Here is a 141,000-nt window from a genome sequence, read left to right on the forward strand (position 1 = left end):
CAGCCCCTGACGGAATCCTAGCCCAACGCCTATTCCAAGAGCTCTCATTGCGTCCCTGATATCCACGGTTGCTTTGGCAAACACTGCTACCTCTTCCCTCAGACTCGCTCAGATCACTTCAGCATCCTCACAGAAAGTCTGCTCCATCACAGAATAAAAAAAAAAAATAAAAGGATGCCAGCCCTGGCTGGCATAGCTCAGTGTATTGAGTGCGGGCTGTGAACCAAAGTATCGCAGGTTCGATTCCCAGTCAGGGCACATGCCTGGGTTGCAGGCCACAGCCCCCAGCAACTGCACATTGATGTTTCTCTCTCTCTCTTTCTCCCTCCCTTCCCTCTCTAAAAAAAATAAATAAATAAAATCTTAAAAAAAAAAATCAAAGGATGCCCAAAGTGTTAACTAGATAAACCAAAGTCATCAGAAAGTTAATGGCTACAGTAATAACCTCCCCAAAGGGTAGTGCCAGACTGTGCTGGACCTAGGGAAGGACCCAGTGAGTTTGTAAAAGCACATTTTCTTTTATTAGAGTTTTGGATACCAGAGAGGAGAAACTAGAAGGGACAGAGTGGTAAAGGGTCCAGGATAAGGAAAGATATAGGGAACAGGGTCTGCAGTTCTCCATTAGTGACAAACCGTTGCAAAATGAGAAAAGAGAAGTTTACTGAATTCAGGGATTTCACAATAGGGAAGAGTTTTGATGAAGTTCAGTTTTTCCCTACCCCTCTGTTCCTTGGTCTCTGACCTGCCCCCCTTAGGTTAAGAACACCTTCTATTGCCTTATATTATCCCCAAAGCTATCCCACCCCCCACCCCTCAACTCCCACACACTGCTGTCTTTAGGAACTCTCCAAGAAGAGCATCCAAACCTACCCAGGAGTCTTTCTAATAATATCAGAGTAGACTCAGAGAGCCTAAGAGAAAATTACAGAACAATACAAAACAAACCACAGCGCTAACATTAGCTATGAAGGAGGGTATTTGATTTTCTGGTAAAATCCCAGCGACAAGCTTAATATCTGGAAGAAGCAAGGGCTTAGCCTTTATCTATTCCAATTAGGGAGTTACTCAACCATTTAGCATTGTCCTAGCACTTAGCATTGTGCCTGGCATCATAAGCTTGTCCTTGGCTTGGCAGCTTAATGATAATACTAACATTGATCATTTACTATGGGCCAGGCACATACTACATCTTTGAATAAATTATTTTAATACTTGTATTTTTTATTTATTTTTAGAGAGGAAGGGAGAAAGAAGGGAGAGAAATATCAATATGTGGTTGCCTCTCACCTGCCCTCTACTGGGGACCTGGCCCACAACCCAGGCATGTGCCCTGACTGGGAATTGAACCAGCAACCCCTTGCTTTGCAGGCCAGCACTCAATCCACTTAGCCACACCAGCCAGGGTGATTATTTAATACTTTTAAAAACCCTTCTGAAGTAGATGAGAATGGTGGAGCTGGGAGTAGTCAAATAATTTAATTAAGGCCATACAAGTATTAATTGGCAACCATACATACATTTGAGCACAGAAAGTCTGGTTCTAAAACCAGGGTCTTACCCACAATTCACTCCTTTGACTTAGTGATACAGCCTGTTTAGTATCCTGGTCCTACCTGAAGTACCCTACAACAGTGCCAGATGATCTATAGGAACCACGAAGAGGCAAAAAGTATGATGTGATTGGTTTGGAGGAGGAAATTGGCTCCTCTTTCTTTCTTTTTTTGCTTTTCTTTTTTTTTTTAGAATTTCAATTTTTTATTGATTTTAGAGAGAAAGGAAGGGAGAAACATCAATTTGCTGTTCTACCTATCTACGTATTCATTGGTAAGTTCTTTTTTAAAAATTTTAAATTGATTTTAGAGATGAAGGGAGAGAGAGAAACATTGACTTATTGTCCCTCTTATTTTTATGCATTCATTTGTTGATTCTCGTATGTGCCCTGACTGGGGATGGAACCACAACCCTGGCATGTGAGGATGGCACCCCAACCAACTGAACTGCCAAGCCAAGGAATCTCCTCATTCTTTGATTGTGGAGTAACTGACAAATTTTAATAGTCAGACCAAATTGCTTCAGAAGATGGCAGGGTGGGTGGGGTGAAGAAAAAAAAAAAAAAAAAAAAAAAAAAGATGGCTGATTCTCAGCTCTCCAGCCTATTGGGCAACTGTGGTGTAGGGAGATATTAGTTCTTCTTGTGACTTTGCCTTAATAAGTGGGAGAATTCTGGCAAGCCCTGGTACCCTCTCTGAACTACAGCTGCCACTTTTAGAAAATGGGAACCTAGCATCAAAGTTTGGTGATCATTTTTGTTCATTTTGCTTCCATCTCCCTTTTAGCTGGAAGATCTTTAGGAACCAATCAGGTGGAAAATGCCTATGTTCCCCCTACCACATATACATAATATACATATATACACACAGTTGACCCTTGAATAACATGGGTTTGAATTGTGCAGGTCCATTTATATGTGTTTTTTTCTAAATAAATACTATAAATGTATTTTCTCTTCCTTATAATTTTCTTAATAACATTTTCATTTCTCTAGCTTATTTATTATGAAATGACAGTATATAATATATGTATACATACAAAATATGTGCTAATCAACTGTTTATGTTATCAGTAAGGCTTCCTGTCAACATTAAGTTTGGAGGGGAGAGTCAAAAATTATATGTTGCCCTGGCCTGTGTGGTTCAGTGGATTGAGTGCTGATCTGTGAACCAAAGGGTAACTGATTCAATTCCCAGACAGGGCACATGTCTGGGTTGTGGCCAGGTCCTCAGTAGGGGGCGCTCCAGAGGCAACCACACATTGATGTTTCTCTTCCTGTCTTTCTCTCTGCCTTCTCCTCTCTAAAAATAAATGAAATCTTTTAAAAAATTATATGTGAATTTTTTACTATTACGGGTATCAGCCCACCTAACTCCAGCATTGTTCAATGGTCATATACACACACATAATTCAAAATATATATACTTACAAACTATTTAAAATGTATAGAGGAGCCCTGATCCATGTGGCTCAGTTGGTTGGGCATTGTCCTGCAAAACAAAAAGTCACTGGTTCAATTCCTGGTCAGGACACATGCCTAGGTTGTGGGTCCGGTCCCCAGGGCACAAATGAGATGCAACCAATTGATGTTTCTCACTCACATCAATGTTTCTCTCCATCTCTTTCTCCCTCGCTTCCCCTCTTTCTATAATAAGTAAAATCTTTTTTTTAATTTATTTTTAGAGAGGGGAGGGAGATAGAGATAGAGATAGAGAGAGAGAGAGAGAGAGAGAGAGACATCAATGTGCGGTTGCTGGGGGTTATAGCCTGCAACCCAGACATGTACCCTGGCTGGGAATTGAACCTGGGACACTTTGGTTCCCAGCCCGCGCTCAATCCACTGAGCTACGCCAGCCAGGGCTAGTAAAATCTTTTTTTAAAAATGTGTAGCCCTGGCTGCTGTGGTTCAGTGGAATGAGTGCCCATCCAATTCCCAGTTAGGGCACATGCCTGGGTTACAGGCCAGGTCCCTAGTTGGGAGAGTGCAAGAGGCAACTGATGGATGTTTCTCTCACACATCAATATTTCTCTCCCTCTCTTTCTTCTTTCCTTCTCTAAAAATAAATAAGTAAATAAAATTTTTAAATGTGTAGAGTAAAAGATAGACTGGAAAAAAATACACCAAAATGTTACCTACTGTATTAAACTGCCAGGACTCTTTTTAATGTTTCCATATTTTCTAGGTGTTCTAAAATGTGTGGGTGATTTTTAAAAGAACAAAAATCATGTTCACAATGATATGATTAAAAGCATATTCAGGCACTGGCTAGCGAGGCTCAGTGGATTGAGCACCAATCTTCGAACTGAAAGGTCACTGGTTCAATTCCCAGTCAGGGCACATGCCTGGGTTGAGGGCCAGGTCACTAGTTGGGGGTGTGCAAAAGGCAACCGATCGATGTGTCTCTCATATACTGATGTTTCTCTCCCTCTCTTTCTCCCTCCCTTCCCTTCTATCTAAAAGTAAATAAATAAAATCTTTTTTTAAAAAAAACCTATTCACATTTGTTATGTAACCATCACCACTATCAATCTCCAACTTTTACAATATCCCAAGCTGAAACTTTATACCCATTAAACAATAACTATCCATTTTCCCCTCACCCCTCCCATTTGGATGACCACTATTTTACATTCTGTCTCTATGAATTTGGATATTCTAATAACTTATATAAGTGGAATCATATATTTGTTGTTTTATGTTTGTCTTATTTCACTTACTATGTCTTCAAGGTTATGTAAGAATCTTTAAGAGTTGATTTCATGGGACAGAGGATTCAAATAGGGAAGGGAATGGAGATAAAACTGGAAAGATACTTTGTAGCCAGATAGCAAAATGCCTTGAATACAACTACTATAATGAGACCAGATGATTGTGGGAGTTGGAACTGTTACAGTTTTTTGGAAAGTATTATAGCAATATTCTACAAAATTATGGGTGACTGGTGTGGTTCAGTGACTTGAGCACCGTCCTACGAACAAAAGGGGTCACAGGTTTGATTCCTAGTCGGGTCACATGCCTGCATTGTGAGCCAGTTCTCTCTCTCTCTTTCTCCTTCCTATCTCTCTAAAAATAAATAAATACAATCTTAAAATTGAACATAATTTCAACTACATTACAAATACAACCACTATATACTGGTTGTATCATTATATACTGGTTGTATAAAATGATACATATGTAAAAGTGCTTATTATCCTGTGTTCATTATAGCATTGTTTACAATCACCAAGATTTGGAAGCAGCCCAAGTGTCCCTCATTTACACAATGGAATACTACTCATAAAAAAGAAAACCTTACCCTTTTGACAGTATGAATGGACCTGGAGAACATTATGCTAAGTGAAATAAGCCAGTCAGAGAAAGACAAATACTGTATGATTTCACTCATATGTGGAAGCAAATAAACAAACTGAACTAACAAACAAAAATAGAGACAGACTCATAGAGAGCAGAATGACGGCTAAATGGCGTGGGGTGTGGGGGTGGTAGTGGTTGGAGGGACAGAGGGATTGAGCAAAAAAGAAAAAGGACTCATGGCATGGATAACAGTGTGGTGATTGTGGGGGCAGGGGTATAAGGAGACTAAATGGTGATGGGAAAAAAACTTTCAGAAAGAAAAAAAATGTCCTAAAAAAAAAGAATGATTATGCAACATTGCTTATAAAGGCAAAAATCACTTTCTTGTCTATCAACAGGAAAATAATTGGATAAATTATTATACATCCAGACAGTTGATTAATATGCAATTAATAAAAACTAATATAGAGTTATATGCATTAACTTGGAGAAATGGTCATGAAATGTTAGATGACAAAAGAAAGTTGAAGAATTTATGTGGCATAATTCCATTTTTTCATTTAAAAATAAAGACTAATTATGAATATGTTTGAAATGTTTCTATTCTATTTATTTGTTCATTCAAAATATATTTATTGCATGACAGCCATGGGCCAGCCACTCACTCTAGGCACTCTCTATATAAAAATAGTGAACAATAACACAGACAAGTATTGTTGCCCTTAGGAAACCCCTGCATTATGATTGGAGAGCAGGAGCAGACAATCACCGAAGAAATAACTAAATGCTATAGGAGATTAGGTGGTGATAAGCATTATGGAGAAAATTAAAACTGAAAAGGAGCAATACCACTATGTTCCACAATTTGAGGTGGTACTGTTCACTTTGTGGAGAACTGAGGGACAGGGAGGATGTTCAATAGGGTGGTCAAGACCTTACTAAGAAGGGGCCATTCGACTTAAAACCTGAAAGGAATCAGGGAATGAACCCCGAAGATATCTGGGGAAAGAGCATTCTAAGCAAAGGGAACATAGAGGAAAGAGTGGAAGAAAAATATTAACATATGTTGTTCTAGAGGGTGAGAAGGAAAGAGTGGATCTCTAAATAGTTTTTCTTTATATATGTTGGTATTGTTTGATTTTGTTACAACAAGCATATATTTATAATTTTAAACTAATAAAAGTAAATATCAAAGTGGGGATAAAGTTGTGAGGATTAAATTAGATAATATGTGTAAAAATACATGTAAACTTTTAAAAGCTCTATTATTGTTACTTATTATGAGATTATGGAAACATTTTTTAATTAAAGCAAAATTAATGTAACAAAAATTAACCACTTTAAAGTGTACAACTCAGTGGTAGTAAGAACATTCACAATGTTGGGCAACCAACATCTCTACCCAGTTCCAAAACTTTTTCATCACCCCCAAATAACACCTGGTACCCATAAAGCAGTTGCTACCAATTTTCCCCTCCTCCCAGCCCCTGGCAACCAACAATTTGCTATCTGTATCTGTGGGTAGTTCAAATAAGTGGAAATATAATATGTGATCTTTTACATCTGGATTTTTTCACTTAGCATAATGTTTTTAAGGTGCATTCATTTTTTAGCATGTATCATTATTTCATTTCTTTTCATGCCATATAATGTTCTACTGCTCAATAAACCATCTTTTGTTTATACATTCAATTGATGGACATGTGGGTTGTTTCCCTCTTCTGGCTATTGTTAATAGTGCTACTATGAATATTGGTGTAACTAATATTTGAGTACCAATTTTCAATTCTTTTGGTTCTATAACTTGCTAGGTTGTATGGTAAATCAGTGTTTAACTTTTGAGGCATCACCCAACTATTTCCTACAGCAGTTGTACCATTTTACAACCCAAGGTATGAGGGTTCTAATTGCTCCACATCCTCACTAACATTTATTTTCCTTTTCTAAAAAAAAAATGGTTATCCAGCCCTGGCTGGTGTAGCTCAGTGGATTGAGTGCGGGCTGTGAACCAAAGCATCGCAGGTTCAATTCCCAGTCAGGGCACATGCCTGGGTTGCAGGCCACGGCCCCCAGCAACCTCACATTGACGTTTCTCTCTCTCTCTCTCCCTCCCTTCCCTCTCTAAAAATAAATAAATAAAATCTTTTAAAGATTAAAAAAAAATGGTTATCCTAGCTCTGGTCAGATAGCTCAGTTGGTTGGAGCATCATCCCAATGTGCCAAGGTTGCATGTATAGGTTTGATCCCCAGTCAGGGCACATACAAGAATCAGCCAATGAATGTATAAATGGGTAGAACAACAAATCAATGTTTCTTTTTTCTTTTTTTTTAATTTTATTTTAATCATTGTTCAAGTACAGTTTTCTCCCACCTACTCTCATTCCAGCCCACCCACCCAACCCTCCCCTCTTCCCCCCCATCACCCCCCACCCCTAGTTTTTGTCCATGTGTCTTCCAAATTTGTTCCTGTAAACTCTACCCATTCCCCCCTGAAATTCCCTCTTCTCTCCCCTCTGGTCACTGTCAGTCTGTCCCCTGTTTCAGTGTCTTTGGTTATATTTTGCTTGTTTCTTTGTCTTGTTGTTTAGGTTCCTGTTAAAGGTGAGATCATGTGGTATTTGTCTTTCACTGTCTGGGTTGTTTCACTTAGCATAATGTTTTCCAGCTCCATCCATGCTGTTGCAAAGGGTAGGAGCTCCTTCTTTCTTTCTGCTGCATAGAATTCCATTGTGTAAATGTACCATAGTTTTTTGATCCATTCATTTACTGATGGGCATCTAGGTTGCTTCCAGCACCTAGCTATTGTAAATTGTGCTGCTATGAACATCGGAGTGCAAAGGTTCTTATGTATTGGTGTTTCAGTGTTCTTAGGATATAGTCCCAGCAGTGGAATTGCTGGGTCAAAAGGCAGATCCATTTTTAGTTTTCTGAGGAAGTTCCATACTGCTTTCCATAGTGGTTGTACCAGTCTGCAGCCCCACCAACAGTGCACTAGGGTCCCCTTTTCTCCACAACCTCTCCAACACTTGTTGTTTGTTGCTTTGTTCATGATGGCCATTCTGACTGGTGTGAAGTGGTATCTCATTGTGGTTTTAATCTGCATCTCTCTGATAGCTAGTGAGATAGTGATATTGAGCATCGTTTCATGTGTCAATGTTTCTTTTTCTCTCTCTTTCTTCCTCTCTCTCTCTAAAATCAGTAAATAAATGTTTTTTTAAAAATGGTTATCCTAGTTGGTGTGAAGTGGTGTTTCAGTGTGGGTTTTGCTTTTTTTGTTTGTTTGTTTTTGCATTTCCTTAGTAGCTAATGATTTGAGCATTTTTTCATGTGCTTGTTGGCCATTTGTATATGTTCTTTGGAGAAATGTCTACTCAAGTCATTTATCTACTTTTTTTAGTTGGGTTGTTTGTATTTTTGAGAGTTCTTTATATATTTGATACTGGACCCTTATCAAATATCTGAGTTGCAAGTATTTTCTCCTATTTTGTAATTCATATGGAAAAAAAAATTAAGATGATTAATTTGACAACTGTGTGTGCAGGAAGGATTAGAGGGGAGATGAAAGCAAGAAGACCAACTAGGAAGCAATTGCAATTCTTCAGGTTGCAGTGAACACAAAATAGTAACAGTAGGGCAATGCCCCCAAAAGATTGTGTACAAGAGAAATTAGGAAAAGTCAAAGTATAATGGATGAGATTAGTCACATGTAAAAATAGTAACTGACCTGGTATAGTTCAGGAAAGCATAATTCTATCAATATATCTAAAGCTGTAGTAGTATAATCACTGAAAGTAAAATGACTGGAGCTCTAACACAATCAAACTCTAACCCAATCAATTATAACAAAATGGCTGGAGTGAACATAAGCAGCATTAATTATATTATCTTGGAGCTGAAGCTGGAGCTGAAACCTAATCAATAGAATTATACCTTGTCTTCATAGAACGGGGACATTATCTGCATAGAATTCCCCCTCCAACCAAAAAAAAGAAAATGTTTATCAACATTTCTCCAGTGACATTTAAGAAAAAAGATTCCCTGTTTGTTCAACATAAATAAGTATTATCTTATATATTTATAAAGGATGTGGATACAGTTCCATTTGGCATTATTATTATCCCACTGATTTTTATTGTTCACTAAGCAACCTTCTAATTATATTTGGCTTCCAAAATCATAAAATAGTTTTTAAATATTTTATTTATTTTTGGAGAGAGGGGAAGGGAGGGAGAAAGAAAGGGACAGAAACATCAGTGTGTGGTTGCCTCTTGCATGGCCCCCACAAGAGACCTGGCCTGCAGCCCAGGCATAAGCCCTGACTGGGACTTGAACTGGCGACCCTCTGGTTCATAGCCCACACTCAATCCACTGAGCTACACCAACCAGGCTCATCAAATATTTTAATCAGCCAATAGGATTGTCTAGGCCACTGTATGTTTTATGTAGAACTATGTAAATCAACCATATGGCTTATATATTGTGCTCTTTTAAGTTTGATCAGCATAAATGAGTTCTCCCAAGATGAATTAATTGACCAAATCAACTTCTGAGCATTCAAGCTGAGGTTTGGAACCTCTTAAAGAAGAAAAATCAATGTTTCTATCTCCAGTCACTCTAACATCAACCCCAGTGTGGAAGGAGCCTTATTTCATGTATACTCAGAGAGATAGTGAGAGGAGGTTTTTGTTGATTTGTTTTTCCATTTTGGGTGGAAACAGAGACTCAGAAAAGTGATTCAAGCTGCCTAGGGCTACATAGGGTTCACCTAGATTAGGTGCAAAACACTGTACTTTCCAGCCCCCACCTTGCTCTGCCTCTTGCTAAAGCAATGTTAGATTGCTGCTACTCCAGCCACCGCTGAATGGGAAACAGCACCATCAGTGCTAACCACAGACTGCAGAATGGCAGCAGCTACAGCTGTTGGCCTGGACATGTGGGCACATGTCTTCCACAAGACAGTTGGTGAGGACTTCTCAAGTCTTGGGTATTCAGTGGGGCAGTCGCTAATAGTGAGGCAGACCTCTGGGAGAAAATAGAAGAAAGTAGCATCTTTTTTACCTAGCAGCAGTTTGTCTTTGTCTCTAAGGTGTAGGAAATGTCTCCCTAACGTATGGCTATGATTAAACTTAAGACCACAAAAAGGAAGCTTCCTAGGGTTATATAGCTGCTGCTTCTATCCAAGGGAATGGGTTGGGAGCTCTGCCTGGATGAACTCTTAAGACTGTCTCCTTGTGATTCAGCCCTACCTCTGCATTATTTTCTCACTTTCCTCAGGACTGAATCCATATAGTCAGCTGTATAGAGAGCAACCTTGCTGTGGTGTGGAACTGAATGTTATCTATGCACTCAGAAGAATCTAATTTTCTCATCTCTTCACAGAACTGAGAGGGGATGTCCTTATTTAGGAACAGGGATGCTTCTTTCATCTTGATAAGTTAGAAGGCCAAGCATGTGGAAATAGATTCAAGTAAGTCGATAGATTTAATATTAGAAAAATAAGGCAGTCTCATCTAATTGCATCTATTTTATCAATGAAATATGAGGCAAGGTCACCTGCTGTGAGAGAAGTAGAAGGGGTGTTGGAAATTTCAGAAGAGAAAAGATGTGAAATATTTATTGAGCAGAACAGAAAGGAGAATTTGCCAGGAAAATGTAGAATTATTTGACAGTGTTGAGTTTTAGGGGCATAAATTAAAAGGTGGTACTAGTCAACAAAATTCTGAGATTTTTCTCCACCAATATTTAGCTATCCTGGTATAGGTGTGGAGAAGCTGAATTGTTGGATTTAATCAAAATAGTTTTTTTTTCCTAAGAAAATGCAATGGAGGGGTGGGAGGGCAAGGAAATCGACAGTGTCTACAAGTTTATAGTTCTGGATATGAAGGAGAGTGAATGGATTATTTAAAAAATAAAATTAGTCTCTGGCCAGGTAGCTCAGTTGGTTAGAGCATCTTCCAAGGCTGTGCCTCGCTCAGGGCACATATAAGAATCAACCAATAAATGCATAAATAAATGGAACAACAAATGCCTCTCTCTCTCCCTCTCCTCCCTCCACCTTTTCTCTCTCTCTCAAATAAAAAAAATACATTTTTAAAAATAATAATAAAATTAAAATATAGTACCCAAGGCCCTGGCGGGTGTGGCTTAGTGGATTGAGTGCCGGCCTTGCGAGCAGAAAGGTCGCTGGTTCGATTCTTGGTCAGGGCACATGTCTGGGTTGCAGGCTGGGTCCCCAGGTGGAGGTGTACAAGGGGTGGCCAATCAATGTATCTTTCACACAGGGATGTTTCCCTCCTTCTCTTTCTCCCTCCCTTCCTGTCTCTTTAAAAATAAATAAATAAAATATTTAAAAAATATTTTAGCACTAATATATATTAAAAAATATTTTAGCACTAATATATATATTAAAAATATATAGCACTAATGATTTAGATGCCCTTGAAGAAGAAGGGTATTCTGATAGGAGTAGAGGTGTTAGGGTATGGGAAGGAAAGGCAGAAGATGGTAAACAAGGTGAGATATTGGACATTTCAGAGGGTTTTATCTGGGCTGAATCATTTCAGCTTTCTTTTCTTTTCCAACCCTTGCTTTTCCTTTATTTCTTCTAATTCTTCTCCCACTGGAGAGATAGAAGCAATGAAGTCACTTTTCATCTCTATCTGGGTGACCGAGCTCTACTAATCTTCAATGTGAATTTCTGTCTGTCTTTTTTCTGTCTCTTTATTTTGGATAAAGAAAGCTGAGAGTTAGGGGAAAATGAAGCCAGGAGCCCAAAACCTTTTTCCTCGTGGGTGGGTGTCTCATGCTCTGGCAAGTGACTTCTCGGGAAAAACATGGCCAGAGGCAGCAGCAACCAGGTTATGAATGAGCATGGTTTCAGCTGCAACCTAAGAGAACACAGACAAGAACTGCCAATAGGGAGACTGTGAGGCTCTGGGTGGAGCAAAGAGTTTTCTCGGGGAGAGGTTTAACCACAAGAGAAAACTGGGGAAGGGGACCAGAGGCACTGAGAAAAGTAGACGACCTTCATCCTGTGTCTCCATGTGCCATACGTACATGAAACTTGAGGAATCAAAAAGACCCAAGCTCACCACAGTGAAGAGAACCCCAGGATGCTCCCTCTTTGTCAGTTTTGGCCAAGATGTTCACTCTTGGAAACTGGAAGCACCTCAGTGAAGCCCAGGGTTTTCCTAACCTGCCTAAGGATCCTGGGAGGTAGGGGGCTGAGAACTTTGATGGGCCCTGTGCCTGATCATCATGGTCTTCCCTGCTGTCAGGAAACTTCCTCTGTACCCAAACCTCCTCTTACAACTCTGGGGCTTCCACACACCTGAAACCTTTATAGATTCCCCTCTACAGTTGTGCATTTACATATACTGTTTCTTTTGCCCAGAATTCTATCTCCCATTTTTTCCCTAGAAAATTCATATTTCTTTCAGCTTTCAAGACTAGTTCAAAGTTTACATCCCTTCTGAGGCCCTCCCTGAGACAACTATTTGCTCCTTTTTCTTTGTTCCCCCAAACTTAACTTATCCATTTTCACCTCATTGGCCACATCCCTTTGTCTGTTTATACATGTGTCTGTACCATGCGAGTGCCCAAAGGGCAAAGGCAAGGATCATTCCTTAATTATCTTGGTGTCCTCCAAATTTAGCAATTTGCTGAATGTTCTATAGGTATTTATTGAGTGATGGTATAATGTACTCAAACTAGATACCTTAAGGTATATATAAAAAGATAAAACATAAAATTCAGTTTCTCCCAATAAAAAGCTTAAATCAAAATTAACAATTTGATTTAATATATTAAACATTTATTTAATTATTTAATAGCAAATGTACCATATATAGGGTGGGGGAGAAGTAAATTTACATTTGTGAGTACACAAAACACATTTCATTTTTCTATTATTTATTAAGTATTGTATTATTTTTCACACAAACAACTATAAATCCACTTTTGCCCCACCCTGTATGTGCTACTTAATAGTGCTTACTATATCTCAGGCCCTGAATCATTGAGTTAAACATACAGCCCAGCTTTTAACTTATTTACTTCTTATGATAACATGTAAGATAAATATTATTATTACTCCCAAATTACAGATGGCTAAAAATAAGCTCTTGGATATTAACGAACTTGCTTGAGATCTCAAAGTGACTGTCAGAGCCAAGGTATGAGTTTAAGCCTTCCTGACTCTAAAACTCATGCTCTTAACCATTATACTGTATTTGAGACAAATTTTGTACAGTGCAGTTTGTACCACTACTATTACAGAGTGATATAATAAGATACAGTATGATTCAATTAGAATATAAAATATTTAAGTGAGGTTATTAATTCTCTGGTACATATAATAATTTCAAAAGGAGTTAGACAAGAGAAATATGTATGTGGCCAGAGGCAGCCAGTAAAGGTATTGCAAAGATTGAACTTGAACTGAACTGGGCTTTGGAGAGTGGATCAGAGAAAAAGAACCAACATGAATATGCTTCCTGAATAAACACTGTATGTACATTGTCTCATCTGATTCCTCACAGAATCCTATAATGGAAGTTCTGTTCTCCCTGTTTACCAAGGGGAAACTGAAGCTCAAAGAGGTTAATTTTCCAAATCCTCACTGTTAAGTGTTGAGCTGAGACTCAGACCTGGATGTCTCTTCCATTCCATATAGCCTCAGGTTGGTAGATAGGGCCAAAGAGAGCATTCTGGTGGAGAGGAGCAGTGGGAGCAAAGATGGGCCGGAATAAACAGGATGCCTATGAAAAGGAGGAAATAAATAGGCATCAAGCCTTCTATCTTCAAAGGAGCAGAGGGCGGGACTTCCTAGCAGCTCTGCCCATTGCAGAGGATTGCAACAGGATAGGGTGAGGGTAGGGGTTCTGGGGTTCCTGGAAGATGACTGAAGCCCGTAAAACCGGCACTGTGCCAACTGTGTGGCTAAAACTGGCCCCATCCAATATTGCTGGGCAGAGAGAGCCATGGCCTGAGGGCTGGTTCCTGGAAGTCTGGCCACTGTCCCAATCCAGTGGCCACCCAAACATTGCTGCATCCTGGTGCTGGTTGTCTCCCAGAGTCAAGCTGCTCACTGGCTTTAGTTCTGTCCCAAGCATCTCTCTACCAGAACGTGGCTCCCAGTTAGACTGTTCTCAGTTCCTCAAGCCCCTGAGGCCCTCTGGCCTTCAGATTTCTAAGCTGCCATCTTCTAATCATAACAGAGTCACTTTCTTACTAATCACAGTTTATCTTCCCAACAACTCCACCAAATAGATATTATCATCATTATCTCCATTTTTCATGTGAGGAAACAAAACTCAGAAAGGTTGGGTTGCTCAAAGCCACATAGCCAGTAAATGCAGGGATTCAAATTCAGGCCTTAAGATTTGATATCTGGTCCTCCCTCATTCAACTATATACCATACAACCTACTTCTCTCTCTAGATTTAGAATTGAGCCCCCAGGGGTTATTTCTTCTGGGTTATTGTGGACCCATTTATCAGCTTTCATCTATTTTTGGTTCAGTGCTGGGCTCTGCTAGCTAGGCATAACTTTTAAATGCCAGGTCTGGGAACCTCAGTCCTATCAACTCCCTGGACCCTTGAAAGCAGCAAGCTGTTTTGGCCTGAGAGTGAGGTTCTGTCCTCTCAACTCCCAAGTCAATCTTCAAAGAATTCTTATCTGTGGAAAGGAACCTTCTCAAAGACTTTTCTATCTTACCCTCATCCAAACTACAACACAAAGGGAAAACAATGGATGGCTTAGGAGGTCTGGTTCCACCATCTGGGCCTCAGTTTATATCCCCCATTTTCTTGCTGCTTACTTCATTAGGAGGCACCTCACTACTATTCCCTGGTCCCGGACCCCCTCCGCCACCTCCTCCAACCATCCGGGGTAACCGCCAGGCCCTGCTGCCTAGGATAACGCCCACCCCTCCCCTTGCCCCTGTGGCTGCCTCCCCTTTCCGTCTGTTGAGAGAGGAAGCCAGGGGGTGTTGGGTGCAACCCTGCAGGGCACTGATAAAGGGACAGCCCTGCACCCGCCCCCTGGGGCCATTGCGGTCAGACCAGCAGGCAAGGCAGCCAGCTCCTTCTGGGACCCAAGGCCCTCCCCTGGTTCCACCTCTACCCGCCCTGCCCTACTCGGGAAGCTGGTTGCATAACTAGTGGGGTGTTTGGCAACATTGCTTGTGGCTTGACCTGATGCTGCTGGTGGTGTGCACATGCTTTGGGGTGAGGGTGGAGGTAGATTGAGCAGGAGTGACAAGAAGTCAGTCTTTTGGGGGTGGGTGAGCAGCATGGATAGGGAATAGTATAGCAGTAAAGATGTGACCACATTTTTCTTCATGTTCTGTCTGCTAACTTTGCTGCCATGGGAGAATCTTGGGGGATAATAAAAATCTTAGGTATCCTACCTCGCCATGCCACAGACACTGTCCAACCCATTCAGACTCCTAATCCTCTGGTACTTGTACATTAAGCAAAGGAGACTTAAGGTAGAAGGGGGTTGACCCTGGACATAAGGAATCGGAGAGGAGGGGGTCTAACAGAACCATTCTTACCTGAAGGTCTGTAAAGGTTGTCTGGAGGCAGTACACATCCTGGGAACCACAGTAAAGGCCTCTTTTTACAGAAGGGGTGTAAGGGTGGGGTGGGAGAGATACCTCCACCTGTCCCATTGTCTGAGCTATGGCTGCCTGTTCACTTAGGTCAGCCTACGTGACCATGCCTCTCTTCCTCATAAGTAGTAAACTACTTCAACACTTCTACAAATGCCTGTTGCCTACAGGATGAAATACATCTTCCCTAGCCTGGCTTTCAAGACACTTTACAATCTAGTTGTTAAATCCCAGGCTTATCTTCTAGTGTTTCCTACTCCTACACCCTACCCTAGTTAGCACAAAGTACTACACTGTGTTTTATGTCTCTTGTGTCTTCACACCTTTGCTTGGAATACCCTTCCCACCTCTGTGCCTAGTTATTTTCTACAGCTCAGCTTAATTGTCACTCCCTCTGTGAAGTCTTCTCTAAATTTGACCAGGCAGAAATTCAGGTCCATAGAACTTTATATAGACCTTTATTAGTATAATTCCTCTACTAGATTATGAATGAGGATATAGACTATACCTTATTCATCTTTGTGTTCTTGGAGTGTAAACCATAGTAGATGGTCAATAAATATTTGTTGAATGAATGAATGAATGAATGATGAGGCTTGTGTTATCCATAGTTGTATCTGCCATGCCACAGTGTCCTGAACAGGTAGTTTTAATTGAATAAATGTTTGTTGACTAGCTGTAACTTGATATCATTATTTAATCAGCCATAAGTGTGACTATTATCACTCCTAATCAACCCTGAGGTGCCCAAATAAGTATGCAAGTGAGAGAGCTATATCTGAACACACATGTTTGTGACCCAGATTCATGCCCAAGTCATCAAAAGATTCTGAACCCACATGTAACATGCAATGAAGCCATGGGTCACCTCCTGTATTACATAGATCAAACATGTAATATCATGATCTTAAGGGATAAGGATGGAATTCAAAACATTTAACCATGGGTTTGGCCTGGGCATTGATCGGTCCCGCACACACAGTCTGCAGGGAGGCTGTAAAGAGGCAGTACTGCATTGCCTCTTGAGATGCTTAGTCGTGTTACTTGGTTGTCAGGGGTACTAAAAGAGAACTGGGGTGGCTGATGTAGTGGTGGGGAACATTTGGAGGAATCCCAGCAGCTATTTTTATCAACTGAAGCAGAACTTTTGTGTGTGTGTGTGTGTGTGTGTGTGTGTGTAGGGGCAGCAGAACATTTTAATTATTTTCACAGTCAACACAATTCTATCAGAGAATACTGGCCGAATGCCAGACCTGCCTTGGGGTGGCATCTGTCTACCTCTCCAGTCTTTAACTGTTTCCAATTTAACTTGAACACTATCATAAAAAAAAAAGAGATAGAAAGTGTAAGCTACAGCTGTAAGTACTGAAGCTAGACATAGGAAGGATTTCTACTAAAAGCTAGGAGAAAGCAAGATTGTTTTCTCCTAGTCTCTGGAAAGAGATCTGTTTGATTTGGGACTTGGGTCGTGTGTTGAAGGCAAAGGGAAGAATGAGTGACTTCTGGGGGTATTTATTGATCCGACAGAGTTGCTGTGGGTGCTGGGGGATAGACCTGATATCCTACACACATGTCCTGGCCTGTCCATAGATCTGGGGTGCCTTGCCTGGAAGAAAGAAGGACAGAGGGCAACTGGGGTCCCCTTTAAGGGAGGTGAATAATGTCCCTGCTGGGCTCCACCCCGCCCCCCAACTCCCCTCACACTGACAACAAACCTAGCCAAGAAAGAGGCCTTTGTCCTGGGACATCTGAGGCTGTAGGGGGAGGGGAAAAGGCTACAGGTGAAAGGATACATCAAAGCAGCCGACTGTCCCTCCTTCCCAAAATAGCTCCCCTACTCCTTTACCAGCCCCCAGGCTTTCCTTAAATAAAAGCAGCACCCTAAATGCCCACTTGCCTAAACAGCTGGAACACTAGAAACCTGGTCCTTTTCTTCAGCTGCCTTCTACCTTGCTATGACTCAGTTTCCCTGTTCCTAAGAGAGCAGAGGGCAGGAGGTTACAACTTGTATAAAGTTTAGAGGTTGCTTTGGAGTGGACCATCAGCTTGGAATTCATCATCTGCATGGGAGAAACACAGACCTGACTGGACTCCTGGGCTCAAAAGGAGGGCTGAGAGAGGCTTGGAGCCATGTGTGCCCCTGCTGGCCGGGATCAGGGTGGGGGTGGGGTATGGGCAGAAACCACACGGGGCTCAAGTTTCCTCTCTTGGCCAGAAGGGGCAGAAGGAGAGGAGGGCCATGGGGAAAGGGGAGGGTTGGAGGAAGGACGAAGAAGTCAGGCCCCAGGGCTTCAGAGGAGACTGGTGTGCCGCCCTGGAGCTCCCTGTGATCAGTCTGAGCCTCCACACTCAGAACTCAGCAATGGTCAGGAGGCGGGGCACAGACCTCCCAGGTTCTCGGAGGTAGCAGGGATCCTCACCCAGGAGCTGTCAGCCCAGGCCCTGACTCCCCAGAGACAGCACTCGGAGCCTCATCTTTCTCTGCACTCTGCTTGGACCCTGCCACAGGTGCCTGAGGGGCGGGGTGGGAGGGAGATTCCAATGGGATCCAGGGACAGGCTGGGAGGTGGAGGAGGCAGAGGGAGAAAATACCCAACTTTCGTATGTTCTTAAGAGATCTCGGACCTTCCAGGCTAACCCTGGTTTAGGAATTTGACATCTCCGGGAGCTCCTCTGGAAGAAGGAGGAGTCCTAGAACACTCCTAGGTTTCTGGAGTGTTCTGGGATTCTTGGGGTGAAACACTGTGTGTGGGGACCAGACAGTGGTCTCTTGAGGTACCTCTGAGGGGTTGGAGAATGACCCTGAGTAACCCTTCAGCAGGCTGGTTGCCCTGGGGAAAATAGTACCACCCTTTCTCCTCTCCTTTCCATCATGCTGCTCTGGCCAGCTGGCTGGGAAGGTTTGGTAGAGGCTGAGGAACTAGATGGATATCTGGATCACCGAGAAGTGTTGTTGCAGCAAGATGGGGTGGTAGAAGTAGGGAATGCTAGTTCTTGCCTCCCTTTGTCCCTTCTCTTCTCTGGGCAATAGGGATCAGATGGAACTGGAAGGAAAAGGAAGGTATTCCACTCCCAGGATAGCTCCTTCCAACTGGAAGTATAAGCAGCAGGAACGGAGTGGGCTGGGAAGCAGTGGAAGAGAAGAGGGACTGGGACTGGAACTCTCTAGTCATTGGTCCCCCAAAGACTGCAGTTTTGGGTCTAAGGACCAAGTGACAGAATGGCAGAAACTTGTCCCTCTCTCCCTTGTTCCCATACACCTGTTTGAGCTATGTATGCCCTCAGGAGATTGGACCTCACTCTGATCAACTCAATCTCTCTATCTTTTTCCTTCATTCTCTTTGTTTCTCTCTCATCTCTGTGTCCCTCTTCCTCTTTGGGGATTCTTCCTGATCTTTCTGAGTAGGTTGCTCACCTGCCACTCCACACCCCAAGTTTCACTGACCTCTCTTCATTCTTTCACTGCTTTTATTGACACCTGGAAAGGTGGAGTGGTCTAATAAACCTCAGAAAAAGGTCCTAGGGCCCTACCAGGGTCGCTCAGTTGGCTATATGCCAAGGTTGTGTATTCAATCCCTAGTCAGGGCACAGACAAGAATCAACCAGTGAATACACAAATAAATGGAACAACAAATCGATGTTTTTCTCTCTCTCCCTCTCTCCCTTCCTTTCTCTAAATTCAATTAAAAAAAAAAAAAAGAACAGGGTCCCAGAGTCAAAGGGTCCCTTTCCCCTTGTCAAGACAGTTAGAGCCTTGGGGCAGCAGTTGAGGCCAAATGTCTTCCTCTTCCCAGCATCCCTCTAAATAGTTCTCATCCTGCATCCTTAAGCATAAAGCCCCTTGTCATTCTGCAAGTACTCAGGGATTGTGATAAGATTCTGGGTAGGACCATCAGTATGGGAATAAAGGGTGGATTTATAGTTCCTGGAGATGGCTCCAGTCCTACCTGATACACGATGTTGGGGAGTAAGATGGCTGGGTGACCACAAAGTTTGGGCTAAACCGGGAAGTGGGAACTGATTATTGTAAAAGAAAAGGGACGTAGGAAGTCCTGCTCCATTTTCCCAGTATCCCTCTAGTTTCTGTACCCTCTGTGGCATTCTTTTTGATTCAATTCTGACTATACCCTCTTCCCTGATTTATACCACTGGCTGACAAGCCTCTGGCTGGTCCTCAGAAGGGTAGGCTCCTAAGACTCAGCGGAGCCTATGCCTGGTATACAGAAGGACATTGCTGAGTGTTTAGGGGAAAACATACTTCTCTCCTTTGACCTAGTGCAAACTGTATCAGAAAGCTGGTTAGAGCTGATCCAGAGGTTCTCTTCAACTCCCCCTTCTCCAACCTCTTGCCTCTCTCTGAGCCCCTTCTGGATTCTCATTTCCTTGTCCTAGGGTGAGGGGGAGATTGAGCTCATGGTCTTCATGAGGAGGGGTTGATAGGAGGGGTCTCAGATACTGGGGCAGTCAGAACCTAGTGTTGCCTAGGTCAAGGATCTGAAGCTCAGAGAAGCCTAGAGATCACTTGCTGGACTCCTTTCTGGCTTTGTGTTTTTTCCTGTGAACTCATATTGTTGGACTACTGTAGTATTTTCAAAGTGCAATGGGCCTCTGGCATCAGAAACACAAGGGCACTTGTTAAAATGCCGATTGCTAGGTACCTGCACCTATGAATTCAATTCAGTAGGTCTGGGGTGGCATTCAGGATTCTGTTTTTACAAATACCCTGGGTGAATGTGGTAACAATAAAGTTTGTGACTGCCTGAGCTAGACACAACAGACTGCTTCTCACAGCAAAAAGATTCCTCAGTCCTGTGTCCATTAAATGGAAGAGACTGAATGTGAAGCAGTTTGCCTAAGGCCATGCATGCATCTGGAAGGCCAGAGAACCTGTATCCTGCCTTCTAGGGCAGGGTCTTTGTACTGCACCTAAGAGTCATATTCGGGAAGATATAAGGAGGGACAAAGGGTGGGGGTAGGTGTGTGTGTGTGAAGGACTATGAGGCAAGAGCCATTGTCCCTGCCCCATAAACCCCTTCTCCATTCACTTTGCCTTTGGGCAATTTCCTCCAGAACCTGGGTGGGGGAGTGTGGGGTTCCGGTGTTGAAATGGCATCCTGGACAGACATAAACACCCCACCCATTCTGCTCACTGGCCAAGGGCCTGTGCCTACACCACCTCTCAGCTCTGAGGATGGCGATAGTACAAGGGGTTGGGAGCAGGAGGTAGGAGAGATCCTCTTTCAAAAGGATAATTTGCAGTTCTCACTAATTATGTTGTAAATCAGAGTAGACTTCATATCAAGCTGTGATAGGCCATCCTTGTGGTAATCTAAGGTCATGCAGTTTGAGGTCATCCTGTCTTATTTGTTCTATGATTCTTCTCCAACCTCAGCTCTTACTTATATGGCAGGAGTGGGGTGTAGTGTCTAGCCCTAAGAGATCAGGAGGTTTCTATGAAATCTACTTGGAATTTTTTGCTGAAGGCAGGGAGAACAGATGCAAGGGAAGAGGGCTGTCAGAGAACAGGGAGTAGGGTGAGGAGAAGGCTGACAGAGAGAAGATGAAGGCAGAGGTGAGGGTTTGCTGAGAAAGTTAAGCTGTCTGAGCAGAAAGGGGCCTCCAAGTTCCATTTGTCCAACACCCCGGTTTTACAAATGAGGAAACAGAGGCTCAGAGAAGTGTGATGACTTGCCCAACATCACACTGCTACTTTGTGGCAGACCTGCAGCTAGAGCCCAGATCAAAAGAGAAAGAGACTGGAGGGGAATGTGTATTCAAGGCTTGAAAAAGAAATTCCCCAGAAGAGGAGGAAAGAGACTGAGATCCCACAGAAAGAACTGGTGATGTAGACCACCATGAAAGGTCTGGGGTATGAAGATAGAGGAGCAGGATGAGAAGGTGCCTGGAAAGTGATATAGGCTGGTAGACTCAGTCAATAGAGGTTCCAGACCTGACTCTGCTATTTACCAGCTTGAGTCTCAATTTCTGAATGGACCTTATAGGATCTTTGTGAAAGTCAGTCTCATAAATGAATACTTGTAACACAGTTCTTGACCAATACTCAATAAGTCTTTGTTACAGTTGTTGTATTACCTTAGGAGAGGAAAGATCCCTGGCTGTGGAATGGGGTATGGCCAAGATGACCCTTTGGGGATATAGGACAGAGGTCCAGTGACTCCAGAGACCATTTCTCCCTCTGCTGCTTGCAGCTGATAAACTTCTTATCTGGCCAAGGCAGGGGAGTCCAGGGCCAGGATAGGAGGAGAGGGCAGGGCTGCTATCAGCCAGCAGGCCTGGGCCATATCTCAGAGAAGGGGAGGGACTGTCTGCTTGGCTCTTCCCACAACACACTCCTGGGGGATCCTCAAGCACTCACTCTCATCTTGGGAAGAAAAGACAGAGATCCTAAAACTGAGAACAGGGGAGGAAAGCAGGCATGATCTCTGATGTTGCCCCAGAAAATGGGGGGAAAACCCCCAGAAGATGTGGTTTCTGCCCCAGCCAGTGATACAATTTTGGGGAGAAAGAAGTAGGGAAAAGAGAAGGCATCTTGTCTGAAAAAAAGGTAAAGGCCTAATGTGCTCCCAAAGGAACTGAGTACAGCCATAGCAGGTGAGGTAGAGATCACACCACAGAAAAAGACTTTCTACAATAGCTTAAGGAGCTGGTTGATGAGTCCAGCATGAGTGGGAGGGGATGAGGTCTCTCCTTCTATCAGGTGACACTAGATGGAGCCTCTCTGTGGAGGCAGGCAGGACAAAATTGCTGACCCCTAGCAGCAGAGCCCTAACTCCCATTTATCCTTTGACACAGGTTGCTGGGGCCATTTGGGCTTTGGGGGACCCTGGACCAGGCCCTGGCCCTGGCCCAGTAGGATGCCCCCGTGTCCTCCTCAGCAGAGCAGGAATAGGGTGACACAGCTGCCCACCCCGGAGCTGGGCGAGATGGAACTGACTTGGCAAGAGATCATGTCCATCACTGAGCTGCAGGTGAGTAGGACGGAGGGAGCAGGGGAAGGGAAGGGTAGAGGAGCAGGACGTTTAGCTGGGACTGAGGTAGGCAGCAGGAACAAGGAGGGATCAGGGTCTCAAGCTGGAAATGTTCCAAGGACTGAAAAAGAAAGGGCTGGAGTAGCAGGGAGATCTAGTTGTTACACCAGAAAAATAAGGAGAAGGGGTGTGGAAGAGCAGGAGACAGGAGTGTTGGGGAAAGAAGGATCTGATTAGGGGTATAATCTCTCTCAGCAGCCACTCTGTTCACATCTCTCTACCCCACCTTCTGCTCCGCCTTCCCTTTCTCACCTTCTTCCCTTCTGACTTCCTTCCCCAATCCTGCTCATCTTCTTCCTTCATTTTCTCCCCCTGCCTTCAGCAGCTGGGCCCCTTTCCCTCAGCAGCTGGGCCCCTTTCCCCCAGGTAGCTGAGCAGTACTTCAGGGGCCTCAGGAAGGGGGGTCAGTCAATGCCGGGGTCCTCTCCTCCTACCAGTTGGACAAAGGGGTATCTGTTGGCCTAACAATGATGCCTTTGTCCCCAGCTGGGCTAGAGCAGGGTGGCTCCCCTATGTGGGTTGGGGGCCCTGTTTCTAGCATGTTCTTTTCTCCTCTCTGCACCTGGGAAGGGACAGGGGGACTGAAGAGTAGAGAGTAGAGCTAGTGCCAACTCCCCAAGGTGACTCTTAACCCCCAGACCTGGCTCTGTGCCTGCCCCCTTCTCTCCCCTGCCACCATGCATGGGCCCTCAGGATCTGTCCTAAACCCTGCTTCCACACAGCAGCTCCCTCTGCTGGGCACCCAGGGCATGGACAAGATCTGAACTTGACCTTTTGACCCTAGATAACCACAGCAGGAAAGGGTTCTGAGGGGTCATCTTGGATAACAACTCCTTCTTTTTCTGAAAGAAATAAAAGAACATGAGGCATTTCCAGCCAGTCAGATCTACTGAGGAGGAGTTTTTATGATTGTTGTAATGCTAGTTCTTTCTGAAGTCTGACCTCAGTGACTTCCATTCCTGTTTAAGCAGCTTTCTTCTTGAAGTAGCTTCATTGCAACTCTAGAAGCTTTCAATGATTTTTTAGCACCTTTCTGTTCCCTTGTTATCATCTCACTGGGTCTTTCAGAAGGACCCAGCATGATCCTGAGAGAGCTGGCCCTCTTCCTCAGTCTGTCTCCAAACTTTTTTGTCTTTTTCTTGCAGGGCCTAAATGCTCCAAGTGAACCATCGTTTGAGCCCTCAGCCCCAGCCCCGTACCCTGGACCCCTGCCACCTCCAACTTATTGTCCCTGCTCAATCCATCCAGATGCTGGTTTCTCCCTTCCTCCACCACCTTATGAGCTACCAGTAACCTCAGCTCATGTCCCAGACTCTCCATACTCTTATGGTAACATTGCCATACCAGTCTCCAAGCCACTGACCCTCTCAGGTCTCCTCAGTGAGCCCCTCCCAGACCCCTTAGCTCTCCTGGATATTGGGCTACCAGCCGGGCCACCCAAGCCCCAAGAAGACCCAGAATCCGACTCAGGATTATCCCTCAACTATAGTGATGCTGAATCTCTTGAGCTGGAGGGGACAGAGGCTGGTCGGCGGCGCAGCGAGTATATAGAGATGTACCCGGTGGAGTACCCCTACTCGCTAATGCCTAACTCCTTGGCCCACCCCAACTATGCCTTGCCACCTGCTGAGACCCCCTTAGCCTTACAGCCCTCCTCAGGCCCTGTGCGGTCCAAGCCCACTGTACGGGGAGAGGCAGGGAGTCGGGATGAGCGTCGGGCCCTGGCCATGAAGATCCCCTTCCCCACGGACAAGATTGTCAACTTGCCAGTAGATGACTTTAACGAGCTGTTGGCACGGTACCCGCTAACAGAAAGTCAGCTGGCACTAGTCCGGGACATTCGACGTAGGGGCAAGAACAAGGTGGCTGCCCAGAACTGTCGCAAGAGGAAGCTGGAGACAATCGTGCAGCTGGAGCGGGAACTGGAGAGACTCAGCAGCGAGCGGGAGCGGCTACTCAGGGCCCGAGGGGAGGCCGACCGGACCCTAGAGGTGATGCGCCAACAGCTGACTGAGCTGTACTGTGACATTTTCCAGCACCTGCGCGATGAAGCTGGCAACAGCTACTCTCCTGAAGAGTATGTGTTGCAACAGGCTGCTGATGGGGCCATATTCCTGGTGCCCAGGGGGACCAAGATTGAGACCACAGACTGAGCGGACCCAGCAGGGTGGTCCTGGTGACGATTTTCTTCATTCCCTTTTGATAAAGATGCTCCTGGACCCTGAGGCCCCTAAGGGGACTACAATGAAAAACCTGACATTTGTTGGGTCAAGGTGTGTTTAACGAGGCTTGCCTTGAGGCAAATAAATGAGGGAAGGCTGGAATCTGATTCAGCTTCCCAGGTCTCCAATCTCCACATTTTGTTTGAGCTTTAGTATATAAAGCCCTCCACATAAAAAGCCTTCCGTTGTGTCTTCCTTCTATTAGTGTGTATACAAACATACACTTTTCTTGACATAATTTTCTTGAAACAGTAATTTTCAGATGCCACATCAAAGTTCAAACTTCCTTGATACCACATTTCCATTATTTTTGAAGTTGTGTGGTTCCCAATCTTCTCTGGAACTACATTACACAAACTATTTGGGGTATTTTGCTTCTATGTGTATGTATACTTCTATTCGACTTTACCAGCGCCATTCCAATAGGGAAACTTTACTTCCAGGTTCAGTTAACACACTACAGTTGACAAAAACAATGTAGAGATGTGGAATCTGCATACCTATACATTTTTGAAAAACATGGTTTCTTGCTCAGGCTTAGGGAATTTTAAATAACTTAAGGCGCTCACAAAAGTAACTCAGAAGCAAAATTAGACCTTTAGAAGCACCTAAGCTCTGCAGGGGAGACTACGTGCCTAAAGCAAAAGGTTGAACATGGTTTTGGAGTGTAAACTAGGATGAGTCAGTTTTCATGAACTTGAACAGGGAATCTCTTCCTTGAATCTACTTCTTGTAAATTGTATCTGTAAAGCACCCCTCAATGTACAGAATGTAATAGATGTGTTAAGTTTTTCAGTAAGAGTGTTTTTGTTAACTGTCACCTCAATAAATTGCTAATTTAGCAAATCTCTGGTAGTCCTGGTTTTCCTAAACCTTTTGAGTTTATGGATTCACATACCTCACCAACTCCCTCAGCCCTACCCTGCTGTTGTGAGGCTGTATGACTTCCCTCCTGAAAGCAGTAGGAGAAACTTAGGAGCCTACTTAAATTGCTTCTAAAAATATTTCAGATTCATCATCTTTGAGAAGCCAAGATTTAACCTACCTCCTATATTCTTACCCGACTTGATTTTTTTTGAAGCCTAAGATAGCTAGCCCATATATGCTTGTCCACCAAAGATGACATCCACTATGCCCCTCCAGAACTTAGTAGGTTTGGCTCTCAAAGACAGGGGTGGCAGGTAGCTCTGGCTCCGCCCCCTTTCTCTTGTCAGGGGAGCAGGAAAAAGGTTATGTACAAATGGGAAAAAAATAGGTAACAGTTTACTTCTAACAGGGTCAGGGCTGAGTCTTGCAGCGAGAACCCAGTTTCTCAGATCCCACTAAATGATGATGCCAGCCAATGAGATAAACTTTTCTAAGGCCCTGTTCCTTTAGATTGACCCTGCTAAAAAACTGTTTAGCTGACACCTGGTATGTAATTATCTCCTGTATGTCTCATCCCCAAACTTGAAATGCTCAGTATCAAGTTTACTGTGTTGTGAAAGCAGAAAAAGAAAATAAGCAAAAACAAATTAAAAGCATTTTATTTAAAAAGTCCACTCATAAAACTGAATGATTAACTCAAGCTGCAGCACAGCTAAATGAAAACTGCATGGCAGTGAAAATGAAGTACACAGTGGCTCAGATAAAGGGTGTCCTCAAAAGGATGTTCCTGGCAAAAAGTAAAAAAAAGAAAAAGTTATGAAATATTTATACAAGCAGGTGAAAGATTCCCATTCTTTTTAATTGAGCCCAGTTGTTTTAACAGATTTCTGAGAGCAGATTATGACATCCTCTTTGGTTCTGAGGCAAGCTCATTCTCTACTCTGGTAATACCAAAATACTTTATAAAAACTTACCTTTTAACTATTAATCTTGAACAGGTTTTTTTTTTAAAGGACGGCTGATAACCTGTAGTAGCAGACTCCTCCCTAGAAAAGCAAACAACCTTTAGAACTAGCTTTTCTGAGACCAAGACCCATCTCAGGCTAAATCCCCCACCCCCCACTAGAGGCCCACCCACCCTCCCACCATCATTTGGGGGAAGATTTGTAATACATTACTTTGAGCCATTGTTTTAAGGAAATGGGTCAAAGGAAGGAAGTCAAAATTAAAGGGCAAAAATTTATCACAGTAGAGATCAAGTGCTCATTTCCTTCCATTGGGATCCACTAAGACTATGGTGTCAATTTATAAAATAATCCATCTCCAGAAAACCAAGTTCAGCTTAACTGGACTAGTTTTGGCTCAATATATTAAGGAAAATATAACAGAAAACTGGATTTTAGATAACTATATGGATGTAAGTAAAATCTGTTCTTACCTACCAGCATAGCAATAAAACCTTTCCTCCTGGATCTGACTGCTAGTCCTAAGAGTCAGGTGTGCCTTACTCTTGTCTGCCTCCTTCCTTGCGATGGTCACTGAAACTTCACTCCCTCCTAGCTTTCATGGAGCGTGTCGTGGACTGCCCCTGGCTTATCTGTACTCCACATACCACAAGTGTCTACTCTCAGCTGTAGAGTGTCTGAGCTCGCAGTCATTCGCGCTATGCTTGCTAGCAGTTCCTAGTAGCTGAACATCTCTCCTGGATCTTTAAAGGCATTGTCAGGAATCCTGAGGTATCTGCAAACTCCCTCAATAGTTAAGGTTTCACCTGCCATTGCAAACTCAGCCAGTGTCAAACCCATGGAACTGTATCATCCATCCATGCTTTCCCACCCACATCCACCTCCCATCCACCTCCACCCACCCTCCCCTCCCCAAACTTCCAAGTAACACACCCATAGGTGAAATACAATCCTAGTGATCAACAAATCTCTATGCTACTAAGTAGGTACAATGGCACTGAAATTGAGGATATCAAAGGGAAGGCTCAAAAGAACCTATGTACAAAAAACAATCACTGGATATTAAGTTAACTTTAGAAATCATTTTCTATACAATTAACATTTTAGGATGGTTACGTGGTCTTGTGCTATATTTAAAGGAAAACTGCAGTTAGCACGTTTATAAGCAGTATGGTTCTTCGACATCTCCATAATGTTAATCTCCAAATAGGCAACCTAGTGTGATTAAAATCTATTAAGTCTCTATAAAGACCCACCCAACCGGAACAAAGTAAACTGCAGTTTTCCTTTAATGTAGTGTAGGATTAAGAAACTCTTACTGGTTCTGGTAAGTTTAAAAACATCTCCCAAAACACTTCTAATCTGTGGATTTTTGGAGCTGCATTAGCCAACAGCTGGTTTCTAATCTCTGGCAAAGTTTTGAATTTGAATTGGTGACAGAAGCATTCAACATTCATGGGTAGTGGGTAGGGAAAGTCCAAAGCTCTGCCAGTCCCAAATCCATACAGTTGTCATTCCATTCAAGAGGATATTAAATCGTTTATTGATTACACATGATAATGGATGATACACAAACTTCATTCCCATCTATAATTTTATCTGGTACCATAATTCAATTTAGTATATTGCATAGGATGTGCCAACAACCATTAGTAACCAAATAAACTCCGTGACTCTGCTTGGGTGACCCTTTTAATGGTGAACTCCAGGTCACAACACAGTAACTTATCAATTCAACTACACCAAGGTTTCTGAAGACAATGGCATGTGTGCCCAAGCAGGTTGTAAATAAATTTCAAATGGAATCTGGCATCACCCTGAAGGAATTCTAACTTCACACTGTTGGGGTAATTTACCAAGATGGCTTCAGAGTAGACTAACTTTACACAGCACATTTAAAAAAAAAGACACATTTATTCAGCGTCATGATCAGACTATTACATTTAGCAATCAACAGCATGGGTGCAAAAAGGAAAAAAAAAAACTACATTAAAAACCCTTTGTTGGAATGCTTTACACTTTCCACAGAACAGAAACTAAAATAACCTGTTATACAATTAGTCACAAATACAGTCCTCGAGTTTTTTTGCCCATTCACATGAGTATTGTCTAAAACATGTCTTCTTTGTAGCAGCTAGGCCCTGCCACCACTGTGCTTGGCTGAGTTCACAAATCTGTTGTAACCTGTAGCTTCCCTGTCACTTCTCTGGCTCTCCTCTCCTGCTAAGCTTTGTTTCCTGTTGAACAATATGGAATAAAGTTGTTAATCTAAACATATTAAGACTTAAGGCTACAATCCAATAGCAAGTTGTTTCCCACAAATTTTGCTGATCTGAATATTAACTTAATATCCACAATTTTACTGCAGTTACATTGTTAACTATGTTGCACTGCTTAGCTACATTAGGGTTACTGGGTTCATTTTCAATCATAAAAATTAAGTTGAAACACAAAAAGGTGTTTACTTACCTGGCATAATTAAAACCTTCTGCCACTGCCATAGCTACTGCTGCTGCTGGAACCACCATAGCCACCTAAGAACAACGTTTATTCCTTTAAACTTTCAAAGTGCCAAGCAGTAACACTTTTATATTTGAAACAATAAAATTCAAAGTGGAGTTTCAGCTCAGATGACATTTTCAATTTGACTGAGTTACCAGTCACTTAAGTGTTCTTAAAACTTTGTCAGGCTATTTATTATAGCTCACACAATGTCATCTAAGACCCAAACTATTCTTTAGCAGTACAAATTAAAGACACCTAGCCCTCTACTACTACTACAACTACCACCACCACCACCACCACCACCACCACTCACACACTCACTATACCTTGGTTTCGTGGTTTGGCAAAGTATTGGCCTCCACCACCATAGGGGCCAGAGCTTCTGCCTCCAAAGTTTCCTCCTTTCATGGGCCCAAAATTTGAAGATTGATTGTTGTAATTGCCAAAATCATTGTAGCTTCCACCACCTCCAAAGTTGCTTCCTAGGAATGGAAAGAGGACCGTTATCTGTTACTGAGGCAAGATGACAGCTCTGAAATCTATTGTGTTCAAAAATGGAAAAAGAAAAAAAAATTAAGTTGCTTGACCTGCCTTCCTCCCAAACTCTGATGGCTCCAATGTTTATCTTTGTATTTCATCTTTTCCAGGTAAGCATTCAGTTGAATAATCCAGTGTTTTACTCAACTCACCATGACAACACAGACCATATCCTATAGCCTTGAAGTCCTTGACCCATCCAGGGGCACTACAAACACATGCTGGATTCATCAACTAAGTGCCTATGGTCCCAAAGAAGTTAAGACACTAAATCCTACTAGAGCTAATCTAGTTCCAGTTGAACAGCCGAAGATGCCACTATCCACTCATTCATCTATTTGGGAGTGAGGCGGCCCCAGCTTAAAGCTAGGAGGTAGCACAGCAAGCCCATTAAAAAAAATACCATGCAATGTACCACATAATGCATCTAATCCCCACACGGGCATAAATTCTACAAGGCTAATCTAGCTACTGCACCAAGTACCTGGATCACTGGATACCTACCACTACCACCGCCAAAGCCGCCTCCGCCTCCTCCGTTGTTATAGCTGTCATAGCTGCCACTCCCGCCATAGCCACTGCCCTGGTTTCCATAACCCTGTCCACCACTTCCATAGCCTCTGCTTCCTCCAGAGTAACCAGGGCCGCCTCCTCCATAACCACCTACAAGAATACAATTCTTCTCAATAAGACAAAAGTATTCAACAATCAAAACCTGTTTAAGCGTAATGGGTAACAGCCTGCTCACATGCTGTTATGGTCAGAATTTAGCTTGTCATGCACTAGAGTTTTAGTCTCTACCAACCTATTCTATAAGTCACCAAAAACAAATACCCCCCCCAACCTTTTGCCTGTTTATTCCTAAATAAACCAACCCACAAAACTTACCATCATTACCAAATCCATTATAGCCATCCCCACTGCCACCATATCCACCACCACCACGGCTACCACCAAAGCCACCTGGAAGAAAGCAGATTTTTAAGTATATGAATTCCATACAAATTACAGCCTCGTAAGTATAAACTTGAGAAAACAGTTCCTGTGCTAAAAAAATTATTTTCATACACAGGACTTTGAGTTGGTGAGAAGCCAGAAATACATTTAGATAGAATATAACTTTGGAAACAGTGGCCATACTGTCAGATTGCATAAAGGACAAGTTATTTGAAGTCATTAAATTATGATCAAATATACCTCGACCACTGAAGTTTCCTCCACGACCAAAGTTGTCATTCCCACCAAATCCACCTCCACGACCACCTCCAAAGTTTCCAGAACCACTTCGACCTTAAGAAAAGATGAATTGCATTAAACCATAAAAATTGGAATTGGTCCTTAAGGTTTAACAAAAGCAACAAACCCACCTCTTTGGCTGGATGACGCACTCGCCATCTCTTGCTTAGATAGAGCTTTCCTTACTTCACAGTTGTGGCCATTTACAGTATGGTATTTCTGAACTAAAAAATTTGAAGATAAAAAGAACACAACCTCAGGGTTTGGAATATAACCAGAATTTCAGAACCCTTAGCTAACAAACGTGTTATGATACTCACTGACAATTTTGTCGACAGAGTCATGGTCATCAAAGGTTACAAAAGCGAAGCCTCTCTTTTTGCCACTGCCTCGGTCAGTCATGATTTCAATCACTTCAATTTTTCCATACTGTTCAAAATAATCTCTTAGGTGATGTTCTTCAGTGTCTTCTTTAATACCACCAACGAAAATCTTTTTCACAGTTAAGTGGGCACCCGGTCTTTGAGAATCCTAACGGGGAAAAAAACCCCAATTAAGCTAGACATTAGCAAAATCTCCTGAAATTAAGGTTCAAGTTTGTTACTATTCCCAAACATTGTATCTACCTGGTGGCACACTTGTAAATGACTAGGGAAGGGAAAAATAAATCACTCACTTCTCTTGAGACAGCCCTCTTTGGTTCCACAACTCTTCCATCCACCTTGTGTGGCCTTGCATTCATGGCTGCATCCACCTCCTCCACAGTGGCATATGTGACAAACCCAAAGCCTCTGGAGCGCTTGGTGTTTGGATCTCTCATCACCTAAGATGTAATTCATTTAAAATCATAGTAAGACGCCCAAACTACTGTCATTTCTACCTTGAACAAGATAAGAAATTATATTAGTCTTCAAACAAAGTCCTTCCGTTTCCCATTATCCCTGTACAAACTTATTGCGAGCTTTTTAGCTCTCTAACGCCACACCTTCTTGTCATTTCCAACTATAATCCTGTTATCAATAGCCATTAAGTATTCAGACAAGACCTATGGCACGAGAAGCCTAGTAAATCAACTAGTTCTAGGACCCCTTTTCTCTTCCAAGTCTTACCACACAGTCTGTGAGCGTTCCCCATTGCTCAAAATGGCTCCTCAGACTCTCATCTGTTGTTTCAAAGCTCAAACCTCCGATAAAGAGCTTCCGTAGCTGTTCCGGCTCTTTGGGAGACTAGGAATGGGGAAGGGAGGGAAGCGTTAAATTAGCCGGTTAACGCAAAGCACCATTCACTTAAGCAAAACTAGACAGTATGCACGTAGTGCTTATTGTTCCTTCTGGTCGCAGCAAGCCACGTGTTTCTCCCCACTGGGTACAGAGTACTGGAAGGTACAAAACAGCGAGCGCATGCGTCCCTACTCTGCCTTTGACGCACGCGCAACAAAAGGAGTGAACGGGAGGGGCCCGTTGCCAAAAAGAGACGAAAGCGGCTTTTTAAGAAACTCGCCTACTGAGACAAGGTAAAAAAAAAAAAAAAAAAGACTTACTATGCCTAAGAGATTTACTGGGAGGTACAAGCCTGGCATAATAACTAAATGTTACGGGACAGCGGCCTCATGGCCACGACGAGGACAAAATGGCGACCTGAACTTTGGGAGGGGTAGGCCCGGGCCGCGACTGAAGAACTGCCGAATGGGCTGGCGCAAGCAGCCAATCTAAACTGCATCCCACGAAACTCAGGCAGAGGTGAGCAAGAAAATTAAGTTGGAGAGACCGTCTTACCCACCTCTGACTTAGACATGACGACTGCAGCAGAGAGAACTTCAACGATGCTTACTCAGCGGCGTCCACCGGCAGAAAGGAGTAATGTAACGAACGTATCTGCCAGCCTACCTTCGGCCTCGCTTTTTATCCCGCCTCCTCCCTTACGGCATTGGTAGACTCCGCCCCTTAATAGCTGTGATTGGATATTTGAAATAGCTTCCTGCTACTATTGGTCTGTGATGCCGCATTGCTGTTAACGTCATCCCTTTGGAGGTCTGCGTAGTCTCCACCCCTCGGAGTTCATTGGTTCCCGAGTAATATTATTCTTAACTAATCTGATTGGCTAGACAACAAATCATTTCTATTTGAATGCACCTAGGATATTTAAATAACTTTTTAATCCCCCACTCTTCGAATACTACATTCTACTCAGTTGTCAGGGCATGATTAATACTATATTTCAAAAAGTAGGATGTGATAATTTTATTTTTGCAACAACTGCTGAGCGCATGTGTAGTAAAATGGCGAGTTTACGCAGGCGCATTAGGAAGTTCCGCTTGGCTCAAAGAACACGTGAAATGGCGGGTGGGAGACGGCAGTGAATTTATAGCGCCTGCGTAGTGGCGGGAGCTGTGCCGCGTTTTGCGCAGGCTTAGTGGGCGGAGAAAAGGTCTGGTTCCAGGATTGGTCGCGCAGGCGCAGGAAACGATCCGTTTTGGCGGGCGGTTGGCGTTGCGCAGAAGACGGTGGCAGTGGTGGCTTGTGGTCTGGCCTCATCATAGAGGAACAGGGAAGACATTAGCGTGAGTGATCGGTGTCGATTCCGGGTAAGTGGCGGACAGTCTTGCCTACCCATATGAGGTCTTGAACCGACTCCAATTGGGCCAGTTATTGTGTGAAATGAATGGACGGTGGGGTGGGGGCTAGTGAAGGGGGAGCGGTTGGTCGGGCCAACCAATAGAAGAACAGGGGCGGATGTTTTGTCCGTGTAGGTTCTGTGGAGCTTTGCAGCCGAAGAGTTTGACTGGCAAGTGTGCAGGCCAATTGGGTTTACCTTTAGCTGTCGACTTTTCGGTCCTTGGACCTTCGTAATATGGGAGGCGGGTTTTCGCCTCCTGAGCAGCGTCTCACTGAGCCAATGAGCACGAAGCGCGCGGTAGGTTGGGCTCTTCCGAGAGGCAGCGGTTTGACTCCAATGGGGAATGAGGGGGTCGCGCGGTTAAATGGATGGACCAAATCTGGAGCCAATACAGTAAGAGGACAACCTAAGGAGAGCGCTCGGCTGAGCCGTCCAATTAATGTTCCAAAGGGCAGGAGTGTTAGGTTTGTGGTTGTGAGGAAGGAGATTTAATGCCTGTGATGGCGCGTCGGGTGGATGTTTTATCCACGATAACTTCTCTAACGAAGCCTTTAGGCCTCCATCCCATAAACCTCCCTGGTAGGGAAACGGTACGTTTGCTCCTGTATACATCGAGTTTGCCATTTTTTTCTCCTCATCTCTACATCCCACCATCCACTGTCGATTTTGAGGGGAGTAAGGGAAGTCTTTTGACTTTGAGAATTAGCTTGTTTAGGAAGACTGACTTGATATGTTAGAACGAATGGGATAAACCTCTACTACTGTCATTGAAAGGCGCCCGAGTAAAACCCGCATAATGCATATTTCCACGGAGAACTCAGTATTTGTAAATCCATAAAGTTTTGGAAAGCTACATGACCAGAATGTGTAACTCTAGGGATACTGGGAGATGGAGGCAGATTGGATCTCTAATACTTAAATCTCTCCAGGGATAATAATAATCTGTGATTAAAATTAAATTCAAAAGTCAGCTGTTTTTTGTGTTTCCATTCATAATCATGTACTTCTCACCGCCATTCTCCTTACACCTCGAAAGAGGAAAGCGCAGTTTTCCCCTTAGAAACTAAGGTGATTCTCTGTCTGGAAGTATAAATAAAAAAGTAACTTTTGGGTACTTAGTACCTGCTAGGCATCATGTTAAGAGCTTTGCAAGAATTATCCATGTCCCCAATGCCTTAGTTTCTCCTTCGAGGAACTTTCCCCACTGCATATCTTTCTATGCACCATAAAGAGTTCTAAGCCCCTTTGCTGTTTCTCGGAGGATTTCTGAATTTGGATAACAAGGAAGCTGCTTAAGGAGGGTGATCCATCACCTGGATTACTTTGTTACCATTTGATTATATTTCCTTCAAAGTGTTTATTTAACATGCAGTCCATCTCTTGGTAATGCCCATTCTACTTATTCCAAGACTTTTACTAAGATACAGAAATTTTCATTGTCCTTTTGCTGTGTCAATGTATACTACTATATTCACTGATTTATTTAGGGTCAAGGGAAATAGTGTATAACTACTGTAATAAGTTCAGCTACATATCAAGTACCCTTATGATTAGAGACCTTTCTGACAAAAGACAGATGATTTTAGTTTAGCATACGGTGGAGAGAGGAGGGATTTCCATGTTCTCTGGCACTTGAAAAGGGACAAATCTATTTCATATTTGGTTATAAACTGTAGGGATACTGATAATACAGCTCTTTAGTTTATAAATATTAGTTTATGTTTTTTGCTTTTATTGACGTTTTATTTAAACACATAGCATGATTTACTTATAGGAATAGCCCATTCAACAAGGAAACTAAAGGAATATATGTAGGTTAAGGTATCCGTTCCTAATTTATTTAGGTTTGAAAAGAATACACTCTTGGTCTACAGAGTTTGCCACCCTCAGGACTCTTGACATTTCTGGCAGGGTGAATGTACCTCCCCTGCCCCCACCCCCATTTGTGACATTCAGAATGTCTCCATACATTGCCAGATGTCCTCAGGGGTTATATGGGAGCAAAATCTCCACCAGTTGAAAATTATTGATCTTATAAAATGACTGGTGCTAAAGTTGATTATCTTGTCAAAATCTTTAACCAATTGGAAATTTGAGGGAGAAGATGGGTGAAGGGTTTAGGAAGTGTCTTTTGGTAAATGAATTACTAAATCCTAATGATTATCTCTTCAGGTGTAGAGTGATCATTGTTTCATTGGATAAAAGGAAATTTTCATTAGTAATTGGTCAGTGGCATGTTAGGAATCAGGTCGCACAACCAGGTTACACAGCCGGAGGTGAGGGGGGCAGGCCAGTGAGCAAAGCTGCCTGAGCTACGCCCCCCTCCCAATTCTCCCGGTGGAAAAATTGTCATCTACGGAAAAATTGTCTTTTACGAAGTCAGTCCCTGGTGCCAGAAAGGTTGAGGATTGCTGTTCTAAAATAATGGCAAATACGATTTCTAAAGCAAGTCTATTTCCAAGGTAGACTTGCTTTAGACGCTTGCATTTCATCTGAGTTAAGCCTCCTTCCTTTACTGGGATTCTTTTGGATCAGTGTCTCAAACTTTTTTTGACCTTGATGCTCAGAAAGAAACACATTTTATACTGACCCTGCACACAATATTAAAACAAGTTTCTCTATAAATAAATGTGCAAAGAGTATACTATTTTTTTGCATCTACAGTACATTACTTCATTTTCTTAAAAACGTACATCATTTTTTGCTGAACTGATTTCATAGCTATGCACAGACCCACAGTTTAGAGAAAAAAGAAAAACAACTGATCTATAGATTAGGTAACCAAATTATGCCACTTTAGATTATATTTTAATTTGAAAGATTTCAGGATTTGAACATAGTTTTTGGGTACTTTGGTGTGGAAGTAAAAATTACTTGTTTTATTATGAATTCTCTTACAGTATTATAGTTGATATATCTGATAAATATTTCTCTGGTAGGAAAATTTTAGTGGGTAATTTTTCATTGAAGTTCTAAGAATATCACATTGAAAATTCTAACTTTAGACTTTTTTTCTTGCCTTTGGAGAACCTGGCTTGGTTGTTAACAAGACAAAATGTTGAGACTATGTTATAAAAATTAAATTTCAATCACTTGTGTTTATTCCTCAGAGGCATATTATTGCAGCTAAAGCTAAAAGGGAAAATAACACATCTTCACTGAAAACTAATCAGTAGGTGAGTAGAATGATGTCTGAGAAAAAAGAAAGAACGTACCTCTGGAGTGACTGGATTTTTATATGTCCAGGAAACTTCTGGTGATTCTCAGAGCCCTCACAATAGCTCTAGAAAAAGAGAAGAGTATCCAGAGTATAAAGATTTCTGAGGAAGACAAGTATTTTTTGCTTTTATTGACATATTTTATGTAAATACATAGCATGATTTATTTATCTTATTGGAATAGCCCAATTCAGTAACTCTTGGGAAAACATTTTTTTCCTTTTCTGTTCTTTTTACTTCCTCTATTTTTATTTCCATTCATCTTGCATGATATTGGGCCTAAAGCTGTGTGCTATGGATATTGACTTTAAAAAGTAATAAATTATAGTGTGAAATATCACTTATAACTGACTCAATGTGGCTGCTATTTATATGATGTTATTTGTGAATTTGGACTCTGGGCTCTCATCTTTTTTCCCTGATGTAAACTTTGATTTTCCTTTGTTCCTTGTAGAGGATGGCTTTAGCTGATCATTGAATTAATGGGAAGGAGTCCAGGTCATCCTGAGAAGAGTTGGCTTGTGCAGAGTCCAAGATGCAGATTTGTTGGACTTTTGTGAGCCACTTGAAGCCACATATTTATTTCTGATGACAACTTTACACTTGTGTTGGCAGAACACCCACAGTGACAACTGTTGCCTATGTTTAGTCTCTCCAGGAGCTCTACCAGCTAGCATGTTGGGGAAAACATAAACTGGTTTTCTCAGTAGCTGTGTAATATTATGTAATATTAAAGCTTTCTGAATTTGTCTTCTTAGATCTCCCAATGTTTCAGGTAAATTATGTACTGTGATTGCTTCAATTTACCCTTTGAAATGAGGGACTAAAGGTTTTAGGCAATCTTTGGGTCACTTGAAGCACACTTCTTTTTGGATCAGTAATTAGTTTTATATATGTCCAGTTTATGATTTTTGTAAGTTATATTTCCCCTTTGTGTTAGTTTCTTTTCCTTTTTTTTTTTTTTCTCCCTGGGTGTTAGTTTCTTGTGGCAGCTATAACAAATTACCAAAAACTTGGTGGCTTCAAACAGTTCTGGAGGCCAGAATTCTGTAATCAAGGTGTTGGGCTCTTTCTGGGGGCTCTTGGGGAGAGGCCCTTCCTTTCCTTTTCCAGCTTCTGGTGGTTGTCAGCCTCATTTTGTGGCCTCATCTCTCTCTGTCTTCACATTCTCTTTATTTTTCTCAGAATTTTCTTCTACCTCTCATAAGGATACATGTGATTGCATTTAAGGCCCATGGATAATCCGGGATAAATTCTCCTTTTCACATCTTTGAATCACATCGTTTGCCATATTAGGTAATATTCACAGGTTCTAGGGATTTGGACATGAATTTTTTTTTGGGAGCCAGCATTCAGATTAGTACACACTCCCTGCTTCTCTAACGCCTATCCAAATAAATTTTACCAAATTCAAAAAAGGAAAGGTTACTTAAGAGAGGGAAAATGAGGCAGGCAAGTTGGGGGGGGAAGGCTCAGGAGACACGGGTTCTTATTTCTGCCATTAAGTAGTGATATAGTAACCTTGGGTGAGCCATTTGTCCTCTTTGGTCCTTAGTTTCTTCATCTTATAGTATACAGAAGGATTTGTGTAGATGATAGCTAATAGCCTTCTAGACCAAACACTTTCATGAAGGTGACTCCTAAAATGTCTTAGAGTTTCTTTTTAAGATTTTGTTTATTTATTTTTAGAAAGTGGGGAAGAGAGGAAGAGAAACATCAGTGTGTGGTTGCCTCTCACGTGCCCTCAACTGGGGACCTGGCCGATAACCGAGGCATATGCCTTGACTGGGAATTGAACTGGTGACCCTTTGGTTCGCAGGCTGGTACTCAGTCCACTGAGCCACACCAACTAGGGCCTTAGAATTTGTTTTTGAAATCAGTAATTTTAAATGCAAATCAAGAACTCATCCAATATTTTGGATCAATGTAGTTTTGTGGTGTGGTCTTGCCTAGGACTCGAGAGACAGAAGACTGAATTGTTGGCTGGTTGTCAACTCCTTGGAGTATTATTAACACAGGATAACAAATCTGTACTTGTTAATTGTGTGTGATTTTCTAAGAAGAGTGTAATGGACTAGCTGGGCCATTTTCTATTTTCATCCTAATGAGGCTGTGGACTTTGTAGTCTGGATTTCCTTTCTAGTAAGAGTAATTTGTCAAAATTAAACGCTGACAGATTTTTTCCTACTTGAAACTAGGTCATGGGCCTAGTTTTAGAATTTTTCACATGCAGTCTTATTTTTCAAACTTACTGAGTCCTTGTTCCATTGTGTTCCATTGCTAGGGAGAACACTAGAAAGCATGGGACTAAGATGGTGTTGTTGAAAGGACTATTTCAAGATCAAGTTTTATAACACACATTATCTGTTTCTTCCATGGAGAGGAGAAACCAAATTGAATTCAAGTATTTTTCTGATTGTAATCTACATTTCTTAGAATAAAGCAAATTTGTATCTGAGCCAGAAGGCATAATTATGTTGGAATAAAATGCCCTGTGCTAAAGAGGTCAATTAACAGGTTGGGAAATCTTAAGTTTGGTTTCTGAGGCAAATACTTGGACTTCATGTGCCTTGTTTTTCATCAAGGCACATGGAATAAATCAGTGAGACTCATTTACTTCAGATGGAATTGTGGAATGTAATATACTGCTAATTTGTTCAGTACTTTACAACAGTAAATTATATCAAAGGATCTGATAAAACATAGGCAAACCTTATTTATATGAGTAGCTGGAAACAAGCATAGATAAAATTTACAGATAGTTCAGAAAACTCATTAAAGTTATTTTTAACTTCCTGTATCATCAAACCTTTTACTTTTGATTTCCTGTATATTTCCAGAATTTTCTTGTTCTTTTTCCATAATAGACATGAGGAAGGTAAGAGATAGAGTTAACACTTGATTAGATGATAAGGGGATCAATTCATCAATAGGACACAACTGTCCTAAATTTTGCACAATGAATAATAAAGATTTTAATTACATGGAAGAAAAAACATACATCTGCAACAACACATTTCTATGTAACCCACAGATCAAACGAGATCACAAAGAAAATTAGAAAATGTTTTGAACTGGGTCCTGGCTGGGTAGCTCAGTTGGTTGGAGCATCATCCCATACACTTCATATCCCATACAGTGTACCTAACAGTGTACATACAGTTTCAGGTTTGATCCCCAGTCGGGGCACATACAAAAATCAACCAATGAGTGCATAAATGAGTGGAACAACAAATCGATAATTCTTCTCTGTCTGTCTGTCTCCCCCTTCCTCTCTCTAAAAATCAATTTAAAGAAAAAAAGTAACAAGGTCTAAAGTTAGTGACTTATTTTTCTCTCACAAAAATCTAGAAAAAGAAGAGCAAATTAAACCCAAAGGAAGCAGTAAGTAGTTGATGAAGTATAAAACAAAACCAGAAAAATTAATAAAACTGAAAGAGGGTGTTTTAATAAAATTAAAAAAACCAAGCAAGTCTGATCAGGAGTAAAAAAAAGATGCAAATTACTAGCATCAGGAATAAGAGGAGGTTTATCATTACTCATCCTTACAGATATTAAACCAGTAATAAGGGAATATTATTAACAACTATACCAATATATTCAATGTCTTAGATGATATGAATCACCTCTTTGAAAGACAAACTACCAAAGCTCACTTAAGAATACAGAACTTCACTAGCTCTATACTATCTGTTAAGGGAATAGAATTTATAGTTAAAAACCTTCCCACAAAGAAAAGTCCAGGTCCAGATGACTACCGGCGAATTTTAAGAGACAGTTAAGAAATAATACCAATTCTATACAAAGTCTTCAGGAAAATAGACGAGGGGGGAACACTTACCAAAACATTTGTTATTTTAACTTCATCTGCTAATAGACATTTAACTTCCATTGCTTTACATTTTTAAGTGTTTTCTAGTTTTATTTTTCTCACACAACAGACCTATGAGATAAGTAGGGCAAATAACTAATACCCTTAAGGTTAAGTGAACTGTCCAGTCCGACCTTTCAATGATTTACTTAGTTGGGAGGGGATTCACATCTGATTCCTAGTCCTGATCTTGCTATTGTTAACAAGTTGCCCCTTTAGTAGCTTTTACCTTTGGAGACAGGTCTAACCACTCATTTAACCAAGCACAAACTATTAGAATCCTCAGTTGTTGAGTTGAAGATTGGGCTAGACTCAGTGCACTGCAAGCTTGACATATATTTTAAGCCCTCAAGTTATATCCCATAATGAACCAATCAATTTTATTTATTTTTTAAAGATATTATTTATTTAACTTTTGGAAAGGGGAAGAGGGAGAGAAACATTGATGTGAGAGAGAAACATCAATCGGTTGCCTCTAGTACAAATCTAGACCCAGGACCAAACTTGAAACCCAGATGTGGGCCCTGACGGAATCGAACTGGTGACCTTTTGCTTTTTAGGATGACACCCAGCCAACTGAGCCACAGTGGTCAGGGCCCAACCAAACAATTTTAGAGCAAGGATCAGAATTATTACTATATTAATCATCCTTTTGGTGTAGGATTTGAATCAGGATTGTAGCTGGAAACTGGACAAAAAGAGTTAGGAACATCTTTTTTGTCTTAAGTAACACGTTAGAATGCTCAGTGGAAGAGCTGGGTGGTCTGAGATTGGCCATCCCTATAGCCGTTTATCTGATGGTGGCCTTTCTTTGCATTTAACTATCAATATATCTGAAGTGTAGAGCACACTTTTATGATATTGTGGCATAGTAACTCACACTTAAATGTCAGTAGAGACACTTGCAAGGACCTACAAGGTTCAATAATTTCTGGTGTGGGTTTGTTTCTCCTGTCATCACCCATTATGTATTTTTTTACAGCTTTTAAATTGCCTTAGAGAGAAATTGGTCAGGATCATAATAGATTGCCAAGGAGCTGCCAAGGATACTGGTGTATGGGAAGGGAAAAGGTTCGATACTGGCTTGATTTTATTTATCTAAATTGTAGGCTATGACTTCAGTATAATTCACGTTGCAAATATACCAAGGGAATAGCAAAGCACAAAATTATGCCATATGTTGAAGGAATGCTTTCTTTTACTCCCTGAAGTTTTATAGTTTGAGGTATCTTTCTTATTCCAATTACATAAAAATTCCTTTTTTGTTAGCATGTATTAATCAGATTTTAGCCTATAGATTTAAATTCTAATACCATCTCAACAGTTAAATTAGAGGTGTTATGGTTATGCAAATTAATTTTTATGTTTCTTGAACATCTTCACTAAACTTAGATTATGAGGGAGCATAAATTGACATAGTACAAACTCTTCCTTAAAATAGAGTATTTGTTGAATTGACCTGAGGGGGCCTTTGTAACCCTTAAGCTGCTAATGTCCAAAACCTATACAAACTAGATAATCACAGGATAAGCACCAAGTCTTAATTGTATGGCTGTTTGGAAAATGCTTTATAACCATAATTTTATTTGGGAATGGACATTTTTGTTTGTTTGTTTGTTTGTTTAAGATTTATTTTTATTTCCTGGCTGGTGTGGCTCGGTTGGGTGCAAACTGGAAGGTCTCTGGTTTGGTTGCCAGTCAGGGCACATGCCTAGGTGGAGGTGTAGTCCCCAGTAGGGGTACCTACAAAAGGCGACCAACTGATGTTTCTCTCCTTCTCTTTCTCTCTCCCTTCTCTCCCTAAAATCAATAAGCATTCCTCAGGTGAGGATTAAAAAAACATATATATTTTTATTAAATTTACTGATTTTAGAGAGAGGGGGGGAAAGGGAGAAAGACATCAATTTGTTGTTCCACTAATTTATGCGTTCATTGGTTGATTCTTTTATGTGCCTTGACCTTGGATCCAACTTGCCACCGTGGTGTATCAGGCGATGCTCTAACCAATAGAGCTACCTGGCCAGGGCTAGTTTTCTTATAAGCCATCCACATTTTGTGAACATGCTCTGCTAAAGTGGTATGTCAAAATTTAAGAATCATGTCAATATACTCCAACATGGATGGTACTCATTTTTCTTAAGATTGTTTATAATGAGCTCTGGTTGGTGTGGCTCAGTTGGTTGGATGTCTTGTATGTCAAAAGTTTGGGGATTCGATTCCTCAATAGGGCACATACTTAGGTTTCAAGTTCAGTCTTAGTTGGGGTGTGTGTGGGAGGCAACCAGTCGATGTTTCTCTCTCACATCCATGTTTCTCTCTCTCTCTCATCTATCTATCTTCCTCTCTTTCTAAAATCAATTAACATATTTTTAAATTAAAAAGATTTGTTTATGATGAAATCTCCAATTTCTTAATGAAAGATGACAAGGATCTACCAGTTCATGTGTCATCACATTTAATTAAGAGAGGGCGAGTGTGAGATTAACACCATCCTGGCCAGTGCCTTGAGATGAGGTCAGTACATTTCAAGGATAGAGTTTTTGGAAAGTACTATCTGGAAGACATTTGCCCATAGTGATACCAAATTCTATTTCCTTATAAATCTTGGTATGTAACCTCTTACCCAGTGATAGTTTAAGTGTGCCCTAACTAAATTTAAAGACTGACACTTGAGAGAAGAAATTCAGTAGATTTTAATAAAGGAAAAAAATCCCATATAAAATTATTATTTTGTGGGAATAATATCTGGTAATGAGATATCAACAATTTGTGTTCCTGCTAAATATACCAGTAAAACAGACTTACACTTCAAGCAGTTCTAAACATTGCTGTAGTACACATTCACTTATATATTTTCATGGTGGTCAGACCTTGGAAGGCATTGAAGCCAAATAAAATTTATAAGGCAGCCTTTATCTCTATTTATAATGTATATGTTTTAATCTAAAAGAAAAAAAGGGCTCTTTACTCCCTTGTTCATTGGAGTAGGAGGCTTGGATAGTCGACAGACAAGATACTTGACCCCAGAATCATTCTGTGCCTGGATGAAGTAGTAGTGCCTTGGCCTGATATTTTAAGGATCACAAACTGGACCTGTGCTAGCCAAAGGAAGAGCATTTCCTCTCTCCACACTCTGTTACAAAGTTTGTGTTGTCTGTATGTGGCCTGTTAATGATAGGGGTGTTAACGACAACAGTTAATCTTTCTTCTCAACTCTTCCCTAATCCAGTCTCTTAAATGGACATTTAAAAAGCTTTTAACTCCTCTTGAATTGGGTGCTCAGGGGTTTTGGTGGAGGTGGAATGATAGTTACCAGCCCGTTTAACAAAATCTGAGATTGCCACAACAGCAGTAACATGCATCTCTATGCTGTGTTTTTGTTAAAACACCACATGGCTAACACTTTGGAAATCATAAATCTATCTAGGGGAAGAAAAAATCTTTATAGAGGGTATTTTGGTTTTTATGCAGTATGCGTTACAAACCTAAAACCACTGGTACTTCTAGAGCCTAAAGAGCAAATAACAGACCAGAATAAAATGGTTTTATAAATTTGGTTTCTTTTCATCTGTTTTATTACAATAAGGCTAGATAGAGAACACTTTGAAGACAAGGCTGTAGCTGACAATTTAATCTTTATTTGAGCTATTAGCCTTTCCCAAGGGCCTTAGGGGAGAAATAGGAATTTCTCAAGCCCGAGCCTACTGAAGCCACTCATCAGTGGCATATTTCAGTGATTTTCAACCTTTTTAATCTTGTGGCACACATAAAATAATTACTAAGATTATGCAACACACCAAAAAATACATTTTTTTGCTGATCTGACAAAAAAATGGGTGTAATTTTGCTTCCTTTACATCAGACAGCTATTGTGTTGGTAGTTACCATTTTTTTATTTGACGATCTAAGGGAAAAGAGGTCAGTGCCCCTGACTAGTCAGGTATTGCATGTTTTAAAAGTTCTTGCTGCACAACTGGTTAAAAATTGCTGGTGCATGTGATAGGGAGCTTTGCATATGCCTTCAACCTCTGCTACTTTTAGGATGGCTTTTTTTTTCTGGAGGATTTTGCCTTCTTAGTAGACTTATAGAATTTATATTGAAACTCTGAAATGAAGAGGGAGCTCACTGATAATGCGTTTTGACATTTGGTCTGAGTACCACCTCCAGATAGTTGCGTGGGTAGTTCAATGAGGCAACTTACCAGTTATTTTCTATTACTTTTTAAATAATACAAAGGAAGCCTAGAGAAAGATTTAGAATTGTGAGATTATATATGTGTATATACTTATACACACATATATATGTTTTTGCTTGTAAGTAGTGATGAAAATATAATTTGCTACATCAAGATCAAAGAAAAGCCACCAAGACAGCTGGCGTTAGAAAGGGACTGGAGGGACCTAAGCAAAGCCTGAATTGTACAGAGGAGACAGATATCCTGAGACCCAATTTGGTTGGTTCTGTGGTTCCAGGATTGATTGGTTAATGCAAATGTTAACTATCATCTGCTGTTCTTCTGGATTTCCCCAGTATTCCTCTCTAATTTCTGGGGATTGGCCATTTTAACATGTTTTTTTCTTTTATCCTTATAATGTGTGGGTTTTTTTCCTTTCTCTTTCTGCTTCATCTCCTCACCTCTTCCCCTTTTTATTTTTCTGGAAGATTCATCTGTTAAAGACGTCTCCTGTCATCAATTTGGAATGTGGGTTCTGACTGTGCCTGACTACAATGATCTTTGATGTTTTTCCAAGGCTGACTCTCCCTAGATCTCTGGTTTAGGTGTTTTTCCCCTGGCACTCAGAGGCCTGTAAGGTGAATTTGCCTTGTATCATTGATATGAAGGGTTGGTGGGGCCTGCTGTCTTCTTGTATCCTTATGGGCAATTAAATTGCCAGAATCTATCTGTAGATATTGCTGTCTTTAACAGAGAGTTACTGCGTACAATCAAGAGAGAGCTGAGAGCTGTTATGCCTGAAAGACACGAGAAATTTGAGGAGCTACTCACCCCTTCCCATGGAGATTTCCACAAGGATACGGTTGCTCTTAGAGGCTCATCCTATCTTCCTCCTTCATGGTGTCGGGATTCTACCTTAATCACTCCATCATCCTGCCAGCCATGTCTCATTTCTCATACTGGAACGCTCCCTCCTCCCAAGCTCAGCGTGAACCACCAGTCTTGATGCTTTATCTGGTCCAGGCTCTAGCTCTTAAATTGTCCGTCTGGCTTTGTGTTTCATTTGACCCTAATACACTGGGTCGCACTGTCTAAAAGAGAATTATATCCCCTCTGATGTCTGAGTGCATTTCTCATTTCTTACTGCTGCTCCTGAGCAGATCTGTAACTTCAAGGTTAAGATAAGACACATTCCATCAGAACTATGTCGTCATCCTTGCCAGCTTCTGATCTGTGACTGTCCAGGAGATTTACAAGACAATTGCATGCCATTCTTTACAGAATATTATGGTTGGACTCTATGACTCTTGGCATCAGGCCCAATTTGATTTGTCAGCTGTTACAAAAACCATTTCCCAAAGAATAAGGGGCCTCAGCCATGTGCCCTTTAGGCAGGTTTTAAGAGTGGGAAGGAGGGAATTGATCTGACTCTTTATTCCCTGGTGGTTTAGGGAGAAGGGTGGACTCCAGAATATTTTCGTCCCTTTCCTCCTTGAACTCACTTTTTTTCCCTGAAGGTTAGTGTTTCTCTCATCCTTTCCTGTCCTTTATTCCTTCACAGGATTTACTATTAGTCATTGTTTTCATTCTGCCATCTCCTATGCTTTTCTGAGTTTTAAGGCGTAAGAGTAAGTATTTTACCCTTGAGAGAGAATGCATCTGCCTGTTCTCTCAAGGTTTATTAGTTTGCTGTTGTCTAATTAACAAAGACACTGTTCCTCCTTTTTTGCTGTCTACCTAACATGTTAAGCAGCAGGAGTTACTGCATGTGATATGGTTTAATGGTTTAGGAATTTGAAAGGTCATATTTCCTGCTGCTGTTGTATTCTGCCCTATAATATTTTTATAAAAGCTTCTCTTTAAGGGACTGAACAGCTCTTTGGTTTCAACATAAACACACCCTTTCCTTAGGAGGTAGGCAGTGGGGATTTATTTGGCCCAGTTTAGTGATTCTAGAGTGAGATCAAAATTTATTTACTGCGATCACATATGGTAAGTTCATCACAGAATCAGAACCTTGATCTAATTTCTTTGGCATTGTTTTCACATAACAGTTAAACTAAAAAATTTTAACTTCCATGGCTGAAAGTCTTCAAATTTTTTTTAAATTTATGATTTGAGAGAGAGAGAAAGAGAGAGAGAAGCATGATTTGTTGTTCCACTTACTTACATATTCATTGGTTGATCCTTGTATGTTCCTTGATCAGTGATCAAACCCAAAACCTTGGTGTATTGGGATGAACCTCTAACCAGCTGAGCTACTCAGCCAGGGCTGAAAATCTTTTTAAAAGAAAGGGTTTATCAGGCCTTAGGGCAAGGAGTCTGTCTAAACCGCCAGCAGCATGGCTAGGTAGGGTAGACAGCATGTCTGTTGCCTAGTTTTTATACATCAGGTAAGGAGGAGAAAGATGTGACTATTCTGAAAGTATTTACGTCAGCTACAAAGAGGGTGGGAGTAGGTGAAACAGGGCTAGTTCTGGGATGGATGTAGTAGGGTCCTTGAAGTGCCTGCTCCTGTGGATTAGCTGTGGGCAGCAGATTGGAAAATTGATGTGTAAATACAATGCGTAGACTTCTGGGATTCTGTGGCATCTGGCTGTTCTCTCTTGGATAATCCCAGAAATAGCCACCTGGAAATTAATCCTAAATTCCAACAGATACACAGGAAATTTGAGCAGTCTTTTGGCAGAGCTGATCCACAGCTATTAACAGACTAATGTTGTTTCTTTTGCTTTCTGGCTGCTGTAATTTTAATTTAGAACACTTCAGAATATTTTTCTTGTCATCCTTTAACTATAGGAAGTAAAAAACCAGAAAACCAAAAAAAAAAAACCCAAACAACAACAACAACAAAAAACCCTTAGGAAGCCCTGGCTGGTGAAGCTCAGTTGGTTTGGAGCATTGTCCTGTAAACCAAAAAAAAGGTCAGAGGTTTGATTCTGGTCAGGGCAGTCTGGGTTAGGGGTTTGGTCTCAGGTCTGGGTGCCAATAAGAGGCCACCTATTGATGTTTCTCTTTCTTCACTTGGACATTTCTTTCCCTCTCTCTCTAAAATCAATGAGCATGTCCTGGGGTGAGGATTTAAAAAAAAAAAAAGTTAGGAAGCCCTGGCAGGCTAGCTCAGTTGGTTAGAGCACCGTCCTGATACTCCAAGGCTGTGAGTTTGATCCCAGGTCAGTGCACAAATAAGAAACAATCAATGAATGTATAAATAACGGCAAAGAGATGTCTGTCTCTCAAATAAAAAAAAAATTAAGTTAGGAGAAGTCGAAAAAGGAAACTTGGAGATTTCGTGATGGGTCCATTCAAAGTTGAGGAAATCTTTCGTAGTTGAAAACTGTCTATGTTGCTCTCTTACCCTATAATTGCTTCTGTTTGATAACCAAATAATCACCATTCTGTGCTTTTTCCTCAATCAGGTTGTTTTTGATGTCCCTTTTTATTAATCTTATGGCAGCTACCTCTGGCTCTAAAGACAAGTATCCATAAAGCAGAGCAGGGGTTTGGAGCTAACATGTTCTTTAGGATCAGGAAAAATACAAATTTATGGGACTGCAAGCTCTAAGTATCTTTTTTTATCTCAGTTCTCTTTTTCTCAAGTATTAGGGATTGTTGATATAAGTAATTTTGAATGATACATATTTTGGATGAGTAACTATTTTAAAATTTGTTGTATAATATTACAAGAACAACTAATGAGAAGTGGTTTTAACTGTGATGGTTGTGGCTGAACTGCTCTCCCTTCCCCCTTTTAAAACTACTTAAGGATTAAATTTTTTTCTGTCTATAATTTTAGTTGAAAGGTTCTTTGGTAGTGTTTCAAGGCTCTGGGTTGTTTCTGTATCTAGTAATCTCCCAAAAGACAGTTATGTAGTATCCCAAATAGTCTCTTTCCACTTTTTGTTATCTCTCCCCGCCCCCAAGCAATTTTAATTAACTGTTCCGTGACAGATGGTAGAAGAGGCCTTGTGTAAAGTGCTTCTGGTGGGCTGGATTAGGGGGTGGGTGGTTTGATCCGATACTGTTGTAGGATCTAGCCTTTCCCTTTCCCCTCCCCCGTCCAGTCGAGCTATAATCCTGTTAGATGATTGTAAAATGCTATTGATTAATTCACAGTGCCCTTAGAGGAATAAGCACAGATTTTGTATTTAAAACCCAAGAACCAATTCCCTTGAGCTCTGAGTGTTTTAGCCTTGAGGCCAAAGTAGGTACCTTCCAACTTCCTCACTCGGTCTTCACTGAAAAGGAAAGTTAAGGCTTTTAACTTTTCAGTTTGCCTCTCCCCCTCTTAGTCTAGTACTGCTGCCAGTTGCCATGGTAACGGACTGGGACAGCTGCGCAGTGGCGCCCAGGCAGCTGGGTGGGGGCGGGGGAGCTGCCAGCCCGCCAAGTCCCAGACCTGGGAGGGGAGGCCCCTCCTCTTAGCCCAGAGGGAAAGAAAGAATCGGGGCGATCCGGTAGGTAAATAAGGGAACCCCCATTCATCTTCTCCCTTTGGGGTGCCTCTTCTGCATGAAGGTATAAAGGGAGATTTTCCTCTTTTCTCCCTCAAACTGAAGAACACATATGTAAATCCTTGTTTTTCCTCGTGAGGCAGGGGAGGCCATGGCCACAATGCTTAACTGCATGCATCTAACCCAGGGCTGGTTTTAACCCCAGCGCTCTGACCTAAACTGCTCAGCTCCCGGAAATTCCAAGGTGAGTGGGGTGGGGTGGGGTACTCTCCCTGGAATAGGACATTTCCTGTCTCTGGTAAGGTCGCAGGCTGTGTGTGTGTGTGTGTGTGTGTGTGTGTTGTTTTTTTTAAATAAATCAAATCAGAGATTTTTTTTTTCTTGAAGCTTTGGACTCTGTTCTACATTCATGGCAAAATTATTTTGAAACCCCTTACATCCTCCAGCCCACCCCACTCCTCTGAATAAAGAATTTTTTAACGAAAACTTAGTTTTATTACAGGGCAGTAATGGGTACAGGCCGTATTTTGGGTGGGCAGAGCTATTGCTAGCAAGGTCTACAGATACAGTTTCCAACTATATATTCTTGGAATAATTCCTTAAAATTTGCAATTTGAAGTAAATTAGTAAATGCAACTTTTTATGCTAGTTGACCTGAACAAAATCTTGAGATTAGTAGTGACTTTCCCTAATCCTGGGAATGGTCTTCTGTTGGAGATGGAAATATTTTTAGAAAGTTCGGAAAAGAATCTAAAGATTACAGCAAAATAAATATGTAGTTCAGCTAAGAAAACAATTCCTGCTACTCTGTAATCCAGACTGTAGGCACCATTTAACATGGTTAAAGAAGAATTCTTAAAAGTGATTATGATAACAACGTGGGAATTTTAAAAAACCTAGATTCTCTGTTGAGTACCCCCTGGTTGTGCATATTTCTGAGCTTAACTCAATTTCCATTTGTGTTGCATTCAGCTTTCCTTGGGCCAATGAATGGCTCCTCTGTGTTTTGAGGCTTCATGTTGATGTGAGTCTGGGGCCAGACTTCTTTTTCCTCCTCATTCTTTGGCCTGAAGTCAACTCCAGTTAAGAGGAGAGGTACCTTCTTAACTATTTGGATTAGTTGAGCCTTGGGAATTACTGAACAATCCAATGACTAATTTTGATTTTTAGGACTAAAAATTTTTTTCTCCTCTCTGCATCCCTCCCATTCCCAAATGAGAAAGGAGGCTTAGTGTGTTTGAGATGTCAGTCTTGTTTTTGTGGACTGATGGATGCTCTGAAGAGACAAGCTCAATTTGTTTAAGGGAAATGTACCGAGTCACTGAAAATGTGAGAGATGCCTGAGCAGGCCTTTTTTTGTGCTGCTAAGAGACCAACCAGTCAAGATGCTCAGAGGAGGAGAAAGTTACATTTTGGTGGCTTTTCTTTTTTCATTTTTATAAAGAACCTTATTTAATTTGGAGGGAAAGGTTTTACTTCTATTACGGTTCTTTTAACTGCAGGTTTTCCACATTTCTGAGTCCCTGGCTTATAAATAGTTATAGAAGTTGCCAGAAGCAACATGTCACACTACTTGTCTTTTGGAATCTGAAGTTGGAGGAGTTAGACAATTATTGCTATCTAATTTTGGTCCTGTTAGTTGAAGAGAAAGTTGTGCTTGGGGAAGTTGGGATAGACCCATTTTTTGGTTAAGTTGTTAGGAATTTAGGAATTGTATGTAGAGTACTTCAAGACCCAAGAGAATGGTATATGGCAGTTGTATTATACCCTTTGCATCTCATCAAAAAGAGAAACTTGTGCTGGCCTATGCTTTCTCTGCTCTCCCTGTACTCTGTTGTAACAGGGAAGTTTGCAGGATACACAGCAGTCTCCCTCTCGGTTTAGGAGGGCTGTCTGAGTATAGGGCTGCCTCTTAAAGGCACGAGAGGACAATTTAAAAAAAGAAGAGGACAGAAAGTTAACTCCTCACATTTTGTCTTTCCCATTTGCAGGAACCCAGTAGCCTTAGTCCTTCAGGTGGAACAGCGTGCGACATGGGAAAGAAAACCAAGCGAACAGCTGACAGTTCTTCTTCAGAGGATGAGGAGGAGTACGTCGTGGAGAAGGTGCTAGATAGGCGTGTGGTTAAGGGGCAAGTGGAATATCTACTGAAGTGGAAAGGCTTTTCTGAGTAAGTGCCTTCTCTTAGGCCTTAGGACTCTACAGAAGTGGACACCTGTGGTTTATTTCCCTACGAACCACGGCCATTTTGTCTTTCTTCTTCCACTTGCACTCCTTTCCTAAGAGTCAGAAGACACAGCAATAAACTGAACAAAGTCTTCCTCCTTTTTGGAGCTAGTATTCTAATGATAATGCTTTCAAGAGCAATATCTTGAATTGGCTAGGAACATAGACTTTGGACCCAGATTGCCTGGGTCCAGCTTCTTGCCGCCACCACCACTTTGATACGAGCTGGGACCTTGGTTAAGTTCCTTAATCTTTTTTTTTTCTTTCTTCCTGATATAATAGGGATAAGACATGATACTTGTCTTACAGATGTTGGGTAGACACAGAGCCTGACACATAAGCTCAGTGTAAGTAGAAATTTACTGTTAACTACTCTTTATACATGCATTGAATAAGATGAAGATGATGATGATGTCATCATCACCATAGACTCCAAAGCCCATACCTATTCAAAGCCCTAGATCTTAGAATTGCCCTAGGATGAAGTACTTTTATTTGTTTATATTTAGAGCAAGGGGAAGGGAAGGGAGAAAGAGAGGGAGAGGGAGAGAAACATCAGTGTATGGGTTGCCTCTTGTGCGGCCCCTACTGGGGACCTGGCCTGCATCCCAGGCATGTGCCCTGACTGGGAATCAATCTGGTGACCCTGTGGTTCTCAGGCTGGCGCTCAGTCCACCGAGCCACACCAGCCAGGACCTAGGCTAAAGTGCTTAATGAGGCTTAAATCTGAGGCCACAGTCCCGTCCCATTATACTCCCCACCTGTGTGTGTGTATTTTTTAAAATCCTCACCCAAGATTATGTTTATTGATTTTAGAGAAAGGAACGGCAAGGGGTAGGGGGGGAGAGAAACATTGATGTGAGAGAGAAATATCTCTCAGTTGCCTCTGGTACCTACCCTGGCCGGAATCAAACCGAAACCTTTTTGGATGACACTGCACCTACTAAACCACTGGGCTAGGGCCATGTTTATTTTTGAAAAACTTTAAATATACAGCTGAGGCAAAAGAAGTTGAGTGAACACTCAGAAACATACCACCTAGTTTTTACAATTAACATCTTACTATAACCTATCCATCTTACTCCTTTATCCATCAATCTATTAAAAAAAAACAACCCTTGAAAAACCCTCTTTTTAAGTCAGTGAGCTGTAAGAATGATACTGAAGTGATGACTAGAATGTCTGTTAGTAACTGGCTTTATGCTGAAGTGCTAAAGTAGATTATTCTTTTCTTTGGAATAAATAGAACTAGACACATTGAAGCATAGAAGACATAATTTGAAAGGTAAAATATGTGAAGCTGTGTGATCGTTTGGTATTTTGCCTCAATTGCTGGTTAATTTTTTTATTTTACTAATTTATTTAAATATTGTTTTAAAGATTTTGTTTTTTAGAGAGAGGGAAAGGGAAGGAGAAAGGGAGACAAACATTGATGTATGAGAGATACATTAAGATACATCAGTCGGTTGACTCTCGCACACCCTCTACTGGGGATCTGGCCCACAACCCAGGCATGTGCCTTGACTGGGAATCAAACCGGCGACCCTTTGCATTGCAGAGGGTCAATCCATGCATGTAGCATGTAGCATTGCAGGGCTCAATCCACTGAGCCACACCTGCCAGGGCTAATTGATTTATTTTTAGACAGAGGGGAAGGTAGGGAGAAAGAGAGGGAGAGAAACATCAATGTGTGGTTGCCTCTCATGTTCCCCCTACTGGGGACCTGGCCCCCAACCCAGGCATGTGCCCTGACTGGGAATTGAGCCAGCAACCCTTTGGTTCACAGGCCAGTGCTCAATCCACTGAGCCACTCCAGCTAGGGCTATAGGTATACTTTAATATAAGCTAGTCCTTATATAGAACCAAAAGGACATTTGTCACTGGCTAGGGATAAAGAAGATGTCTGGTTTAGTTTTTCTTATATAGGTACATTTCTTATTTGATTTCGTAAGCTTATGATGGAGTTGGGGGTTTGGTTTTTCTAAAATCCATGCCAGGAATACAGAGAACAACTGTGAATACCAACTATTTGTTAACCTCATAATAGGACTCCTTTGATCTAAGTTAAATTAGACCCAACTGTTTAGTGTGGGGGTTATTTTTTATTAATATAACAATGTGTTTTTGACTACCTAGTGATAGTAGGCTTGAATCCAGACCATTGAGTGAATGTACTACATTTCCCACTTCTGAGTCTTCTCTGTATGGTTTGTCTATATTCTAATGATTTGAGCCCTTATTGCTTTTTTTCTAAAGAACTATTTCTCATCCTCCAAAAATTTGTTGGTATTTCTTTAAAATATAAGTAACATTTAATGGAGGAGGGCTGTATGATTTATTAGAGTGTCTTCTCATGATTTGCACAGATAATTATATGTATGAAATTACATTAGTTTGCCATTTTTGAAGAAGAATTCATATTTGAGGTTTTAACAGTTTTATCGAGGAATCGTTTACAATCCATAAATATCATTCATTGAAAGTGTAAAATTCAATGATTTTTTTTTATCCTTGTCTGAGGCTATGTTTATTGATTTGAGAGAGAGAAACATTGATTGGTTTCTTCCCCCATGAACCTGATTGGGGCTCGAACCCATGATCATTTGTTGCAAGGGATGATGCTCCAGCCAACTGAGCTGCTCGGCCAGGGCTTCTTGTGTTTTGTTTTTGTTTTGTTTTGTTTTTTCCTTTTTAAGTAAATTTATAGAGTTGTGCAACCATTTCCACACGAACATTTCCATAACCCTCCCAAATTTCCATGAGCCCATATGAGGTTAATCTCAACACCCAGCCCCCTTATCAGGGAGCCATTGATCTGTTTCTAAAGTTGTCTTGCCTAGACATTTCATGTAAATGGAATCAGACAATATATAGTCTTTTGCATCTGGTTTCTTTTGTTTTGAATAAATAATGTTTTTGGGGTTTTTCCATGTTGTAGCATGTATTAATTAGTATTGTGGGGTTTTTTGTTGCTGAATAGTATAGTTCATTGTAAGGATATACCACATTTTGTTTATCTAGTCATCAGTTCATGGATATTTAATTGTTTGTCTTTTGGCTATTAAAATGCTAATTTTTTTACAGATATATTTAAAAAATTTTGGGGATAAATTCCTAGGATCAAATTTTTTATCTCCTTAAGTGTAAGGTTTCTTTCCTAATTTTGCGTACTTGTTCTCTTTGAACTAAGGCATTGGGTTTTCCCCCACCTTATTGTTTTCCTTTTTTCTCTGTTCTTCTTGCCCAGGGAGCACAATACTTGGGAACCTGAGAAAAATTTGGATTGCCCTGAGCTAATTTCTGAGTTTATGAAAAAGTATAAGAAGATGAAGGAGGGTGAAAATAACAAACCCAGGGAAAAATCAGAAAGTAACAAGAGGAAATCCAGTTTCTCGAACAGTGCTGATGATATCAAATCTAAAAAAAAGAGAGAGGTAAGTTCTCCCCTTTTTTCCACATACTATGCTTTTGCCACCACAACTCCCACATCTCTCCCCAAAATGCCTGATCTTGTTTATTTCTCTTCTAAGGATGGCCCACAAGGTAAAATTATTGAACAAAAGAACTTCCAGGGAGGTACAGTATGTTAATTAACTACAGCGCCCCCTCCTGGCTGAATGAGAAATGTAATGCATATAAACTGAGTTATAATAAGGTACCAAAATTAAATTCCTGTAAAACATCCAGCCATTCTCTGTCTTCTCCAAAGTAGAAGGCTAAGCGATCTTAAAGAAGAAGGGTCTTTGGTAAATTTTTCAAGAATACAAAAGGGCTTAAAATATTTACCACTTCTTTTTTCTTCTTGTTCCAAAGATAGCACTTATTTTCTTTTTCCTTTTTCTTTTTTTTTTTAACATGAAGCAATGAGTTTGTCATCCAGTTTTAGTATATGTGCTGCTGAAGTGAGCACAGCCCTTATTTTCAATCCTTTATGTTCTTTTTTTATTGAGATGAAATTCACATAACATATAATTAACCATTTTAAAGTATACAGTTAAGTGGACATCTATATTCTCTTTTGATCTTTTTTAAATGTACTTTACATAAGAAATTAATTTTCATCTTTTTAAATCTTACTGATCAATTTGGAAAGTCTGAAATTTTGGTTTGATTCAGTTGCTTTAGTCCTTCTGATCTTTAGGTCTCAAGTAACCAGCATAAGCACTTATTTCTTCTTTTAAAAAAATTTGTTTTACTGATTTTATTTTTTAATTTATTTTTTAAAAGATTTTACATATATAGTTTCAGAGAGAGGTTAAGGTAGGGAGAGAGGGAAAGAAACATCAATGTGTGGTTGCCTCTCACATACACCCTACTGGGGATCTGGCCCAAAACCCAGGCATGTGCCCTGACCAAGAATTGAATTGAACTTTAGGTTTACAGGACAATGCCCAACCCACTGAACCACACCAGTCGGGGCTATTTAATAATTTGACAGAGACGGGGAATATTGATTTGAGGTCCACTTATTTATACATTCATTGGTTAATTCTTGTATGTGCCCTGACTGGGGATTGAACCCTCGATCCTTGGCATATCAGAATGGTACTCTATATAACTGAGCTACTCGACCAGGGCATTATTGCCTCTCTTTTCATCTATAATCTTTTCCATCTGTGTACATACATACATACTCCCCCTTCCAGCTTCCACTCCTTTCCTTTATTTCAAGGTTGTGAAGCCTTTTGTGGTGAAGGATGTATTGCACCCTTAAAGTTTAATAAAATAAAAGCATAATTCTGCATCTGAATCTTCTAGCATAACTGTCGTAAGCATTCCTATTTATCTTCATTCTGCTTGGATACCCATCTTTCTAGACATTAGTTCTCAGCTTTGGCTGCACATTAGAACCACAGGGGTGGGGTGGGAGGCAGTTTAAAAAACCTTTAGCGCTCGAGACCAGACCAGTTATATTCAAATTTCTGTGGGTTGGACCTATGCATCAGTATTTTATAAGGACATACATAAATGATTCCTGGTCTCCATAGGAGAGAAAATGGAAGACCAGTTTTCCCAAAAGTATTGCTATAAGAGTGAAAGATTGTAGACTGCAAGTGAAAAAGGACTCTGGGTTTGTGTCTGTCTCCTTGTTTCCTTATTTTATTTCATCTTATTTTTATTATTGTTTTATTTTATTTTTAAAGATTTTATTTATTTTTAGAGAGGGAAGGGAGGGAGAAAAAGAGAGAGAGAGAGAGAGAAACATCAATGTGCGGTTGCTGGGGACCGTGGCCTGCAACCCAGGCATGTGCCCTGACTGGGAATCGAACCTGCAACACTTTAATTTTATTTTTTTAATTAAAAAAATTATTTTTTGAATTTTAGACAGAGGGGCAGGGAGGGAGAAAGAAAGGGGGAGAGACATCAGTGTGTGGTTGTCTCCTGTGTGCCCCCTACCAGGGACATAGCCTGCAACCCAGGCATGTGCCCTGACTGGGAATCAAACTGGCGACCCTTTGGTTCTCAGGCCAGCACTCAATCCACTGAGCCATACCAGCCAGGGCTAATTTTATTTTTAACCTCATTTTTAAAACTGCCTTATTTGGTGAGTGTGTGTATCATTATGATAAACTACTGATAAAGAATTTGAGAATGCCTTCCCTTCTTGAAGGACCTAAGGTTAAGTTTGTTTTTTTTCTTTTTTAAAGTTATTGGGGTAACATTGGTTAATAGCATTATGTATGTTTCAGCTGTACAGTTTATTTTTTTATTAGTCCTTTGGAGTCTGGCTTTTTCCATTTGATTACCTTTCCAGCTAAGTAAAGAGACCAAAAAATAACATTGTGAGATTTCTAACTAGCCATTTATGACATAGTGTGTCCTTCCTCAACCTAAGGTTTTTGTGCTATTAAAAAGGAGCAGTCTGGCTTAGAGCCACTGGCCAATGCAGAGAGTTTTGTTCCAAGGCCAGGTTCTATGCTGCTGACCTTGAAAAACAGCCCCCACATGTCCCTTACATTGTAATGTTCATCCAGGGCCTCTGACAGCATTCTTAACAGTGCTGGTGGCTGTCAGCTAGGCAGCTAGAAGATAGGTGATTGTATGTTTTAAAGATACAGGAGGAGGTTGCATTTTTTTTAAGACCACCAAAGAAGAAACTTGTTAGTCGGCATTATGCCTGATTTAAGATTACTGCTTGTGTGATGATTTTAGCATTTTCCTCACCTCGTCTCCTTTTCAGCAACTTGAACATTTTTCTTCCCTTCCCTCCCTATGTGGCAAACCTGTTTTCAGCTGCCAGCTATGATTTACAGCTCAGTTCATGTGCCAGCATTCCAGCTGTGAGCAGCTGTGTGCACATCTGGGAACCTCCTCTGCTTAAGGGCCCCCAAAAGACTCTATGTTTTTGAGTCAGTATCTCTCCTGGTCCATGCATGAAATTTCCTTCCTAGTGTGGGTTCTGGTATCTTTGGGGACCACCTGGACCCTTAATATTTTTCTCAGAAGAAAGCAAGGTGAAAGTCAGATCAGAGATTTCATTATGAAAATAAAACATCAGATATTAGTTCATTTGCACAGTTTTTATCTTCCGTAATAAGGTTTTTAAAATTACATGCTTTTCCATGGCTGGTGTGGCTCAGTGGATTGAGTGCCAGCCTATGAATCAAAGGGTCGCTGGTTCGATTCCCAGTCTAGGGCACATGCCTGGGTTGCTGGCCAGGTCCCCTGTGTACGTTGTGCAAGAGGCAACTGTATATTGATGTTTCTTTCCCTCTCTCCCTTCCTTTCTCTAAAAATAAACGAAATCTTTTAAAAAATAAAATATATCAGTTAAAAAAATTACCTTCTTTTGCCTTGGCTGTTGTGGCTCAGTGGATTTGAGTGCTGGCCTGCAAACCAAAAGGTCACCAGTTTGTTTCCCAGCCAGGGCACATTACTGGGTTGCTGATCAGGTCCCTGGGAGGGCATGTGAGAGGCAGTTGATTAAGATGTTTCTCTCCCTGTCTTTCTCCTTCCCTTTCCTTCTCTGTAAAAATAAATAAGTGAAGTCTTTAAAATTACCTGCTTTGTATAACATTTTGCCATTTTGTTCTCACCAGTGCCATCACACTTGAGTCAGACCCTGTACTCCTTACCTAGACTACATGATTGCATTCTGACCAAATTTGAATACTTCCCTAGAGAATAATCAGTTTGTTTGTTTTAAATCACTGTCCAATTCTGTTCTCAAATGTCAATGACTCATCCACTTCCGGAGCAGATAGACACAGACCAGGGTCTCATCTCCAAATGCATGGGTAATTGCAGTATGTGAACTCTGAAAGAAATTTGTTTTTTTTTTATGGTACTTCCTTAAATCATTGTTACCTCTGTTCTTTCATATATATATAGAGAGAGAGAGAGAGAGGGAGAGATGACTATGTGAAAAGTATTAAAAATATTAGTCAGTGTTAAGGTAAACTAAAAGTCTGAAAAAATAAAGATTGAGAAGTGTGGAGAAATTTATACTATGAAAAGGGTTTAGTTTGGGTAAACATGGACTTGTTTCATGGATTCCTTTATCATTTCAGAAGCCATTTAAGGCTTATCAATTTATATCATTAAGGAGATTGGATTAGAGGAGTTCCCAGATGATGACTCCAGAATATTTTAATGGATATTGAAGAGTTTTAGGAGCCACTCTTAATCTTGAAGGAAAGATAACTGCATCTTCTTACAAACATATTTTTTGGCATCACTGTCACTGGGTGACCTAGTATTGTAATTTTTAAGTTTTAAGAATTTTATGAATTGTGACAAAAATGGTTGTCAGGTGAGCCCTGACCAGTGCAGGTCAATTGGTTGGGCATCCTCCTGCAAAGTGGCAGGTTACTGGTTCAATTCGCGGTCAGAGCACATGCCCAGGTTGTGGGCCTGCTACCTGATTGGGGCATGTGCTAAGTGGCAACTGATTGATGTTTCTTTCCCTCCTTTTTCCTATCTAAAAATAAATAAATAAAGTCTTTTTAAAAAATGATATCAGGTGATATTAAATTAGATTGTGCTTTTTCAAGCTGAGAGGGATGTTTTTAACATTTCTTCATCTTCTGTTTGTAGCAAAGCAATGATATTGCTCGGGGCTTTGAGAGAGGACTGGAACCAGAAAAGATCATTGGGGCAACAGATTCCTGTGGTGATTTAATGTTCCTAATGAAATGGTGAGAGAGATGGGTTTTTAGTTTATAATTGTGGGGTTTTTTGGCCAGTGACTTGAGTTTGTATGAAAAATAGGGAGGGAAGACTATTCCCTAACCAAGAATTTTGATTGTTAAGGATCTTTAACTGAAACCAGCTGTCGGTATTAAATAGGAATTATGGTGTGGAATGAATTCAAGACACTCTCAAGCTTTGGTATTAAGCCAAATTATATGATATTAGTCCAAATACCAGAAAAAGGTAGATTTGAGGTAGGAAACATATAAACACGACCTAACCACTTTTTTACACAGTTCTGAATCATTTACCGTCAGACCATGAGCATATAGCCATGGGATAGGAGTTGCCTAGGGTTTTTTGCCATCAATTGAGGACCAAGACCACTGAATAATGTCTGAAAGAGAAAAATAATCTGAACGAAAAGCATCAAGAATAATACTGGCCAAAGCACAAGTTATTTCATCTGGTAGAGGGAATGGCTCTTAGAGGAGAGTATAGTTACTTCCCCTCAATTGGGTTTCTAAAAGACAGGGTGATTTATGGTCTGGCCCCTACTGCCTCCGGTATTCATGTGTTCTGAGCTTAATGATTTATGTTTGGTGTCTAAATAGAGGGTTCATGCTATGGTGCCACTAAGGAAGCTAATTACCTTAAATGTTGTATAATCAAAAGGTTTAACATTTTATTTGATCAAAATTTTGCTGGTAAATTACCCAAAAGCCTATTTTTGAAGAATCACTATACACTTGCAGAAATGAGGAGCTGTATTGACTGCTTTTCCCACTCAGTTGTGTGTTACTTATGATTTATAGTTTCAGGATTATATGTGTGTTACTTAATGATTTATAGTTACTTATGATTAACTAGCTTTTTCCATTACTTTCCAGATTTGAGTATCTTCTCTAAACTGTGGGTTTTCCCCCTTCTATTCTCGCCCATAACACTTATCTCTATGAATTAAACATCTCAGTTCTCTAAACAAGGAGGTAGTTGTCTTTGCTCACATCTCAGTGGAATATTTTTTTCAAACTATAAGAGAAAGTTTATTTAGGAAGTCACAGAGGTAGAAGTTACCGATAGAAGAAATGTGCTCAGGAGACAAGTTATAGAGGCAAAAGAAGTGCCCTTGAGCTTAGGAGAGAGAAAGGTTAAGGTAACACACTTTGGGGACTTGGGGGGAAAGGTGCAAGGGAGAGCTGGAGGAGTTCTCCATCCTAAAGGGTTTTAAGGGGGATTTTAGGGGCAGTCCCAGGGGAGGATCTCAATAGAATATTTATCAGATTTCCAGGCATGTCCTTTTAGGGCTGGGGTCTTGACTGATAGGTTGGTACCAGCGCGGGGTTCATTAGTCACTGTAGCTGGTCCTGATGTCAGTGATGGCATCCCTTGTCTGGTTTTGCTACTTTTCTGGGCTTGGAGCTGAAATACAACTGAGGCCTAGATGTTATCCCTAGGAATTAATGTTTACGGGAGTGGTTGTACAAGGGCATGTAGGGGGAGTCTTATGAGGCCATTATTATTCTCCTTTTCAGTGGCGTTCTGATTAGTTTTTTTCTTGATTTGGAATCCTGGTTAAGGAACTTGCCAGATTTTTTTTGTTATATGTTGTAGTAGAGCCTCTGTAACTCGGGTAATTAAAATTCACAGCTAATTCCCACATTACATTTTAGTACTAGATTATACATACTCTCCTTTTTATAAATAGTTGCTGACTTAAGTTTCTGTTTTCTTACTGTTCCAATCCACATTTCTGACCAAAAAGATAAAGAATTTTTAAAAGGCCACAAGGTGAGGAAGAGTGGGACACTTCCACTTAGATTATCCAGAAATTGGATTGATCAATTTGTGCATAAGCAATAGGGGCGAATGTAGGTTTGATTGTGTGTTCACTGATATGCTCATACATCAAATAAAAATTATGGGAGCAAAGTTTATATAATTTAATTTTCAGCCTTTTGATTAAGCCTGCTATGTTTTCCACCTAAGTTCTAGCTGTGAGGATTTCCGTTTGTGTCTGATGTAGTAGTTAAATGACATTCATTGACACAGTTGTCCCCCCTGACCCGTGGTGGATATATTCCAATCCCATCACCCCCAGCTCCCACCCGCCCAGTAGATGCCTGAAAACTGCTGGTAGTATGGAACTCTATATGTATTATGTTTTTTCTTATACATACATACCTGTGATAAATTTTAATTTGTAAATTAGGCACAAAGTAAGAGATTAACAACAATAACTAATGATAAAAATAGAACAGTATACTTTAATCAGAGTTACGTGAGCTCTCTCTTCTCTTTCATGATATCTTTATGTATAGCATGGATGCATTGGACAAAGGGATGATTTACATCCTAGGCAGGACAGTGTGAAATTTTATCATGCTCCTCAGAACAGAATACAATTTAAAACTTAGGAATTGTTTATTTCTGGAATTTTCCATTTACTATTTGTAGACCACAGTTGGCTTTGGGTAACAAGCTGCTAAAAGCAAAACTACAAGTGAGGGGGGGGGGGAACTACCATAATTTAATTCATTTACTTAAATTTCTCCTTGAAAATATTGAACTGAACCCCAATAATTTAATAAAATTTTTTCAAAAAGGAAAATAACTGGTAGAGTTCTTCTCACTTGAAATCAGGATGAAGAGGAAATCAAGTTAGCTAAATCCAAATAACGACAGAAACCTGTATTTGGACAAACTTTCACTCTTACTTAAGTCTCCTTTTAAGTCTCCTTCCTATTCTTTCTCTCCAGGAAAGACACAGATGAAGCAGACCTGGTCCTTGCAAAAGAAGCTAATGTAAAATGTCCACAGATTGTGATAGCATTTTATGAAGAAAGACTGACATGGCATGCATATCCCGAGGATGCGGAAAACAAAGAAAAAGAAACAGCAAAGAGCTAAAAGAGGGGCTAGTCTCTGTCATTTCTCTTTGTACATAGTACATTCACTTCCTTGCCTCCTCTCCCTTATACCTGCCCCTTCTATCCTAAACATATTCATAAAAAATGTGCTTATCACTGTGCTCCACAGGAGAAATGTTGGTATTGGTTCTCTTGTAACATAACTGATGGTCTGATTCATGATCAGTGTCTCTCTGTGAAGACCAGGCATTTACATACTGTGTCTAATTCCCACATTTTTTCCTTCGCCCTCATCTCTTCTACTCCCCTGTGACCTCAAGATGAGTTTTAACTTTGTAATCACCTTAGAGTCTTGATCTTTTCAGGGTTGGTCACTTTTTAGATTGGGGGATTGGGGGATTTTGTTACAATGATGATACATTTTGGTTCTTAAAACATGTTGATGACTAGCTAGCCTTTGTTTGTGATGTTGGGATGGAAAAGATGTTACCCACCTTTTTAAAAAGCCAATCGCAACTTCCTACCTGTTGGGGCTTTCCCAACCTCATTCAGCTCTGCCCAGGAATGCAGGGTTCCTGGTATGGTCTTCTGGGCCACCGTCTGTAGTTCATCCTTACCCAGCCTCCCAGAATAGCTCCATCCTTTGGAGCAGTTGAAATTTTACATTCAGATTTGTCAAGGCACTCTTTTTTAGCCCCAGGACTTTTGGCTTTGTTTCTTAGCAATACCTGCTTCTGCTTCTGCAAGGTGGTGTAGTCTGTCATAAAATGGCAAGATTATTAACTGTGGAGTTTTTTAGCTGTTAGTACATGAGGATGATGGGGTAGGATACAATTGTCTTTTTTATCACATATGATATATATGTATTATTTACTTCCACCCCTCACTTTTGGACTATATTTATGTAGGTGTGAGTGACTGCCTGGTGCTTGCTTGTGCCAAGGTGCTAGGCACCCTCCAACCCAGCCAACTTCTGTGGCCTCCCAAAGCATTCCTGTTAACCAAAGAGGCTTCAAACCTGACTTTCACTTCTCAGTGGACCCAAGTTTCCCCTCCATGCCATTATTTTAATGGGGAATTCTTGGAGGGGAGCCATTGGCCACACTGTCAATTTTAAATATTCATAGCATTTATAGTCATAAATGTTGTCTTTGTTGACTCCTGGGTTTGCCAAGAGTCCCCAAAGTATTAGTGTTCTTCCTTTTTCCACCCTAAAACTCTTACCTGTATCTTTTTAAAAATGCATTTCCATGGAAGACTATTCACCTCAGAGAGTAACAGCCCCTGGCATTAGCGTGTTGCTACAACCTTCTCTCCCTACTCAGCAAAATATTTCTCTTTTAGCTTCCTCCTGATTTGCCATTCTATTGAGAATTTATTTTTCTGATCATATCCTGTCTTTGTCTCCAAAGAAATGCCCTACTTCTATTTACTTTTCTTTCCTGTGGGGGATGGGGTCTAGAGAATCAAGACTAAAGTAAGGAAATAGCAGGGTTTTGAGCATCCTTGTTCTAGCCCAAAGCTGAGGAAATGATAATAAATGCTTAAAATAGCCTTAACTCTAGAGTTCACCAGCCATTGAGGTTATTTTGTTGTTGCTTTGATTTTTAAAATAGAGCTGACCAGGAACAGTCGATCATTTCTAGATTATTCAGAGTAATGAGGGAAATGAATAGATTGCTCTAGTCCACAGATGAGCTGAATAATATGCAAATCATATACCCATTCATAGCATTTGTTAACATTGCTTCCCAGCTCAGCTGCTGATTGAATTCTGTATGGTTGTATAAATTATGTCAACAATTATACTGCCCTGTTGAAAAGACAGCTGCTGCTGCAATGATGTGACAGACTGGAACAGAGAAGATTTTGGTTTAAGTTATCCAGTTAAATCCTCCCAAATGATAATGTGATTTGGTAGGAACTCATAACCCATACCTCCATTTTCTTTTGCTCTCTGAAGAAATTAAAGACCTAGATCAAGTGCTAGATAATTGACACAGTTGTTACTACTAATCTGATGGGCATCTAAAAGAAAGGGTTGTCAGGAAATAGATCTGTCATACAAGTATTCAAGGATATCGATTAACATAAACAAGGATTGGACAAAAGTTAGGCCAGAGCCTCTGAGGAGGTAATCTGGGTCTTGATTTGCAGGTGGAGAAAAGGACAGTTTATCCATGTAGCTGATGTGTGTCTCCTAGGAGCAGCGGGCGTGTAAATTACAGTGACCATATATTTAAAACCAAATTCTAGCATGTGGACAAAACAATTCTTTTGTATTGACTGTGATTCTGAGAAACCTGGGACACATGGTTACCAGGGTTACAGGTAATATTTAAGTTATTCGTCAAAATCTGATTTTCTTCTCACAAAATAACCCCAGTATTATCTATTCATCACCTTTTTAATACCTTACTCTTTATTCATCTTTTCCTGTCCACAGTTTATTGAATCAAGGTCTTGTACTGAGTGCCACCTAAACAACATTTGTTTTCTCCCTCTCCCTGCCTGTCCACAGGTGCTTCTATAGGAATGTAGAGAGCCAGAGGCCAATATTGATTTTAGCCCTCAGCAGAAAGGAAACCAGATGTCACCCTATGCCTCCATCTTTTGTTTTTTCAGAGAAGCTGTCCTGGCCCTTGGAGAATTGCATCCTCAAACAGAAAGTTGTTTTCTCCTCTCAGAAGAGTTAGTAGCCATGGGCTAAGCACTTTTAACATCTAGGTCTTAGGTGCTCAGTATGTTTTTCCTGTGTTGAGTCCTTTCAGAACATCTTTGTAATAACGTTTCTTTAGTAACCAGCATTCCAGGGTCTCCCTTTTCACAGAATGTAATAAGAGTTTTGCCCAGCAGAGTATGCTAAGGTCAGTGTAGCTACTTTTTCTGAGTCCTGGGCTGGACTGATACTCTCACATTAATATTAGCTATTAGGAACATCAGGCCTAATGGAAATACCCATTTTTAACCTGGAGAGATCCATATCATTTTTCCTCCTGTAGTCAGTATTTGTCTGCTCAAGGAAGCATTTGGACCTGTGGTGTTCCCTAACACTCAAGTTTTCATGGTCCTTGGCTATCCCCCATAGTTGTATCTGTGTGTTATTTTTTGTTGTTCATGAAAGGTTGGTCCTGTTCTCATAGCCTGGGCAGTTACTAACTTTTTATTCCTGTTCTGTAGCCATCCTGCTGTGCATTTACTTTATATTCAGGCCAAATTATAGGGCCATGGGGAGCGTGCTTGGGATTTTCACCTTGTGATTTTGTTGGGTCTGTGTGTAGGCCAGCTCACATAAAATTCAGAGGAATCTGTATTTGGGTTGGAGAGTGATTGTCCTTGCCCTTAGGGTTTGAGTTCAGGGATCTAAAATACTACTTTGCAATGACATGAAAACCCCAGAAAGGGTTATGCCATTAGATTCAAAATGTAGAAATTGTTTCTTACAAATTAGGTTAAAGGAAAAGCATATTTTTTTCTCTCATGACTCCATGCTTTTGGTTTAGATTTATAGAGTAAAAATTACAGTGTTGAGGTCCGCACCTTTGTAATTGGACCACCAAGCAAGCATCCCTGTAGCAAGAAAGGCCTGGACCCAGTGTATTCCAGTTTTATATTGGCTTTATCACTAATTGTAAAAATTTTGTATTCAAAAATAGAGACTTTACCAGCCTTGCATCCAAGAACATATGTTAAGAATTGAGTACCCCTCACCTAATTAATAATGGCAGATTTGTATTGAGCCATCCATATCTAGCCACATTAGTCTATGTCAACATTCATTCAACATTTTCTGGCCTAGAGGATACAGAGTTCAAAAAGATGCAGTCCCTGACTTGAAAGAACTTTCATATTGGTGTGGGGTAAACTGACTTAATAATAAATTGGATACACATTTCTGATTTTGGGGCAGAGATAGCTGTTGATACAGTGTGTGGCTCTAAAGTAGAAGGGTAACAGTTGGTTCATATGTGGACAAGACCTGTGACCTTGAATGAACTAAATTAACTGGCCATAGATGGACCACAACAAGGGCTTTATTGCAGAAAATAAAACTGATAGTTAGAAATGCTGCCAATTACTGAGTGAGAACAACAGGTGAGTGGGAATTGAGAACCCAAGATTTTGGTCCCTAATTTAGGCTCTTTGCCAAAGTATTTAATGGCATAGTTAATCCCTGCTTGTGAATAGTACTACCTGTGTTGCAGTTCCAGTTACGTGTTACATTATTGTGGGTTTTGTAACATTTATTCCTCATGGACATTTAACCAGAGTTGCTCAACCTTTTTCATTTTCTCATCCCTTTTGGAGGAAGTAACATTAAGCTGGCTTTAAGCCTAAAAACAGGGGCATATTTTGAAATGACAAGAGATTTGCTAAAAAGAAGCCTTGAGGCACATCTGTTAACACCTGGCATCTATTCTGGGCAGTGTAGTTTTTTTATTCAACACTGCAAGATGGTGATTTCTAAGCAGAGATTTGACTCAATTATGTGGAAACCATCACAGGAATATACATTCCCCGGAATTTTAGATTTGACCAATTTAGGGGTTGGTCTAGCCTTACCGAGAAACATTCTGACCTTAAGAAATTTTTTAGTTCTGACCACAAGAAAAAGATACTTTTGTCTGCCTGGATAATTGAGAGTTGACTACTGCTGGAAGTCAGAATTCCCATGAATTAGAATAACTGGAAAATTAAAGTGTGAAGGTTCTTTAGATTGCTTCATAAAAACAATACTAGTTTCTTTTTGCTTGCGCTGGATTTCTTGAATTTTAAACTACCTCATCTTGACTTTCTAGTTACTTCAACTTGCCATTGCCTCTTTAACATGCTTGACTTTGGCTGTTTTTTAAGATGGATTTTTTTTCCTATTCGTTGATAGCCTGTTCTCTTGCCTTTTCATCCTGATCCTCATTTCACCTGATGTCATATTGTTCCTCTGTCAGAGAAATGTTTTTAGTTTAAAATACTGTTTTATGAGAAGAAAGTGATTCTCCAAATGCCATTTGTCTTCTAAGATCAGTAAAAGAAGGAGTTAAAACAAGGTGGTGGGGGAGGGGACAGAACTACACTGGAGGAGGCAGACCCTACAAGGGAAGAGCCATTAATTAAGACAATTTCAAAGTCAACTGATTGTGATCATTAATGTCACAATAGATCAAAACCTAATTATCACAGCCTAGGTAAGAGCCATCAGTATTAATCAGAAAATCTAATAGGAAACTATTATCAAGAAATTAGGTCAAATTGAATGCAGTGAACTTTTTATCTTACCATTCTGTGGTTTTTGTGTGTGTGTGATGTCCCCTGGCATTGGCAGGTGTGACCCTTACAGTTGATCCAGGCCCCAGTGGCTAGTTTGTCACACTTTGAGGAGTTCCTAACAGACTGAACCTGACTGTCACTGCCATTTTAATCAGTCTTGAATTTTATCATCATCTGGACTTGTTCAGTGTGATCAGCAATCAATGAAAAAAGGTTTATATGTAGGTCTTGGAATGGTTGGTCCTTCCAGGAAATAGAGTATCTGTGGTGAACATATACTGTGTGTGTTGATAAATCATTCTTTGAGCTTCTGATATGTGTAGAATCCTGCCACTCTGGCTGCTGTAAGGGGGTATGGCTTTAGTATTTGATTCTAAACCAGAGCAGGCTGTGGATTTAGTCTCCACTCTCCCCTGCCCCCATGCTAGCTTTAGGATTAGGGTCGTGATTTCTACCAGAATCCACTGTAAATCAAAAGGAGGAAGAAAAAGTGTTTTTCATTTTGCCTCTTTTGTTAAAGTGTTACGCCTCTGGTAGGAGGAAAGAATATTACAAGAGTCTTATGACTAGTTATAGAGAATATTTTATCCCCTTTCTCTGAAATGAAAAGTAGGGGAGTCACCATTTCTGTCCTTAATCTTGAACTGCTTATGAAAATGACACAACTCCCGAAGTTAAGCTGAGTCCAGAAGGGTTAGTGAGATACTGTCTTCTAGGAATTTGGGGGATGGACCAGAAGCTGCAGAGAGTGGTTGGTGTTGGGATTCCTATACTCCTAGTTTAGTCTGTAGAGAATGTTGCTTCTGTCACTGCTATTGCCAGGCTTTCCCCACCAATCTGCAGCTCCGAGCACTACCAAGACCACTACTGGGAAAATGGTTCTGTTCTTCCTGCTTGAGCATGGTCTTGCTTCATTCTGGATTTAGGAATTTGGGTTACTCAGTACAGAACTTTGGGAAATCAGTGTGACTTAGTTCTTCACCTTAATGTTTAAAATGTAATTTTATTTTCAAAACATCCATTTTTTCAGAAGCAGTTTGTTTCTCCAAGGTTTCTTGCATTATGCTAGATGAATAATAACCCTCAGTTAATATTTGTGGGTTGATTGAGTTTATCTAGTTTGTATAGTGAGGTGTTCTTACTGGCTTCCTTTTGCTCCCAAGTGTGCTCTAAAAAGTTGTGGAATAGAATTGAGTGGATGCTGACTATGTATGTGCCAACCTTCTCAACAGATTCATGATGGCTGACCTTGGGCAAGTCACTCCTTTCAATGCCTCAGTTCCCCATCTGTCAAATGGGGGTAATAATACTGACCTACCTCACAGGGGTGTTGTGAGGCATTGTAAATCAAAGTTGATAAAATAGTTTAGGGTCCTCGGTGGAGGATACTTGGAGCTGAAAACTAGACTTGATACAGGATTTAGTTCTCACTGAGTTGTCCCAAGTTTGGAACTACTTAGTGACCTAAGAAAGTTTTCTGCCCCCTGCCCCTCATCAAAGCTGCTAGTTCAGATGTTGACAGTGTTTTTGTGAATGTTGGGGTCTTCATAGTCCAGAGTTAAGATGTTTTGGGGGAGGCACTTACTATTTTCTACATCTCACATCCACAAAGAGTGGCTGTTTCAGACCCAAGAGCATTAGATTAGGGAATCGTGAATCAGGGATGCTACTGATTGTTTCTCTCTGCAAGTTGGGAATTAAGGTCCTGTGCTTCGTGAGCTTGGAACACTTGGGCTGTCTCAAGCAAAGCATAGACAGTGGGTTTGATTTATATTGTTGCTTATCAGTTCCCAAACCAACCCCCAGACAGCTGGGACACTGCTGCCCTTTGTGGTATCTGTACCCAAGCTTCTGTCTCCCCACAGGAACCAGCTGGTTCAAGTAAAAAACAAAACAAAGCAAAACAAACAACAACAACAAAAAAACACTTCCTCTAGCCCCCATCAAAAGAAGCCACATTGGGAAAAAAATTTTTTCTAGAGTTATGTTTAATACTCAGAACTGGGCATTGATACTCTAAAGCTTCATCCAATTCACTGCATTCAGCCTCTGTCAGTTCTCACAGTGTGAACCTGACCTTTTTTTTTCCGCCAGTTTGGGAAAACTATGGACACCATTTCTGTTTGCCCAGGTGCAGGCTCAAGAGCCTTACTCTCCGTCTCAGTTTAGGGACCCACCCAGCTCCTTTTCCCCATAGGGCTCTTTCTCCTTTCCCTCTCCTTGACCCCAGATGTGTAACCTATGAAAAAGCACAAGGTCCTGGCCCCCTGCTGCAGTCACATTCTGGTTCTCTGTGTTTTGTGTACTCAGCACTGGTGGCCCCAGGTGGTTCTGCAGAATTCTGGAGGATGGAGAGCGCACAGTCTGACATCCTGCCAAGTAGCCAGGAGTTGACTTGCCAGTGGCCCACAGCCTTCCCACAAGATGGGATCTGAGAGACTCAAGAGGCTGGGTGTCTCAGCACTCTACCATGCTGAGTAGCAAAACAAATCACACTTCGTAGCCAGATTTCTGAGTGGAAAAATGGGAAATTGAATTCTTTATGGACTTTTTGGTTTGTGGGGGAGTATTTGTTATGTCTTGGTTCTATTTCAGCCAAACGTGTCTGATTTGGATTTTTTAAATTTTTTAGGATGTGATTTTATATATATATATTATGTATATAATATATATATATCATGCACACACACACACATATATACACACACATTCACCTTTTAAATATAAATGTTCCAAAGTAAGCAATTTATGTGTTTCCACAACTGACATCCAATGCACACCTCATTCTCCCCCTCTTCCACCCTCCTCTTTTCCCTCTTTTCATACTCTTGTATTGGTTCTAATAAATGTTTGCTTTTCAAATATGGATCCTGAGTGGTGGTTTGAAGATCTGGGTTTTACACTCGCTCCTTCCTTAAATTGGGTCCTGGAATGTTAGCCAATCACATATTTCTCAAAGAGCAGTGAGTCTTGGAGAACAACAGCTTTTTTTCTAAGAGTTGTTAGTGTCTGACTTTCTGCAAACAGCCACAGGGTGGCGCAAGCTTGAGGGAAAGTGAATGTATATCCTGTTTCTTACTCTCCCCTGAGAGTTCAGGCATATGCCTTTCTAGTGTCCTTGCTTATCTGTCCCCAGTGGCTCAGGGAATAAACATTACCTTTCAGGGACCTCTAAAAGAGGCAGCTCCTGGTTATTAGGATTTGTGGAAAACCACATTGAGAGTCTAAATCAGGTTGAAAGTCTCAGTATGTGTGAGTTTGTGATACAACTATCTTTCCGATTTCTTTCTTCATAAATACCAAGGAAACTCCTGAGTACCACATGGGGGTAGGGGACAGAGGGCAGGTTGGATTAGGTGGGGGAAAGAGTATGTAGATAATTGAGAATTTACTGGGTAGTGTAGGCCTGATGTATTGTTCTAATGGGGGTGGTCAGAAACATAACAAGAGTGAGAAGTGAGGAAGATAGGCATCCCAGAACCCAGACATCCGCCCGCTGAGATGTGACTCCTCCGAAGGCTGAGCCCTCTTGTTTTCACAATCTCATCTAATTCTCCCTTCTCATGTTCTCTTATTGCTGAGTTATAGGGTCTCTTCAGTCTAATCTCGTAAAGTCTTATGAAGACATCTGTAGATTGGCTGGTTTAATGGTCCATGACCCCATAAACATAGGGTAGGAGAGCAGTTTGGTACACTTCAGAGCCAGACCCTTCTGGACATTATTTATTTCCTAACGCAAGCCTGGGACTGCTTGCCCCTTCCCTTTCGATCTCTCTCAGTGCCACTTTATCTCTGCCTAGGGCACATACGATGACTCCAGAGTTTTGACACCCGTACTCCCACTCCTAAACAACTGTGTCTTGGTTTTTGTTTCCCTCCATTATGTCAGGGGGTCTGCCTGCATGACATTCAAATGAGCTCATCGCTCATAACTCTTCTTCCAGGAATCTTGCCACCCGGTGCTTTGGAGAAGCCTAGAGTCAAGCAGTTCTGCCTCCCTTTGTCTCCACTAACAGGCTGTAAAGCCAGTGAAATCGATGCAGCACAGGCAGCTGGGGGAAAATGGAGGATCACTGTGTGGGAGCCTGTGCTAAACTGGATCACTGAGCACACAGCTTGGAATCACCCTGTTAGAGCAAAGAGACCCCAGGCAACCTCTGCCTTTGGGAGGAAGTGTGAGCTGAGGGGTGAGAGCTTAGTGTTGGCTGCTGCACATAAGCATGTGCAGAGAGGAACCCGTTAGCCTGTGGACGTGCTAAGCTGCTACTGAAACCTTGAATGTGATGCGGGGGTGGGGGGTAGACAAGGCAAAAGCTGGAGTCAACCCGTGTGTGAGCAAACCACACACACACACTGAGGCTGTTATTCCAGTAGAGGTGAAGGAAAGAAATCAGCAACGATGAAAGTGAGGAACCTTGTGAACTCACCTACTCAAAGTCATGGGCAAACTGCAGGCACAGGAGAGGAAGTGTCTCGTCCTCAGTTCCTGGCTCCTGTCCCTTTGTTTCCTCCTCTCAGTCTGCTTTCCTGCTTCCTCCACCCCTCTGCAGCTGTAACATCTTGCTTTCCAGGTGCTGGCTCCCTCCTCTCAGCTTCTGTCTTGATTTGTGTATCTGTATTCTTTAAAAATGATTTCTCCTTTGTCAAGTATATGGTGTATGTTTTTCATTTTTCTTCTCATTTCTGGTCTCTCCACCCCATGTTCTTTCCACCCCCTTTAAATTCCACAAGCACCCTCAATTTGTACATTTAATTTCAACCCTATTAAATTATTATCTTTTTTGCAACAATCTGGGACTCTTTACGAGACCTTTATACCCCATGCCACCTCTGGAAACAGGTGCATCTTTCTGTGTATGTTGTGACTCTCCCTCCCAGATGGGAAGAGGCAGTGCCAGCTCAAAAGCCTCATGCCTCTTCTCAGCAAAGCCTTGCATGATCATTTGGTTCTGAGCCAGGGGGAGAGAAAGATGCTGAGAATTGAGTTTGCTGATAAATTGAGGGCTGCCGAGATGAGGTTTAGGGTTATTATCACACCCTTTCCTTTTTCTCCCCCTTCCTGTTGCTGCTACCTTCTGAGGAAGCTGGTGGGGAGCTGAGGTATTGGCCACAGCCACTGCAACTTACGAAATTCTACATCTGCAGCAGGGGTTGGGGTGGGGCAAGTGAGATATGCAGCCCCAGGAGGAGGACAGGTGAATCAAAGCCCTAGTCTGTGCCATGTAAGAATGGGGTGGACTGTTCTTCACACTATTTCTGATACCACCTCCCTGTGCTGCCTGGTCCCCCCTGGCTCCCCACCCCACTATAACTCTGCTGCTTATGTTTCAGTGACTCCTAGCAGGAACCAGGGTGCCTAGCTCCGAGAGACCTAGGCCCGGTTGTGTTCCTTTGTCCTCTGTCACATACCCGTTTCTCTTGTTCTGCATCACCATTCCAGTCATTGCTGTATGAAGCTGGGAGGTAGAGGGAATGGAGCTGCTACAACGCTACCTGGAGAGAGTAAGGCTGGGGCTACCTGCTCCTCCAGGGTGCAGGCACATCTCTCGGGCTTCTAGACCAGGACTCAGAGGATGTGCTGTCTTTCCATGTTTTCTCTACCCTTTTTTCTTGCCTCTACCTTTTTCTTTTGTTCATTGTCCTTTCTCAGTTATTGTTTTTCCCTTTTAATTAATCACCTTCTAAGTTTCTTTTTGGATTTCCACCCCTCCCTGTTTTTTTATTTCCATGTCTGAGGAGTAGACACCTAATAAGAGGGCTTGAGGGAAAAGGTTGAGAGGGACAGAAAAGTTTAGATTGTCTTTCCTCTTCTCCTTTGGAGATGTGGGGAACGGGAGTACTGCCGTTCTTTCCTTTCCTGGAGATTGAAGCCTCTTTCCATCCTTAGTTTTCCTGATTCTTTCAGCAGTGATATCTAAAACAGGCATTCTTAACTTTCGTTCTTCATAATTTTGTATGTGAGTGAGACATCCCCACAAAAACAAAGTGAGTTCTCTGTGTGGTATTTTTCTGTTAAAAATTTTAAGATAACTTCTGAATTTTATAACCTTCCTTGAAATGACTGGAGTCATTTGGAGTATTGTAGCAAGACTGGAAATCACTATTCTTTAGTCTCTAGCTAAACCAAGAAGATCCCTATTTTCTGTCCAAATTTCTTTTTATTATTCCTTATTTTTATTTTTTGTTGTGGTAAAATAGACATAAAATTGACAATTTTAACCATTTTTTGATATACAGTTCAGTGGCAGTAAGTACATTCACATCATTGTGCACCCAACACCACCATTTCCAAAGCCTTTTATTTTTTATTGTTTATGCTATTACAGTTGTCCCAGTTTTCCCTCCTTTGTCCTCCTCTGCCCACTTCCATGGTCAGTCCCCACACTGTTGTCCCTGTTTATGTGTCCTTCTTATATGTTCTTTGATTAATTGCTTTACCTTCTTTCAATCAGTCCCTACCTCCCTCTTCCCCTCTTAGAGTTGTCAATCTATTCTATGATTCTATGCCTCTGGTTCTATTTTGCTCAGGAGTTGATTTTATTCATTAGGTTCCACTTATAAGTGAGATCATATGGTATTTGTCTTTCACCAACTGGCTTATTTCACTGAGCATGATAGTGTCCAGCTCCATCCATGCTGTCTCAAAAAGTAGGAATTCCTTCCTTTTTTTCTGCTGTGTAGTGTTCCATTTGGTAAATGTATCACAGTTTTTTTAACCCACTCATCTACTGATGGGCACTTAGGCTACTTCCAAATCTTAGCCATTGTAAATAGCACTGCTATGAACATAGGGGTGCATAAGTCTTTTGAACTGGTGTTTCCGGATTCTTAGGTATATTCCTAGCAGTGGAATTGATGGGTTAAAAGGCAGTTCCATTTTTAATTTTTTGAGGAAATTCCATACTGTTTTCCACAGTGGCTATACTAGATCTGCATTCCCACCAACAGTGCACTAGGGTTCCCCTTTCTCCACATCCTCACCAGTACTTGTTGTTTGTTGACTTAATGATGGCCATCCTGGGAATGAAGTGGTATAAAGTGGTTTGAATTTGCATCTCTCTGATGGCTAGTGATGTTGAGCATTTTTTTTTTCATAAAAAATATGGCATGCTTCTCGAATATGCATGTCATCCTTGCACAGGGACCGAGCTAATGTTCCACTTTTAGTATATGTGCTGCCAAAATGAGCACTCTGAATTTCTTGCTGCCTTTCAGCATGGAATAACAACTTCCCTCTTTGGGGGTTTCCTGTAGCTCCATTCATCAGCATAAGGGATCATGGGCAGGTAGAAACCATTTCCCTGATTTCCTCTCTCAACCTGCCTATAGAGGGAGGTTAGGCATGGTGGTTGACTCTCTCATACCCACCCTTTACTTCCCTCATGGTTCTTTCACTCAAAGGAGAGAGGACAGTTTCTGTTTTCCTTTAAGGAGCTGGGTCAGGGATGGTTGGGGATGAAGTTACAAACTGGGATGGAGGAGGTGAAAGAAAGGAGGAAGCATAAGGTAGTCTCTGTGAAAAACTGGGAGACTGGAATGAAATGAGGAAGAAAGGTGCAGGGTGTGTGTCTTTGTGTGTGAGTGCAAACACACATGTGTGCAGTCATGCATCCACGTGCCAAAACACAGATGTCAGGAATGGAATATGGAAGCTCACAGAGGGGTTTGCAAGGCCCTCTGAGGCTGCATCCTCTGCCTTCAGGCAGAATGTCTTCTTCACCCTGAGGCTAAAGGCTGGAACTTCACTTCTGAAGAGCTCTGGGCAATGAATCAATTTAGCACTTACCCTCATGTGTTTTGAATTAGAATACTCTGTCCTGGACTGGATGACTGCCCTGAGATTCTAAAAAATATTCTGATTACTTCAGGAGGCCCTTCTGCATCCTGGATGACTTCAATTTCCACTCTGGTGTGGGGGGTGGAGAGCCTGGAATCTTGATGTTTTCTTCCCTCAATCCCCAATCCTGCTTTAGGTGGTCCCAGGAAGGGTATGAAAAGGGAATGTATACAGGGGAGCAGGCCAAGAGGTTGGCAGTACAGATGTCATTGGTTGCAGATAGAGATACCTTAAAGCTCATTAGAGATTTCTGAGAACTGAATAGCTATTGCTGTCTCCAAAACAGAGATAGGGCAAACAGCTTCCCTCTTCCCCGCTGGTCTGTGTGTGTATGAGAATTGGAAGAATGTATTCATTTGAATATAACTCTGAATATCTGTTTGTGTTCATTTGAATATATTAAATTCCCTTGAGTCCAGGTTGAGTCACTCTAATGGGGGGAAGCAATGGTCTAGGTAATTCAAGGCAGCAGATAATCCCCAAATCATTTATGAGTATGACTGAAAGGGGCTTTGGATTGCACTCAGGATGGGCTTTGGAAGGTGCCTTGTGGGCTTCTCTGGGTCAAGAGGAAGAAGTCATTAATGGAAGCAAATGAAAACTGCTCTTAGATCTGCACCAGGGCAGCCATACAGATCAGAAACAGAAAATTGCAAGCAATGTGTCTTTTCAGGTGGAGAGGCAGGGAGGCTAGAGAGGGCCTCAGGGGCAGCATGCTATTTGAAGGCCAAGGGCATAAAGAGGGGCAGGATGAAGTTTGGAGTGAGAGAGGTTAGGAAGCAATATAAGCTCACAACTGATCTCATTCCCAAATTATCCAAAGTACCAGCCTAGAACAACCAGGCACTGGGAAAAAATCTGGCCATTTCAACTCAGCTTCATGCCTTTGAAATAGTGGTGGTTCCCGTGTTTCATTCTCAGCTCTGTTCTCGCCTCACTGTTTCCTTCTCCTGAGATAGTGTGTCTACTCTCAAAATTTCAACCGCTGCTTAAAATAAGACTCAAACCCCAAAGCTGTTTCTCTGTTCTCTCTGTATCCACTTGCCTTTCGTTGCCTCCTCTTGAGTATCCTGGAGACTTCTCAAGGCAAAGAGCTTTACTAAAGGGGTTACATGTCATCGCTGCCTTCTGGGGCTCACCAGTCTCCATAGCTGGTGTTGGGGGATGGTCATTACAGACAGATGGACAGTGAACAAGGATGTGAACATAATTTAAAGAATGACATGATATAGAGGGAGGTTAGATGTGTCTCCACTGTCACCAACAAGTGCGAAACTCACCCAGAACATCAACTGTTGGCAAGGCCAGAACTGTCTGTCCCCTTCTGGTTCCAGCCATACAGACCTCCCTCCTGCCCTCTTGCTTTCTGCATGAGACTGTCTTGTTCTCAGTACCTTTATCAGTGAGGTTGTCCCAGCAGTGAGGACATCATGTTGCACATCATGTCCCTTGAAACCCTAAAAGGTGGTGGTTTCTGAGTTTGAGATCTCCAAAAAGTGGGTCATAAATCATTAGGGCCCTGTTGGTGTCTCAGGTCTGGGAGGGATCAGAGAGGGGAATTGAAGGGAGATGATGGAAGGCTCCCCTAGGAGAGCAGGGGAAACATTTGGGATGAAGAGAGGATGGGGATTCTAGAGGGTAAGAAGGATGAGAAGAAATTAAGCCCCAGAAAAATGAAGAAAGAAGAAGTGGAAATAGAAAGGGTAGATGCATAAAAGAGAGGAAATGAAAAGAGAGTAAAAAAGAAGGTGCCCTGGCTGGTGTGGCTCAGTGGATTGAGTGCCGGCCTGTGAACCAAAGGGTCACTGGTTCAATTGCCAGACAGGGCACATGCCTGGGTTGTGGGCCAGGTCCTCGGTAGGGGTTGCTCAAGAGGCAACATTTCTCTTCCTCTCTCCCTCCTTTCCCCTCTCTCTAAAAATAAATAAATAAAATCTTTTAAAAAATTTAAAAAGAAGGCAAGAAGAATGAGATGTGGTAGGGAGTGAGAGAAAAGACACCACATGAAGGAGCAGCACCAGAGTTGTGTCCATGTGCCTCTCGCACACCATCACTGTGAAAGAATGTGATGAGAGCCTCGGCAGGAACACTTTCAAGTATTTCTGTGGGCTGAGGGAAGAGGGCCCATCCTCTTGGATGTCATGATCCCTGACACACACACATACCAGCCTCCTATAAAGCAATGAGTTGTTAGTTGTCTCACCCAGAAAAGGTGCCTGGTGGGGCTCTATAAGTGGGAGTGTGCTGGAACCCTATGTTGTTCCCTAAGTGTTGGGCACAAGCCCTGTCTTGTGTGAAGCTGGATCCAGACTGCATCTCTTGGATGGATGGGACTCAGTGTGTGTATCCAAGGGGATATTAGGGTTAAGGATGATGGCTCTTGGGACCAGTGCAAAGAAGCTGACCAGCCTGAAAATACGGCTGGTATGAGGGAGGCTCTGGCCTAAGCGGAGAGAGAGTGAATCCTGGGCAGAGTCAGAGAAATCAGTGTTGAATAAAACAAATGTAGATCAAACTGCCTTCCATGCAGTGAATACATTTATACCTCACAAGTCCAAGAGGAGACCAAGACCTTTGTGGTCCACTTAAGGTGTCACAGTTGATTAGCTGTAGAGCCAGGCCTGGAACCCAGGTCTGTCCTCCCCAGAATTCCCTACTATATTCTGTTTCCAGGAGCTTTGGCTGTGCCCCTCCCAATCCTGGGCTGCCTATTAGGACAAGATTGGCCATAATCAAGGGCAGGCTGGGCAATTAGTGGGACTGGGAGCCTTCTGTAAGTTGGCTAAGGGAGCACAAAGCCATTAGAAAAGACAGGAGATCTGGGAAATTGGAGGAGAGGAACAGGACATCAAGGGTTGCCTGGGCCCTGGCAGAATGGCTCATTTGGTTGGAGCATAGTCTTGTACACCAAAAGGTTGCAAGTTTGATTCCTGGTCAGGGCACATACTTAGGTTTTTGGTTTGATCCCCAGTCTCAGTTTGTACAGGAGGCAACTGGTATCTCTCTCTCTCTCTCCCTCTCTCTCTCTCTCCCTCTCTCTCTCTCTCCCTCTCTCTCTCTCTCTCTCTCTCTCTCTCTCTCTCTCTCTCTCTCTCTCTCTCTCCCCCTCTTCCTCTAAAATCAATAAACATATCCTCGGGTGAGGCTTAAATAAACAGTCCTGCCTGGGAGAGGATAATAAGAACTTGGGAGGGAGGTGAGGACCAGGACTCAGTTCTCAGAGGATGGCACTGAAGGCTCACCTGCCTCTAGCCCTTAAGCAGCCTGAGGCGATTTGGGAATTTGTGCTGCCCTCTGGTAGCCATCAAGGGAATAGCAGTGAGGACGGTTCTCTGCAAACAAGTGCCTTGCTAATTCCGCGCCTGTGAACTCCACCCCAGGGATGAATGTCTTGCTGTCCCACATGTTCTTGCACAATGGTGAAATTCAAGGCTCTGGAAACCTCAGTCCCTTAAGATTCTTGGCTTAGATTGTTAGTGGAAGTACTTTCCTCCCAAGGGAAGGGGGCAAGATGGATCTTCATATCTGCCTGGCATTTCACAAATCCATCTCTTTTTGACATATAGCAAGCATTTCGTGAACTATTTCATTCAATCATTGTGAAGTCCCTATTAAGTGGTCAATATGATTGCCATGTTACAGTTGAGGAAACAGCCTCAGAAAGAGGCAGTTATTTTTTCCCCCAAGGTCATGCTGCACTAGAGTTTGAACCCAAAAAGAAGGGGAGGAGGAGCTCTGCTGTAGGCTCACAGATGCCATGTAAAGGCTGCTTGGGACTAGCAGAGTCCTGAGTATCTTCTGTATGTGTGTCATACTCCGGGTGCCTGGGACAATTGCAGCCCCATTAATTCATTCACTCATTCAGTGTTTCATCTCCTGGTGCCAGACTGTGTCTGGGGACTGGGGCACAACAACAAGCAGACATGGTTCCCTGTCTTAACTGAGCAAGCCCCACAATCTGGTGGGTGCAATTTACCAACCGCTTATGCAATAAGTGCTAATAGACAGCGTTACAAATTGCCAGAGGTGAGAGAAATTAGGGAGCTCTCCCTGGAGAAGGGAATGTTTTAGCCCTGATCAAAAAATGCATTTGTCAGGTAGACAAGAGGGAGGGGCAGTCCAGGTAGAAACAAGGTGCAGGTAAGGGCCAGGCAGAGGGAGAGAGGTTATTGGGGATTAAATGAATTTCCTGTAGTTTTGTGTAACTGAAGCACACGGGCTGTGTTGTGCTTGAGTCTGGCTACGATTCCGGAGATAGGGCTAAAGATAAAGAAAAGAGGGATGCCGGACGAATGTAGGGGGCTTTCCTTGGCTAGAGTGAACCATATAAGCTTTATTCTCAGGCCTAGGAAGTCCACAGAATTTTAAGCTGTTGACAATAATTAGACCTATTTTTTAGCAAGGTACCCTCTGAGGCAGGACTTCTACTTTTGGGGGTACGCACTAGTCCTGGCAGGAAACTCTGACCAAAAACCTGGGCCGAGGTGTCAGGGAAAGGTGAATACTTCAGAAGACAGTGACCAGGTGGAGTCCAAGAGAGATGGAGGAAAGGGGAAACGGGTTTTCAGGTGGGGCCTAAGGCTGTGCGAGTCAGACAGACGCCCTGAAGGTGGCGCGAGCCGGGGGAGGCCGGACAGACAGGGCCTCGCGGGCGGCTGCTCAGGGAGGCGTGAGAACCCGCCGGCACCCTAGGCGTGAACAAGCGCGGCAGGGCGCAGAGAGCGCGTCCACCCGGTGTGGAGCCCCCGCGCCCGGAGCCGCCTGCCACGAATTTATGGCCCAAAGCCGGCTGCAGCTGTGCGCAGCTGGTTATGCAAATGTATGCAAATTTGCGTTTCCTGGGCCAAGTCTTGGTCGCTAGCTGCATCAAAACGTGGGGGAAGGGGAGCAGCACTGTTAGTGCTCTTCCGCTCCCCAAAGATGTTCAGACAGGGTGTGTGGGGGGTGCATCTTCTCTGTCCTGGCGGTCCCTCCTTGGGACCCTGACAGTCTGTCACAACGAACGTGGGATCCCCTCCCTATTCCCAGTGACCTGTGCACCCTCACCCCCATCCCGCCTAAGGTGTGGGCAGAGGGACAGCCAGTGGCTCCGACACTACCTGTGCCCTCCTGCTGGTGAGAGCTCTCTTCCTACACTGTAAGAGGAAAGGAGCCCCAAGACAGGGTCTGATAATCCCACACGTTCCTCAGCTCCAGAGAATTCTCTCTTCCCGCCGCTGCCGGGGAAGGGTGGGTTGGAAGGCCTGTCTTCTTTTACCCCTTCATTGCCCTCCTTCCTCCTGCTTCTCATCCACTTCTACAGAAGTACTTCCAGACGTCTAACCACAGTCACACTTGCTGTTTTAGTTTTCCTTGTGGTTTGGCGAGAAGACTCTATTCCTGAAATGCCTGTTGTTGAGTTCTGAGGGTATGGGAATGGAGTGAAGGATTTCTGAGCACAACTAGCCCCCAACCCCCCTAGGGGAAAAGTCCCTACCCTTGGCAAGACCTAGAAGGGAGTCTGGGCTGGGGACTCGCATCTCTCTGCTCTGGCCCTCTTTTCTAGCTGGCTCTTCCCACAACAGCCACAAGGGGTCTTCCTTGCGCCAAGAATGGGAAAATTCTGCCAGGCTCGAGTGCTGGGAGGCAAGGGCGTCTGGTGTACTGTCCTCTCTGCGGTCACCGAGCACCCAGACCCAACCTACCCAGGTGACTTCCCCCAGTTGCAGACGACCTTCAGCTATCTGACCCAGAGCTCTGGACTGGAGATCGGCACCCCTGGATCGCCCGCCCCTCCCTTTAAACCTAGGGAGCAGTCAGAGGACTGGGAATAGAGGGGAGGAACTCAGAGTGGGCACATAATAGGCGCTCAATAAATGTTTTTGAGATGAATGAGTGTGAGGCAGTGTTCTGTTCAGAAGCTGGGGGAGGGACGAGGTGACCTAGATGCGGTGGAGCAGGAACCCTCCACCACCAAAAGGAGGGTGCCACAGGGACGGTGCAACTCCCTACCAGGGAAATCAAGGCCACCTCTGGGCCCAGGAGCGTGGGAATTGGGTATCAGGATAGCTGGAGAGGTCCGGTAGTAAGAGGGGAAACTGGAAGAGAGGGGACAGCTAATCAGAAGGCAATCTTGAATTACCTTGACTACAAAGGGGGGAGAAGTGAAACATAGGGACCCCAAAGGGAGGTCTTGACAGAGTGGAGAAACGGGACATCAGCGTGGAAAAGGGGCTGGGGCTTTGGATTGTTTAGCTAAAAGAAAGACAGTTAAAGCAACCACTTTCAAAAAAGACTTACCCTTTGGAGTCAGATTGGGGTGGGGTGGGGGATGGTGTACGGGGATAACGCTGTTCTAGGGGCTGGGGGTGAATTACCTGAAACCCCTTTACCATGGAAATCGTCCGGGATTGTGAGAGCGGAAGAGATAATGTAGTTAAGGGTTAGACAGTTGGTGGAAGCCTACGTAGAGGCGGCAGCCCTTCCCCCTCGGAAGCGCCTGCGGGGTCCGAAGAGTAGTCGGCCTCGGACCAGGTGCTCTCACTTTGACCGCCCACTGAGAGAGACACCGGGGTGGCCCGAGACAGTGCCCTCCTACCCCCATGCCAGGACCTTGCAGGGGGTGGGGGAGTCGGGGAGCTCTCCCCAGCGGGATGGGGCGAGCTGCGCCTGGATGCGTCCGAGTCCCAGACCGCACACTGATGGCACAGACCTCCTCGAAGATCCTACATGGGCTCCCACAGCACGTTGCCCGCCCACCTCCCACTTTGGCGCATCAAGGGCACTTCCTGAAACGTTCTCCCTCTACCTTTCCAGAAGCTTGTCACGCTAGCAGCAGCCGGGCTAGAGTCCTTTCGCTCCTCTATTAGTTCCCCTGGTGACCATTCAGCTGTGAATAGGAACCACACCTTGATGAGCATAGAGTAGGGACACCAATGTAGCCTTGGGGTGGAGGCTTGGGTTTAATTCTTGCATTCACTAACTGTGTGAGCTAGGTTTGAAACCTCCAATTCCTCATCTGTAAAATGGGGTTTGTACTCTTGTTAGGTTGAAAAGAGGACTACGAGAAATAATGGAAATGAAATCATTTTGTTTGATGCAAAGGTGAGCTATGGGAGCTCGAGCCACACAGGCACCGGCATGCATAGGCATAGGTACTCCCACATTCACACACACGTTGAGGCTCTTGGAGGGACCAAGTTCTGGTCCCTGCAGGCAATCAAGCAAAAGCTGGAGAACCAACTGTCAGAGATGCTAAAGAGGGAACCCAAGAGTGCGACCGGTGGCCCCAGAACTGGCTGTCCCAAACCTAGGATACGATTCTCCGGGGCAGGTCCTTAATTCCCTGCGAGATTCTGGGTATAGCCCAGAGGGCTCGGATCCAGAAACCCGGAACTGAAGACCCCACTGTGGGAACCTCGAGTCCGGCCTCACGGGGCGGACTCCCAGCAGAGGGCGCCCAGGCCAGTGCAGCCACTTAGCTACAGCCCTCGGAATAGCTTTCTCCTTGTCGGGCCCGCCTTCCGCGCGCCCTCTGCTGGCCACAGAGGGTACCGCCGCGCGACTCCCTCTCCTCTGGACACCCAATCAGCGGGTTTCTGCGCATCTGTTTTCATATCCACGCCCCCCTGCGGAAGCTGGAAGGAACCCAGACCTCTGACCCTCTAGCTAGGCCTGGCTCTAACTCTCCTTATCCCTCGGCTCTGTGGAGTAGGGTCCAGCTCCTCCTCACCCTTCAAAAGTGTGGTGGGTTAAAGTGCCAGGTTTCTTACCCATCTCTGCACCCACTCTGGTTGGTGGCAAGGTGGCTGGTGAAGGAAATCTCAGCAGCCTCATGTGTAGAGTCTGTACCCACACTTATGGAGGATCGAAACCCAACCTCCTCACTCTCAGCTTCCTGGCCACCACCAAGTCCCAGACTCGTAGCCCTTGGGGATCCTCAGCTCTGACAGGCTTCAGCCTTCGACCTGGAGCCCCTGTTTACCATCCTTGCTCTGCACTCTCTCTTTCTAAAACACAGGTCACTCTTCTACTTAAATCTCCAGTAGCTCACCATTGCCTACAAGAAAAGGCCCAGACTCACTCGGGCTTAATCTACCTCCATCCTTTATGATCTGGTCTCCTGTTTCATCTGTTGCCTCCCTGCTTCCCTGCCTCCCTACTCACAGTTCCCTAAACACATCCAGCTCTTCCATGTCTTTGTCGCTTTACTTGGCAAACTCCTATGCATTCCTCAAGGTCCACTTCAAATGTCCCCTCTCCGGGATTTTTTTCTCTGACATCCCTCTGGGCAGGCTGCTTCTGTGTTCCTGTGGACTTGATACAAACCCCTTTTTTATGGCATTTTTGCCAGGTCATTGTCTGTTTACCAGTCTGTCCCCGCGTGCACTCCCCCCCCCCCCCCCGCAACAAGTACTTGAGCTCCTCTAGGGAAAAGCCTGATTCTTTTTCTTTTTTAATTCTTTTTTCTTTTGTATTGAATTTATTGGGATGACATTGGCTAATAAAATTATATAGGTTTAAGGTGAAAGCCTGATTCTTATTTGTCTTTGCACAGATTGACAGTCTAACAGAGGTTTGCTTAGTGACTGACCAACTGGTACCTCAGTCCCAGACATCGAGAATCACTGTCCTGTGTCTGTCTCTGGGCCTAGAACATGGCAGAGACACCCTTACCTGCTTAAAGACTTTCTGGACATGCCAGTCATCTCCTTCACTCTTCTCTGGGGCAGGCCTCTGCCTCCCCCCACCCCCAGGAAATTATCTGTCCCCTCTTTCTCCCTGCTTGTTGATTCCCACCCTACTGGGAGGGAGTGCTGCAGATCCTCTAAGTTCTACAGACCCAAATCTAACTCCAGTTGGAGGTTTTTCTCGAGACCCCAGAAACAGATAATAGGAGAGTCCTGGGGACACCCCATTGGTTCTTGGACCCCACCCCAAGTCAACCCACCCCCTCATGAGAATTTACCCAGTCCTTGCTTGTTTAGCCTGGGGCTTGGGGGCAGAATCATAAATTTGGGAGACAAGAGGTGAGATAAAGATCATTTGTTGAAAATTGTGTCATCAATCATTTGCTAGAGAGACTACATCCAAGAATTCCCTCAGCATGGGTGCTTAGCTACCCCAAGCTCCCTGTTATGCTCTCCCCCACCAGAAGATGTCCCTCCCCATCCCCACCGGGCCTCCCTGGCAGCTCCCTCCAGGACTTCAGGTTACCTGATCAGTTAGTTTCAATTCTTTCCTGTTCTCAGGCCCTCAGGCTTTCTCCTCTCCTACCTTGGGAGGGTCTCCGGGTGGAGAAGACCCATCCCCCATCCTTCCCTGCCCACATTAATGAGCACATTTTTGAAAGAGCCTGGAGGGGAGATTCCCAAACTCCTAGTTGCAGAGTTTCAGGCTGAGGATGAACAGATAAATAATGACTTGCCAAATTAATTAATTATTTTATTAGCCTGAGTAATTATTAATCAGGTCATTAATCACCCAGCTGTGTACTATGAATAATAATTGAGTGGTGGTGGGGGGAGCAGGGTGGAACAAGTTATGGCTCTAAGGTCTGGCAGCATCTGGACCCTCTCCTGGTCCTAAGCAGGTTTGGAAAAGTGTATAGGCCCCCTTCCTCCCCCACCCCTATGCTTATGGATTAAGAACAGAATGGGCCCACCTGGTCCATTTGCAAGGGCAAGCACCAATTTCATCCTTCTCTTCCGGACTTCCAGAGTTTAGATGGATGTAGGACATAGAGGCTTGGACATGTGCACAGTGGTGAGAGGAAAATGAAGGGAACTTGCCTTGGGAGTGTGTGTGTGTGTATGTACAGGGCGAGGACAGGGCAATGGCCCAGTGAGGAGAGGAAAAGACAGCCAGAGGTCTAGATGTCCCCACGATGGCAGTCTGACCCATCAGTTGATATGTATGAGCAAGGCTGGGATTGACTCAGAGTTTTGCCTTTGAACCTGACACTTCTGGACTGTGCAGATGCAGTCAGGGAGGAGGATTAATAGAGGAGGCAGAAACCAGAGGAGGGGTGGGGATGACAAGATGAAATTGAGTGGTGGTGGCTTTGGGGAAGAGGAGGAGGAAGGAAAAGATGGACGTGACTCTTCACTTTTGGATTTGGGACCCTGCCAATTCCAGGATTTCGTATATTTGTCTTGTTAGGGTGTCTGATGATTCCTTTCTGTGCCCTCTTTCCCACACATTCCACTGTACTCAGGACCTCCTCTCTTCTGAGGTTTGGAGTGGCCCTTAGCTTCTGAATCTTTCCCCTTGGCTATCTCCTGGGAATCTATCCACTGCCCAGTGCAGCTGGAGGGAGGGGAGGTGTGAGGATAAAAGGAGAAAGTGAAATGGTGGCACATTACACTTGTCTTTGTCACCAGGAAGTCATTCTGTAAGTCTCACCTCCATCTTTCTTGCTGTTTGGAGGTCCCATCAACTCATATTCTTGTGTGGTGTCTCTTCGGACAACAGTAAGCTCTTGTCTCTCATGTTGCTCCTGTCCCCAGGTCTCCTTTTCTCTGGGCCAGGTGCTCCCAGGTTCCTTTCCCTTCACTGCTCACTTGGGGGGAGGGTCCAGTGATCATGTTTTGACCACCCTGGTCCCTCTGTTATAGCCCTTTCACTTTCTGTTTACAGCAAATTTCACTCTTTATTTACAGTAGGTCCTGCTTTGTTTATGACCTACTTGGGGTCAGTTTCACTGTGTATCTCCAGTTCCTCTCCCATGCACTGTGTGTTTATTTCTCCTCTTTGCACCCTCTTTGCAGGCCCTTCCCCAAGACCTCACTCTGAGGGGGCAGAGGGTAGGGGAAGGCCTGGATCTGAGAACCTGGGCCCTGCAGCTTGAGGAGACATTGGGCTGAGAGCGGCCTTGGGGTGGTGGTGGCGCCTGCCCTTGGCCTGGGGAGGCTGAATGCAGGGGTAGCTACCTAGGGAGAGGAAGGAGCGGGAGGTGGCCCCTGCGTACTGAGGAGCCTTTGCAGAAGAAGCCCTCACATGCCCAGCCCTACCTGTTTGGGGATCAGGCTCTGTGAGAACATGGACACCCACACTCCTCAGGCGCTGGCCCCTGCAGGGCCCGTCCACTGGGCATCCCTGTTCAGTGTATCCTTTCAGCAGAGCTCTGGGGGCAGGGCAGGGGGTCAGGCGCAGGGGCAGCTTCTGACAAGACAGAGCCTGTCATGAGATAAACACAAACACGGGGCCTGGAACCCAGCCTCTTGTTTGGAATTCTTGACTGCAGCTGGGTAGGTGGGTGGGGAGGAGGGGGCAGTTGGTGGGAAAGGGGTTGGAGAGGGGAGAGCAGATCTACTAGAGGGTCTGGGGGTGCAGAAAGATGGACTGCAGCCCTCAGCCCTTGACATTGCTCAAGGACTTATTGCCAATCACTGTAAGGAAAGGTCTGGCATTTAAAGTCCCCTGAGATTGACCTGCCTGCTTACTAAAGCACTCAGTGCTGGGCATGGGTAGGGGAGCAGAGGGTGGGGACTTCTGTGGATTCTCAGTGTCTGGGGGTCAGGAAGGGGGATACAGCCTAGACTTAGCCATGGCTGTAAGTTCTTCTTGTCAGACTTCCATACCTCTCTTTGTAAGGGAGGGAGTAGGGAGAGAAGAGTGAAGAGTGGAGGAGGCCAGGTTCCTTGCTCTTCCCTCCAGAGTCTCCCAGGGAGTTGTTCATCTTCAGCCAGGTTCTGCGCGTTTTCTGGAAGACACTCTAGGGAACCAGCTCCAGCTCTGCCAGAGTCTTTATCTTGCCTGAAGACAGACTCAATTAACCTCTTCCCATCCTGGGGGTGTGTGGGGGCAACCTCCTCCACCCCTGGTGGACCCCTTTGCCATGTGTCTCTGGGGCCATCCATCACAGATATTCCTCCTTGTCCTTGTCCTCCCTGTCCCCTTTGTCAGGATGGGACATCTCTGGAAAGGAGGTATCTTATATTTTTCTGTTCCTCCCTTCCCCTAAACTCTCTCTCTCTTTGCTCACTGGGAAGCCCTTCTTCAAGGCCCTCCTGCAGTTCTTTTCCATTCAGTTTCATCTACCCAAACTTTTTGTTAAAACGAAGGTGGTCTGGTCCCTGATTTCTACTCCAAAACCTCTCTGGATCCTACTGCTCTTGGTCCTTTCATGGACTCCATAGAGATTTTCCTAGACTCTTGAAACACTGGAGAGAACTTCCCTGCCTTCCTGGGTGTCCTCTCCTTCCAAAGTCTCAGATTTCTGGGCTGCCAAGGGGAGAGGAGTATGCAGTTCTTCCCATTGACAGCAGAGGGCAACACACACAAGCCCAGGCAGAAGAGTGTGGAGGCTGGGGGGTCTGGGGTGTGGTGACTCTGGTGAGAGGTGGAACAGAAGCTTGTAGCGTAGGTAGTGGTTTTGGGGCAAAATTAGTGGAAAATTCTAGGACCACTAAATGGGGTGGAGATGTCTAGTTCTTTGCCTTATTTACAAACTCTACAATAGCTAATAATACCACTTACATTTTTGGGGCCACAACTTTATAATGAATGTCGAATTCTCAAAATAACTATGAGGTACTATTATTTTCATTTTACAGAAGGGTAAACTGAGACCAGGGAAGGTTAGATCATGTTGAATCCTGTGCCCAAGGTCACACAAGGAATTGGCAGAAGTGGAACTCAGTGGTCATTATGAGGTGGCCTATGCCTGGGGGTCTTCCTTTTCCTTCCAGACACTCAGTAAGGAGCCTGGAAGGGGCCCTCTTGGCGCCCACCCAGCCCCCTCCTTCCGGCATCCAGCAGGGTTCAAAGGAGGTATTGGGAGGCTGGGCTGGGGACCCCTGCCCCCACAAGCCTCTCTCAGCCTGGCCAGATGCCTTTGGGGCCTGGAGACAAGGGCTGGAGAATGGGGCTACCATAAACAGTGTCCGGCTGCACTGCAAGGCTGTAAAACCAGCCTAGCAGAGGCTGGAATGTGGCGGGATCCAGGAAGGATTTTCCGGCAGGGTCTGGCCTGATAGCATCTTTGGGGCCCTGGGGTCAAAGGGGAGCCCGCCTCCCTCCCCTCCCTCTCCTGGCCATCCTGCTGCTCTCTCTTTCCCCTTCCCTACCCCCTCTTCTCCCATGTTTGTGTCCATGTGTCTCTACCTCTACTTGGCCCCTCTCTGAGCGGTGGTATAGCCCCCATGTGAGCCCATTGGCTGTGTAACTTTGGGATTTCTTTGCTTCACTCGTCTAATCTGTAAAATGGGGAATCATGCTAGTATGTATCTCAAAGGCTAGATGAAGTAATATTTGTAAAGCACTTAGGACAGTGACTGGCTCACATAAAGTGCTATCTCATTGTCTGTTAATATAAGTATCACTGTTCATTTATTTTTGTTTCTTCTCCCTGCTGAGGGATCTGGATTAGCCGTGGGCTCTATTTCCACGATTTCTTCTCACAACCTTTATCTGGGTCCTGGAAGGGAAGTGGCTGAGGACGAGGATGGATCTAAGGACAGGGCACATGTTGGATATCCTACATCCCACCTAGATCAGTCCAGGCTCCTAGACCTGGCTCTGCAGACCAGGCAGTCATCCCTCTTTTAACCAGCAGGGGGAAGCAGATGCCTGAACTGTGAAGAGCTGGAAAGGGTGTGCCCCAGCTTACCTGGCGCCGCTGAGAAAAGGCACCCAGGACTATGAGGAGAACCCAGTGGTTGTGCAACTGTGGCAAGGCCGGGTTGATTCTTGGGTGCCTTTCTCCTGCCCCTGTGCCCTTGTATGTGTGAGGGGGTGTCCTGCCCTGTGGTTACCCATGTTGTGATGTGTACAGGGCAGGTGAACGTTTTAGAATGTCACAGAACCACCAGAGCAGCATATTAGAGACATAAGGGACAGAGCTTGTCTAATGGCCCAAGCTGCTTCAGATGAGGTGGCTGAGGCCCAGAGAGAGCAAGCTGCGTGTTTGGGCTTGCACAGCGAGTTTACCACAGAGCTTTCAGGATCCTACTCTGTTGCTCTTGCCAGTGCGTGTCTGTGTGTCAGAGTGATCTAGGTGTGTGTGCTGTTCCATTCGGAAGCCTGGACTTCTGAAGAAGTGCCTGGTCAGTCCCCGGCCACTGAGGCTGTCTCCTGGAAGTGGTCCTGTCTTCCCCTTCCTTGGCTCCCCTTGCTCTGCCCTGGCCTCTTCCTCATGGCCCAGCTGGGTGAAGGAGATTGCCTTCTTCCCTAGATTCTAGGTCTCTGGAGATTGGAGCTCTCATAATAACAACAGTAAAAACATTTGTAGAGTGGTTATTACCTCATGTATCAGATCACTTAATTACTTAATCCTTCAACAACTTTACAAGAGAGACACTCTGATTATTCTTAATCTACACATGAGGGAATGGAGGCACAGAAAGGTCAAGGACCTTGCCCAAGGTCACACAGCCATCTGGTAATCAGGCTGTCCCCAGGAAGCTCCAAGCACTAAGCATATGTATCAGTGGTGTGGGCTCTACCCCAGTAACCACTCTGACTGCTTACTGAGTGCTCACCACATGCCATACACTTCTTATCCATATGGGCTCTAATCCTCAGCATAACCTTGCGAAGTAGGTTTTATTGTCACTTTGCAGATGAGGGAATGGAAGCTCAGTTAATAAACAGAGGAGCCAGACCTCTCTCCGGGCTCTGTGTAAAATGCACACACTTAGCCATCTATTAGCTTGGTGCTCGCAAAATTTACATCACCTGGAGATCTTGTTAAAATGCAGGTTCTGGTCTAGTAGGTCTGGGGCAGAGCCTGGGATGCTGTACTCCATAAACTCCTTCCAGTGGTGCTGATGCTGCTGGTGCACGGACCATGCTTTGAGCACTAAGGGTCTATGGCTCTTCCCACACCTGGCATGATGGGCTTTCTCTGGTCTCCCTGTTCTCATCTGTAAAAGCAAAGGACACTAAGAGTCCAGATTCTCAGTTCAGTCTCTTTCCACCCCCACCACTGCCTAATACCAACTTTAAGCACTAGGCTTCATGGTCTCTCCCAGTGGAAAATGGGGAGAAGACCTTGAGGACCTCCTGGTGAGCCCCCAGGCTATTTTTGATATAGCTGGGAAAAGTAAGGCCCTGATGGGGTTGGGTCCTTCCTCAAAATCCCAAAGCACATTTGCGGCACATATGGAACTGGAACCGATATGCCTGACTTCCAGTCATGTTCCCCATCCTCTTTCTGAAAGGGCCTTGGGTGCCCTAGGAATCCACAAGGAGGCCCAGCCACTGGGCGATGGGAGGGCTGGGGGCTCCCATAGGAGGCCGCATGATGAGTTCTCGTTGGAAGCTAGTTGCCCTCCTGGCATTGATGCCATCCTTTCTCTCTTGGTTTTGCATCCCTCCCCTCCCTTCTTTGCTTCTTGCTGTACCTACTCTCTGTGCCCTGGCATCTCACCCTATCTCTGTTGCAATCTTATTGACTCTATTCTACTTGTTCCTAGCCTGCCAGCATGCAGAGTCACAGGTGTGGTTTTGAATGGCATTAACCAGTTTGCATGGGCAGCTTTACTCTCCCTTTCTCATGCTCAGTCTGATCTTCTCATGATCTGTGCCCTTCTGGCCTTCTGCAGCTGAAAAAGTTCAGAGCAGACAAACCTCCTGAGGATGACAGAGTGGGGCCTGCCTAGCTGGGAGGGTCTAGAGCATGAAGATGGGTCCCATCCAGGCTGGGGGTGGAGCTCCTACAGCAGCCAGGCTAGATGGGGCCCCCAGAACCTCACGCCGAGTCCAGCAGCAGCGTTCACATTGACCTCTCTCCTGGCCTTCTGCTGGGGGTGCAGTGGAGCACCTATGGCCCTTGGTCTTTTCATGTCACTGACACTGTCTGACCTCTCAAGGGGTCTCCTGACCTAATGCGTTTACCTGGAGAATGAGTAAACCAGCAGTTTACCAAGGAAGCCCATAGCAGAGCTGGGTCCTGCTGCTCTCCTGGCCCCAGGTGCGGCTGGCTGAGGAAGGACTGGGAATCGAAGTATCTGGGTCCCGCTCCCTACAGGACTCAGACTGGAGGGAACAGGAGCAAGTGGCTCTTCTCCTGGCCTTTTCCCAGGGACTCTAGTAAAGTTTCTGCCCCCTCTTCCGGGGGTGGAGGCCGGAAGAGGTTGACTGATGGAGTCATTCATTCTACAAATGCCTATTGAACACGTCCCATATGGTTGGTGCTGAGATGGACATCAGATGCTCAGGCCCAGCTCAGATCCTGCAGAAGAAAGAGGAGGGGTTCTTACGTGGACCAGAGAATGAGAGGGATGCCTCTGTCACATCAGAACTGAGACGCAAGGCCAGGAAGACCTTTCTTGAAATTGGTGCCGAGGAGGCATGGAGAAGTGAGAAGCCCTCCCTGCCTGTGCCTGTGGGGTCCAGCGTGCAGATCAGGACCTGGGCAGGTGGCTCTGCTTCTCTGGGCCTAACCTCCCTCCCTGAAAAATGACAGCATGAAACAGAGTAAACAGTTCTGGGGTGCTGACTCAGAATCACCTGGGGCTTAGGAGTCAGATTCCTGGGGCCCTCTGATCCAGGAGCTCTAGGGTCAGGACCTGGCTTTGTTTCTCTAGGTCGTCTATGGTTCTGGTGGACAGCCAGGGGATGGGTGGTGGTGCTGGAAGCCCGGAGGGCCTCCTTGGGCCCCTCCTGCCTCCTGCTCTGATTCACTTGCCCACTGATCTCAGGAGGAAGCCACTGTGCTTGACTTTCAACAATGCCAGGCACCGAGCTGCACTTACTTAGACCCTAGGCAAGTGTGGTTACCTCCGTCTTGAAAGGGAAACTGAAGCCCAGAGCTGGTGTGTGGAACAGCCCTCAGCTTTTTCTGTTTCAGGTCTATTTCCCCCGCTCCGCATTCTCTGTGTTGTTTTTCTTTTCTTTATGGATATGACACTTCCCTTTTCCATGTCCTGACATCTCCCCTTCCTCTCTCTTGCTGTCATCTCCAGGTTCTAATAATTGAAAGTATTTTCAGAGAATGTCCTTATCAACCCTTTTATGGGGAATCCTTCCTGAGATCTGCCCCAAGTCCCTCCTCCAAGGGGAGTCCGTATTCCCTGTTTCTTTCTCATGGATGGGAAGGAGAGAGGGTCATAAACATCACTTCTCTGACTATCACCTGTCTTACCCGACTCCCTCTTGTCTGCTGCTCCCTCCCTCTCATTCATTGCCAATTTTTGCCCCTCCTCCTTCAAGTTTCAGAATTATTTGTTTGGTTTATAACAGGGGCAAAGAAAAGCCAGAGTAATCCCTGGGGAGAAATCCTCTCTGATCCCAGCAGGAAGGATTGAGGTTAGATGCTGGCAGAACTTCCAAATAGCCAAAGAGAGCAGTCATGAAAGGAGGCTGTGGTTCCCAGGGAGAAACCGATCCTCTTCCTTTCCCTAGTTCCTCTTCTTCACGCATCCAAGTCCTGTCCTCTGACCTCTTCGTGGATGCTGGGGGAGGGCTCAGTGCTCATGGGCTCCTCAGAGCCCCACTGATGCTGAAGGATGGGCTGAGGCACCTTCTACTCTGGCCTTGCCCATTGTCCCTGCTCTGGCACCAATGTTCTCACTATTTACTCCAACTGTCCCTCCCCTTTTCAGGCCCTTCTGGTCTCTGCCTCTGGGGTCAGCTGGTGGGTGTGATGAGCTCTGGGCTGCAGATTGGGCCTGTCTTCCAATCTCCGAAGGTGGGACACCAAGGGCTACCTCCCCTGGGCCAGGCTGGGCACGGACTGCTCTCAGGGGGCTGGAGGCAGAGCTGCCTGTCCTGCCTCCATGTGGCCACAAGGGGGCTCCGGGACCAGGTTTTTCTCCTTTCCACTAGAGCTGCAAGGATTCCCAGCAGCCCCAGCACCCTGAGATTTTCTGGAAGTGCTGGCCATCCTCCTGCAGCTGCCACTGAAGGGTCTCTGCCAGGCTGGGAGGCCGCTGGAGGGGATTCAGCCTTTGCCTTTCATAAACCCATTCCAGAAGTAACTCCCTTCTCTGTCAGGAAGTCCTTGCAGCTGTCTACCCTCCATTTCTATTGCTACTAGGTGGAAGAGATCAGGCTGAGTGAGTTCTCCTCCTCCTCCCGCTCCCCCTTTTTTGCATTACCCCTCCTTCCTTCTCCCAGGCTTGAACTGAAGTACTTACTCTCTTTCACATCCCCTGGCCATTAAGCTCAGACTTTGCTCTACCCTCACAGCTGAGGATTGGGTAGGCAGCAGCAAGAAACATGTAAGCTACACATTAGGAGGGACTTCCTGGCAGAGAGGGATGTGAACCACTGGGTTTAGAGGGAGGCTGACAACAGGGAGGCTGGCTGCTCATCTGGGAAGGGGCTCTTGTTCTGTGTGTTGGGGAAAGACCTCTGTGGCCCACAGCCGCCAGCTATACTTCCCCAGTGGAGTTAGAGAGGAGGAGGGCTGGGCACAGTAACTTGCCACTGTGCATGTCCAAACCTCAGAGAACCATGGATGCTGCTGAATCCTTGGGCTTCGGGGATGGGAAGAGATCTATGTGGGGCTTCTCAAAGGAAAATATCTGAGCCATTTCCCCCTGTTACTCCCTCCCCAGATGGTCACTGGCAGAGGGAAGGATGAAATGACAGAGCAGTTTTCTGGATCCTTTTAAATGTCTCTTCAGAGCCCATTAGGTCATTAGATTCTTAGTTTGAACATCATCGACCTACTAGGCAAAGACTAAGCTGATGCGGGGGGGGGGGGGGCACTTCCTGGGATGGGAGGTGACACCACAATGAAACTTCCCCACAGGGTGTGGAAGTGACTGACCCCTTCTGCCCTGTGCACCTCAACTTTCCAACTGTGACGTGAAATGCCATCTACCTCTTTCTGGTCTGTCTGCAATGCTGAGAGGGCTCTGAGCTTATGGGGGGAGAGGAGCTTTGCCCACTTCATGGAGGCAAATGACAGACCTCTCTGCCTCAGCCTCTATATCTGTAGCATGGGAATAAAAACTCCTACCTCTCTGGTGAGCTTTGGGAGACAGTGTGTGTGGAAGGGCCTCAGGAGACTCAGCACAGCAGGTGCTTCCATCCTCCACACCCCTCCCCAGCCTCGCTTGTTCTTGGATAAGGGGAGATGTGCCCATTTTCCAGATAGGAAAATGGGAGCAGGAATGATACTAAGGCCCAAGGCTGAGGTCTCTGCTGGACATGCTTGAGGATCAAAACTTTGGGTTCCCCCCTTCTCTTTGTTTCTGTTTCCTCCCTCCCTCTTTCCTTGTTGTCCTCTGACTCTTCTCCCTTCTATCCCTCATCCACCTCTGTTCTTCCTTCTTCTCCTTCTCCCCTTCAGTCTACTCCTCTGTTCCTCTACCTTCTTCTATTCATTCATCCAGTCCGTCAGTCAGCATTAAGTTTGGTGACGTGAGAGGGGTTCTTTAGAAAGTCAAGACATGCACATCCTGCACCCCTGGGCTATCTCCCGGGACTTCTCCGCTGGCACATTGGCCCAGCTCTTTGTTGACTTCCCCGGTAGCTCAATGCCACTGTTCCATGGGCATGGGAATAAGGTGGGAGGCTGATGGTCCCTTTGTCTGTTTAGCTCTTTGTTTGCCACTCTCCCCCCCCCCCCCCCCCCCCCCCCCCCCCCCCGTCTGTTGTTGGTCCAGACCTCTCTATCTGCTGCAGCCCTCTGCCCTGCCCTAGCCACCTCTCTAGGGAGAGGAAATTGTCCACTGAGATTGTGGGACCCTTGGGTCTTTGTCTCCTGGTCTTGGGAAAGTTCTTGCCTTTTTTTCTTCTTCCTGAATTTGGGTCAGGGAAGGAAGGTGGTGATGAAATCTGGTCCAATTAAACAGTGTGTGCTCTGGAGGGAGAGCTGAACAGGACATGATGGTCCCTGCCCTTGAAACACTGGTGATGAAGGTGGGAGGCTGGGCCATCAGCAGCGGTGTGACGAGTGCTGTCTCGGAGGCTTAAATATAGTGCTGGGAGCCCAGGAGGAATATCAGGGGAGGTGCTGGAGGAGGTGGTCGTTGAGCTGGGTTTTGAGGGATGAACTGGAGTATTCCCCACTCGTAATGGGGCGAGAAGAAAAGCAGTCCTGTCAGAGGGACCACCGAGGACAAAGACATGTTGCCAAGAAAGGCCAAGGGGAATTAGGGACCTGCCGGGAGTTCTGTGTGGCTGGAGCCCAGGGAACTTGTGGGAGAGGAGAATCCCAATCCATAAAAAGTTAAGTAACAGTGTTTAATGGTTAGCTCAGTGGCCGGACAAGAAGATTCAGAACATGGCATTTCTCGTGGCCAAATGAATGACAAGGAGAGGGTAGGACTGGAGACATTGTGAGAAGAGTGACCTGGGCTTCTGTTTTCTCTCTGCTTGTTGCCTATACTGTCCTGGGAAATTTACTTCACTGATCCTGGGCCTCAGTTGCCTCATCTATAAAATGGGGATAACATTGCATCATCTACCTGAAGACAGGTGTTGAAGTGCCTTCCAGTATTGAAAACTGTAGTTCTATCACCCTGGGCCATGTGACGAGGGGAGTCTTCATGGAAGAGGAGGGTTTGGTGTCTGGCTTTAAACTACAGTAGTGCTGAGCTAAACAGAGAGGGGTGGGAAAGGCTGGGGGAAACATGGGGGCGAAGGTCAGAGGTAGGACAGTGGAAGTCCTGTCTGGAGGACAGTGTGTGGCTGGCACACACAGGTGGGTTGGGAGGCTGGCTCTAAGAGGGCAGGGAGGAGACGCTGGCAGGGGGTGTGGGAGAAAGACTCATGGACACCAGTGTGTGAACTCTGCCCTCACTCCTACCCACTTTCTGTCTGTCCCCAACTCCCCTAGAGGCTGGAATAAGGTGGACAGAGCTGGATTTGGAAAGAGCTGACTGAGAATCAGGGACATGCAGATGAGATGCAAACAGCATCCGAATTAGCCACTCCCAGCCAGACCCCCTGCTAGTAGTCTGTTGTTTCTGAGGTCCAGCCACAGGAGGGTGGGGCAGAGAGTCCTTTCACCTTCCCTGCTGCGGCTCCTTCTGGCTCATTGGCTAAGCCTGGACTGACGACTCGAGGACAGTTCTGTACTGCTCTTTTCCTCCTGCAGGCTTGGGGGCTGTCCCCTGAGCTGGAGCCCTTGCCCCTCCCTCCATCCCTGGAGGACTGGCCTGGTTCCTGTGGGAGCCTCCCAAAGCCCACAGGAAGCGTCTGAATCTTCCTGAGAGGGAGACTGCAGGGCAGGGCAGGAAGATGGCCTGAGGCGGAAGGGGCGGCTGGGGTGGGACACAGACAGGGAGACTGACAGGGAAGGAACAGGGCCTGGGGAACATAGATTCCCAAGAAAATGGGTAGATGCTGACCCAGTGATCAACCAGCCCCAGAGACACAGTCCAGCAGAGAGACCCTAACTGACAGACAGACAGAGAGCCCTTCTCATGTGTCCAGCCTGGGACGCGTGCCTCTCTTTGGGCTTCCGGTGCCTCTCTGGAAGACGGTCTGGCCTGTCCCTGGCTGATGGTCCCTTTGTCTGTCTAGCTCTTTGTTTGCCACTCTCTCCCCCACCTCCAACCCCCCCCCCCCCGTCTGTTGTTGGTCCAGACCTCTCTATCTGCTGCAGCCCTCTGCCCTGCCCTAGCCACCTCTCTAGGGAGAGGAAATTGTCCACTGAGATTGTGGGACCCTTGGGTCTTTGTCTCCTGGTCTTGGGAAAGTTCTTGCCTTTTTTTCTTCTTCCTGAATTTGTCTCAATTTCCTCTTTTCTAGGTGGCTCATCCTCTGCCTTCTATCATGTTATAAGATTCAGAAGTGTGAGCAGGTGAATACAAATATGATTGCTCAGGCATAGGAACAAAGGGTTTAATTTATGTGAGAGGCAATACTGCATTTCAGTCTTCCAAGGCCAAAGAAAGAAGAAAATAGTGACTGCAGCATGAGACACACTGGTTAGACATTCAGAGGGACTTCCCCAAAGGGAGCTGTGGATAATGTTACAATAGATCAGCTAAAATAGTCTCCCATGGAGAAGCTCCATGGTGGCAGGGGGAGATGGGAAACATGACTATCCCTAGTCTGTGTAGTCTAAGAAAAGGTCTTTTGGTGTGAGGTAGCAGGGATGTGCACGAGAAGGCTAGGGTACCAACCCCTGCCATCACCTACCCTGGAGTCCCACCTGCACAGCCTCCCAGGTGGCTGGGGAGAGAGCCCAAGGGGAAAGGGTGTAGAGGAAGTGCTATCTCCCCACCTCCACCCTGTTTCCTCACCATCTTCCCAACCTCAGGACCACCCCGCGCCCCCCCTCCGACAATCCATGAGAGATGGCTGCTGGGGACGGAGTGATGTATGTAATGCAGATAAAATGTCAGCAATTCTAAATGGGTCCGGAGATGCAGCCGTGGGGGGTGGGGAGGGAGAGAGGGCGGAGCAGGGGGGAAAGAGGAAGGGAAAATGAGATGTGGGTCCTCACTGGACCACAGCAGGGGCAGCCACCCCCCTCCCCCCAGCAAAGGCCAGAGGAGGGGTGGGCCCAGGCGCAGGAGCCCAAATGAGATTTTGAAGAGGGAGCTGGAGGGTGGGGGGTGGAGGAGAGGAGGAGGCGGGCGGGGGCAGCGGGGCCGGAGCTGCTGATGTATAGCGGTTTCATAACTTCCTCAGTATTAAAGGCAGGTTCATGGGGAGGGCAGCGCCATTAATCACCAGGCTGAATGGGGCTGGGATTTGCTGAGAGGCGCGCTTGCTGTCTGCTGCGCCTGCCTGGCTCATGGCGGGAGGGGGCAGGCAAGGATGCCCCTCTTGAACTAGGGGTAAGACCCCAGGAATCTATTCTGGGTGTTGAGCAAGTGGATCTTTGCAGTAAGGAAGGGAGGGGGACGCTGTGGACCCTGGCAGGAAGAAGGAAAAAGATGAGGAAGGTTGTGACAGGGGCTAGGGGAAGTGGGGTAGGGGCTGGGGGAACGATGGGGGCAGCAGCTGAGGGGACCATTGGGGAGAAAAACTGGGGAGGGAGGATTATGCATTTGAACGTGAAATTGATCACATGTAAATATAATGCAAATGACATGCAAACGAGCACAGTATTTCTCTGGGTGCATAGCTCAGGCGTTCTCTTTCCTGGGCTGAGAATTGGGGCCAATTTGCATCCAGTTCCGAGCCCACTGCCTTGTTTCTTTATTACTAATATTATTGGAGGGAGAACTCAAAGTCTCAGTTTTTAAGGTGCTGTTGGAGCCAAGGTGGGCCTGGTCCTCTGGGCTCCCTGAGAAAGGGCGAGGCCACCCCTGGGAGTGGTAGGTAGCATCAGGAAAATTGACATGCCTGAGTGAGGGAGCTGAGTGGTAGGACTTCTGGCTCTGTGCCTGAATTTATGGGCGTCAGGGAGGCAGAGGCTGAGCAGTGAGACGGGTTCAGCAGTGAGGCAGAAAGATGGAGACAGTCAGTCAAATCCTCACAGCTTCAGAGGCAGACCCTGAGCAGGTAAGATGAGGATGTGTCCCATGTTCTCTGAGGTCGGCACTGTCATCCTTTCATCCAGGTGAAGAATAAAATGACCGGCCCTAGGTTCAGAGTGGTAATGATCTTCCTAAGTTCACACTGCTGGTAAGTGCCAGACCCCTAACTCCAAGTTTCCTCAAAAGTTCAGTGCTCCTTTCAACCCACCATAAGAGCATGTCTGAATGAGACAGACAAAAATAGAGAGTGGATATTCGTGTGGTCAACAGGCATTTATTGAGCAAGTACTAGATACAAAGGAGTGGACCTGTGCTCAGGAGACTGAGTGTTGAGCTCTTAAAACAGATGGTCCTATAGGTGCCATAAGGCATTTTGGCAATTAGTGAAATGCTCCACAGTTGGGGACAAGGGTCACCAAGGAGGCACAAGCAAAGGGAAGACCAGGGAATGTTTCTGAGAGTCAGTGGCATTGGCGCTGGGCTGGGGAGAGGGTAGAACGTATTCAGTGGCAGAGATGAGAAGGCAAGAATGAACCAGGGGAGGGGATGAGATGGGCCATTCTGCAAAGGCAGGAGAGGATGCGGTTGGAAAATAGAGGTTTCCAACATGTTGGAGCCCAGAGCGTGTGGAGAGGTGTGAGGGAGGTCAAGCTGAGATGGTGAGGGTCAGGATGTGAGAGGGTGGAGAGGCCAAGCCAGGGACAGGGATGTGCCCTGGAGGCCAGCCAGAAGTAAATAACAGGGTAAATCATTCATTTGATCCTCGATTCAGTAAACAGACATTTACTGTGCACTAACCACAGGCCAGACTTGCCCTTGTAGATTGGGAGGCAAAGATCAGGTATGTCCCTCCTTCAGGGAGTTTGGTCAGCAGCAGTGTCCTTGTCAGTAAATGGGGTACAAGAGTGGGCCCCTCACAGTGTTAGCATGAGGGTTAAATCGGAGAATCCACATCAAGTAATTAGGGTGTCGTTTGATGTAGGAGAACTCAGTAAAGGTTAGCTATTGTTATCATCCTTCTCACTGTTTTGAAAGGTGTGGAATGGAGGACAGAGGCAGGGAGAAGGGTCTGCAGTCTGCTGCAAAACTTGGGGAGGGGTAGAAATGGGGCAGTGTGGGTAGGAAGGAGACAGGTTCAAGAGGACTGCAGGGACAAGAGAAGGCAAGTGACAGAGCCTGCACCAGGGGCAGAGAAAGTGTGGTCTGGGAGCACTGCCGGGGCTGGGGAGAGCAAGGCTGGAAAGACTCATCCTTGGTCAAGCCCCTGTTCTGTTGCCGGTTTGCTCAGAGCACCAGGGAGGGCAGGGCCTGGGCAGTGGGTTGGCTGGAAGCTGGGGTTCTTGGGTCCTCCTCCCATTTGGCTACTTGGCCTCCCTCCCAGACTCATCTTGACTCCTCTTAGTTGCTTGATTCAGCTCAATCTGTGGGAAATACTCCTCCCACTCTGCCAAACATGTAACTTCCATCTTCCTGCTGCAGGACTAGGGACCAGTCTGGTCCCCTTGGCTCTGTCTGTCTGATGTCTGTGTGGTCTCCTCAGAACAATTGCTCTGGACAACTCTAACACCACTCAGACAGATTGGCCAGCCTCCTGGCCCGACATCTCCCACCACTGCATCAAGCCAAATTACTCAGCCCCCCCAGCCCCGGGCTCTGGTGAAATCCGATTAGCAAGGAGAGAGCTGTGCTGAGCTGACAGCTCCTCCGATAATTGCTTCCCAAGTAAGCGATGCAAATCAGCCCATCCAGCCCGTCCCTGCTCCTCTCCTGGGGACCCAGGCATCCAAGCTCCAGGAGAGGGAGAACAACTAAGTTGGGGAGACTTGGAAGCTGTCACCTGCTTCCAGTTAAGTGACCATCAATCCATAAAGCTGGTCTGTGTTGCCTTGGTGTTAGAGATGGGAGTATTGGGGTGGTTAGGCTGGACTAGGGACCCCACTGGATCTGCATTTCTGTCTTAACTGGGACAGTGTCACTCTCTCTCGCACTGTCTCCTCTTGGACAACAATTATATGCACCCATTTCCCAGCAAGGTAGATGAAGGCAGAGATACAGAAGACACAGAGACAGGGAGATGGCTGAACCTATTAATGAACAAATGGTTGTATTCCCAGCCTGGCTGCCCTGGTTTTCTAGTCCCAAGAGGGAAGTGGGAATAGGACCTGTAGGACCTGCAGATGGTGTTCCCCATTTCAGCAGGCTGGGGGGAAGCCTTTGAGGGTGAAGTTCCCACAGAGCTAGCATAGGGCTGTGATACAATGTATCTTGGGAAGCTAGGAGAACCTGATCACAGCTTGAGACTTTGTATCTGCACTTAGATGCAATGGCCCTTGCTCACCCCACACATCAGGAACCTCTCTTAACTTCCCTAAACTTAGGTCCTTTTATAGGTTTCTCTTTTTTAAAAGTATTTTATTTACTTATTTTTCGAGAGGGAAGGGAGGGAGAAAGAGAGAGAGAGAGAAACATCAAGGTGCGGTTGCTAGGGGCCATGGCCTGCAACCCAGGCATGTGCCCTGACTGGGAGTCCAACCTGTGATGCTTTGGTTCACAGCCCGCGCTCAATCCACTGAGCTACACCAGCCAGGGCCTTTTTGTAGGTCTCCTAATGCCTCTTCCTGAACACCTTCCCTTCGTATATCTTTACCTCAAGTTATTTTTTTCTTCAACTCTGTCATCCTGTCTCCTGCTGATCTTGGACACCTTCAAAGTACTTTTCTTGTAGTTCTGAACTTCCAGCCCCCAACCCTAGCCCAAATGGGTCACTGTTTTTGTGGAAATAGCCAGGGATGAGTTGCCCCATTCTGTCCTCTGTGCCCGTGTGTCTGACATGCCTCTACGGTCTGGATCTTGAATCCTCAGACTGGCATTTGCCTGAGAACCTGGCACATGGTCATAACAACAACCATTAGCCTTGCAGAGCATTGACTCTGTGCTAGACACAATACTAAGCACATTATGCAATTAAGTCATTTAATTATTACAAAAGAAGACATGGATTACAACAATTATCCCATTTAACAACTAGGCTCACCGAGGCACAGAGAAGTTAAATAATTTGCCCACAGTCACCACAAGTAAATTGGCAAAGCTGGGGTTCAAATCCAGGCAGACTGAGTCCAGAGCTCATATTCTAAAGGACTATGCTAGGTTGCCTCTCCTCTCCAATGTTATTTTCATGTTCATTAGGCTAACTGAGGGAGGGTAACTGCCCAGTGTAGTGGAACTGGGGGAGATGGCTACACTGAAATTCAAACAGGAAAACCTGTGGGGTTCCCCAGCCCAGAAGTGGTGGGATCTGACAAGGGTGACACGTGATATTTGGGGAGGGGGAAAACAAGGCTCTCACTTCTCCAACCCCAGATATTTATTTCTGCGTTGGAGCCAAGCAGCTAGACATCTAACTCCTTCCTATTCTGAGAGCATGGAGGCAGGTGAAGGGCTGAAAGATCAGAGCCTGAATTGAGCTGGGAGTCAGAGCTATGACCTCTAGAGGCCGATAGATGGCGCTCATGGCCCAACACAGCCCTGGCAGCCCAAGGAAACCAAAGGAAAACAAGCTGGGAGGTTAACCCCTTACCGCCTGGGCTCTGGCTCCAGGAACAGGCTGGTATGTGGCGGAGGGCCCTGCCTGGCTCCTAGAGAGTGACGTGGCTCTCCAGACCCTGTCCCCATCACAGCCTAAGTCTGCTTCTGCTCATGTATCACAAGACTCTATCCATAAATCAGGTAGCCCCCCTGGGGACTTCCCAGTGGGCCAGGAGTCTAAGGCATGGACGTCGCAGGTTGGGAGGGCCCCACCTCAGCCCAAGTTCATCTCTCAAGCTCTATCTCTTGAAATTTTATGGGTATCTTTTTCTAAGCAGTCCACACCATGGAGGTGTGGAACTCTTCACTTCCATCTTCCCTCAGAGGGACTCACTCGGTGGGGAGGAGTAGCATGGACTAGAGGCAGAGAAGGGCCTCAGACCCCTCTGGGGTCAGCTGTAGGGGCTCACTGTGGGTTTCCCAAGACTCGGTTTCTTTCTGTCTCTGGACTCCCTATCGCTGGGCTCCCTGAGGTGAACAGGCTTATGGGGACAGAAACAGTTATCCAGCTCTCCCAGGAATTTGAAATTGGGAGTGGGAATTTAGTGCATCTCCTCTTGTCTGTCCCTCATTTCACTCATTCCTGTCTGGTCAGAAGCTGTCTTGAAGTGTGGAGGGACTGCCATGAGGAAAAAGTGAATGTGCTTAGCAAGCAAGTTGCAGAGGGGTGGGGTGAGCAGGAGAGTTGTCTGAGGGGTGGTGAGGCTTCTAGAATTCTTAAACAAGTTCCCACTTCCACACTAATTTTTGTTCAGAGACACACAAGTATGTGGATCTACAGAGACAGAGGAGCCTGAGGGGGAAGTCAGTTCTAGAAACCCAGGATATTCTTATTTCAGTCATTCCAGAGAAAGAAGCAAAGACAGGGAAACAGATGTACACAGAGAGACAGAGACACACAGATTACAAGAGACTAGAGATAGAGATACATTTACACGGGGAGAGAAAGGCAAAGGGACAGAGAGGGAGAGAATCTGGCACAAAGAAAAGCTCAGGAAGCAATGGACTTTGTGAGGTAGATGATTAATTCAGTTTCCAAAGTCTTGCAAGGGTAAGAGCGGTTTCTTCCTTTGGTATCAGATGATCACTGCTCACAGTTCCCCAAAGTTTCTGCTGTACCCATTAATTTTGTTTTTTTGTCTATTGGTAGGAGGGCAGGGGAAGCTTGGAAAGAGGGTAGCATCCTTGTTCTCTCACTTCTTTCTATTCTGGGGTTTATTGGTCTCCTTCCTTACTATCTACAGGAAGAACTTGCTTCTCCATGATCTCAGTCATGGCTGTACTGAAGTGTTCAGGGGGTGGGGGTGGGAGGAATCGAGAATACGACTGACTTCAGGGGCGGTTCCAGTCTAATGAAAATCTTATAGTCAGAACACAGAAACAGACCCACAGAGAGGACAAGAACAAAACTAGGAGTGGGGCAGCTTTGCACATTGGTATTGGGTTGGGGAGGTGGGAGGGAATGTACTGTTAGGTGTAGCCATGGGGTTGGAATGGGTTAGAGAAGGTGTTCCAGACATACTATATAAAGGGGGGACTTGGGAATGATGGGAGGTTATAAGGCTGGGCAAATAGCAGGACAGAGGAGGGAGGGAAGTTAAGTGGAGACAGGGACTGTAAGAGACATTAGTAAGAGTTGTTAGTAGATGACAGAACTGCCTCTGTGGATGTCCTGTATTCAGTCCTTGGAGGGCTGCAAAGGAGAGGTCTCCCATACCTGGGGCAGCAGGAGGGCTAGAAATGGTCTTTAGCCATTGTTAATACCCTCAGTTGAGAGGTTGGGGATGTTTGGAAGTCCTTGATTCATAATCCCTTTGGGAGAAATGTTGTGGATGAGTTTAGGAAGGGCGATACCCTCACTTCTCAAGTCTTCTAGCTTTAGCCCTGAAGGAGAGAATTAACTACAACTCCCAGCATCGCTTAGCCCTTATTTAACACGCTTTTCGGGGCTTTGAGTATTTCCGGCGGAAGTGGCTGGGGATGGGCCAATCTCCTTCTCTGAACACAGTAGACTACGATTCCCGCCGTCCTCCGCGCCCGGGGGGCGGGGTGAGGAGTCGGAAGTCGAGTAGGGAGCTGGACCAGGTGAGGAAGCAGGACCCTGGGAACCTGGGGCGCTGGGGGCAGGGTCCGGGCTCACAGGGTCCTGAGGCGGCGGCAGGCGGGGGCTGTAATTGTGTTTTGGGGGCTCCTCGTTCTGTTTGTGGCTCGCCCCCGGTGCAGGGAGCGCAGAGTCCGTGGAACTGCCCCGGAGCCTTGAGGGAACTAGGCTTTCTCTTTCCGCGGAGCCCGTGGGCGGACAGTTCTCTCTCTCTCTCTCTCCTTCTCTCCCTCCCTCCCACCCATTCTCTCTCGGTTTTTTTGTTTATTTATTTATTTTTTTTTGCAAAGAGAATTAAGCCTTAATTTCCTTATTTCACAAATAAAGTTGGCTGAGCTGGTTGCTAACAGAGGTTTCCTATGGAGCTTTAGTCGTCTGCCTCCTCGGAACAAGGAGGAAGGTTTAAGTGGTATTTTTTAGTCCATTATTATTATTATTAATTATTATTTTATAATTATTTGCTGATTGTCCCTGTGGGTTCCTGGAGTGCCACATAAGTCACAGGGCACTGTTCCTTAACTTTCTGGATTTGGTGTCATAAAGCCTAGGTGGCCAGACTTACCACTGGATCAGTCTCCGCTTCCTTTGCACATTGTAATTTATAAAGTATATGTTTCTGAAGTCCCTGGCTCTTGATGACTTTAGATAGGACTTCCAAGTTCCTCTTTTGGGCTCTTACAGAATTTTGTTTGGGACATTAAGGCTCGAAGCACAGTGTGTTACAGTTGTTCATCTGTTGGTAGTTTATGAGCCTGGCCTACATTTTTTTTCATTTTGGATTTTTTCTCCACCAGGAGAAAGACGTTACAGTGCCTATTATGTAAGATATTCATAAATATTGAAAACAATAAGTGAGTTAACTACTGGTGGCAGGTGGAATCTCTCATTTTCATATCATAGGTAGGAGAGTTAAATGATTTTTTAAAAGATTTTATTTATTTTTAGAGAGAGGAAGAGAGGGAAACATCAATGTGTGGTTGTCTCTCGCGCGCCCCCTACTGGGGACCTGGCCGGAAACCCAAGCATGTGCCTGGACTGGGAATCTAACTAGTGACTGATTCACAGGCTGACACTCGAACCTCTGAGCCATAACAGCCAGGGCAGGAGAGTTAAGTGACTCTTTAAGAGAGCCTCCTTAGAGTTGAAACTTAAGAATTTGAGTAAAATGACACCCAGCCTGTCACTTTTGCTATCAGATCAGGCTTAGAAACCCTGAAACACTGAAAATAAGGCCTCGTTACTTTGTGTACCCCCAGCCTTGCTGTCTCCAGCATAGATCTCTAAAGATCAAAGATAGGTCCGTCTTAAGGTTTGGGAGAGATTCCACATCTGGAGCAGGCAATCCACTATTGTTGATGCTACATGGGGAGATGGAAAGCAAGGGCCCCTGAGATATTTGAGTTCTCCACAGCTTCCTTCTCAGAATGTGTTTGAGTCGAGTTGGCCCTGGGTAGCCACCTGTATAGATCAATTAAAGACTTCTGAGATCATTCTGGGGAAGGACTTCCTAAGTTGGGTCCCTGATTTTTTTTCTCTTTCTCTTTTCCTCCAGGCGAGGGTCAGAGAACAGGTTGATGGATCAAGCCATTGTGTCAACCCCAAGTTCCTATCTGGGTTATTTTTAACCTGGGCAAGGGTTTGAGAGGGAGAAAGAACCATGGTCTTCTTTATGGGAGGTCCAGATATGATGGAAACATGCCCAGAGCATGGCAAGCCCTGGGAAGCAAGCAGACTACAAGTGGGCAGCTGAGCGTTCACTGAATCAGGATGTGTAGGAGTGGAGAGCAGTGCATCAGGAAAGCCTCCTTGGTAGAAGGTAGTTTTAAACAGGGATAGACAGCTGAACAGGTGTTTGTTGACTGCATAATAAGAGCTAGGACCTTGGCTATAGGGAGAGAAATTGAATAGTGACTGGCCTCTGATCTCAAGGTATGAATTCACAAAGAAGCCGCTAATCATGGTGACACACAATGATTCTCAGCCTTCACCAACCATCAGAAACACCTGGGGAAGCTTGTTCAAAACAGAGATTCCCAAACCCCATGCCAGACCGACTCATGGGGGGTAAGGATGGGAAGCTATGGCAAATTCTGCAGTATGTTAAGGAGAGAGGGCTTTACCAAAGGGGTGGTTTGCACTGCATCTTAAAAAATGAGTATAATTTCGGTGTATGGAGAGTGGGGGAGTCTCAGTCCTGGCTGACTCAAGTGTTTGTAGAAATGGCACGTGCAAAGTTTTGACAGTTGGGATAGGAAAGGCATTTTGAATGTGTGAGAGGTGTGGTCAGGCTGGAATACTGGATTTTCAGGGGAGTGGCGAGATTGGGACGATGGGCAGGAATGGCTTTTACAGTTCATAGAGCTCACCTGAGTACTCCCTCTACCTCCTTCCCCCTCCTTCCCTCTTTTTCACTTCTTCCCTTCCCCTCTTTCCTTCCTCCCCCCTCACACATAACATCTCATTCTATCTCTTATATCAACATTTTTAATTACAGTTGACATACAATACTATTAATTTCAGGTCTGCAACCCAGTAATTAGACATTTATATAATTTACAAAGTGGTCATTCCGATGAATCTAGTATCCATCCGACACCTTACATAGTTCCCATATTTCCTTGCTGTACTTTAAATCCCCATGACTGCCAATTTGTACTTAATCTCTTCATCTTTTTCACCCATCTCCCCAACTTCCCTCCCATCTGGCAACTGTCAAAATGTTCTATCTATGAGTCTGTTTCTCTTCTGCTTATTCATTCATTTATTTTTTAAAAGATTTTATTTATTTACTTCTTAAAGAGAGTGGAAGGGAGGGAGTAAGAGGGAGAGAAACATCAGTGTGCAAGAGATACATCAACTGGTTGCCTCTTACATACTCCCAACTGGGGAATCTGGCCCACAACCCAGGCTTGTGCCTGACTGGGAATTGAACCTGTGACCTTTTTGTTTCACAGGTGGGCACTCAATCCACTGAGCCACAACAGTGAGGACTATTTTATTTTTTAGACTATACACTTAAGTGAAATCATTCTTGTATCAATATTATTAGGTGGATATTACTATTTTTAGTATTTGGATGAGAAAACCAGAGAGACTCAGGCCATGGTTACATAGCTTGTAAGAGTCTTTCTAAGTAGTCATCCCATTCACCACTAAGAATTCTTGAATGTGGGCAAGAAGCTGGACTGGGCTGGGGAGGTTGTAGAATTAGCCGGGTGGCTGATTGAACCATATAGGGTAAGATGGTGCCGTGTGATTAACAGCAGAGCCTTGAGTCATGTAGTATGAGTTCAAAGGCCAGCTTCGTGACTTGCTAACTGTGTGACCCTGGGAAAGTTGCTTGATCTTCCTAAGCCTCAGTCTTCTCACCTGTAACATGGGAGCAGTAATACCTAACCTCGTGGGGTTGTTATGAGTATCAATGTGGTATATCTGGCACAGAGCACTTGCTTACCACCTGGAAGCTATTGTAATGAGCTCTCTGTAATTAGTCTCTGAGCTATGGCTTTGCACCTGCATCTCATTCTTCAGCACATTGGTTTCCAGGACACAGCTCATCCTGGCTGGGCTTGTTTTATTAACAGTGACATTAAAAGTGCTGAAATTTCACCACCAGTAAATATTTATTGGAAACTTAATATATTTGGCATAGTCTAGGACTAGTAACTCAAGACCTCTGCTTGATGGAAAGGAGGTTTGGAATGGGAGATGGTTGATTATGGGTTATTCTCACCAGGTGATGAATGGAGAAGGATACTTGAAGCAGGGAGAGAAGGGGTTCTTTCATTACCAAGAACTGAATTGAACTCAGTCTTGCTTGGAAGTTGGGGATGACTGATACAGTCTCTTTTGAGCCCAGGAAATGATAGTAGGTGCCCTGGATAGCCTGGGTCCCTCCCACTGTGGGGCTGAGGGGGCTTCTGTCCATTTCTTTTCCAGGTGATGGTGACATGGCTGTGCCCCGGGCTTTCCCACTGGGGCCTTTCCATGAGCCTGCAGGTGCCCTGATGGAGCCCCAGCCCTGCCTTCGAAACTTGGCTGAGGGCTTCCTGGAGGAGGAGCTTCGGCTCAATGCTGAGCTGAGCCAGTTGCAGTTTTCTGAGCCTGTGGGGATTATCTACAATCCTGTGGAGTATGCATGGGAGCCACATCGCAGCTACGTGACCCACTACTGCCAGGGCCCTAAGGAAGTGCTGTTCCTAGGCATGAATCCTGGACCCTTTGGCATGGCCCAGACTGGGGTAAAGGGCGTGCCTGCCCCTGGTGGGTGGAGTGGGAGGCTCCAGGGTGGATGCTTGGCTGTGTGTGCTGTGGAGGAGGAGCATGTGTGTAGCTGTGGACACGTCTGAGTGCATGGGGCTCCCATCCCCTCCCAATATACACACTGGCTCCTGTGGGTCTCAGACACTCTCCTGGCCTCACTGCCCATAGTTAATCAAGGACATTAATGGTAGTTCTATTTCCCCTGTGCACTGTCCACTAATTGCTTCTGAGAGCACTTCCTTCCGTCAGCCCCGTCCTTACCTTACCTTGCCGGATCTCCTCTCTCTAGAATGTGGTTGGGATCAGGAGAGGGACAAGGACTACTGAGTCCTCAGGAGAACTGGCTGACAGGGGTGGGTATGGAACTAATTCGGGGTACTCAGGCAACCTGGGTTCTGTTTCTTAGCTGAGGAGAGGTTCAGAACAGAGCCAGGCTCCAAGGCCTGCCTGCTTATCTTTCAGACCCTAGGATGAGTGACTGCCCCTCGGTGGGGGGTGCTTGGCAGGTGGGGGAGGAGAAGAGGCTTCAGGGCAGGAGTCTCAATCGTTTTTATTGACCCCAACTTGGGGATGAAAGGTGATCAATGATGACCGATGGAAATGATAGCCTGAGGCTTGGGGCTGACAGGACACCCAGAGAGCAGTGGTCAGTGGTCAGCCCTGTCCTTGTGCCTTCTTGAACCTTGGCAGCCTTTCTGTCTCAGACCATTGGTCTGTCCTCAGTACTACCCATCACACCCTGTGAAGGGCCGGATATCCTTGTATGCTCCCTGCACATGACCCCAGAGGCTAGTGGGGATAGAAGCGAACAAATAGATTCTTCTGGACCATGGTCCACAATGAAAAATTGGAGCAAGAAGGACAGATTCAAACTACCAGAACAGGAATCCTCATCTCAGGCCTTTGGGTGAAGGCAGCAGGGCGTGTGCATGGGGCATTTAGGCTGGATCTTTGTGGAGGGTGAAAAGGGGTCAGTTGGTCCAGAGAACAAGTGTCAGGTCTTCAGTTTGAAGCCCTCATGTCTCTCTCCTTCTCCACAGGTACCCTTTGGGGAAGTGAGTATAGTCCGGGACTGGTTGGGCATCAGGGGCCCTGTGCTGACCCCTCCCCAAGAGCACCCTAAGCGACCAGTGCTGGGACTGGAGTGCCCACAGTCAGAGGTGAGCGGTGCCCGGTTCTGGGGCTTTTTCCGGAACCTCTGTGGACAGCCCGAGGTCTTCTTCCGTCACTGTTTTGTCCACAATCTGTGTCCTCTGCTCTTCCTGGCTCCCAGTGGGCGAAACCTCACCCCTGCTGAGTTGCCTGCCAAGCAGCGAGAACAGCTTCTTGTGCTCTGTGATGCTGCTCTCTGCCGGCAAGTGCAGCTGCTGGGGGTGCGGCTGGTAGTGGGAGTGGGGCGGGTGGCAGAGCAGCGGGCACGGCGGGCTCTGGCTGGCCTGATGCCTGAGGTCCAGGTGGAAGGACTACTTCACCCCTCACCTCGGAGCCCACAGGCTAACAGGGGCTGGGAGGCAGTGGCCAAGGAGAGACTGAATGAGCTGGGGCTGCTGCCGCTGCTAACAAAATGAGTGCCCCGGGGGCCCAGCACAGGACACATTCAAGGCCCCCAGGTCCTTCTTGGGCAAGCAGATGACTACACGCCTCCTGGAGTGGAGCAAGAAGGTCTTCCTCATTGTCTGGTTGCTGGGACCTGCCGTGGCAATTTTGACACTACTGTTTGCCCTCCTGATGCCTGTTTTCTTCCCCTTCTCTGAGCATTGCCTTTTTGGTCCTGTGCTGCCTAACTCCACCGAGAGGCAGCACCTGCAAACTGCTTACTTTACTGTTTTCTTGGAAGCCTCTATTCAGCTGAGAGGGACTACCAAGGCCATATTTGCTGTTTTAGAGGAAAGATCCTGCCAGGATTCTCACCATTCTCATAGAACAGTGTTCTTCAGCTGACCCCTTTCCTCACAGGGACCAGGACAAAGCATGGCACATGGGCATTAAGAATGAACTTTTTGTGGAAGACTGAGCCTGGATCAGAGAGAGAATTCAATGGGCAGAGTGGGAAGGGCTCGAAGGTCTTTTGAAACTTGTGAACTTTATGACTTGGGGCAAGTTGATTGACATCTCCAAAGCTCAGATTCCTGATCCATAAAGTGGGAATCCCTACATACCTCATGGGGTTGGTGTGAGGATTAACTGAGGCAACACTTAAAAGTGCCTTGTGTATTGCCTGGCACATGGGTGCTCATCACACTTCTTTTTTCTTGCCCCCTCTGGGCTGGGGAGTCACTGCACTACAAGGGCAGCCCTTCTACTCGAAGGCCTTACTAAGCAGATAGGTGGGGAAGGAGATGTCTTGGCTTCTATGTGTGGCCTGGGTAAGGGTCAGACTTGCCCTGCCAGGGCTGGGCCAATGACTTTATGAAAAACCCAATCTGTGATTTTTCAGTCTAAGCATTAAAAGCTCCTAAATCCTTTTGTGTTGGTGCTTTTTTTTTCCTCCTCTTGCATGTCAGGGGTGGAAGGTGATAGTTTAGATTTTCCCTTCTTACCTCTTCTCTGCTTGCAAAGGATTCTCTTGGGCAGCTGGGAGATGATGTAAACAGATCTCCAATTGCCTTCTCAAAGCAGCAAGGTCTCTGTTAGGGGCCTGCCCAGTGGCTTGTCTGCTTCTCAGGGCACTGCAGCAGACAAGTGCCCCAGTGGGTGGATGGGAGCCTGGTATCTCTAGCTAACTCATTTCTTGTGAGTCTGTTGCATGGCTGATTGGTGTGCCCATCTGGTCAGGCCTGGGAAAGTGAATCCAGTTGGGAGCAAAGCAGGTCCTGAGACTGCATTCATGAGGAACACACGGGCTCTCCTGGGACAGGTCATCTCCAGCTTTCAAAATTAAGATTTTTAGTATTAAGTGTCTGAGTTCCCCCCCCCCCCCCCGTTTCTCCCCACCCCACATTGTATAATAAAGAATTTGGCCTTTGTCCTTGATTTTTTGGAGGGAGCCTCTAAATCCTTGGAATTTCCCAAGTGATAGGAATTTCTTTGTTGTTCATGGTGGATCACTCAGGCCACACCTGAGTTTTGATGAAGTTTGACTCAGGATGAGGGTGGCCACGCCAGAAAGACCAACCTTGTAGTTAGAGGGTGGGGCTTTGAGCCAGATGATGTCAGCCTCCATGGAGGGGAGGGGGACTAGAGATTGAATTCAACCATGAGGTCAATGATTTCAGTCAGTTATGCCTGCATAATGAAACCCTAGTAAAAATTCTGGACCCTGAGGCTTTGGTGAACTTCCTGGTTGGCAAACACATGGATGTTTTGAAGGGGGGATATGTCATGATTCTGTGGGGAAGGGGCATGGAAGCTGTGTTTGGGACCCTTCCAGATCTTGCCTTATGTCTGTTCATTTGGCTGGTCTTGATTGGTATCCTTTATAATAAAATTGTAATTTTAAGTAGAGTGCTTTACTAAGCAAATTGTTGAACTTGAAGGGCTCATGGAGGCCCCTGCATTTGTATGTAGGTGGCCTGGGGACTCCCAAACTTGCAACTGGCATCTGAAATGAGGGCAGTCTTATTGGGGACTTTGCTCTTAAACCTGTGGAGCAGGGCTAACTCTGGGTGATTAGCAACAGAATTGTACTACAGTTTTGTACCCCTATATGCCTTAGATGTCTTTTCTCTCTCTGCTGTCAGTACTATAGTGATAAGTAGCCATTGCTCCATGTTGCAGAGGACTGGATTAAGCACTGTGGAGTAACTTCACAGAGACAGAGGCCATTGTTCCCTTATGCATTTAGCTGAGGCAGTCAGGGAAAGCTCTCTGGAGGAGGTGGCATTTCAGGTGGCCTTAGAGGAAAGTTTTGGAGAGCTTAGAGAAGAGCATTGTTATGTTCAAGGGGTAGCAAGTAGACTAGCATTGATGTGGCCCAGTTGGGAGGGAAAGCTGGAGAGGGAAGTAGGGGACAGCTTATGAAGGGTCTTGAATGCTAGACTAACTTTAGAGAATTTGAAGTCCAGTTGGGAAAGTGATGCACAGAAAACACTCAGAACACCCAACAGTAAGTGGAAACCCACAGATTGTGATGAAGGGACATGCCATAGCAGACAGTGTAGGTGAAGGGGTCAGAAGTAGAAAGGGAGGGGGTTAATGCGTAGGGAAGACGTCATGGGGGATAGTAGAGTCTGGCTGAAAGCTTAGAATTGGGGTGAGTGTCATGAGATGGTGGGGCAGGGTGGGGTGGTACAGTGCACAGAGGCCCTTGAACAGCAGTGACCAGGGTGATGACTTGGAGACAGGTGTCACGGAATCACTATTCTTGGGGTGCATCTTGTCAGGGGGAGGCTGGTTAGGATCCCGACATTGCCTTTTCCCAGGGGGATTGTGCTAGTCTGCTACCATAACAAAAATACCACAGGTGGGGTGGCTTAAGCAACAGAAATTTATTTTCTCACAGTTCTGGAGGCTGGAAGTCTAAAGTGCAGATGTCCTCAGGTTTGGTTTCTCCTAGGCCGCCCTCCTTGGCTTGCAGATGGCTGCCTTTTTCCTGTGTCCTTCCATGGCCTGTTCTCTGTGTGTGCGCCTCCGTGGTGGGTCTCTTCTTACGAGAACACTGGTGCTATTGGAGCAGGGTCCACCATGACCTCATTTGACTTTAATGATCTCTTTAAAGTCCCCATCTCCATGTAGCATCACATTGGGCGGGGGGACTTCAATGTATGATTTGCGGGGGGTGGGGGAACACACACAATTCAGTCCATAATAGGCATCTAAAGTGATGTCACTGTTTTTTCTGTCCCCCACCAATATCAACCTCTAACAAAAGAAGGTACTCAGGAGTGCCTTTTTTCCAGCCTAGGGGTAGAGGCTGGTGAGGTGGCTTAGCTGGCTGACAGGCCTTAATCCACCAACTGGCCCACACCCCCAACTCATTCCAGAGCAGTTTCTTCAGTATATGTAGTGTCCTTAGGAAGGGGAAGCTCATTGTTTTTGTCTGAGCCAAAGGGAGTGGAGACTTAAGCTGCTACAAAAGTATTTTAAAACCAAATTGAAGTGATTTGGGATCACCTAGAGTTTTACAGTCTGATACAGTAGGCACTAGCCATGCGTGGCTGTTTAAGTTTGAATTAATTAAGAAAAGTAAAATAAAAAGTTCCATTCCTTAGTCACTAGCTGTATTTCAGGTGCTCAGTAGCCACACGTGGCTAGTGGGTACTGACTGGATGGCACAGATAGGAAACATTCCATCATTGCAGAAAGTTCTATTGGACAGCACTGATCGAGAGATCAGTGGTTTACAACCCTGCCTGTGAATCGGTCCACCTGTGGAGGTTTTAAAGAAGGCAAATGTCCCAGCTCCACTTACGAGATTTTGATTTGGGAGGTCTGAAGTGCAACCTGGTATCTATCTTTCTCTTTGTACTATGGCTTTGTAGCCAAGACTAAGACAGGATATTGCACTAGTGCCTTGAAGGCAAGAAGTGGGTCTCTTCTTTTCCCCAGCATGTAACTCCACACCTGGCACAAAGTATGTGTTCAGGACAAGCGTGCACGTAGTGCAGGAATCTGGTTTTGGAGCCATGCCCCAGGGTGCCCATGCGGTAACATGAATGTCCACAGAGTTGTTGCTTTTTCCCAGTGATGGTGATTCAAATTCTGGTTCAGAGGAGTGATGGAGGTTTAAAAATCTGTATATGTTCCTGTGCACGTGCACGCACACGCACACACACACAACACTCACCTTGACAGAAGCCAAATTCTGCTTGGGGCTGGCTGGGTGCTTCTGAGACTGACGGATGGAGTGTGTTGGAGAAGAAAGAGACTCTTCCAATTCTTCTTTCCCTTACTGAAATAGGATGGCTTAAAGAAAGATTGTCCTGAATTTGACCACTGTGGTCATTTTCCTTTCCTAATTCAACAAACATTTATTGATGTCCACTGAGTGCCATTCCCCCTGCTAGGCACTGTAGGGAGTGACAGAGGTGAATTAGGTGGTCCTTTGCCCTTACGTTGCTCACTGTCTGGTGCTGGGAGACAAAGGCATATAATTATAGCATAAATCAAATGGAAAACGTGTGTGAACAAGTTCTAAACACAGCGCCCTGGGCACACTGACTGAGGAAATGATTAGCCCTCAGAGTGTAGGTAGGAGGTGTGTGTGCCTGTGAAAACAGGACGGTGATTGGAGAGTTGTTCTTTCATCACTTGTTCAATCTTGTGACTTCTATGGACTGGCTGTTCAAAAAGCGGGCCACTATGTCAGATCTCTCCAAGAAATTTTTGGGCCCAAACTACAAGGGGATAGAAAACAGGGTGAGGGGAGAAGCTCCGGTGCCAGGAATTGGCAGAAACCAAGGGTTGGGCCTTGCTTTATGGGAGACAGGAAGTGGGGCTTCCTCTTTGATCTCTTGTTATGTGAACCTCCAGGATGGAAAACTACACCAGGTTGTGTCAGGAGGTGTCCAAGTGCTGGAGCCAAAGGAGACCAGAAACAACCTGGGCATAGTTGTGCAGAAAAAATACATGGAATGGAGGAAGGGAATAGAGACCGTGGCCCAGCACAGACTACACCTTGACTCTTCAAATATTCTTGTTTAGGAGGTTGTAGGCTAGCTGTTTTCTATTTTTTCCTAATGCCCCAAAGAAAGAAATATAATAATTTCAATTGGAGCATGAGACATTGAGGTTAGACACATGGATAAACTTCTCCACTATGACCATCAGGTGATGCAGAAATAAATTGCTTCGGAGGAAGCTGAATTGCTTTCTTCTACAGAAGCCTTAGTGCCAGTCTGGCCCCAGCCTCACCTCACCAGTCAAGGTTGAATTATAATGTATTTGGGGAAACTAACTTTCCCTCCTTGTTGTGACCCCCATTCTGTCAGAAACAAAACAAAACAACCGCAGTAAAAATTCCCTGCATACCTTCTTGCCCATTCTTCTGCCCCTACACTAGGTCCAGCTTGCAGAGGGGGTGGCTGAGAGCCCAGAACAGTCTTGCATGGTAGCCTGTGCCAAGTCAGGTTGCCATTTCCATTTTCGTTAATTGAAGCAGCTTGACCCTTATCATTTCAGGCCAGCAATTTCCTGTCTGCAGTTGGGAATGTGGGGAGGACATGCCTCTGCAGGTGATTCTGTCCTTCCATCTATCTTGTTGGTGCTGACTAACTCCTAGTCCAGACTGCAGAAATGGCTCTCCTATTGCAGTTGACATAGGAGAAGCCCGGGTTCACACAAATGCCCAGCCTCACCTCTCGGCATCTCAAACTTTCTGTCTTAGGAAGGCCTTCCTGGTGTCTACCCTCAAGCCTACCTGCTATAATTTTGGCTCCGTTTGTTTGTTTCTTTGTTCAGCTTTAAGGAACTTGGGTGACTGATGCAGTTGCCTGTCAAAACCTCATCAGGTGTTACCTTCTGCTGTGGCCTGGGAAAAGAACAAGATGACTTTGAAGGAAGGGTTTGACTTCCAGCTATGGAAAGGCGTACAGTGGAACAATCAGGGTGTGATGGCTTTGCTCGGGGTGTGAGAGTGAATGTGTTTTGCTCCTTACCTAACTTTGAAGAAGGTCTGTGTGTGACCCTGTAAGGTCGCTGAGTTACCGTGTGGGGTACTATTACTTTGTAGGAACCATTTTAGGGGCAGGGGAAGTGTTCCCTCTGGAGTGTGAATCTCCATTGTATTACATGCATTTGTTTTTGTCTCTGCATTTTTAAAAACCTCTCAGATGGCCACTTGTGTCATTTATTTTACCCATTTTTGCTGCTCTTGTGTCTATTGTATTTTTGTGTAGTCTCTGCATTTTCATGTATCTTCAGGGGACTTGTGTGTTCTGAGTGTCCTCTGGCTCACTGGGGAGGGGAGAACAGAAGAAAGAGCCCAGACACGAAGGGGAGCCGTCGGGGTGAGGGGAAGCATGTTGGGTGGGGGTGCACTGCAATCTGTGACTTGGAAAACAGATTTGCGGAGGAGGCGAGCAGCCCGGGCGTGCGGAGCATTCGGGGCGGGAGCGGGGCGCTCTGGCCCCCAGCTCCTCCGCAATCCAATTAAATAACATTTAAATGCATAACCAGCCCGCGCGGCGATGAGGCTGGAGATTGGAGCGGGCGCGGCGGCGGGCCGCGCGGGCGGCGTTTTGTGGAGCTCAGCGATTCTGGCGGCAATTTCCCCGCTCTGCGCGGCTTTTACGATCCGGCTCCCAGAGCCCGCCCGCTCTGCCGCGCCCGCCCTGTGCCCCCCGCTTCCCGCCACTCCCGCCTCCACTCTTTTTTTTCTCCCTCGCCTTCTTTGCAGCCTTCTGGTCTTTCCGTAAGCGTGTGGCTCCCTCTGTGTCTCTGTCTCTCCATCTCTTTGGGTAGCCTATGCCTCCCTCCCTCTCTGGCTGCTCTTCATCTCTTTCTTATGGTCTGCTTCTGATTCCCTCTGTCTCTCCGTCTGTCTGTCTGTCTCTCTGGGTGTCTGACTCTCTCTTGCACGTCCTGTCTTTAGCTCTGCCATCTGTCAACGTTTGTTTCTCTCCCCGTTTCTGCCTCTGACTGTGACCCCTTTTCCTGGTGTGATGGTCTCTCTGCTTCTCTCTAAATCGCCCATCTCATCACAGTTTTTATTTCTCTTTGCTTTAGTTTTTTGGGGGGACTCTCTGGCCTCTGCACCCTCCCACCCCCAAACCCTTCCCCTCAAGTCCCCACGACTCAGAGCCCTGTGGAGGGGCTGTCAACTGCCTCACCACACCAGCCTTCAACCGTTAGCCTGCCTCTAAATGTGTGCTAATGGGAAGGGCAGAGGAAGGAAGCACAGGTTAGGAAGGGGGAGCATGGCAGACTTGATGGGCTCAGGCCCAAGTGGACGATGCTGGAAATGAATGTCGGAGTGCGTGATTAGAACAGACCTGTTCTTCCTTACATCCTTTAAGAACTGAGCACATTCAGTACCAGGGGACTGAGGTGTTTCTTTTTCAGGAGGTCTGGGAGAGTATTAGAGGGACCTGATGCCATCAGAGCTGGAGGCTCTTCTGAGGGTTGGATGGAGAGTGGGGTCCTTCCTGGAGAACCAGCGTGGGGCAAGTCCCCCATAATGAGGAAGACAGAAAGAAAAATGAGCCATTTTGTTTCTTGTGTGGGATCTGACTCCATTGTCTCCTCTCCCTCTTCATTTCCTTTCGTATCCCTGCTCTGTCCCCTCAACATATGGAGCCTGCCATTTTACCAGATGCTCTGTACCCATGCAGATTCTGGGGAAGAGGATTCCTGACAAAGAGAACAGCAAGGGCAAAGGCCCTGATGTGTGTGTGTGTCTGGTGTGTTGGAGGAACAGCCATGAGGCTGATACAGCTGGAGCAAAGAGAATGAGGGAAGAGAAGTGATAGGTCTAAAAGGTCAAGGTTATGGAGACCAGGTCATGTATAGACTAATAAGTCACAGTGGGGCTTTGCTTTCACTCTGAGTAAGGTGGGGAGTCACTGGAGGATTTTGAGTAAAGGAGTGACATAATCTGCCATGTATTTTTACAGAAAATTCTTACTGCTCTATTGAGACTAGATTGAGAAAACAAGGGCAGAAGCAGGGAGACCAGTTTATGGAGCCTATTGTAGTATCAGCTAAGAGATGATGGTGGCCTGGACAGGGACGTGAGAGTGGAGGTGGTGGTGAATGGTCAAATTCTGGATATACTTTGCAGAGAGATCCAAGGGATTTGCTGATGGGCCAGATGGAGGGTGTGCAAGAAAGAGTGGCGTTTAGCCCTGGCTGGTGTGGCTCAGTGGATTGAGCGCAGGCCTGTGAACCAAAAGGTCACAGGTTCGATTCCTAGTCAGGGCACAGGCCTGGGTTGCAGGCCAGGTCCCCAGTAGTGGGTGGGTGAGACACAACCACACATTGATGTTTCTCTCCCTTTCTCCCTCCCTTCCCTTCTCTCTAAAAGAAAGAAATAAATAAAACCCCCTTTTTTTTTTTTAAAGAAAGAGTGGAGTCAGGATGAGACCTAGTGATCTGGCCTGAGTGATCAGAACCATGGAATTGCCATGAACTGATATGGATAATACTGTAGTAGGAGCTGGGTTTTAGGGGAGTCAGTTTTGGACATGTCAGGTATGAGATGCCTGTCAAGCATCCAAGTAGAAGTGTCCAGTAGGCAGATTTGATCTATAGGTCTGGAGTTGAGTAGTGAAGTTCAGGCTGGAGATATAAATTTGAGAATCATGAGTGGCACTGAATGAAATCCCTTAAGGAATAAGCACAGATAAAAAATAAAGACCATTTGTTGACCAAGTCCAGGCATTTCAATATTTAGAAGTTGTGGAGCTGAAGGAAGGAAGGAAGGAAAGAAGGAAGGAAGGAAGGAGAAAGAAAGAAAGAAAGAAAGAAAGAAAGAAAGAAAGAAAGAAAGAAAGAAAGAGAAAGAAAGAAGAAACTGAGACATCACAGCAAGAAGTTCTGAGAATGGGCTGTCGGGAGGCTCTTGGATTGATCATTCCTCATTCCCAGCCACCCTGGTGGGCAGACCCTCATAGCCTGAATCTAGATGGTCCCAACACACTCACTGAGCCTTGGCTTTGCTCTCATCCAAACTCCACATACCAGACAGACAGACCATCTCATGCCACCATGCTCAAGGACCTACATGGGCTCCTGAAGCTCAGCACTCTGGTCTTAGAGACAGGGAAGGAAAATTGGTGCAGAAAAGGATGTCAAGATCTGGGTTTACCTTTACTGCTTTGCCAGTAGGGAAACAGATGTCCTGAGATCCCTCTACCCATAGCTAGACAGGGCTCCCAAGACATAGTTGAGTGCTCTTTATATCATCCCATGCTGCCTTTTGGATCACTTCTCAAAAAGCAACAAATGTTTACTGAGTACCTAGATATGTGTATACTCTCTGTGTGCAGAATAGCAATGGAGGACTCTAAGGGGTACAGTGGAAACAATTCTTGCCTTCAAAAAGCTTGAACTAAGGACCCCTGAATCGTTTTCCCATCTCTTTACTTTGATTCCTTTTGACTTCCCAACATGGACTCTCTTCTTCCCCATTTTATACCCAGGTCTTTCCTTCTCTCCAAACCTTTCTTCTAGAATCCTGTCCAGATCACCTGTATTACCCTAATCCATTAGGTAGCTCAAGTCCCACACCCAAGGGTGTTTAACTCTCTTGTCCTCATCTCTCATACCCAATCTGTATGCAAGTTCTATCAGCCCCGTCATCCAGATATATCCCAGATCTGACTACATCTCACAATCTCTACTTATATAGCCCTAGCCAAGACATTTTGTCTTGCTTGCACTGCTGACCACAACAGCCCCCTGACAGTATCCTCTGCTTGTGCCCCTACAGTCCATTCTCCACACAGCAGTCATGTTCAGCCACCTGAAGCCCCCAGACTGTCTCCTGAGTCTGTGTGCTTTTTTACTATTTCAATGTCCTTCAAATTAGCCTTGGTCACTTTTCCTCCAGCTGTGATCTATCTTCCTTCCTCTGAGCTCCTGAGGTGGAGGGTGCTGAAGGGACTGGGGCTGTCCTCCATTCATGGCAGTGCTGGGGGCCCCTGTTGTGCTTGGAGTTGGACTGGGGGACCCTAACTTCCATCTTCTCTGTTTCTTCCTGTTCCATGGTCTCCCTTGTTCTCATTATTTCTTCCCTCCTGTCCCACCGACTGATCCTGGTTTTGGACTGAGGAGATTGGGATCCCTTACTGGCATTGGGGTCTTGAGAGATTTTCCAGTCAAACGCACTCCTGTCCCTGATCCAGTCATCCCTTCTGCCCCAGAGGGGCCAGTGCTGGGATGGGACAGCCAGGTGGGGAACATTGATCTCATTCTCTCCAGCCTGGTCTGATCATTTACCATTTTCTCTCCAATGCCTAGCATGGCGCTTCTACAATCAGTAGGTGCTTAATAAATATTTATTGAAAGGATGAATGAATGAACGAATGAATGAATATCTTAGGCATTCGGCTTTCCTGCTGGGCCCCAGGCCTGGCCTTTCTTGTTCTTTAGACTAGTGCTTTCAAACTTTAATGTGTGTATGAACTCTGGGACTCTTGTGAAACTGGGGAATTGGATTGACCAGGTTGGACTGGGTCCTGAGAGTTTGCTTTTCTAACGTATTTCCAGGGATGCTGAGGCTGCTGGTTCTCAGATCACAGTTTGAGTACCAAGACTTTAAGGAGAGGTATCTCTCAGGCAGAAGGACCCCCATCCACACCTAAAATTGAAAAAGAGAATGATGAAGATTGAGAGAGGCTGAGAGAAAGTGAAGGAGAGGAACCAAAGGAAGAAAGGAAGACTGCTACCATTGGTTTAATGTCCCCAAAGCCCCTCAGAAGTACCCATCCCCCCTGTATCAGGATTCTCAGAAGGCTCTGCAGTGTCTTCTGCAGCAGCCTTGTCTTTCCAAGGCCTCACCACTGACTTGGGGACTGGGACTCTGGAGGCACCTACCACCACTGTGTCCCTGATTGGCCCCTTACTTCTGAGAACGCTGGGAGTCACAGGAATGAAAGCTTGCCAGAGAACAGGTTTGGAGTTTCCCTTCAGTTCCACAAATATTACCCAGACTACCTCTTAGCACCAGGGACACAGAGGCAAGAAGCCCATCCGGTGGGGAGGGAGACAGCTTGCATGAGTGAAAGACATTGGGATTTGAATTTGGTTTTGGAGGAGGATGGGAAGAGCTATGATGAACATATGGGATTCCCAGGAACTGTTGGAAAGTGCATTCTAGGAAAAATGGGCTAGCAACAGGATGGGTCAGAGCATGTTCCTTGAACCATAAGGGAACCAGCAGCTGGGGACAGGGGGAGTGATGGAGGAAGGACAAATTATAGAAGCTCAATATGGGTGGGCACGAAGGAGAGCTCTAAATGCCAATTCTGAGGAACCAGTAATTTGGTGCGCGTGCAGATTTATTCTGTATGCATTAGGGAGCCATGCAGGGAGGTGCATGAGAAAGTGTGTGCATTTGGAAGAAGTGCTTTGGGGAAAGGCTTGCCTATCAGTATACCCGACCTACCATGGAGGGCCCCTTCCCTGACAGAGTTGTCTTGTCAGTCTGTCTGTACTCACTGGAGGCTCAGTAAGGCTTTGAACGTGAGAGGGTGGTGCTTGGGATTGGGAGGAGTTGGGGTGGGTGTCTTTTTCCTCACTGTGGGGAAGAGCTAATTTTGTTATGTAGGAAGTTTTATGAATTTCTTAACTCCAGGTTCTTTCACCCAGGAGCCTCTGATGAGGACAGTCTATGCTTCAGGAAAAGGACAGGAAGACAAAATAAGGAGGGCAGTTTTTCATGGTGGCTGAACAGGTAAAGCATGGCTGGTGCAGGACACCCACCTATCTGCTCAAGATTGTGCTTCAGTATTCAGTCCCACCAACAACTCAAACCCCCTCCAAGTGTTTCAAGACCCTGGAGTGGGTGTCCTGGACATGTCACCAGTGCCATGTGCTTGGAGTCTTTCCTGCTTTAATGCCTCCAGTGCTACCAGGCCAGGTGTTGGCCTTCTTAAAACCAGCTTTCAGGTTTAACCTGTGTGTATTTCGCACACAGGCATCTATGGGTGTAGGCTTTTTTCACCTGGTGCTGGGGAAGGGGCAGCATTTTTGTGATTGTGTAAAAGAGCCCCTCATGCAAATCAGGGGTTTTCCCTGACAGGAATCTCTGTCTTTCCACCCTGCATGTTCCTGTTCTCCATCACTCTCTTATATGTTCTCGTTCCTCCTGCAGGCCGGAAATTGCGCCAATTGGGAGGGCAGGCATTGTTTCTGTGGGAAAGCATGGGATATTACTTTCATCTGATTTATTTGGGTTCCCAATGATCCCCATGCTGATGTGCGTTGCTGATGTGCTAACGAGCAGGAGCAGCCAGGAGCAGCCATCACCAGTATTGCATGAAAGGTGGAGAGATTGATGGGCAGGCAGGGACTTTGTCCCAAATGGGCCATTCAGGTGTGTGTGGGGGGGGTGCTTAAGAGGGCTTGGGGTCAGGAAGCTGGTCTGAGCCTCAGTTTCTCAGCTCTGGGACAACTTACTGTGGGTCCTTCCTCTCCCTGAGTCCCAAGGCCTCCCACCTTTACATTGCTCAGTGCTCTTAAGCTCTTCAGCCCAGTGCTCTCCGATTCTTCTACAGCAAATGTGCCCAGTACATCTCAGGTCAAATCTTTTTGAACTTGTATAGTGAGGAGAACAGTCTGTGCCCTTGGTGTCAATCACATCTTTGATGTGTGGCACTTAGTAGGTGCTTAGTACACTGTCAGAGACAAAGTGAAGGAATTTCTGGTGTTAGTGAGGAAGTTTTTTAGCTACTGCCTGGTTTCATTTACTTCCAGTGTTAAAAAGCAGAGGGTGCCCTTGCTGGTGTGGCTCAGTGGAAAGGTTGCCAGTTCGATTCACAGCCAGGACACATGCCTGGGTTGCAGGCCAGGTTGGGGAGTGCAACTGATGATGTTTCTTTCACACATCGATGTTTCTCTCCCTCTCTTCTTCCCTTTCCCTCTCTCTAAAAATAAATAAATAAAATCTTTTTTTTTAAAGCAGAGGGCTAAGTTTTGGGTTCCCCTGCAGTAAACCCATCCTTAGGTTTTCTTTCTGGGGACATTTTCTCACCCTTATTTGTTTATCTTTTCCTGTTCTTTCATGGGTGTTTTAATGGTTCTGTTATGTCTCTGTCTTATATGTTGGATTATCTCAGCTCTTTGGGGGAGGGGTGTGTGAAAAACAGCATCTCAGAAGATATTGTTGTATTTCACTTCAGCTGCTGTATGATTTATTTCTGGTTGCTACCTTCCAGAAAGGTGGCCCCCAAGTGAAGGGGTGCCTATCATGTGCCATCACACTAGGTCTTGCTGGTCATGGGGGTAGTTCCCAGAGAGTGAACAAAATGTCAACTTGAAGTTTGGTGGATTAGGATGATTGAAAGAGGGGAATCAAGGGAGGACAAGAGGAGATGGGAGAAGAGAAAGAGGGTCAAGCAAACACAGGGGAGAGCACAGATGAGGTAAAGGGAGGGACATGGGATCTAGGCCTCAGCTTGTCATCTGTATAATGGGGATAATAGTGTCACGAATAAGAGAGTTAACATGTGAAGTGCTTGGTAGGTAGTAAGTTTTTTGGTATTAAAGATAATAAATGGAAGTAATACTGCCTATATCACAAAGGGTGTCATCAGACTCAGGGCTGCTGAAACACTTTGTAAACTGCAAAATGCTAATGTTTTAGCTGCATAATTATTACTCCAACCTTGTAGTTCCTTTGCCACTGTCCTGTCTTCATGCTGATGAAGAGGGAGCTACCAGAAGGAGGCTTGGACCCCTGGGTTCTGTTCTGTTTAGGGGTTGTTTCTTTCCTGCCCTTCTCATCCTCCCTGCTGCCTCACATGCCCTGGGGCATGGTGCTGAGAAGGCGGAGGCTGGCAGGAGGGGTGCAGGGGGGAGGTCAAGCTGAAAATGGAAGGTGGGGTGGAGGCAGTGGAGCAGTGCCTGCCGGAATCATGTTTGTGTAACGAGCTCTCCCTGCTTTGGCTTGCTGCTTTTGTGGATAAAGCTCTTTCTCCTTTGTCTCTCAGCCTGTATTCTGGTCCCTTTTCTTCTTTCTTTTCTCTTAGCCACTTCTGCTTATTTCCCCTGCCCCTGAATACTCCCCACAGTCCCCCTCATCCCCTTCCACTTCCCTGACTCCTGCTGGGAGACTCCGTTCATTTTGTGCTCCCCGCCACCTCCCTGTCTGCCTTCCAGTCCTCTCCCTAGAGGGTCCTCCTCTGTCTCCCTCTGGCTCCCCCCAGCTCTCCCTTGACCTCATCTCTGTGTCATTCCCTTTTCCCACTTTCTGCCTCCAAGTCTCCCATCTTCCCCTACTGTCTTCTATTTTCTGGCTCTCTTTCCTTATCGGTTCCTCTGCCCCTGCTCCCAGCCTTTACCTCTGCTCTCCTCCCTTTCTTTCTCTGTGAGCTTCACTTCTTGGATCTAGGTTCCACTGCATAGTCTTCATTCACATGATGAAATAATAACAGGACTAAAATTTAATGAGCACTTACTATGGACAAGGCACCTCTAAACATTTAATCTCATGTATTCTTTTCAATAACCCTGTGAGGTAAGCATTATCATCATCCCTGATTTACAGATGAGTACCATCAGGTGTAGAGAAGCCAAATAACTTGCTGAAGGTCTCACAGCTAGTATGTGCTGGAACTTGAATGCACGCCCGTCTGCCTAAGGAACCTGAGCTCTTAACTATAGGAATGGATACTGGCCCTGGGAAAAGCTATTCCTACTTTCTCTGCCAGTGAGGTTAAAAGAGCTCCCTTTCTATAAACATTATCTTAGCACCCCTAAATTCCTCCAAAGATCGTTTGGTTCCTTCTTCTTGCTCTACACAAGACTAGCTCTAACCCAGCTGGGGGAGCTCATTCTAAATGGCAGTGCTACTAATGATACATTGACAGGCACTGACCTAAACACTCACTGTATGCATATCATCTCATTTAATCATCACAATAACTGTGTGAAGTAGCTACTCTTCTCATCCCCATTTTACAGATCAAGCAACTAAGGTACAAGGAAGTAAGCAACTGGTTTACGGTCACAAAGTTAATAAAAGGCAGAGCCAGAATCACTGCTTCACTTGCCTCCTGGGAAACAGGTTTCAGTCTCCTGCTCATTACTACTAGCCCAGCTGCTTTGAGAAGTTCCTGTGGTCTAGGAATCACCCCTCAGCTGCAGCCTGTTTCTGTGGCACTGCTGTGGTGGCGTAATCTCTGCCACCAGCCCTCCAGATCTGGTCAGCCTGCCAGCCGTAATCAGTACCTGAGGGGATTTATTGGCTGCTGCCCCCTGGGAGCAGGGACAAGTGTTTTCCTCTCCAGCCCTGCTGTGCTGCCTCCCAGCCTGACAGCTCCCAGCTCCCTCGGTTCCGGCCCATCGCGGCAACTGATTTACCTCTGTGGCTGGGGGATTTAGCTGCTGTCCTAGCTTCTACTATAAATCCCTGGGCAAATAACCGAGCTCTGCATCAAAGAGGCTGACAGGGGAGCAAGCCAGGAGCAGATGGCCGCTTTGGCCATGGGGTGGGAAGGGCAGGGGCAGGTGGAGAAGGCTCCAAGGCTTTCTTGTGCACCCCTGACCACAAGGCCAGGCTGCACTTTGCTCAGGCCCATGGGGTTTCCCTTAACTTTCAGAGGGTTAAACTGCCCTATCCTAGCATCTCTTGACCCTCAGCACCAACGGGTTCTGGTTAAAATTGAGTTTTAGCCCTGCTGCCCCATCTGAAGTCTATTTGCCTGACATGGCTGCAGAAGGAGAGAATTGACTGCCTGCCATCTCTGGGTTTGATTATGCTTCAAAGAGTCAAGCATTGCTTGGCTTCCTAGGGCCCCATACAGCACATTTTGGATGTAAGTTCTGCCCTCCTGAGAGAGGCTCAAACTGAAGCGGGAAGTGGTGAAAGATTCCCAAATGCAAGTGACTTAGGCTGGGGGCTGAAGGAGACCTCTGAAACATGGGCCTGAGTCAGACTGGGTGACTAACTCCCCAAAGGGTAGAAGTACTTCCTAAAAGGGAGGAGGGAGAGTTGTGGTAGCCATGGTGGAGGTCCCAAATCTTCCACTCTAGGGCCCAGACTCGGGAGCACATTATGGCTGTTCTGGAGTCCACATTGAAACCGGGGACACATGGGGCTGGGTAGGGTCAGCCTTCTATCAGTGCCTCTTGTTTTTTAGTTTCCTCTGACCCCTCTTTCTCTGAGTCCTTCAACACCTTCTCCCTGTCATCCCTGCCTGGTCCCCTCTGTTCCTTTCTGTTTACCTTATCTCTCCCATGGTGTTGGCTCTCCATACCCAGAAAGCACTTCTGTCACACAACTGACCAGCCAGAGGTGCTGGGTGGTGAGCTGAAGCTTGGGGCTCTGGTTTTACTCCCTGGAACCTTGCTCAGCCTGAGCCTGTCCCTGGTGTCCGTGCCATTTTGTTCTTATACTCCTCATCCATCTTCCCTGTCCCCCCTTCCTGCCCCCGCTGCCACGGCTGCCTCTGCCTGGGAGATTACAGACACTGAATCAGCAGCCAGCACCACATTGTGCTGACAGGGGACTTTCTGCCACTGAGGGCTTCTTGGTGGGTTCAGGGCCTCTCCTGGGGCCTGGGGATTTGGGGTGAGGGGAAGGAAGGGCTAGGAGAACAGGTGGGTGGAAAGGGAGAGGTGAAGAGCAGAAGGTAAAGGAGAAAGGAAAGAGAATGGAGAGATAGAGGGAGAAGGGGTAAAGAGGAGGGATTTGCAGAAGAAACTATAGGAAAAGATGAAAAAATGGGGGGGGGAGAGAAGCAGCTGATGGGGAGATGGGAAAGAGGATGCGAGAGGGAGAGGGGAAGGGTATGGCAGTTAGGTGGGAATGAGCCCTGTTCACCAGCCTGCAAGCCCAGGCCTGCTCTCTCTGCTGCCCTAGTGCCCACTCAGGCAGGCCCCTTGGAGGCCCACATTCACTGGGACTAGCCTGAGGGGTACAGGTTGGGGCCCACAGGCCCTGGGCCTAGGGCTCTGCCCTGCACCTCCCTCTCCCTCCCTCTCTCTCTCTCTCTCTCTCTCTCTCTCTCTCTCTCTCACGTGGTGGTTTGTACTTCATCTTGTTTGCGGGGCGGCTGGGCCTGCTCTCGGGGTTTAATGATCTGTGCCATTATTTATAGCTTTGCGCGCCGAGAAACACACTGAATTTATCGCTTGCTTCTATAAATAACCCTGGCAAACGGGTGCCCAGGGAGGAGGGCGGGAGGGGGAGGGAGAAGTGAAGAAAGGAGAGGTGGGGGGTAGGGCAAGGGAGGTCTCTGTAGACTCTGTCCCCAAAATGGGGTGACATGAGTGCTCAAGGACAGCAGAAGCTGGCAGGACTGTTTGAGTGCAGGTGTGTGTCTAAGGGAAAGTTAATACAAATGGGACAGTGTGTGTCCCTGTGATGAGGGGAGTGATTGCACGTTTCTGAGGGTGTGTGTGTATTTGTCTCTGGTACCATGTTGGTAGCAGTGAGGTTGGAAAAGGACAAGGCAGCCCCAAGGAATGTGGGGCTGAGAGGCAACTAGAATCAGGCTCCTTTCTCTATGACTGGTGTGACAGAAAAAGACTACATGAGACTTTCTCGGGGTTCAGCACCAGAGGTGATAGAAGGAGCAACTGAGGTCTAGGAAGCAGGCTGTGTATTAGTCCGAGTGTCAGACTAGGTCTGAGGAGACTCCTAGTGTCGTATGGAGCAGGTACCAGGGTCACTTGCTCCAAGATCCAGAGAGACCCTGGCTTTGGGCTCAGTGGATAGAGAGGTGGTGGTAGGGGTTATGCACTTGGCTGCAGTACTCCTCAAAGGACCTAGCTGGCAGGTCCTGACCCAGGATGGGCGTTGAGGGCCCCTGAGGCTTGCCTGCCCAGGCAAAGCCATGTCACAGGGCTGTACCCTGCTGATTGGTCTGTGCCTGCTCATAGCAGGCCTTAGCCCTTGCCATGGGCTCCTCATCTCCACCCCCAGGACTGTCCAGGACAGGTCTTGGGGAATGAGCCCTGGCACTGCTCAACTGGAAGGCAATGGTCCTGCCTCCTCCCTCTCCCCGAGCCCACAGTCTCCTTCTGCTCAGCACTTCCACCAGAAATGGCTGCAGCAGCTATTAGCTTGGGGAAGCGCTCTGCATCTCTAATGAGGACATTTGCATATATAACGAAGAACCTTCACAGGTGTTGGAGAAGCTGCCCCTCCTCTCTTTGCTTTTTCCTCTCCTGCCAGCTGCCACCTGACCTGTGGCTCTGGGGGAAGGGGTAGTCCCTGCCCACTCAGCTGGGGTCAAAGGAGCAGGAAAGTTAGGGGGGTCTCCATTTCTGTGTCAGTGTGCCTGGATAAGCCCAGTGATATGTATATATATGTGAACCATGAGCCTATGCACAAGCACAGATAGAAGGTCAAGGTCAATATGTCCATCTTTGCCCAAGTGCACTGCAGCACATGGTAATGCACCCAGGTCAGTACAAGTATGCAAAACACATCCTGGGCTGCACCCATGCAATGCACCATGCATATGGCTGCCAGCACATGCTCCTTCACACTCATGCCCTGGCACCGACACTGGCAATTAGAGAAAATGCACCTGCACCAACCCTTCTTTATCCAAGCAGGGCCATTCCCTCCCTTTCTTTTTCTCTAGAAATCGAAGCGTTTCTCATGCAGTTACCGACTGTTAGGCCAGAAAACTACACACCTTCCACACTTACACAGACCTATTAAGCATCCAAGAGACTATTTTCAATTTTAAAAAAAAATGAGTAAGAGAGGCCCTTATACCCTAGATAAGTGGCATTGAAGGGGAAGAGAAAATGCCAACGCCAGCATGGCTGCTGGTAGGGCTGTGAGTTAGGAACTAGGGGAAGGTGGAGGGGTGCCTAGGGAGGAGCAGAGACTGGGGCTAAAGTCCCGACAAGGTCATTCTCAGGTTATCCCCTACAGCCCTGACTCTCTAGCTGAAGACCAGCCAATCCCCAGCCTGAGGCCTCCTCCCACTTTCCTATTGGTCCTGCTGAGCCACGTGACAGTCCCCCTCTCCGGCAGCTGCCCCCGATAATGGATGCAGCTGTTCAGCTGTACCTGTTAGGGGACAGGGATTGCACGCTCCTAATTACCTCCTTCTCAAGCTAGGGCTGGGGGCTGGGCCGTACAACTGCTCCCCCTTGCTCCACTGGGCTAGGGCTGACATCAATAGCTAGAGCCAAGCCTGGAGGCAGGCATCCCCTGAGCTGCTTTGGGGTGCTAGGGTGTGGGACCACTGGCCTGGGGTGTGGAGAGGGGAAGTATTACTGGAAGGCTGATAGGGAGAACAAAGCACATCACAGCTACACACAAGTGACCTGGGAAGCTGGAACAGGACTTTAAATAAATGACTTTTCTCCAAGTCCTTCCCACTCAGGGCAAAATTCAGGTTAAATGTCAAGGAGAACTTCCTGGCAGACATAGTGGAGCTAAAGACAGAAATGTGGATGTAGAGGTTTGGAAGATTTCTTAGCAGGCGATTCAGATCACTGCCCACTGGGAGGCTTGGGGCAAACAGCTACAGAAGTCAGCTGGAGTTAGAAGAGCAGGGAGTGGGGTTGAACTTGGAATGGTTTCTTGGGGAGGTGGGGTTGGATGACCCTGAACTGGACATTTGAGGAGGTTGTCACAGATCAGTGTGGGAAGCTCTGTTTGAGCTGGCTTGGAAAGGGATGGGGAAGATTCCAGGATTGGAAAGATGGCAGTGCTCCAGATTTCCCCACGTGGGCACTAAGGGCTTGGGGGCAGACACATGCAGTTCACCAGTGCAGCGGATGCCTGGGGGCGTGAGTGCCCAGGTTGGAGATAGGCAGAAATGGGGATGAGGGAATGCGACCTCTACAAGATTTGTTCTGACTCCCAGATTCTAAGAATCCCCAAATTAGGATTCTCCATGGGTTGTAAAAACAGAAACCAGGGCAGGATGTGCAGAAAACTGGTGAAAAGCCCCAGAAATCCTGACTGCCAGCCCCCCTTTCCCTGGGGGATGGTGTGGCTGTGGTCATTGCTAATCACTGTTTATTGATACTGTAGGTCACACTAACAACAGCTCCCACAGAATACATTAGTCACAGTGCCACCATTTTTAGGGGTCTCTTGGTTGAGGAAAGAGAGGGAAAGGTTGGCCTGAGCCCCTTGGTACCCTCAGTCCGGAAGGTGGACAAAAAAAAACAGCTATCCTGGTAAGGCAGGTCTCCCTGTTACTTCAGTCAGTGCTTGTAATACAGAGGGTAGTGGGCAGAGAGAGGCAAGGGGCAGGTGTGTTCCTAATGGCCTCTAGCAACTCTTCTTCTGAATGATTCCCCCATCTCAACTCTTGCTCTCCAATGTGCTTTTCTCCTCCTCTTAGTGTTTGTATGGGCTGGTTGAACTGTCTTCACAACAGCGCCCCCTATCTCCCACCACTGGACTTGCTGCCTGTCTGAGCTCCTGGACTGCAGCTGGATGGTCTGTCCTCCCCTACCTTTCAGAGTGCCCTGGGTATCCTTCACCACTGACTTGAGATTTGGGGGCTGTGTCAGGTGAAGAGAGACTTTCTCTGTTCTGCATGTGTATGTGTCTCTGCTTTTAGGGGAGTTTCTTCATGTGCATGCTATAGTGCAGGCCTGCAGAATGTCTGTGGAGGAGTGTGTGGCAATGTTCTTACCCGTTTAGGGAAGGAAATTAAGGGGGAGACAGAACAGGCTGGAAGCTGGTTATCTATCATTTTCCCCCCCAGAGCAGACCAGGGCAGTTTTGTGAAGCCAGGCTTTCCTGATTTTAGCATCATGCTTATGTGTGCGTGCATACATGCACACACAATGAGGGGGACCCCCAAAACCAGCATTATCTTCTGAAGGGTGGGCCCCTTGTAGTACAGGCTTCCCCCTCTAGGTGAGTGTTCTAGGAACCCATATGTATCATGTACCAGCTGGAGTTGTTGTGAGAGGCTGCATTTGGCTTCAGTGAAATTTTTTTTTGAAGACTCTTTCAATACGTTTGCCCATCTCATGATGAGTGATTTACAAGTGCACCTGCTCATACCACGCTGAGTATTCAGCAGTTTTTGACCAAAAATGGGGGGACTCCATGCCCCACCCTTCCTATTCACCTGATCTTGCCCTGAGAGACTTTTTCTTGTTTTCCTGGATGAAAAAAGTCCTCAGAGGGAAACATTTTGCCAATATGGAGGAAGTGAAACAGAAAATGGTAGAAGCACTAAAAGGCATCAAAATTGATGACGAGTTCAAAAACTGTCTTGAGCCATGGAAAAAAAACCATCTTGATAGGTATATTGCATCAAATGGAGAGTACTTTGAAGGTGACTGGAGTTTAAGTACATAAGAATAAATACACATTTTCTTACAAATAAATTCCAGAGTTTTTTCGGGTCCCCCCTCACACACACACACACCACAACACACACACACCACGCAATACACACACTCATCCGTAGAGATAGCACACTGGTACTCAAACTGACATACTAGATGCCTCAGATTTTCTTCTAGGCAGTCTGCCCTGTGAGCTACTTCCAGGGCAAGTTTCTTAATAAACTTCTTTGCATGGGTCCTTCTCCCACCACAGATGAAAACCTCCCATGAGTCCTTAGTGCCTCTGGGTGAGGCTCAGACTCCCTAACCTCACATTCAAGGGGATCTGATCTGGTCCCAACCTGACTTTCCAGCTTGGTCTCCTGTAATCCTCCTATGGGAGAATCTTCTTCAGAAGATGGGTCATGTGCACTTACATTTACTCTTCCTACATGGGTTACCAGGGGACATGCCCTTTTCCCATTCACATCTCAATTGGGTCGGACCTACCTCCTCTAGGAGGCCTATTTGACTGCGTCTTACAGCAACTTCTTCCTTAGCTTAATCCTTGACATTTGGAGAATAAACCTTTCTAGGGGTTGGCTGGGAGGACCCTTTCTCCCCATTTTGATCCCCTCAAGGCAGGGTCTCTATTTATTCATCTTTACTTTCCTGATGCCAGCACAGTGCCTGGCTTCTGTATGTGTAAATAGCTGAGAGGCTGTCCGGGAAGAGCATCCATCTGAATTAGATCAAGTCCCTGCTCTGGCTCTTCCTGGCTGTGTGATCCTGCCTGAGCAAGCAGCTTACCCTCTCTGGGCATCAGTTTTCCAATGACACCATCAAGAGGTTAGATGTCCCTGCTCTAAGATTCCGTGTATTTTTGTGGTGGTAAGGATGGAGATGTGGATGCACATACTGTTCCTTTCACCATAGACGGTAAGGAGGCTGGGGGTGGTAACTAGGCAATGGCAGTTAAACTCAAGGGTCCAGAGAGTCCCCCTCCCACACACACACCAGGAGATTGGTGTCAGGTCTAGACAGAGCCATGTGATCTTAGACCACTTCCTTTACCTCTTGTGCTCTCAGCTTATTTATGTAAAAACTAGGATTAAGGCTTAACTATGTTGAAGGCTTCTTTGGGCATTAGAGAAGATTCAGTAGGTGGAAACTTAATTCTCGCACACAATCCATATAGGGACTCAGTTATTTGGGGAGTTATGTCTGGGTCCCCTTCCATTCTCCCTTCTCTTCATGTAGGCTCTGCTCTGTTTCTTTTCTGCTTGATTATTCCCTGGGAGAACCCATCCTTCACTCAGCCCAGGAGGGTGGCATCAGACCTTAGTGGGGTTCCTGATCTGTAGCCTGCTAGGAGGGCCTGGGCTGCAGAAAGTTTCCACAGTGAGTTTCCAGTTAGCTCCTCTGCTGGAGTCTCCTGTGCAAATACTGCTCCACAGGAATCCCAGAATTTCCCACCACACTAGGTTCCCATAGTTGCAACTCCCCTGCCTCCAGGACATCCTGCCCCACGTCTGACCCTGACCTCTGGGATCTCTCCCAGACTGAGACTTGTCCCCTTTGCCTCAGTATGCTTCCCTTGGAACACTGAGGCTGGAATTGTCAACAGAGGCCAGGAAAATTCCTCAGAAGGGTGAGAAAGGGAGAGGGTCTCAGTAAGGGGAGATCCCTGTCCTACATTATGACCTCTGGCTTCCCTTTGCTTCCCACATCACCCCTGGGAGAGGGTTGGATCAAGGCCCAAGAGTGCACCCTTAAACCCCTGTGCCCCCAGCCTCCATAAGACTTCAGAGGTAGGAAGCTTTCTTTGTAGGGAGCTGAAGAGGACCTGGAACATGTTCAAGGGACCCTGGGTTGGCCTTTTTAGCCCCTCCTCAGTCTATAACCTCCAGGGGCCTCTGTACATCCAGACTGGGGAGCAGTTGCTGTGTTTATGATGTGCGAGTTTTATCCTACTGACGCCTCCTAGCCCAGGGCTCTTGAGGGAAGATGGGCTGGACTGTGGGAAAATCAAGGGAAAGGAACCAAGCCCAACTTTGGAAGGAGGCGTGTTGGTGACTTTCCCTTCCTGGGAGCAGCTGGCAGGATCTAATACAATCTAGCACTTTCTTCTAGGGAAGAAGGACCCTAGAAAACAAGTGGAAGGGGGCCCTGGCTGGGTAGCTCTGTTGGTTGGAGCATCATCCTGATGCACTGGGGTTGTAGGTTCAATCCTCAGTTGGGCCATGTACAAGAAGCAATCAATTAATGCATAAATTAGTGTAACAACAAATCAATCTTTTGCTCTTCCCTCTCCCCTTCCTCTCTCTTAAATAAAACAAATTACAAAAAGAAGAAGAAGAAGAAGAAAACAAGTGGAGGTGGGATGGAGGGAGGAAACTGAGGACAGAGAAGGGTCAGCAGTCTGTGGGGGGAGGGCTGTGAAGCTGCTAGAGGTGTGAGTTAGAGAAAGCCAAGAGCAGAAAATGCCAGTCAGAACACTGTGAAATTGGGTTGGTTGTGAATATGAGTATCCTGGTCATTGTGAATAAGTATGTGAGTGACCTTGAGCCTGGGGCTGAGTCACAACGTTTCATTTTTATGACTGGGACTGGCCTGAGCTTGTGGGAGGTGAAGAGAGGAAGGAGGGCTGGGCAAAGTAACACAACACTCACCTCTGACCCAAGATCCTATCCTGACTTTCTGTTGCTCTTAGTTTCCCAGCCATTCTTGATCTGATTGAAAAATATATATTCCCCACTTTCCACAACCTCCCATGCTCTCTCCAACTCCATTTCCCCTAAGTAGTTAGGTATGAACTTTGACCCTGGGAGTCTGCTTAGGGGGAAGCATTTTGGGAAAACATGATAGAGCCTCATAAAGAATTCCAACAGCTTGCAAACAGCCTGTGCTAAATTGCCCCTTCAAGTGAAAATTAAAGCAAATGTCTGTTTTATGGCCATGTTTTCTTGGGCTGCAGTTACGGTGGGAGTGCGGGCAGCTCAGAGCTGGGAAGCGTGCGGAGGGTGGAGGCATTCAGGGTGGTGTGTACCTGGGCAGGTTGATTAGTAGCTCTAAATGGAGGCCCTCTGGTCCACACCATGCATCCCTCCCTTCTCCATCCCTTTTCCATGCAGACAGGGTGTAGAAACAACACTAGCCCCAGAAAGTCTCTCTTCAGGCCTTCCTTCTCCCCCAGAGTGATTTTGGAGAGCTCTTGCTCTTTGTGGGCCTCCAGCTTCCTGGGTGCCTGTGACTGAAGCCCTGGGATCATCCTGGCCATGGTCTTGACCTGGAGTCTGGAGGCCCCCAGTTTCTTCAGTGGGCTTCTGGGGTTGCTGCTAGAGTAGGAGGAGGGACTGATGCTCAGGCTCCAGACCACCAACTGCCCTTGCACTGTTTGCTCCAGACCTAGTCCACCTGTGTGTATTAGGATTCTGAGTGGGGCTGGTTTGAAAAGGGGTTCTAAGGCAATGACGATGATGGTAGTGATAGTGGTCGTGGTGAAGTAAACTAGTGACCTACTCTAATCCCTTCATTGTGCGAATGAAAAAACTGGAGCCCAGAGGGAATGTGCTGGGGAAGATCCTTGGATTGGGTGAAAGGAAATATGGGCCCTGGTTTTGACCCAGTCATTTCCCCTCTCTGGGCTCTCAGTTTTGTCATTTATAAAAACTAGATAATCAGATTCCATGAACTCCAGGGTCCTTTTCAGGCCTGTGAAACCCTAGATAAATAAGTACATAATAATAACAATAGCCAATGTTTATTGACCCCAGGATGTGCCAGGTCCTAAGTGCTATGCATTTTCCGTGGGTCACCCCATTTAGGATTCAATAACTTTGAGGTATCATTATTCCCATGAGTACACTAAGGCACAGAGAAATTAAATAACTGGTTGAGGTCCTTCAACAGCAAAGATGGAACCTCAACCCTAGCAGCCCCTCTTCAGGGCTTGGGCCCTCAGTCACTACTCACTTAAGTAGTGAATCCAGGTCACCCACCTGGGGATTGGGTCCCCAGACCCACTGATCTATGGTCCAGTGTTCCTTCCCCTGACCAGGCTTCCTGTCCAGCCTCAGGCAGTCTGGATGCTGCTGGAGTCTGCTGTACTTGGGGCCATGAAGCATGTTGCTCAGGGCACACTGTGAGCGACTCCAGGAAGCTACGAGGATTCTTAGTCAGAGAGCAACTGTACAATATTATATAAAATTTCCTCCCTTCTCCTCACCCATTGGCTGCCCACCTAGGAAGAGCTCCTGCAATATAGTAGCTGGACTGGCCCAGCCCACAAAGCCACTCAGTGAACCTCCCACCCCCCCAGCCCACAATATTTGTCCCTTCTATCCTGGCTGTTCCAGCCTCTTCTCAAGCACTTCACTGCTAGAACTGGATGTTGGATCTGGCTTCCTTCTCAGAAGACAATTTATGGCGACATGTTGGAGACTGTTTTAATGAAGTTGCAAAAGTAGGTTAATAGGCTGTGGGTGTTTTTCATTCCCCTCTCCCTGCCCCATCTCCGACCCTGGGTGAATGAATGATGCCTCTCCCAGCATAATACAAAGTCGGGCTGAGGATCTCTGCCTAGACTCATCCACTCACATCTCTTCCTCAGCCTTCTGCTTTTCAGCACTCTTCCTCCCTGATGCTGGGAAGGTGCTCAGAGTGTCTAGCCCCAATTCTCTCTGCTATGGCTGTGGCCCAGAAGATGCTCCAAAGTCTGCCCAGAGGGAAAGGGCAAGACACATATAAGTGGCAGGGACCAGGGTGGGGTTGGAGCATGGGTGGAACCCTGGGGAAGAAGCAAGCTATAGTTACAGGTAAAGGACTTCTTTTGGGTTGGAGAGGCATGGAGGTAGAAGCTTAGCTAGCAGAGACCTGGACAGCTTTGCAAGTTTGCGGGGAGGAGCTGAGTTTCTGGGAGCCTCTCCAGTTGCTGTCCCTGCCTGTCTAGTTCATCTGTATGTCTCCTGGTGCTGTGCCTGATACATGGCTGCCTTTGTAAATGTTTACTGAGTGATGGATACAAGTGTACATGTCTCTGCTTTCCCTACCCAAAGTCTCTGGAGCTAGAACTCACCCTCATTGGTGCTCACCTCTGAAATGGCTCTGAACCTCTTCCTGCTTGGGACCTCCCACCTTCCCACCTCTTTGTCCAGTCCTTGCTCCATACTTCCATCTCTCAGAAAGTCTTCCCTGATTAAGCTGCAAGAATGATTCTCCATTTGTCTTCCTGGGTCCCAGATGAGGGTCTGTCATCCCTGGAAGATGGCAGGAGAAGGGCGTATACATTTTTGCTCCACATTCTTCCCTGCCTCAGCAATACCCAGGCAGGACTCTAAGACTGAGGTGGGAGCCAGAGCCTAGATGTTGTTGGGAACACACACACAGGAGCACCATACTGCTGCCTAGGCCCTTCTCCCCACTCCTTCCTCCCTACAGAAAGCCGGGGGCCTGCACAGTATCTGGCCTTCAATCCCTCTCTGGGAAGCAAGGGTCCTTTCACACTCCCAACCCCGTGCTGTCAGTAAATGCCACTGGTGACCAGGGTTTGGGACCTGAATACCAAGATGGGGTGGAGCAGGGCCTTGCTGCCCTGTAACCTCAGGTTATTCCCCGTTTCTGGGAACCTGGGACACTTCTGTCCTCCCCCCACACCCTGGCTTTCTTTTACACCTTAGTTCCCTCCCCATTCTGGGCCCAGGCAGAAGCACAGGCTTGGGGCCTTTTAGGCTAAGTAGGGTTTCTTCAACACCCCACCATCATCCCCAGGGCAATTCCACAGTAATCCCCACACCCTACGTCAGCATCCAGAACCTACAGTCACAACCCCAAGCCCTATGGTAACATTCAGAACTACCAGGCCCAGGAAGTGCTGCATTGCCACCCAGCGTGGCACAGAAGCCTCAACCTGGCTCCCTGCCGGAGTGGTGGAGCCAGCCTTCTCGCCTCTGCCACACTAGTCTTTCTTGACCGGATAGGACATCTTGTTGAAGACTCCAAAGCCCTCCCTGACCTTGCTCCTCACTTGATTTCATTGCAGCCGAGGGAAAGGCAGGTGCACAGGGCTGGATATGGATTGGTGGATGCATGGAGGGTGTCCGTCCAGGTCCAGTGGAGGGACTCAGTTATCTGCCACTTTGTCAGGATGTTCAAGGAGCCCAGTCAAATAGGAAACCTAGAGGTTAGACCTTGGAGGACCCTCCCTGAATCAGTCCAGTCCTGTTTTATTCAGAGATGGGTAAGCAGAATGAGGATGTGACTTCTCTTTTACTCACCCCCGCTGAAGGCCCCCCTCACCTGAGATGCTGGGGAAAGGGTCTGGGAGGACAACAGGCCAGATGGCTCTTCTTGGGCTAGGGAAACCCAGAAGATGTGGTGGTTTATACCTGATGTGGAAATCCTGGGGCCTCTGTGGGAATTTCCCCTGATGAAGACAGACAGGACTGCTGGGTTCCCAGGACTGTGGGAACCACACGCTGTACATGTGTACATACATCTACTGTACAGGTCTGTTTTGGGTCTGGATTGGGGGCAGGTATTGAAGGTGAAGATGATGGGAGTGTTGGGAAATGGCAGGTCAGAGGGAAGACACAGAGGTCCATCGTCTTGGTCTGATGGAAGAGGAAACTCACATCCAGGGCTGACTTAGTCATAGCTGGAGAGGGTTGTTCAGTGAAGGGAGGAACAGGAAAGTTAGACTCTCTGGGTGTAAAATTATAAGGAGAATGAAATGTAGGGTCAGCAGGCAAAGCAACTCCAGGCTCTGCCCTCAACCCTTGCCTTGAGCAATTCACACATACACTTTTAGTGTCTTCTTTCATTAATCTTAGGGGATAAGAACATCAAGCATTTTTGATTTTTTAAAAACCTTTTCTGACAGCTCAGGAAACCACTTGGGAGGAGGCTATTTGGGCCCATGATTTAATAGAGTAAAGCGGTGTCAGTCTCCCTGGTTTGTGAGGACAGTTCTGATGGGGGCTTGGACAGCATTCTAGTCCCAGCTCTGCTACTAGCTGACCCTTTCCACAGGCCTCAGTTCCCCTATCTGTAAAACAAGGGGAGTTGCACTGGCTGATCACTCAGAGCTACACCATTCAGCTGATATTTGTTTAATAAATTTCAAGCTCCTTAAAACAGGGGTGTCAAACTCATTTTCACTGGGGGCCACATCAGCCTCATGGTTGACTTCAAAGGGCTGAATGTAACTTTAGGACTGTATAAATGTAACCACCCTTAAAGTTAAGGGAGAGCTTGGCACTGCCCCCGGGTTGAAACAAGGTGCTGGGTTGGATGAAACAAGGTGGAGGGCTGGATTTGGCCCTCGGGCCTTGTGTTTGCCACCTGTGCCTTAAAAGAATCAAATGAGAATGAATGCTGAAAAGCTTTGCCATAACCTAAAGCATGCTTTCAGTATGAGGGGCTGAGGGATTGCCCGTGTCTTGGGAAAGGTGCTTTGAGGTGGACCATGGGCTACAGTCCATCGGGGCCAGCATCCCCGCCAAAGCAGGTGCAGGCAGCCCAGCTCAGGTTGATGCCAGCCCCTTCCCACAGCTGTGCTCTCCCCCTTCCCAGCCCAGCCCAGGCTCTGGGGACCAAGCCCTGTTCACGCTGGAGGTGGGGTTCCCAGGGGCAGGGGCAGAGGAGGTGGGAGACTCCCTCTCGAGTGGCTCTGAGCTGGAGCACAGCAATTACGCGGGAGGATTTATGTCCCTTTGCCTTTAATCGGAAACTCCGTGTCAAGAAGAAAAATCTGCACTGTCCTCCGGCCCGGCTTCCTGCTTTATCATTATTATTGGAGGAAGGTTGATTTGGAAACTTAAAGAAAAGTGGGATTGGGGATGGGAGGCACTAGCAAAGGGGAGGTGTGGGGCAGAAAGGTGGTCTTCCTACTGTTTCTCCCAGTTTGTCACAAGAAGAGGACAAAGGGCAGGACAGGGGTTGGGGGTACTAGAGGGTAGATTAGAAGAGACTAGAGGGGCACTAGGGGAAACGTAGGGGCTGCGGGATCGTGGAAGGAAGAGGTGTCCAGACACCAGGGGCAAGGGAAAGGGTGGGCAACCAAAGGGGACAACCAGAGGCTGAAGTGACTTGGGGAGAGAGGAAGAAGGGAACTAAGGCTCAGTGGAGGGAAGGGCAGCCAGATACTGGACTGACGTGGTGGGGGAGGAGAGGGTGGAATAACTGGGAGGGGGTCCCGGGGCTCTCAGAGGGATGCTGGAGGGGGGGAGGGTATGTAGTAACCAGAGGGGACACAGGGTGGGGGAAGAGGGCTGGGGGTCATGGAGGGAAGAGGCAACCACGGACTGGAAGGAGGGGGTAACCAGAGGGATAGCCAGGGGCTGGGGCTTGTGGCAGCATTGGGCTAGGGACCCAGGGACTGTGGCTGTTTTAGTCTACATCTGTCCCTGAAAAGGTACTCCTCCCCTGGCCCACCTACAGCCTGTTGTCTCCTGGTCGCCTAGGTGGAGGGACTGACTTCCCACAAAGTCCCAGGGTTCCCCCTTCCGTTTTGGGAGCTATTTCTCTGGGTAATTGGGTACTGTGACTGGGAATATGCTGAGGGAACCCCTTGACTCTCAGGCCCTTTGAGGACTGAAACAGAAGTGTCCAAGGGGGAGAGGCCTGTGCTCTGGAGAAGGGGAGGGATCTAGGAGAGTAGCTGTCTGTCTTAACATCCCCCACATCTTTGATGGAAGTCCCCCTAGTATCTTACCTGTTATCTCTCCTGTTGCCAGGATCTCATTCTGATGTGTGGAAAGGCACCAGCTCTGGAAGCAGACCCTGGCACTGACACCCACATGCACTTCTGTGAACCTTAGGTTTTGTGTCTATAGCATGGAGACAGTAGTGTCTACATGACAGTAATATCTACATGTTGTCAGGATTAGACACAATTAGGTAAAGGACACCATGCCCATTTAGGGGCAATGCCCAATATATGCAACTTCCTTCGTTTACAAAGCACTGATTAATTCTCTATGCCTTTCCTCATCTGGTCCTCATGACACCTTAATGAGGGATGCTGGGTAGGTGTCATTATGTTCACTAGTGATAGGAACCATGGTACAGAGCCCCTGAGTGACTTGTCCAAGACCACCCAGCATGTCACTGGGACAGCCAGGTGAGACAGCCACATAATACCCTGTGAAGGGCTTGAAGACCCTCCCCTGGTTCTCCTTCCTCTATTCTTACCCCAGGGCCCCACGCCCAGCCCCTTATCCATGGGATCTGGGTTGCGATTGGGGTGCTCGGTGGAGTGGCTCTGCTTCTTATCCTCCTGCAGCCTGGGCTATGCCCACCCTCAAGCACCTCCTCCCCAGATCAACTAAGAGGTTTTATAGCCATTTACGAGCAATTTCTGTCCATATATCACCAGAGATATATAGCCAGGCAAATATTAGGGACCCAAGCGGAGGT

At 45.5% G+C, this 141,000-nt stretch overlaps 4 protein-coding genes, 1 non-coding gene and 1 pseudogene across 17 annotated transcripts; 4 read left to right on the forward strand and 2 right to left on the reverse strand.

Moving 5' to 3' along the window:
- The first annotated feature begins 17,701 nt into the window (after nucleotides 1–17,701).
- NFE2 (nuclear factor, erythroid 2) lies at nucleotides 17,702–25,276 on the forward strand. 3 transcript variants are annotated; one of them, XM_028533443.2, is made up of 3 exons: nucleotides 17,702–17,972; nucleotides 22,278–22,453; nucleotides 23,659–25,276. In XM_028533443.2, the coding sequence occupies exons 2-3, from the start codon at nucleotides 22,340–22,342 to the stop codon at nucleotides 24,664–24,666; spliced, it is 1,122 nt and encodes a 373-aa protein (XP_028389244.1). In that variant the 5' UTR covers nucleotides 17,702–17,972; nucleotides 22,278–22,339; the 3' UTR covers nucleotides 24,667–25,276. The 3 variants fall into 3 exon arrangements, with proteins under 3 accessions (XP_028389244.1, XP_035874783.1, XP_035874782.1); XM_036018890.1 differs by lacking the exon at nucleotides 17,702–17,972 and adding an exon at nucleotides 20,752–22,076; XM_036018889.1 differs by lacking the exon at nucleotides 17,702–17,972 and adding an exon at nucleotides 20,752–21,993.
- Nucleotides 25,277–26,612: 1,336 nt separating this feature from the next.
- Nucleotides 26,613–32,761, reverse strand: HNRNPA1 (heterogeneous nuclear ribonucleoprotein A1). Of its 4 annotated transcripts, none has more exons than XM_036018891.1 (11): nucleotides 32,625–32,761; nucleotides 31,955–32,071; nucleotides 31,522–31,668; nucleotides 31,166–31,376; nucleotides 30,977–31,069; nucleotides 30,807–30,899; nucleotides 30,498–30,572; nucleotides 30,114–30,272; nucleotides 29,399–29,554; nucleotides 29,037–29,101; nucleotides 26,613–26,648 (listed from the first exon to the last, which is right to left on the reverse strand). In XM_036018891.1, exons 1-10 carry the CDS (start codon nucleotides 32,637–32,639, stop codon nucleotides 29,046–29,048), a joined length of 1,122 nt encoding a protein of 373 aa, XP_035874784.1. In that variant the 5' UTR covers nucleotides 32,640–32,761; the 3' UTR covers nucleotides 26,613–26,648; nucleotides 29,037–29,045. The 4 variants fall into 4 exon arrangements, with proteins under 4 accessions (XP_035874784.1, XP_028389107.1, XP_028389108.1 ...); XM_028533306.2 differs by lacking the exon at nucleotides 26,613–26,648 and adding an exon at nucleotides 28,087–28,804; XM_028533307.2 differs by lacking the exons at nucleotides 26,613–26,648; nucleotides 30,114–30,272 and adding an exon at nucleotides 28,087–28,804.
- Nucleotides 32,762–33,282: 521 nt separating this feature from the next.
- Nucleotides 33,283–70,537, forward strand: CBX5 (chromobox 5). Of its 4 annotated transcripts, XM_036018895.1 has the most exons (6): nucleotides 49,092–49,182; nucleotides 49,323–49,423; nucleotides 51,171–51,349; nucleotides 54,653–54,839; nucleotides 59,443–59,543; nucleotides 62,298–70,537. In XM_036018895.1, the coding sequence occupies exons 3-6, from the start codon at nucleotides 51,213–51,215 to the stop codon at nucleotides 62,446–62,448; spliced, it is 576 nt and encodes a 191-aa protein (XP_035874788.1). In that variant the 5' UTR covers nucleotides 49,092–49,182; nucleotides 49,323–49,423; nucleotides 51,171–51,212; the 3' UTR covers nucleotides 62,449–70,537. The 4 variants fall into 4 exon arrangements, with proteins under 4 accessions (XP_035874786.1, XP_028388729.1, XP_035874788.1 ...); XM_036018893.1 differs by lacking the exons at nucleotides 49,092–49,182; nucleotides 49,323–49,423 and adding an exon at nucleotides 33,283–33,429; XM_028532928.2 differs by lacking the exon at nucleotides 49,323–49,423 and having other exon boundaries at nucleotides 49,084–49,182.
- LOC114514280 lies at nucleotides 50,974–51,112 on the forward strand. Its single transcript, XR_003686001.1, has one exon.
- A 4,232-nt stretch (nucleotides 70,538–74,769) lies between the features above and the next one.
- Nucleotides 74,770–74,864, reverse strand: LOC114514232 (annotated as a pseudogene).
- Nucleotides 74,865–104,394: 29,530 nt separating this feature from the next.
- Nucleotides 104,395–111,243, forward strand: SMUG1 (single-strand-selective monofunctional uracil-DNA glycosylase 1). 5 transcript variants are annotated; one of them, XM_036018897.1, is made up of 4 exons: nucleotides 104,441–104,498; nucleotides 106,067–106,330; nucleotides 108,454–108,755; nucleotides 109,818–111,243. In XM_036018897.1, exons 2-4 carry the CDS (start codon nucleotides 106,282–106,284, stop codon nucleotides 110,343–110,345), a joined length of 879 nt encoding a protein of 292 aa, XP_035874790.1. In that variant the 5' UTR covers nucleotides 104,441–104,498; nucleotides 106,067–106,281; the 3' UTR covers nucleotides 110,346–111,243. The 5 variants fall into 5 exon arrangements, with proteins under 5 accessions (XP_028388714.1, XP_035874790.1, XP_035874792.1 ...); XM_036018899.1 differs by lacking the exon at nucleotides 104,441–104,498 and adding an exon at nucleotides 104,812–104,923; XM_036018898.1 differs by lacking the exon at nucleotides 104,441–104,498 and adding an exon at nucleotides 105,580–105,674.
- The last annotated feature ends 29,757 nt before the right edge of the window (nucleotides 111,244–141,000 follow it).

The sequence above is a fragment of the Phyllostomus discolor genome, chromosome 2, assembly GCF_004126475.2.
Source record: "Phyllostomus discolor isolate MPI-MPIP mPhyDis1 chromosome 2, mPhyDis1.pri.v3, whole genome shotgun sequence".
In the NCBI taxonomy this organism is placed as follows: Eukaryota; Metazoa; Chordata; class Mammalia; order Chiroptera; family Phyllostomidae; genus Phyllostomus; species Phyllostomus discolor.

Bases quoted from the DNA above. Each gene is read 5' to 3' on its own strand.
- NFE2 (XM_036018889.1), top strand. From the start codon at position 21,948: ATGTGGTTTCTGCCCCAGCCAGTGATACAATTTTGGGGAGAAAGAA. The intron at 21,994-22,277 runs GTAGGGAAAAGA...CCTTTGACACAG, and splicing joins ACAATTTTGGGGAGAAAGAA to GTTGCTGGGGCCATTTGGGC. The intron at 22,454-23,658 runs GTGAGTAGGACG...TTTTTCTTGCAG, and splicing joins TGTCCATCACTGAGCTGCAG to GGCCTAAATGCTCCAAGTGA.
- HNRNPA1 (XM_036018891.1), bottom strand. The intron at 31,669-31,954 runs GTAAGACTTGGA...ATTACATCTTAG, and splicing joins GAACGCTCACAGACTGTGTG to GTGATGAGAGATCCAAACAC. The intron at 31,070-31,165 runs GTGAGTATCATA...CAAATTTTTTAG, and splicing joins CTCTGTCGACAAAATTGTCA to TTCAGAAATACCATACTGTA.
- CBX5 (XM_036018893.1), top strand. From the start codon at position 51,213: ATGGGAAAGAAAACCAAGCGAACAGCTGACAGTTCTTCTTCAGAGGAT. The intron at 54,840-59,442 runs GTAAGTTCTCCC...TTCTGTTTGTAG, and splicing joins AATCTAAAAAAAAGAGAGAG to CAAAGCAATGATATTGCTCG. The intron at 59,544-62,297 runs GTGAGAGAGATG...CTTTCTCTCCAG, and splicing joins TTAATGTTCCTAATGAAATG to GAAAGACACAGATGAAGCAG.
- SMUG1 (XM_036018896.1), top strand. From the start codon at position 106,485: ATGATTCTCAGCCTTCACCAACCATCAGAAACACCTGGGGAAGCTTGT. The intron at 106,579-108,453 runs GTAAGGATGGGA...TTTCTTTTCCAG, and splicing joins GCCAGACCGACTCATGGGGG to GTGATGGTGACATGGCTGTG. The intron at 108,756-109,817 runs GTAAAGGGCGTG...CCTTCTCCACAG, and splicing joins TTGGCATGGCCCAGACTGGG to GTACCCTTTGGGGAAGTGAG.